The 142972-nt window shown below is 42.0% G+C and overlaps 7 protein-coding genes across 10 annotated transcripts; 5 read left to right on the forward strand and 2 right to left on the reverse strand.

Annotated features, from left to right (window-relative positions):
* Positions 1-284: 284 nt before the first annotated feature.
* Positions 285-51142, forward strand: fam20cb (FAM20C golgi associated secretory pathway kinase b). Its single transcript, XM_072372968.1, has 11 exons — positions 285-790; positions 1000-1175; positions 4319-4397; positions 41484-41576; positions 45870-45985; positions 46575-46755; positions 46944-47053; positions 47279-47360; positions 47957-48016; positions 48217-48367; positions 49366-51142. Exons 1-11 carry the CDS (start codon positions 285-287, stop codon positions 49480-49482), a joined length of 1671 nt encoding a protein of 556 aa, XP_072229069.1. The 3' UTR covers positions 49483-51142.
* An 8833-nt stretch (positions 51143-59975) lies between these two features.
* foxl3 (forkhead box L3) lies at positions 59976-62343 on the forward strand. Of its 2 annotated transcripts, none has more exons than XM_072373922.1 (3): positions 59976-60082; positions 60777-61011; positions 61260-62343. In XM_072373922.1, exons 1-3 carry the CDS (start codon positions 59976-59978, stop codon positions 61731-61733), a joined length of 816 nt encoding a protein of 271 aa, XP_072230023.1. In that variant the 3' UTR covers positions 61734-62343. The 2 variants fall into 2 exon arrangements, with proteins under 2 accessions (XP_072230023.1, XP_072230024.1); XM_072373923.1 differs by having other exon boundaries at positions 60843-61011; positions 61260-62341.
* Positions 62344-66569: 4226 nt separating this feature from the next.
* On the reverse strand, positions 66570-79135 carry tom1l2b (target of myb1 like 2 membrane trafficking protein b). Of its 2 annotated transcripts, XM_072373383.1 has the most exons (15): positions 78897-79135; positions 78394-78478; positions 77624-77702; positions 77209-77358; positions 76025-76159; positions 75761-75907; positions 74400-74516; positions 74159-74292; positions 73781-73832; positions 71808-71961; positions 71037-71163; positions 70799-70868; positions 69988-70032; positions 69208-69244; positions 66570-69097 (listed from the first exon to the last, which is right to left on the reverse strand). In XM_072373383.1, the coding sequence occupies exons 1-15, from the start codon at positions 78946-78948 to the stop codon at positions 68949-68951; spliced, it is 1533 nt and encodes a 510-aa protein (XP_072229484.1). In that variant the 5' UTR covers positions 78949-79135; the 3' UTR covers positions 66570-68948. The 2 variants fall into 2 exon arrangements, with proteins under 2 accessions (XP_072229484.1, XP_072229485.1); XM_072373384.1 differs by lacking the exon at positions 69988-70032.
* Positions 79136-79441: 306 nt separating this feature from the next.
* Positions 79442-84140, reverse strand: atpaf2 (ATP synthase mitochondrial F1 complex assembly factor 2). Of its 2 annotated transcripts, XM_072373388.1 has the most exons (9): positions 84053-84140; positions 83461-83517; positions 83325-83369; positions 83006-83154; positions 82502-82599; positions 80769-80849; positions 80530-80642; positions 80315-80430; positions 79442-80135 (listed from the first exon to the last, which is right to left on the reverse strand). In XM_072373388.1, coding segments are annotated over exons 1-9 (798 nt in total). In that variant the 5' UTR covers positions 84054-84140; the 3' UTR covers positions 79442-79997. The 2 variants fall into 2 exon arrangements, with proteins under 2 accessions (XP_072229489.1, XP_072229488.1); XM_072373387.1 differs by lacking the exon at positions 84053-84140 and having other exon boundaries at positions 83461-83918.
* Positions 84141-84220: 80 nt separating this feature from the next.
* LOC140278401 (glucose-induced degradation protein 4 homolog) lies at positions 84221-88941 on the forward strand. Its single transcript, XM_072373389.1, has 6 exons — positions 84221-84412; positions 84861-84920; positions 85747-85854; positions 85941-86042; positions 86151-86281; positions 87436-88941. The coding sequence occupies exons 1-6, from the start codon at positions 84221-84223 to the stop codon at positions 87497-87499; spliced, it is 657 nt and encodes a 218-aa protein (XP_072229490.1). The 3' UTR covers positions 87500-88941.
* An 8251-nt stretch (positions 88942-97192) lies between these two features.
* LOC140278398 (NADPH oxidase organizer 1-like) lies at positions 97193-99645 on the forward strand. The gene is made up of 8 exons (XM_072373386.1): positions 97193-97314; positions 97425-97505; positions 97637-97709; positions 97834-98017; positions 98103-98305; positions 98394-98498; positions 98730-98847; positions 98968-99645. The coding sequence occupies exons 1-8, from the start codon at positions 97240-97242 to the stop codon at positions 99596-99598; spliced, it is 1470 nt and encodes a 489-aa protein (XP_072229487.1). The 5' UTR covers positions 97193-97239; the 3' UTR covers positions 99599-99645.
* An 8757-nt stretch (positions 99646-108402) lies between these two features.
* LOC140278397 (NADPH oxidase organizer 1-like) lies at positions 108403-110930 on the forward strand. The gene is made up of 8 exons (XM_072373385.1): positions 108403-108547; positions 108658-108738; positions 108870-108942; positions 109076-109259; positions 109345-109547; positions 109636-109740; positions 109972-110089; positions 110210-110930. The coding sequence occupies exons 1-8, from the start codon at positions 108473-108475 to the stop codon at positions 110838-110840; spliced, it is 1470 nt and encodes a 489-aa protein (XP_072229486.1). The 5' UTR covers positions 108403-108472; the 3' UTR covers positions 110841-110930.
* The last annotated feature ends 32042 nt before the right edge of the window (positions 110931-142972 follow it).

The following is a 142972-nucleotide window of genomic DNA, read 5'->3' on the forward strand; positions in this document are numbered from 1 at the left end:
CGACTCGACCTGTTTTACCTGGACTCTTGCGGAAGACTTTGTGTCCCTGAAATCTCACATTAAAAACACTCGCGACTCGCGCAGGACTCTGATGTTGAAAACACTAAGGTTGAACGCTGAATCCTTTACTCAAGACGGCAAGTGAGGATGGCTCATACTTGTTTAATGTATATTTCATTAGATTGGCGTCCAGTTTAATAAACATAATCAGCGATGTAGTCAGCTTGTTCATCTGTGTGCTCATAATTTGCAGTAAATACTCACATCTGCTCAAAAGGGAGACCATGAAGATGATCCTCTTGCGCAAATTTCGGGTTCTGATCCTCATGGTGTTCCTCGTTGCATGCTCGATGCACATAATGATAGACTTGCTACCCAAGCTGGAGAGGCACGGCAACAGCGGCTGCTCCTGCTCCCACACGCCGAGCCAGGAGCCTCAGAGCTGGGGGAAGCAGGGCTGGCCTAACAAGCACACTTTGCGGATCCTCCAGGACTTCAGCAACGAGCCCAGCTCAAATGTGTCCTCCCACTCTCTGGAAAGGATCCCGGTTCCAGGCGACAAAACGCAGGTTCTCCGGAGGCTCGAGCATCAACGTGCCGACAGGAAGAGGCAGTTTATACAGGACGCCACGGTGGCTAAGAACATGCCGGTTAAGGGTTCAAGGCTGTCGGCTCTTTTTGACCACCCCTTATATAAAAGATCCCTGCCGCCTCTGACGGACGAGGACACCCTGTTCAACGTAAACACGGACATCAGATTTGACCCCAAAGCAGCTGAGGATCAGGCATGGTAAAGTGTTTTGCTCTAGTGAAAGCAAACCTGAGGCAAATGTCACAGTCAGCTTTAATGCATAAAGAGATTGCAGTTTCTCATGTACAATCATCTTAATGTCATCCTTCATCTGTTGCCCTGTCTTTGTTGCACAACACCTGTCAAACCCCAAAACCTGAAATTCCTTTCTCTCCCTCTACTTTCTCCCTTTTTATCCTCTCATCCAGGGCAGGGGAGGGCAACGTGGGCGAGTTCAGCCCGACAGGGATGCTGACTGCCGATTCCTACCCCAACTGGCTCCGCTTTCACATTGGGATTAATCGATACGAGCTGTACTCCAGACACAACCCGGTCATCGATGCTCTCCTGAAGGACCTGCTGACCCAGAGGATCACTAGCGTCGGTGAGTCATAAAAATCGACACAGCGGGATAACTTGATGGCGACCCAGTGTGAGGGCTTCAGCACACAGATGGAGAATCAGAAAATGCACTCTGCTCTGAGGACTGACACAAGGCTGACACAAGTCAACAAGACCTGCATTTACATGTAGAGTTGTTTTGATTTGTGACAGTGATCAAAATTCAGCACATATTATAAAAATGTAAATGTGATCAGAAAAGCCCCCAACACATTGTCAGAGTACTCTAGCAAACATAAGCTTTCATAAGGCTCCTATCACAGCATAACTAAATGAAAAATCAGCCTGTCTTTTTTCAACAGAAATGACTATGTTTTGAGTTTCTGCAGGTTGAGCCTTTGTACTGTACTGGTGAAAGGGCTGCTGGGCTCTATCGCAAATGTTTAATCAGTTGGACTAAGCACAATTCATCAAAAGCAGCCTAAATGTTCACAAGTAGCTCAATTTGGTAACACTGAGTGTCAGTGTGTAGTAAACCAAAGCTGAATGTTTTCCTCAACATTCTTTCACAGGATATGTTGGTTAAGAGTCAGAGGGGGGGGGGGGGGGGGGGGCTAACCAACTGACAAGTGTGCTGTGCGCTGACGCACCCTCATACACAAACACACAAGTATGTGTGAAGATTGAAGTAAGCTGCAGGCCATAATGCAACTCCATCTGATCAGCCTGCACACTCCTGCCTTTACAAGGCCGGCTGGATGATAAAACATCCCAATCCTCCCTCATGCATTTCCACAAAGCGTCACAGAGGGACACATCAAGCCCCAGAGAACACCTGGCCTCGATGCAAATCACATAGCTACATTGCAGTTTCATTCAAATCAAGTGCTGTGGCTTTTTAAGCACTATAAATATGGCAGAGAACCATAAAGACTTTTCTGAGAATGCAAGCAGATGCAGCGCTGAGGTGGTGACCCATGCTTGCTTGGGCTGTTAAACTGAATCAATTTCTGCTTTTTAAAAAAAAAAAAGAAAAGAAGGAGATTGTCTTCCCTTTTGGCTGTGTCAAGCTGACACATTCCAAAAGTGCTTGTCAACTCAAGGTGGCCCATATTGGGCTTGCTGTAGACAAAGATTCCAGATTTCAGGGTTATCTACCTGTGACAAAACCGCAGCTGGCCTATGGAAGAGAATAAATGCTTATCTAAGAGTAGGATTATCTGTTTAAAATTGAATATACCTGCTTGTTTACTAGTGGAAAAATATACTTTTTTGTCTTTCTAGTTAAGAAGTAGACTAATAATCTAAGATTTTCTCCCTCTTGCTTTCTGCCTGTCAGCCTGGGTGGATAGGGAAAGGAGCATCTCTTGCCAGCTAACTACATGGTGGCTCAGTAATTACAGAGTCTTAACACAGGCCTGGGGCAGAATACCAATAGAAGCCAGCAGCAGTTGTCTATTATCTAAACTTAAGGATAGGAATTCTTGGCTGTATTATAGATTAAAACCTCATCTGAGTGCCCTTCATGAGTGTAGACATGGTGTGCAAAAGCAGCAGATATGATAAATGTTGTTGTTGGTGACTGAACAATCTGTGACTTTGACAATCAGAGTGCACAACTCCAAGCAGAGCCTGAGGTAATAGCTTCTGCAACAACAAGTCACAACGAATATGGGTAGTTTACTGCATGTGGGCTAGAATAAAAAATTATCACCATGGCCCCTACATGCACAAGTTCCCAACAACTACAGTTGAAGTTGCCTTTATTTAAAAGGTCTAAAACCTCCACATGAACATGCAAATCTTTGCTCAGCAGCACGTGAGGCCAGACAGACATTGATCTGCACACGTCTCGTTTTTTTTTCAACCTGTACATAGTTTGCTTTTCTGTGTGGGTTCCCATATGTAAAAATAATTGAAAACATTGATTGAGAAGTCTGTTCCGTGCCGAAATGCCACCAAAACACGGCAACCAATCGATCAGCACAGAGGCAACGTGTACAGTGGCTGTTTTATTCTTTCTGCAAAATTCAGCGTCTTTCGCCCAGCACCGAGCCCAGTCCCAGGAGTGCCTTTAGACTGCATTATCATGTTGAAAAAGGGAGAAAACATCAAGGATAGAAGGATGAATAAAAAAACAAAGAGACAGACAGAGAGAAAAAGAGATAGGCCCTCCAGAGAAAACAGGGGGAGAGTAAACAGCAGAGGAACAGAGAGCGAGCACTGGCTGTCCTTCACCAAACCCTCACTATCATTTCTCATCAAACAAACACCGTGACATCAGATCTCAGTCTTTTCAGCGCTCAAGCACACACAGAGATACAATTGCACGCCACTGCACAAATGGAGGTTTGCATATACAACAGTGTATGTCACTAACATGAGAGTAAATTGTTGTTGGATATGCCATGAACTGTTTGTTGAATTGCACTCAAATCAGTGTTTGTGAGACGGTCACACAAACTGAAAATACTGTATGTTATGAAAAAAAAGAGTAGATTTCCTGTTTAACTTATGGAAAAAAATACCATGTGTGTTTGTGCTAGCATGTGTTGATTAATTAAACAATCAATTAAAGAATAACTGAATGCGGATAAGTCTAAGTCTGGATAAGCCTTATGATGCCTTTCAGGATAATGAGAAATGTTCTGTAACAGTCAGGAGTGTAGTTAACATGACATGCTATCTGTGTGTAATGCCTCATTTCATTGATCTGATGATAATTTGTGATGTTAACTTAAACTTTAGTTGCAACTTTCTTACCAACTTAAATCTATGAAAAATAAATTCTTTGTTCAGAGCCTCTTTGCTGTACATGTTTTTATAAACTGTATTACTGAATCATTGTATTTACTGGTCTGCCCGTAACATTGGTCAGACAATTGCAGCGGATTCAGAACACTGCTGCTTGAGCCCACACTAAGACCAGACAACTGAATCCCATCATACCAAGTTTGAGGTCAATAAACTGGCTTCATGTCTGTAAACAGTTGGAGGCCAAAATTCCCTTCAGATCTTCTGATATGTTATGAACCTTCCAGACATCTTAGGGCAAATGGAACAGGTTTGCTTTCTGTAATTAGAGTGGGGAAGCTTCTTTCAGATTGTATGCACTATATACTGTAATTATAACGTCTGTCAGCTTATGTAAAGTTCATTGTGGTGTTTTCTGTTTGATTCCAACAGCAATGAAGTCTGGAGGCACCCAGCTGAAGCTCATCATGACTTTTCAGAACTATGGCCAGGCACTGTTCAAACCCATGAAGTAAGTTGTTCTGCTTTTCAGCACAAATGCATTTTGTGCTGAAATACAGTTCTTTCTAACCCTACTTTTACTCCATTTAAAATACACATCTCTCCCTGCTCTACCATGCAGGAAGTTCAGTGTCAAGTCCATTCTCTTTAAGAAAAGCCATTCTTGAGGGCCATGTCAGCGTAAAACACCAACTATGCAGCTTTCTACCTTGACCGACTTCCTTTTTTGCATCCAACCACCTACTCATTCTCCTCACAACATCAATCTCATTTCCTCCTTCGCTTCTTTGGCAATATCAAATTGCTTTCATTTCAGCACAACCTTGATATTTGATTGAAGGCCGACATCATTCCGCTGTGTCATAGCCAAATGTTAAATAGGCATTTCACCTCATGGGGCTTTCAGGTGACACATCATATTCTTTTGTGGCTATGTTGGAGGTCCTTTGCCCTTTGGAATCACTGTTTTTGTCATTGTATCACTGATTTATCAAAGCAGTTTTGTTATTTGATAATGTCACACAATCTTGTCAGCTATGACATTTTTTTCTGATGCTGATATGTTTAGCGATTTTATTTAATGTTAGCTGCTTGTCTGTAACACATTCATTAACTTTAAGCTTGGCTTACAGCATAGCTCTAGGAATGGCAATGATGGCTGAATATCTCTTTTGGTGTAGGATTAGAGTTAGAGGATGTGGAGAATGAGCTGGAGGATGTTAAGGATACAGATATCTATGGGACCCAGAGGTTGAATACTAATGACATAAGTGATCCATGGACTTATCATACAGTGCCAACAGCATGTCAAAATGTTCATTTATTCATTGAAATATCTTAACACATTCTAAATGACTTAGAACATTCACAGTGCCCATAGGAGAAATCCCAATGATTTGGTTGATTAGATGACTTTCCCGCCAGTGGATATTAATAGTTAAATATTGGATTGATTGCAATGAATTTTCTTCAGATATTCATGTCCCTTTAAAGATGAATTTCCTTCACTTCAGTAATTTTAGTTCCTTTTTTAGATAGATCCCATTACGTTTGTATCAACATGTTGATGCTTAAATAACTGAACACGCAGATGATCAAAACTACTTTGTGTTATCAATTTAAGAACTGAGTTTCAAGTATTAATACAATTAATCTATTAATGTAATGTAAAAGCATCACACAATGGTTTGTGGACTGCCATCAAGCTGGGATTTTGGCCAATGCGATCGTGTTTTTTAGGACCAGGAAGTATTTACTTACTAATTAATGTGTTTGCCAGTAATTCTCAATTATTTATGTCAATTGGCAGGGCTCTCAAGCTTTGACTTCAACTTGGCACGAGAGTTAAGGCTTTTATACTGTACCTTCATGGCCATGTTTTCGATGCAGAAAGACAGATCTACGATCTTCCAAAAAGTTAACAATACAGTGTGCTTTGATCGATTGCTAATTGGTTGAAAATGAGCTCAAGCCAGCTAGACGCCGACAATTGATTTCATAACATACAGGAAATAGTGCAAAACATGATTAAAAGCAAAGAAGCTCAGGTTAAAAGTACATCTGACAATCTTTATTATCTTAACACTTAGTTTCACAACATCACAAAGTAGGTCTTTGTCCACTTTGACATCTGTCTTTTCCACAGCAGAGTAAATCTAAAGGACCAACAACAGCACTAACATAACTAATAGAAACCAAATCGAGAACAGAGTAGAGGCAGAGTGAGATGTTCCTTCAGAGGGTGACGACTAATACTTGTTAGGTAGTGGTTGGCTTATGTCCTAAAAGTGTTCAAATTTGTCACTAGCTTCTGTTTGCAAAAAAAGTTTCTGAAGGGCTCTGAAAAGTAGCTGAATCTAACATGGAAAAATGTGCATTTTCCAAATTGAATACAGTGTGAATCTCGTGGTCAGTACATGAGATTGGAGAGCACTTTTATCTGAGATAATTGTCCCCCTTCTCTGGTCGAAATGCAGAAAAACATGCACAACAAAGAATTTGCTAGAAATGCCTCAACCTTTGGGGTGTATCTCACGCAGTGTTGGTTATCATAAAAATGTTAATAAAGTGTATTCAATTTCTAACTCATTAGAAAAAAAAAGAAAAAAAACTTGCCCAGTGACTACAAACGCTGCTTGGCCAAAAAAAAATAAAGAAGTCACACACTGTAATATTTTGCTGAATCACCCTTAGCTTGTCACTTCTATCCAAAGTTTCATTAATTTGAATTGACGATGAGAGAGACTGACTTCTGGCTAAAGTCATCTCCGGCACATCCCAGAGATTTGCAGTGTGGGTAAGGTCTGGACTGTGGTGGCCAATCCATGTGTGAAAACTATGTCTCATATTCCCATAACGGTTCTTTTACAGTTTAAGCCCAATGAATCTGGGTAGAAATCAGGGTAGAAAAAAATAAACTATGATGGAGAAAGCTGGTCACTCAGGTAGACAGCTGGCCTCATGCCCCCATATTTTGGTCACATAATGTTGCTGAACCCTTAGAGCTTTTTACAGTAGGTCATACACATAATGGGTGTCGCACTTCATCTGCAAAGCCAGGTTGTTGCCAGCTGAAATATTTATTAGTGTATTATTTTTCCCATGGAAGGCTCTTACCTATTTGTCTGGTTAAATCCAGGTGGTGACTTTTCTTTTGACCAAGCCGTCTATTTGGTCATTATTTTTCCTTGGCTATCATCTACAGCAGTGGAAGAAATAATTCAGGGAGCTTTAGGATTCAACTCCAAAGCCCAAATTTCTTGCCTCATCTCCTCCTAATCCTGCTCCAGTTGAGAACCAGTGAATGACAGCACAACATATCATTAATGTCGCACACAAAAAAGAGGAGAACAGCGACAGTGACAGAACACCCTAGGATTACCTCCACACACCCTGTAATACACCTTGGCTTAAGGATATAAGTCTACCCGGTGGTAAAAGTGCCCCACCGCTGCATTCTGTGAACTACTTGATTAATTCACATTTCTTTTGTCTGTGCTGTCATATTTAGACAATAACGCAACCCAAGAGAAATGCTCTTTGCTCCTAATCCCACCTTGATTGGTGGATTTAAATGTCACCCGTACTTTGCTATGGTGATTGTAATTTAATTGTGGGTTAATGGTTCTTTACACAGGCTGTTTTCTATCCCCTGCAAGTCAGCATGTAGAGTGGGGTTAAGCCTGTGGATGATAGGTAGGAGGGAGGGCGGAGAAGCTGTTCAGAGACTTAGTAATTACCGTTTCAATCGTACCACACTAAGTCAGGCCAGACGCAACAAGCCTGAAATCATCCTGACAGGCCGGGAAGAGCTGAGATGAGAATGAGGTAAGAGGAGGGAAGGGGTGGGAGAGAGGAGAGGTAAGGGGGGAGGATTGGAAAGTCAGGGGGTAAGGAAGAGAGACAGACGAGGAGACGTGGGCAGATAGTGTTGTAAATGCACGCACATGTAAGAATCCAGATTATCACTGCCTCAGATGTTGAACCAAGGCCGAAATGTGAGATGACATTTTCCAAGAAAAGCACGGGGCTGTGGTTTCGTTTGACTGTTTTGGTTGTCAGAGCAGCCATGATGTTTGATAATCCTGACAAAAAATGGCAAGAGCTAGAATCCAATTGACTTAAAGAAGAAGGACAATCCTTGCTGACATATGTATGCGTGTTTTTATCTGTGTCTGTGAGCTAATTTTGACAGCAGCTAAGGTCTTGACAGATTTGCTCAGTCATTTTCAATACATTCATCTTTTTCCTTGCAAGACCCACACATACCAACATTCACTCAAATCCACATCCACTTAACACCCAACATGATCTCCTTGTTTCCAAATCTGCTGGTGTGTTTCCACATAGTGCATCAAAGAGACAGAGACTTTCAGATCAAAGACTTCTCTGCCTGTGCTCTTCTGTTCAGCTTCTCTCGAGTCTAATGCAAATGTGCGCCAGGCAATCAGGCTGCAAAGACGGGCAGGCATGCACGCAGTGTCTCTGTAACGATCAACCAACCATCCAACCATCCACAGCCATGGAAACCTGCGCTCACGCTGGCCCTCTCAGTTAGATTATCGGCTCCTCTGTCTTTTTCTCATTCTTGGTATTCTCCATCATTCCTTGTCTACAGACGTTCAGTATTGATCCTTTGATCATTCTTTTCTCTTTTTTTTCCCTAAGAGAGAAAGAAAATTATCAGATGCTATAGCCAGTACTTCTGTTTTGTGGTGGCAGAGTTGTTCTCTCTTTTGGGCAAGCAAAATGCACCTTGGTATGATTTCACTGCAAACGTGACAGAGTTTTTACTGAGACCACAAAATGGCCTACAGTGCCTGCCCACTGTGATGTAACAGAGATGAATCACATCAGTTTGGTCCATTATTCCAGACATGAAGTAAACCCAGTCTTAGACACTGAGGCAGTCTAACTTATTTAATCCTATCAGCCTGTTCTGAAGTATATGTAAAGACTGCGGACTTACCTTGTAGGATTTGAGAGGCTTTATGGGATGGAAATGAAAATCCCAGCTGATGCCCTGCCCGATGTTGCTTAAGTTCACAGATGAAAATATATTTTCACAACGGCTGCATTATGACCTGAATTGATGACTAAGCTCAGTTATTATTATCATCACCATCCTCTGCGCCCTGTTGTACATGTGGTCAGGAATGAAATAACCCTGAATTACAGCATTACCATAATGTCTGCCTTTCTCTCTAAGTGTAAACATTTTATGCCATGAATTTGGAGACTAAGCATGCACATCTTTGGGAAAGTATGTATTCTTACAAAATATGCATTTAGAATAAAAAGTGCAGAGACAGAGAACCTTAAATGCCAAAAGTGTAATGGTTTAGTACCATTAGAACTAAAGCTAAAAAGTCCCAGATATACAAATATTTCACATTGTGTTTCATTGACCTTGAACTGGAAATGCCATCAAAGCTGAAGTGACTGTGCAACACAACTTAAAATTAGTGTCTAGTGTATTCTAACCAGGCATGTCTACAACACCAGCTCATAAGGAACACGTGACTATGTTTTACTAACATAAATGACCACAACAATATGTTCACACATAGAAGTTGGATAGAGATTGTGCATGAAACTAATTCATGGACAAATAGACACGTGTACATACACTGTAAATCAATGTAGTCTTTGCCACTGTGCACAAGACAGTGACTAGTGACAGTGATTAGATACTGAGGTTGGAGTTATTGCGGTTCCTCCTATATTCCAAAGGGGTTATGTCCCCCAGGGTACATTCCATTTGAATTCCATTTGAATGGAACGCACCATTGCTTTGCTGGAGAGGCTATAATGCTGATGGCTGAAACAAATTTATACAGAAGGAATTATTCTATTTTTTGCTGTTTATCCCTCTAGTGTGAAATCATACCTTCATTTGCGGGTTCTTTAAACAAATAGGCAAACAAAAAGTACAGACCACGACTTCAAGAAGTTAGGAAGTTCAAATCTGATACAAGAAGAGACGTGGCCCTAATTTTATTGTTTACAACAAAAGTTACAGCAGAGAGCTGCCCATCAACACTAAATATGTTAAGGAACTTAATGCATTCTCTGTTTCTTTCCTTTTAAAATCAGAAGGAAGCGTAGCTCTTCTTTTCTTGGAGAAAAAAATTGCTATTCTTCTTCTGTGACAATGGTCATCTTTTTCCTTCAGTCCTTGTAAATATGTTTGACCAGTGTGGACATGATCCCCACCAGTCGCACGGTTGTCTATAAAATAAAGCTAACTTTACAGTCCCCTGTGGGATATTAGTCTAAGGCAGTGTATTGCAGTTCGTTGCTTAGTATAAAAACATACAAACACCATCATAAAAACACGAGGACCTATTAGATTATAAATAACAAAAAGACTTACATGAAAACCTAAAAGAAACATTAAAATTTGCAGAGACGCTAGACTACACATAAAAACATAAAAGAAGCCGCATAAAAGCATGGAGGGACTTGACTCAGGGAAACTAAGGATTACTTAAGTGCATGTATGTTTTACACATTACTGTATACTGCTTTAATCTTTAGTACTGGAGTTCAGCAGCTTAATGGAGACGGAAACAAACCATATATGTGGGAAATAGGTTGTTTTGCTCTTTGGCAGCCACATGTTCTTCCTGGTGGCAGCAGGTCATATTCAGACGTTAGCAGATGTTGTGTCCTCAACTGTTTTTGTTGCGTCTTTTACAACTTTCCACTAACAGCCTCCGTATGGGTCATACTAATTACCTACCTATGCTGTATTTCTACATGAAATGATACTTTTATGGTTACTCTCTGCAGAAAACCTCAGTCGTCTTAGAAAGTGAATGTCTCTGCTGCCAGTGTGTGTTATACAGTAATGGTTGTGGACTGCTAAGTAAGTACACGAGGACATCTGAGCCATCATCCGGTTTTTGATGACAGCTGGTTCATGGTCAATCTTTTGCAGAGGGTCAAAGACCATTTCCTGTGACATTTAGTATGAGATGGTTTCTGTCACACCACTTGATGAGGGTGTCTGTCAGTGTGGAACACAGACAGGTCTATTTCTGTGTGGAGAAGGCTCAGATTCACAGCATCAAGGGCCAACAATTACATTTGTACTAGTCAGAAACTGAAAATGACTACAGTTTGAAGCTGGACTGGTAGCCCTTGGCAGCGAAAACAAGAAAGAAACAAAAAAAACTCTTATAGGGAGGACCAGTCCATAACAAAACACTTAATGCTTTTTAAGTCTCTCCCTGTGCCTTCTAGTGCAATATAAATGTTTGCTGGATATACCATAAGGACCACAAGGGACTTTGTAGCAAGTACCTGTGTGTAATGTGTACAGAAATAAGCATGGGCTTTATGGTGTGTTTGGGTCCCAGCTGTAGGGTTGTACTTTATGGTGGCAGCATTTTGGAAGCAAACCTCTACTCTTTGTCTTTGTCTCCTCCTGTTTTTCATTCTTTGTGCTGGTTTGAACTGCAGACACATGATTGTAATATTTACAGAAGTATTAGTTTGAGAGCACACAAAAGCAATTAGATGATGAGCGCAAATGCTTGAAGAAGGGAGGCGTGGGAAGGACTGGTGATTGATATAATGATGGTCTTCCGCTGCTCCTTGCTTCAGCTTAATTGTATTGCTTGTCAGTCAGTCAGACCGTTTGCTCAGTGACACTCAGTGAAATCAATTTTTGCATTCCTAGAAGCGATATCTGCTTTTTCCGCTGCCCCTCCTCACTGCGGGATCTATATCTCTGCTGAGTCGGTCTGTGGGAAATTTTTGACTGAAGTGTTGGGCAGACAAGAGACGAGAGCCACAAAATGTCACCTTGTTTGTGTCAATGACTTATTGACAGTGGCACACACCACAGCCTGGGGGAAATGTCTGTGTTAAATGTGAAATATTAGTGGGAGATTGGCCGCATGTGAGAGCTGATGTAATATCATCCAGCTGCATCTATCGTGGGAGGTGACAAGAACAAGACTGAAGAGCTTTGCCTGAAGAAGGTGTGGACACCTCTGAAATAAAATCTCTTATTATTCTCAGCTGAAGGTGCCCAAATGTATCATCCAAAGAAGCAAAAGTCTGAATACTGAGAAAAAGAAGCAGGACAGTTTGTCATCTTGTATATCTGGATTATCAAACAAAAGTAACACCTCTGTGAAATAGGCTCAATTTTTCCACCCTTTTAAAAATGTATTTGGCTGTTTTTGCTTGTTTATGTGTAAACGTGTGCATTTGATCTCGTTGACTGCGCAACACTATATTCACAAGGTCTCCTGTGCCTCTGCTTTGACTTTGAGTGAGGAAATAAAGGGATGAACCGCCTCAGGACAAGTCATTCAGAGCACATAAGATGAGTGCGGCTCTGTTTGGAAATAAAGGAAATTCAGAGCAGCACAGTGGCAACACTAGAGCTGGGGATATAAAGCACCACATTAACCCCCAAGCTGCTGGCTCACTTATCTGGGAGTGGTGTAAAATAGACTTTGGTGCATGCAGTGAACCATGACATATAGCATTTAAACACTACCATAAGAATAATTGGACATATATCGTCCATAATTGAACCCAAATCTGGATATGTTTGCAGCATGCAGAAGGTAGCAAATCAATAAAAGCCACTATGAATGTATTTTCATGCTTTTGATTTAGGTAAAGGTTATTTCCTGTAAAAGCTTTGATTTTATGAGATTACAACTCTCCCTTAAGCCTCAAATGTACACTTATCTGAAGACAATGACAAATAATTGCCACACATTGAAGACGTTACCTTCCAAATCATTGCATTTCAGTGATTGTTGGAACAAAAACCAACCTTGCCTGTGAATGCTCATGACAAATAACAGGAAATCATGATAGCTTGTAAAAACATTGCTTGATGACACAAAATATCTGACTTCTATTGATTTATGTTGCACCTTCAGTTCTGTTTGATCACTGAATAATTCATCTAAAATTATAGCTGTGTCATTGTGTGATTTAGCAGCACATAAGGCTTTTAACTGCTCTTTGTCTTGTTTTTCTAATGTTGTCTTTGTTTGACCGCGTATTACTGTTCGCTCTGCAGCTTTGGCTGAAGAAGAAATTAAAGTGTGTGTGGAGGAACAGCAAATATGTGTACAAGTGCTCACTTTGGAGACCTACTCACAGCAGCAAATTAAGAACAACACAGAGACCCACCAGTTTGAATATGTGCTGAACATATTTCCCCGAGTGCAGTGAACTGATACATATGATCAAATGGAGCCTTCAGGCTAAGTAATCTGACCCCCTTACTGCCTTCCCCGCAGAGACGGTGACACACTGATGGCAATAGTTCTACCAGGTTCACGCAGAGCACAGCTTCAATGCATTTTTCTCTGTATGTGACAGCTTGTCTGTTATCACATGTGGAGAGATGGAGGAAATCAGAGCGAGCTAGAATGTTAAAATCCTCCGATGATAGCTGACACCGTGTACCCACTTTACTCACCTGTATTCATCCCTGATAAATTAATACATTTTTTCGGGTAACAGAAAATCATGCTGAAAATTGTTTTGAAAAAATAGACACACTCTCTGAGATAAGGTACACAAAGCTAACATTTTTCCAAGTTTGTGTATTTCAAAACACAATGTGAAATATTTAACCTGCTCTTTTGTTTTCTCTTGAATTTTTTTCTTGGTAGCGCTACAGGGCACTGATGCACACTGTGTTATACTTAGTTATTAAATAGTGTTTTGTTTCAGTTATTTCCTGAAATGCAAACAATACATTTCATCTTTTCAAGCGCATATCAGTAAAAACGTTGCTTTCTGAGAAGGTGGCTCACAAGGACTACAAAATGAACAAACATGTATTCGTTACAAGATTCCGATTTAAATGTCGTATTTTTCCATTTTAACGATACCTGTTGACTAAGCAGATGCAGCAGTTGAATACCCTGTAATTAAAATTGAAACCAGTCTGATATGCATCTCTTAAAACGAGGCAGATGTTGTGATAGGCGGTAATGTAATGGACAGTAAGCACTGCAGACTTATGGTTTGCTGCACAATAGAAAATCATGCCATGAGCATCCAGTAGCAGAAGCTTATGCAACTAATCTATGGTCTAGTGGGGATGGAGAAAGCTGCCCATATCCCACTGTAATAATCTGTTAATGTACTGCTGGCATTCTGCCATCTACAGTAATCAGCCGTCGTGATTTATGTAGTGCGTAGATATTAGTAAGCCAGAGATGTTTTCTTCTGTAATATATTCTAGCATGGTGTGCCACTTTTAATTAGTGTGGCTGATTAACATAATCGTTAAGTTTGACATGTCTGGTAGACGTCAGCATTCACTTTTTTTTTTCTCATTTCACGCACTTTCTTAAAGCTGAACGTCAGTATTCATTCTTCTTCGCAACTTCGTCACTCTTTCGCTGCAACTGAAATCACACCGTGTGTCTCTAAGTGTGTGTGCATGTGTGTGAGTGTCAAAACATTACCGCCACCTCTGATGACTTTGGACAAGCAGTGTCCTAGCTGTCACTGTAGTCATACTCTAGTTGCCCGGGAGATGAGGAGGAGGAGAGAGTGGTCATATTTCTTTGTGTTATTGTGTTGATGTGTGTGTGTTCTCAAATGGATGTCTGCACCTAACACGTGGGCATCACTCTGCAGTGATACAGTTGCGGCAAATTCCACACAGCTCTTGTTAATGCCTTGCAGGAGCAGCAATGTCTTGACGATAAGATCAGTCAACCGCCCCCTTCAGGTAAATGTTATCAGCTCTAATGTTTTGCCGAAGGAACGATAACGCAGAGTTGCAGCCAGCAGAAATGACAAGCAAGCATCCAATCTGCATATCAGAGCGTTGGCCAAATTCCTCTGCCATCTGTGTGCCCGCACATATGTGTGAGTATGTTCACACAAAAACATGTGCAATTTCATGTGTTGCCAACTCTCTGCCGTACCAGAGGCAAGTTGTTCATGGTCTGCCACTATCATAGCTCATCCTCGACAAACCCATTGTTTCTTAGAACTCATAAAGTGAAGCTTAATTGCCCACCCATAAACATTTCAGAAAACCCGATCCAGCTCTATGATTCGGCCTTTGATACCGTCTGTCATCTTGTCATTTTGCTTTGAAGGAGCTGTCACTCAAAGACAGGCTCTGCTCTGTGTCTGTCTGGACACACTACACCTCAACAGCTGATGTGACAAAAGCAGCAGACACTGATTCATCTGGCCTGAGCCCGGCCTGCAGTGGTATCCTCACTGTGGACGAGATGACAGAATCAGAGGTGCAGAGGGCGTTTCGTGACTGGAAATGAGCCTTTAATGTCTTCCCAGAGTCTCCAAACAAAGGGGGAGAGTGACAGTGTCATGTCCTTAGCATTCTGGACACCAGCACTTTTGCATACTCAGACTGCAAAGAGGCTAAAAGTGAAGCTTTAAAACAACTGTTTAAAGCTCGAAACACATCTTACTGTGGGAACACACAATAAACGTTTTAGGGCAAGCACATGCTAACTGTATTACCTTTTATAAGTGGTTCTTTCACTCTCACGATACCAGATATAATCCAGTAAACAACAACAACAATGTGCTTACTCACAGCACATTCGTTTACTGGACAGAGTTTTGGAAAACTGTCATCTTGTGAAGTTAATACATCTGGCTGCAGGATGAATCTGAATAAATCTAACTTCAATTCCTTTAACTTGAGCCAAGTATCATGTTCTCGTTTCTTTCTGTGCTGTATGTAACAGTTTAGGAGCATGTGAAGAAATCTGTGAGTCGAACCTTCAAAAACTTGCAATTTTGGGTTCATTTCAGCTGTTGGCCTTGATACCTTGATCCTAAGAAACAGCTCCACATTTCTCTATTCGTGAAGCATATTCGCCTGTCTCTGTGCTCTCGTTTGTGCCCAAACTGACCTGTTTATGTTACCGGAGATTGAAGTTATTGCGCCAAAAGTGTTAAGTGTGGTGATAATAAAGCACAAAGGTCAGCAACACTGTAAAAAAAATCACAGCAACAAATCCAAAAACACAACAGCACTTCAGACAACGCTACAAAAAATCATTTCAGAAAAAAAAAATTCACAAAACAACTGTAAAAGAAAATACACCGTCATTTTGTTTCTGTTGCATGTTGTATGTTTCTGTTTTGGTTTCTTGTGTTTTGTGAGGTGTCGTTGTGAGATAGTGAAATTATTTTTTTTCAAAGTTTCTTTCAAATCTGAATTTTTGTTTTTGGTTATCTTTTTGGTTATCTTGTTTATCTATCTTGTTTGGTAGACACATTTTGTCTAGTGCTGCTGTGTTTTGCATCTCAGAGCCACCATAGTTCAATGTAAAAGTGTCATTAGATGCATTAATAACAATTGGTGATGCACTTTAACGAAGGATCTAAACATGACATATTCTGAATGTCAAAGAATACTTACCATATCTGTTTTCTTGTCACAGTAATCAACATTTTACAGTGTTCTGGAGCCTCAGTCTGGCTTGTAGCTGAGCTTTAGGTTTCTCCTATGATCTCTCTTTTTTCTCTTTGATTTCTCCTTCACTAGCCATTAAAACTCCCTGTCTCTTCACATTGTCCTGGCGGCAGAAACTGATCTCTTTTATAAGCTGTAGTTAGTGTCAGGGAAAACACCTTGGGGGGATCATTAGAGTGTAATGAAGCAGGAGGTAAAATACCATGTTCACCCGTCACTCTCCAACATTCCTGACTGTCAGATATAATTATAGCACTGCATTTACTGCATTTATCTCATTTATGCAACTTACCCTCTGTTGCAGTAGACGTAAACTTGGGGATAAGGTGAGTCTTTGTCTCTCCACTTATGAAAAGTTAACCTCTGAGGAAAGAGTTCAGGAACATGGCATTAGGAGAAGATGCTGTCATACCTAATTAGCAAATGGCAGAGAGGTGACTAAGGTCAAACTGGGATAAAGGTAGTGTGAACCACATCTGTCAGCACCCAGCCTACACTACAGATGCAGATTAAACATCTGTTCCACACTGCTGCATGTACAGTATGAGCCTGATTAAAGCAGAAAGTTGCACTCCTACAAATCAGCCACCCCCCCACCCCCCCCCCCACCCCCCCCCCCAAAAAAAAAAAAAAAACACACGCACACATCAAGCCATACCACTGATGTCTTCTTTGAAGAAAAAGAAGGAGTCAAAACAAGTGAGGCAACCATCCTGTGATCGGAAGATTAACAAACCACACATCACACCCAGGTCTCAACATGAATTGCTCGCACATGAAATAGGATGAAAAAAAATGTGTCTGTTCGCTTAAGTAGCACTGCTTGCCTCAGAAACAAACAGAGTTTCAAAGTCATGTCAGCGTGTAATTTGTTTCACTTGGGATGTGCTGATGATGTGGCACAATAACATTCCCATATGGGTTCGCATTTTCTTTATTGCAACGTTATTTTTAACTTGACCAAACACTTCAGTTTCATTAGTCTATAGATCCTTTATTGCTACATTGGCACACCCTGTTGAAGCATGCAAGCGTTACATGTTATAGCAAAATTAAACAAAAATGAAAATAGAAAACCTAACATATAACATGGACTTTGCATACTCTTTGTTAAGAAAGCACTGTCTGCTTGTGGTTGTTAACGTGAGCGCTTGGGGCAACACACTGACAAATCTTCTTATAACTAACATGCAAGCAGAGAGTTAGCATAGCAGACATGGAGCGCTATTAGCTTTCAATTAGAGCAAAACATTTCTGGTCATGCATAGCCTTGATTTTTGACAAATTTACATTTGTGAATTAGTCTGGAACTGTCATACTTATTTTTCCACAAGGTGTTATTTTGAGATGCAGACTAAGTTGCCTGGACAAACAGTCATAGCAATTATACCTATCACTGAGCAGTATACTGTATTAAACAAGGCTCAAATTAGATTACCTCTTGTGTAAAGCCTAGCGTGAGTCAAACAAGAGCTCTCAGATCACCGCTTTTCTCAGGCAAGGCTACCCAATTAAAAGTCAGACATTCACTTTCAGTTTATCTCCTTTCTTGAAGGAAATTCGGCTCAGTCTCTCTAGAAAACATGTAATAGGTCAATTTGTCCATATCTCCTAAAGATACCACCTGTGTTTGTAAAATGTTGTTGTTTTCTGTCATTACAATGACAGGAACTGTGACCCATGCATTGTACAGCATGTAAGCCCTAACCACATACTTAGCTGCATCTTAATCTAACAATGTATACTTTCCTAAGGGTCTATTTATGCTTGCACAGAAACATCTGTCTTTATCAGCTGCCCCAGAGTGAGGGATTTTTGATGTTTTATCAATGCAGATAGACTTTTGAGTAGTCCTCCAAAAGCTAATAATGCCCCATTTGAAATTAAAGACAGCAAAAAGGCTATAAAAGCAAAGCAGCTGCACTAAACACTCTTAATGTTTAAGGACCAACAACAGCACTAAAACAACTAAGAACAGAGCTCCACTCAGATTGTTACACATATTTCTGAGATTGCCCTCAAGTGGCAGCAGAATTGCCATAACATGGAGACAAGTGTTTGCGAAGCCCCAACAAGGAGAGGTTGCAGAAATTTGTTCAAAGCATACCCCAAACATGTATTCTGTCACATTCTGTATTTCGTAAAACACAGCCACATGTCTTTATTCTAACACTAGTTGTATAGTTCTAGCACCTAAACCAAACTATTTTTAAGTAGACTACAGAAGTGAAAAATATTGTGCAAGGTGGGTCTTGAAGTCATAATCTGTTGCATGGAAAATCTCTATGTCCTTTGGCCCCTTTTATACATCATGGTAGGCATACAGTATATACTGTAGATGATGAAATTGATTTAGAAGACAGGAGCTTTGTCTCTGTGGGGAACTGAATAAGAAAAATGTCAATTTTCTATAATTCGTTGTGAAATTGCAATGTTTTTGCTGTGGACCATTGTAACTATCACATTCCTGTTGTGTGATGGGGCCGGCATTCATCTGTTTCTTTAGCTGCCAAATGCTAAACTATGTTCCGTTACTTGGATTGGATCAGAATGCGGATCAGTTTGTGCTACAGCTTTTCATTGAAAGCAACTGTTTGTATGTAGTACCTTATTCATTGGCAATGACATATCAGTTTTGGCTGGGATTTCTGCTTCACCAAAAGAGGGAAGAAAAAGGACAGTATGAATATTTGAATGTTGGGAATGTTTTTGGCCCACCATCTGCCCTGTCCTGCAGATTATTAATGTCAGTGGGTTGTGGATAAAGAAAGGATAAAGAAAAGACCATATGGTTGGGCTCACCAAAGGATTAGAATTTGTTGTTGTTTGCACAAAAATAAAAAGGCGAAAGGGAGGAAAAGTGAGTTCAATATTGTTGGGCCCTGCAAGTAGAAAGCAGCTTGGCAAAACAGCATGGATTAGTGTGCCGCGAGAGAGCTTCCCTACCAACTGTGATGCTGTGTGCTCGTTGGGAGGACGGGGGCATTCAGTGGAGGTGGGGGGGCATTTATCATGTTTGCGCAGCGCTTACTCAAATATGAGCTTTGGAGTCTCAGTTCTTGATGAAGTAGAGCTGACTTTGGAGGGGGGCGTGGCATACGCATCGCTCAGAGCAACGATCTGTTAAAATCATACCCTGGAGAGAAATGCAGGGTAGGGTTTTCACCTTTAATTCCACATGTTATCCCCCAATTTACTGTCCATGAACAGATCAAACCGCCAGTCTGCTTAAACATGCAGCACACTCAACCCAAAGCACTTTCTCTCCTAAATAGAAGAGTACAACTCATAATTTATTAGTCAAAATAAGAGGCTTTCAAGTCCTGTCAAAAGAAACATTAAAATCAGTTTGTTGGAGCTCTGAGCCAGTACTATCTGCTTTTTTTTTTTAGCAGTGCAGTAATGGAAAAGCTACTGTCAACTTTAACAGACTTTAAAAAAAAAGGCTTTCTATTAAATATGCAAATGTACACAGATCCTCTTTTATTCCTGTGCATTTTTTACCATGTGAATTAAATGTGCATGCTTCTTTCATGGTGTGCACATCATTAGTTACTGTTGCTATCTGCATTTCAAGCCAGTGACTTCTCTAGGCAGAAGAGAAATTTGGCATGTAACATGAAGATTTACTGCTTGGATTTCTTGTTGGAAAAAGCATGACAGCACAGATGGAACAAAGCGTCAGTTTATGTCTTTATATTGCCAGTTGGCCACCGCACTTTTCTGCCTCTTTGCTACTACAGTCTTCTCTAATGTAGGCACACAACTGATTGCATGCAAATAATATCTTATGTTCACGATGCTGACGAAACTGGTAAACATTTGTGCTCTGAAAAATATCTGTTTCCCCATTTTGTTTAAATGATAGGTTCACATTTTCTGAAGTCAGTTTCAGGTCCATGTGTATAATTTTTGGTCGCTGTAGTCATTCCTCCTGTCCATACTGGCCATGAGGCGATCCTTTACTAATAGGATTCCAGTGAAAGAGATGGAGGACAAAATGCACAGCCCTCCTTCTGTGCAAGATGCCTTCCAGGGTTCAGCCAGAGCTAGTATGAGACTTGAATTGGAGCCGTAACATTACAGCCTGGCAGCAATGCTTGTGGTTTTTCTGTGGGGATGGCATGGTCAGGCATTGCTGGAATCCCCTGGCACTACCTGTAGCACTGCTAGCATTCAGTTATCTCTTGAAGCTTCAGTATTTTTTGTGGTTTAGTTCATAGTCATTAGTTAGCAGAGTTATTTTATAGGCTACAGTACAGTACACATTATTGTTTTAAAACCCACACAATTCCATGGTTTAGCATATTTTGTGCCTGTGTTTATAATCTTACATATCTCAATGACACTGAAATCTAATCAATGCCTACACTCCTTTGCGTCTCATCTTCATTTTTCTACCATTGTTTTATCGTTTTGTTTCCTCGTTCACGTCTCTGCCTCTTTTGTAACGCTCCCAAGGCTATTTCCTGTTTTTCTCAGTCCCTTTTCTCTCCCCGTCACTTCTTTTAACCATCACTCTGTTTTCCTACAGCTCCACCCATCAATCTCTGGTCTTTGGAGAATTGAAATTGAGAGGGGAGCCTGTCTCGCCCCTCTTGCAACGACACCTTCGTCCTCTCATTTTTTCTTGATATAATGTGAGTAATTCAGCAAGGAGAAAGAGGCACACGTGAGCAGTATGCTTTGGTATTCCTCCTCTTGTAGCTCTCGCATCCCTCACAGCTCTGGAAAATCTGAATCGGTTGTTTATTGTTCCCCCTCTCGCAAAACTTGTTTTCCTTTGCTCATAAAGCCTCCAAGACACTCCTTATAAATGCTTAACAAGGTCAGTTTTGTATTGTTCTTTCCAGAAGCTTCCATCCGATTGGTTTCCTCTCGTATTTGTGAGGGTTATAATGTAAGAACAATAAAAAAAAAGAGGCTAGTTCTTCTGAGGATGAAGGCGTAAGATGCACCTTTTCCCTTTGTTTACTGCCCTTATGTAATAGAAAAACTGATTTGTGATGTTACAAAGATCCCAACATAGTTTTTTCTTGTAAATTCAAATGTTAAAGCGCCAGAAAATGTCCTTATCCCCTCTAATTTAAACTATGTAATATTTTTGCAATTCCTTTACCCTCACTGCACCACTGCCACCTAGACCCATGTCTCCAGGCTTTTCCTACGTGCACTTAATATGTATTTATAGGCACTGAGCTCTGTTTTTCTCTGCTTATCAACAACCACCATGTATCCACCCACCAATTTACCAGACACACAGCCCAGAGACTTCAGGACACCACAGGCCTTCTGTACAGTCTGTTAGACCTTGATCTCTGTCCTCCCTGTCTCTCATCCACTGCTTTTTTACAAAAGTGCTTCTAAATCCTAAACTTTTCTCTCTTTGACCATTCCTCCCAGCTAACCCACTTTTGTCTGTCGTTCTCTTTCCTTCTTCTGTTCTCTCAGACTCTTTATCCCTCACTGTTCTCCTTCTAAAAAACTCACTCAAATGCCTCTCTATTCCTCTCTTGTGTGTATTACTGTAGCTCTGATGTGTGTGTTGCCTTGTGCAGACATTTGTGTGCAATGAATGAGACATTTTAGACATTCATCTGCTGTGATGGCGTGCACATTTTTACACACTTTTTCTGATTTTGTAAAAAACATATCACTCGAATTTGAAGAAATACAGAAGCACACAAGTTGGGTCCTGTTAACTCTTAACCAGGCAGCAACCAGTGTAAGTAGACTAATTGTCTGAGCTATAAATTTCAATCCAGACATGAAAGAATTTGGAGAGGTTGCAATACTAATTACTCACACAGTTTGCAGCCCACGTTCAGAGCAGCAGGACTAAGACATACGTTTAACGTCGGGGAGTGGCACAGTGTTGGATGGTGGGTAATTTTAAGATAGAATTGATTAAAGAAACTCACAAGTTAAGGCACAGTTAAATTAAATTGCTCACAGCAGGCACAATATATAAAAAAAAGTCTCCTTAAATGTTTGTAGTGCACTGTCTGATTTAGAAATAGGAAGAGACAGATAGAGAGGGCGAGAGCTTGGGAGGCAGACTGGATGAATGGTTCTTTCTACGCATGTCGAATTTAAGTCCACATTGTTTTGCCTGTCAGTCATTTTTGAATGAGGCAAGACAGGGATTTTTGACAGGTGAGCAAGAGGGGGAAAAAAACCTCATCACACCCTAATGACATTTGTGTTAGATACAGTCACAGGCTAGTATTACATTCAAAGTTTTGGAATTTTTCACTAGAGAACACAGTGCGGCTGTATGGTAGAAGCAGTATTCTCCAACACAGTGGTGACATTTTTCAGTCCATAATCACACAACTGGTGTTACATCAAACATACAAAAAAATGTACACAGAATTGTGGAAAATATCGTTATTCTCTTACATAGAGTTACATAAGAAAATTTAAGCCGTTCTCAAGTGTGAATGCTAAACATGAGGCTAGATCTAGGGGGTGATTAGCATGACTCTGAGAATAAAAGGAGGAGGAATCCAAAACGTGATCTCAATAGATGGGGGTTTTACAGTCGGTCATGCAGTGTAGCTTCTACTGTATTTCCTCATTAAAACTGGTGGTCAGTTAAAAGCAGGATCTAGATAATTGTGCAAGATGTAGTTGACACAAGTGTAGTTTTAAAAGCTATGGCTGGTGCCTTTCATATAACGTCTATATCAATGTAATCCTCACAGATTCCAATAAATGCGCCTGGCAGATTTCACAGGGATGAAACTGGTACTGATGTTGGCATTCGATTAATTTATTACTGTCCAGCTTTTATACAATTAAAGCATTTCCATCCACTGAGTCAAAAGTAGGCTTATGATTTTAAACAGTTCAGCAGCAAATTAAACTTTAATTTGGGATCTCATTTACAATGGTGTAATGGTTGCTACCGCAGAAACTGACAATATTTTTTGACTTCCCGCGCAGTGCTTCCGAAAATTAGAAATACTGGAATTCTATTGTTTAATTTCAGATTGATTTGAAAAAGTAATTGAAAAAGAAATTGATTAATAAATCATCATCATACGATAGCCAGTTATTTCAAGTTTCCATTTCAGCCCCATTGACATCATTGAATAACAGGATATATTTTCAATATAAAGAGCATAAATACTACATCAAATCCAGCTGTATTTTCTTATTTTTGCCATGGATTTTTTTCATATAAACCTGTCGAGCGAACCTGAAACAGGCTTCCAGTATGAAAACCAGTCTGCTATCTCTTAATTTGCACTCTTAACAAATCACTACTCTTACCACCGCTACCATCTGAGATTTTTTTTTTCTTTCATGTCCAAAGCCACAGGAAATGAGGAAAATCCATTAGCTGGGTGGTTTCAGCCATTTCTTCCCCCCTCCTCTCCAGCCAAGTGGAAGCACAGTCTTGCCCTGTGGGGCTGCATGACAAGGGCAGAGGAAATGGCCAAGCATTAATGGCAGCTTTGATTACCCTCCTGTCACTAATGCAGCCAACATGAAAGACAAGGAGAGGAGACGGATGACTTCAGCCTCAATCAGAAGCAATACTACGGCATCTACATGTAGCTGAGCCATACTTGTGGTGCCATTTGGAGCACATGCATAGACTCTGAGGGGTAGATATACGGTTTTAGTTCACCACACATATCTGAGCACACCCCGACTGATGAGTATCTAAATAATGACTGAATAGGTTTGTGATTAGGAAGCTTTCACTCTTCATATCGCTACACTTTCAGCCTTTGATACTTAGACAGCTACTGTTGTATGCTGAAATGTTGCCGCTGATGGGACCACAGTGGTTGTTTGAGCTGCACGGACACGTGATGCAGTGCTGGAACACCAGGAGTGCCAGCAAGTCATACAACCTGATCTGAGACATGGTGGAATGTTGTGTTTAGTCTGCCAATAGAAAGAGGAAATAATGTTTGATTTTGTGTGTGTGTGTGTGTGTGTGTGTTCACTCTTGAACGAGTTTCTATGGTCCGTATGCATTACACAAAAACTGTATACTGAGAAAATAACCAAGGAAACTCATGACTTTTAATGTGAGGATTTGCCTTTATACAATACAAATTGTATCATTTTGGGCTTTAGATATCTACTGTTTTCTTTTGTTTCCTGATATTAAGAAAGAAGAAAAATTATCACTGCTTAAAATTTGTAATTTCTGCTTTTTTGACTTCTTGTCGCTGATGTCATTTATCAGCTTGACAAATGTAGCACTTTGATTCTGCCCTCTGGCCCTGAGCCAATGAAATTAGCTCTGCCTCTCTCAGTAGCTCTGGCTCCTTGAAATATTTAGATAACCAAATTTCCAATTTTCCATATGCATGTCCCCGAGGTGTGTCATAAAAAACCCGATCACGTGCACAAAGCGCAGACTTGTTGTTATCTGTCCTGTTCACAATTGCAGCAGGTGTTCTTAGAGCCATTTGAGTATCAGATACAATGATTTAAGAGCAGCGCAGTTACGCACAGGCACAGGGATGTATGGAGACTATACTGCAATGTTTATGCATTCAGTAGAAAAGGGAAATTCAAATAGTTTCACTCAGTTCATTTGGGAAAAACATCACACGAAAATCTACCCACAAATCACATCTGCAGTCAAGAAAAGCTTGTTGTCCCCTCTATGTGAGATGGGCCATTTTGCCATATTTGCTTAAATTATTGATGCTTGCAAAAAATCTTCTCAGCACACATGATGGATGAAAACTCAAGAATAAATCATAGAGATGACTTTAAAACAAAGCAAAGCAAAGATGTTTGAACATCTCCTGTGAAGAGAATTTTTATTCCTTTTTCAGTTTGAGTGTGTAAGTTTGCAAAAATATAAAATGTTAATTAAATGTTTTTGTTAAGCATCGAATGGCTCAAAACACACACATTAAGCACCATAAGTTCTGAAACTGTGTTTTAAATTACTTCATGCACTTTATTACAAAGTCAATAACATGAGACGGTCCCAAGTGCATTATGTGCAATTAAGCCACATTGTGTCACGCTGCTGATCTGATTTGCTTCAGTGTGAAGCTCTCTGCTGTGTTGTGGATGTTGATTTGCCATGTCCAGCTGTTTCCAGATCGTCACACTGCTCTGGCCTCAGAACTTCTCCGGTGGAAGCACACACTTTTCATTTGCATCACCGCACCTTTTTAACAGGACTAAGATGTTGGTGTGTGGGAGACAGCAGCTAGTGTACAACTTGAAAACTCAGCTTTTCCACCTGCTCACTCGGCATCAAACCTGACTGGAAATAGCATTGACTGCAGTCCTCTCCCTCTTTGTCTCCGTTGCCTGCTGTCCAATTAGAGATTGAATCCTCTGGGTGCTTTTACTCTGTGCCTGACAGTTCATTCGGTATCAGCCGTGGCCTTGTTGACTGGAGCCTGTACAATGACTACAACATATGTCCACGTATGTTGCCGCCTTTGGAAACGATTCTTCCCTCAACAGAAACATCTTCACCATTCTCCTTATCATTCATATCCTCCTCATAATTCTATTAATGAAATTCTACTAATCCCATTCACGAATGGCCCGATAAGCCCTCAATACAATGAATGGCGTGATGAAGAGGTTCTTTGGGGCTTTGGATGTCACCGGCTTGTGTGATGTTGCATAGAGCCGTGGCATTGTTCTGCATACTGCAGCCTCCAGCAGCAGCTACTACTGCTACTCTAAGCTCCAGTCTATCAGCTCTGAGAGGCGCTTGATGAGCTTACGAAAGGCCCATGTATTTGCCGGGGCTTTCATGCTCTATTTCTGATGCCACAAATGGCACAATTTATAATGTATTGTGCGCGTATGTGTCACTGAAATATGACTGCTTTCACATAAATGAACAAATCTAGAGACTTACAGTATATGCAAATGCGAAAACATGCACACTCTGTGACACACTTAATCACCCTGACTCGTCTCTGCTGCTGCAGGGAATATGTGCTTGCGCATGCTTTTACGTGTGTTTGTGTGACTGGGCTACTCTCTCGAAGGAAGATTAATATTGGCCGAGCCAGTCTGCAGTGTGTGTTTGCTCCATTAAGCTGTGTCAAACAAGAAAGCCATAATCTGGAATGAGCGGTCTCTGGTGTGAAGACATACTGACTAGGTCAACATTAATGCGTTTGGGTTTAGAAAGGTGACCTCACCGACATATGTATCATGGAGGCATGCGTATGCTTTTTTGTGTGCAGTCAATCACAGTCATTAGGAAGAGACAGAAACAGGGAGACTAGTGTATTGAGTATTTGATTGAGGAACAGAAAGTCAGAGGGAAAGAAAAGCCAGAACAGGCTCAGGTCAACGAGGAGAGCTGTGAGAACACAAGCTACTACTCCTGTTAGAGCTAAACAAAGCTTCAGTGACACCTTATAACAAAACTTCAACACAACTGTGTCTCTTGTTGACGGCAGAGATCATTAAAAAAAAAGCATCTTAAAGTACAAATTCTGCCTGGTTTCCTGTCCTCTAATGAGTGTTGCTTCTCTTTCCTCTGCATTGGATCCGTCAGGATATAAGCGTGATAACATCAAGCCATCCTGATAATTCCTTTTAAAAAAAGACATTGCACACTGCGAGAGCAAAAGTGCGGATGAGGGGATTCAGGGAGGAAGATGGGAAACTGAGTTCAGAAAGAGTGGTGGCATGAAAAATGAAAAGCACTGAAGCACACGCCGTCCCAGCAGGCACAGCGATACCCCTGTTTCCCTCTGTGCTGTTTTGGTTACAGGCTTGCACAGAGTGAGAGGAATGGCCTGAGAAGTGAACGGATGGATCTGTGCTACGTGCCTTGAGTGCTGAGGGCAGAAACAGAGGAGCGCAGAGGAGCTGATAATTAGCAGTAATTATTGTTGTTCAGGGAGGAAAAAAAGGTTTGGGTTTCTCCTATTCTCTGCTGCTTTTGTTGTGAGTAGTTTCATACAGTATTTCATATGATTCAAGCGTCACAAAGAAATTCAAGTTCTGATCAGAAGTACAGAATATGAATAATATAATATGAATATCTTGACAAACAAATCCAAACGGAACAATTTTGCAGAAGATTTTAAAATAATGTCAACATCAACAAGAAAGAAGCTCTCTGGACACACTTAATGGCAACCTTCACTACTATTTGATTGAATAATCTTTGGCAACACTAACATTCTCAAAATATATCTCCAATCTTCTTGCACCTGGCTGCTCTTGCATTGCTATGCATTACAAGCAATCCACTTAAAACAGCTGGTCTTTTCCTTTTCATTACTTCCTTTTTTTCTTGTTCTTTCTTTTTTTTTGTTATATTTGTGCTTCGGGTCGTTGTCATGCTAAAATACCGAGGACCTTTGCCTCAAATCCATTTTTTTCTGACAGGAAGTGACAGATTTCCCTTTTAAATGCATTGGTAATCTTTTGGGTTTTTTTTCATTCAGTCTGTACAGCACTATAAATAGCAAGACAGTCTGAATGAAAGAACCTCGTGTTTTATTGTGTTCTTTTTGTAATTAGTTTCAATTTGCCAGAGGAAAATCTCGGAAAATCTTCTGGACTAAGCCTAAGTCTATACTAAGTGTATAGATGCCAGTTTTTGACTGGTATTGTCTTAGGTATGCAACTGTCCCTTGTTTTTATAGTTAGTTAATCAGCCGGTTGTTCTCTTAACTGGCCAATCATAAAGATGAAATATCAAGAGGAGTTAAATGTCCTGGCATTCCCTAGAGCCCATGGCAAAAATATTTGAACAGCAAGGTGCACTTAGATTGTCTAATGTCAGAACCTGCTAACTTAACAAACTGCCTGCAATGAGCAGTTCACCAATAACTGTGGTCGAATAAAGATTTGTATTTGAATTTTCATTTTAATTTAAGGTTAGATTGACAGAACACATAGCACAGAAGGAAATAAAGCTACCAAAAGGAGGCACAGAGCTGTGGCTGTGACACATTTGCACTGTAAACACAGAGCTGTAAAAGCAGGCTTTCCCCGGCACACTTGACCAGCTTGGAAAGGGGTGAAATACAGGCATTAAACATGGTAGAAAGCGCAGGCACGACTGAGCTGTAAAGGAGCAGCTCTGTGTGTAGTTACATAGAAGTCAAGGCCCTGAGCGTTTGTTGCTGCACGCTGGAGATGAAGGCTCAGTGTACGTGAGGGAGCTTATAGACGATGGAGTGTTGAGCAGACGGGATCACTGACACAGAGTCCGAGCTGCTTGCAGAAACACTTGATACTTAAGAGAATGACTCCTCTTCTTTTGCAATTATACCCTCTTCAGGCCCTCCTCTGTTATTCATAACCCTTTTTGTCAGACGCAAGCAGCAGCTCTTGTCTTTATGAGTATTGTGATGTCCTCTGTAACTATCCTTTATCCCTAAGGCAACAACCTGCATCTCATTACAGCAGACAGCAGCAATGTTTTTTCTAGCCCTACCTACTGAGCTGCACAGTTACATGGATGAGCTGCTCAATTCCAATTACATAGCGTTGATTGCATCGCTGTCACAAAAGCCTACAAAGGCTGCTCAATGGCACACTCGCACCCGCTGGAGAGCAAAACTGGCTGGCTATTGTTGACGCAAGGAGAATTCAGAGAGGCTGCATCAATCTTGTCATCAAGAATCAACATGTTTGTTAGTCTGTGCCTGCGTGTTTATGTGTGTGTTTGGTTGTGCCGATGTGTATGTGTGTGGCTGTTGTTGTATTCACGAGTGTGTGATTCACCTTTTGGTCCGAGCGAGGTTTTACTGGATCGGGGGTCGATAGATCAATGCTGAGTGGAAGGCACACACTCAGCAGAGCCAGAATAGCTCTTGAAAGGCCACAGCAATCAGTCTCAGTCAAGTCATGTCCCCTAATCAACCAAAAGAGATTTTTATTGTGAATGGAGGGGACTTTTTTTTTTCTTCCAAACTGGCACTGAAATGAAATATGCAGATATGGATAATTGAAATTGATTCACAATCAGTTTTAAGCTGTTACCATGCATAGTGTTTGATAATTGCCTCTTCAAAAATTTAAAACGTGTTATTGTTATAGCAGCTGGTAATTCTTTAAGTTAATCCAACGATGCTCAGTGGTAGAGAGCAGCAGATGTAATTTCACTGCTTTAAAGTGTGCTACATGTGCTTCATCTCCTTCACTGAGGTTGGACTCAAATTGTTTCTACCTCTGAGAAAAGCTTGCTTTTAACCAAAGAGCTGCATAACAGAAATGTCTTTATGCACCCTCATTTTCATCTGCAGTAAAAGCAAGTTACCTGCAGTTGTTGTCACAGCAGCTGTGGCTCTTTATGTTTTCATTTAGGAGCAGTTAAGAGAAACTGGTTGTTGGTTACTGTTCATTAAGTCAATATTGGTTCACTTTGTTCAAATGTCTCATTCTGTAGCTCTTGTAGCTAAGCTTGCTGCATAACTGCATGCTAGTGTCACACTGTTTGATGTATGTGTTGGTCAGCTTGTCCACTACTTTGGTGGATTCTGTTATAAATAATTCTAGTTATTGATAATAGGGAAAATAAAATAAAATTGTCTGCATGAGGCTGATTAGCATAAACTTGCTGAACAGATTCTCAGTTAAATTTGACATTAAAAAAAGGCGTCACAATAATAATAATAATAAAAAGTAATAACTCAGAATCATTAGGTCTGTCAGTTCCCAAGTTGCTATGTTCCCATGGTCTTATGTTGTCTGGATCTTATGTTCCTTGGTTCCATACTCTGTCAACACTTTTTACGCCTCCTTTTGTGTTCAGGTTAAAACGAACCCTAACTCGAGTCATATTAAATCCTGGGAGAGGCCATACTGTATGTAGGGCTGAGGGGTCATGTTCCAAATGGCTAGATAAGTCAGTATATGTTGTTGAATGTAACGGTGGATGTGTGAGACCAAAACAGTGGAGGGACCCAATAGTTGCAGCATTGCTTTTTCTTGATTTTGCCATAGGAAATTAATCATGGGACAGTTGTTCTCGGTTTTTCTGCAGTTTGCAGATCTTTTGGAAATGCTTTTTTTTTGGCGGGGTCAACCAGTTAGCATTTCATCAAATCATTTTTTTAGGGTTTCTGAGAAGCACCTGTGGTAAGTCTATTCCCCGCCCCATTCAGAAAGCAGACTTGAAGGTCTCACAGGGGCTTTCCCTGCAGTCACAACACTTACAAATGTGCCAGCTCCAGCATTGGGGAGCAGCCTCTTATGTGCCATATAAATCTTGGAAACATCCCTGGGAACATTAGTTAAGCACCCTGTAGACTTGTTTCAATCTCCTTGAGATACACACAAGGAATAACAGCTCTTTTATTCAGTGACTCATTTATTAAAAGCCTTGACATGCTAAATCAAAGTGAAAATCCCAGATTTATTCAAACTGCAGAAACCAAAAGGTAAAGATATCCTTAAAACGTATACCCTTGCTGTATAACGTTACTTTTAAAGGTCACCAATTAACTGACTGTACATTTTGTGCGACTGGGCACCGTGATATGATTGTTTGATCAAAACCCTGCTGTGCATGCTGCTCATCCATGCAGCTCTCACTGAGCTGACTGATGGTGGCAGCGCTTCTGTGATGTTTGTCCATTTGACTGCTGAATGAATGGTGCAGATTAAGGATAATCTTTTATGTCGTTCGGGTAAATTCATCATCTCTCCTTCCCACTTTCAGAGACACACACGTTTGTATTCCAACACTGCCTTAGAAACAGAGATTAGAAAACGCTTTGGTTGTTCTCTTATGTGGCTTCTATGGAAATTCACCGGTGCATGTTTGTACCACTGTGAGGAGATTTAGTTTAGATCTTCTGCACAATGCCTTCTTGTTTTATTTCTTGGATCGGTGCATGAAGAGCAGAATTTCATCTATCTATCTCTCGGTCCAACTGTCCGTCTCTTTCACAAAGCCACTCCACGCTCAAGGTGGAGGGAATGGCATTACGCATTTTGCAATACATAATTGTATTTCTAAGCTCCACTTTTAATCATAGTCATTTTAATTAAACTTTGAGCCTTTCCTGATATCCTGTCGGCTTTGGTACACTTGAAACGAAATAAGAAGTGACTTTATGTTTCCCAGGAATACACCAGCGCTGCAGGGAAGACTATTGTTGTTTCTCCTGGTTTTCTCTCAAAAGCTTCAGGGCTCTGTGACCAGTCATAGCTCATACAGTACTTTTCAAAGACATACATCCAGTTGCTGACAAGTAGCAATAGAAATGTTGTTAGGCCCCTGTTTTGTTTTTTTTTCCCCAGCACAGACAGACTTACAGAGACAGGCAGAAGATAGAGGTGCCGAGATAAGAACAGGTGCTGTATTAGGATGTGTTCTGTTTGAAGGAGTCATCCTGCACAGATAAGGACGTGCAGTCTGCTGTCGGAAGCAGAAGTATATCTGTCTCAGACTGCGTTGAGATGACGGCTTCATCTTTATGGTTGGTTTATCTGTCCGGGATATTTACAGGATGACATGACAGCAGCTCAGGCAACAGGAGAGGAAGAGGAGGCATGGTTGGATATCTCTGTGTGCTCTGCCTTTGTGTGTCTACATGCTTGCAGGCATGCAGACCTTTCTGCAAAGGATTAATGCAAAGATAATAACAATTAAAATCCTTAAACTAATGATGCACACATTTTGCACTATGTCTGTTGCCACACTTTAAAAGGCCTCTCAACCTCTCTCCTCCTCCTCCCTCTCTCACAGCTAACACTCTCAACGGTGTCTTGCCACTCACTAAATCTCTAATAGCTGGGTTTTCCTCAGTGATTTTCATTTAGGACTATTCTTTTGCAAAAGCACAGACCTCTTTGAAGTGGCTCCAGGTTGGGGGAAAAAAGCAGTCAGTTGTGTTCTGAAGGAGTTGGTTATTTGTTCAGGATGGCTTTATTTACACGATGCTGCAGCCCTCAGGCCACACAAGCAAAACATAAAATAGGTTGCGGTTTCGTTTCAAATCATCTGTGTTGCATAATTCATGATGGTGACATTATCTTTATTCATACACATTGTGATGTATGCAAGTCACGGTAATGGCTTTGAATTGGTCTCAAAAGGAGGGATCATTTAATGTGAACTCATAGCTGTTTTCTATGGAGAGTACCTCCTTTATAAACAGGAGTAACAGGCTGTACCAGTGTTTTTTACATTTTTTGTATGTGTGTGTTAGTATGCTACCTCGACATGTTCAACTCTTGCCAATTTGTGTGTGATTGTGTTCCTTTTCCTGTTCTACCTACATCGGCCTTTCTTTGTCTGTCTCGATTGTTTTGCATGTCAATCTTAATGCGCCTCTCTCAAATGTGTGTGCACATCCTAAACTATGCGTATGTGTGCGTGTGTGTGTGTGTGTTAATGTGTCATAGAGAGAGAGAAGGAAGTAGTGTGAGCTTTGCTAGAAGGAAACAGCTGTCATTCTGCACGTCAGGCTCAGGATCTGATGGCATGATGCAGAGCCCTCAGAGCTATGACAGTCATCACGCAAACTGCAACACACGTAACCAAAGCCACACAAACACACACACACACCTGGGTCACGGTGTGAAGGTTATTTAGAGAGCCTTTGGGTGTTTGTGGTGTGCTAGTTAAAAAAACCTCGGGTGAAATTTTTACAACTTGACTCATTATGCCTGCCCACACTACGCTTTGAATCCATTGGGTATTGACGGCAGATGTTGATGTTTTCATGCTGAAATCAGTTTGTGAGTTCATATTTGAATGTTTTCAAGTTTTCCCTGAAAAAAGAGAACATTAAAAAAACAGGCATTTAACAGCACTTATCCAGCAAGCACATTAGCCAGTGGTTGTTTTAAGACTTAACTGACTAACACACAAAGCAACGTCCCTTAATGTTTGGGGAACTAAAAACTAAATTTTTTTTGCTTCATATAAAGCATTCCTAATTTGTTGATTTGTAGAGGTTGAAGGTTTAAATGTTGGACCAACACAATAACATTTAAAACAGTTTCATTGCAGAGGGAACACACATGTGACAGTACTTGGTGTAATGCCCACTTTTAGCTATTGAGTGGCAAAAAGACAGCTGGCTCAATGGTAGTGGACTATTTGACTGACAGGGAAAATGTTTAAAATAGTGAAGAGATGTTATATATCATCCAAATAGTGTAAATCGAGGGCGTAGCAAGGAAAAGCCTCAATCGAAATAATGATAAATAGCCTCATTAATCTGCTCACTCTGTAACATGGACCGCAGAGTGGATTCTATACTATAATTTCATTTGTGCTTACAGTTTTCGTTACAAAAGTTTGAATAAGATAAAATTTGTCAGCACAAACCTATATTAATGGCTATTGCTGTGGCACTGAAATCATAACACAATTTTATATCTATTAGCATTTGAATGTCAGTCGGTGAAATACCAGTATAGAGCTATATACAGGCCTTCTGTGTGCGCTTTGGAAACGTAGTGTCTGCTGCCGCATGCACACACACCCACATCCACATATACTTATATGAAATAATTCATTCATTCATTCACTTTGTAATCAAACAAACTATTTATTCCATCGCTAAAGTTGCCTGACCATTTATCAGTGCTGTAAAATCTGGTTGCTCAGACTGTGACGGCAACATATGAATACTTCACTTTTTAAAACTGTATCTGTATCGTCATCATAAGGTTTTCCAAAGGCGGTTTGCGGTGAAAAGTTGGGGAGCGTTAACACGACCAAACATGAACATTCTTAACAGGTTGCTCAAAGGATTCCACATTACAGATGTTAGGAGAACAGTCCGGGAACGTTAGGCGAGCTGCACGACAACCAAAGCAAACATTTGGGGAACGTTCTTGCAACCAAATAACATTGTAAACTCTCTGCTGCACTCTGGATTGTAGGAAAAATTATATTATGATATCAAATGTATAATTTGAGACAGAAACAGACGGAATGTATTAACATAGTGCAATCAATGTTGTCAGGGAGGAGCCTATATTCTTTTTTTCTGTCTTCCTTTGCTTCATTAGTTTGCTTTCATTCTTTCTTTCTATCTTTCTTTTTTCTTGTCTCCGCTTTCTCTCATCGCATACACAAATTGTTACTTCCATGTACCACCTACACGGTACTTACTCATCCAAAATAACCTGTCAGCCTCCCGTTTGGCCTCCAAATCCTCATAGCAGACATGAGATTACAGCGCAGGGTTATAGCAGCACAGGCCAGTTAACTGTGACACATATTACTCCATGCGAACAGGCAGGTACGCCTGTGTCATATGCTGATGAAAGGCTTTTTCCTCAATTTATCAAATGTCATTGCTTGAAAGGTCAGCTTTCGCACTTGTTGTGTTTGAGATAAAACTGCCCACCGCCTCCTCTCATCTTCATCTCCACGCTCCCTGTTATTGTGAGGTGTTTTTTTTATTGACCCATAAATGGGATTTGCTGTCTTACCCTCTCATGCATTCAAAACTTACCTGATGCCCTGAAGCTCAACATCTCTTTTTGAGCTTTTGAAACCCTCTTTTAAGCTCTTACCTCTTCCCTGTATGAATGTATGCATGCATTCGGTATGTTTCAGAGTGTGTAGATTTTGTGTGCGCACGACCACGCACTCACTTTGCTATGCCCGTGGGTTTGATGGATGATGTGTGACAAGTATGTGGAGTCAGCCCTTTGGTGGGAACCCACTGGGGCTGGAGGATGCCCTTGTCCTTTTAGATTTTATAGCATCTTTTTCTTCCTTTGCTCTGCAGATCTGCTGTGTTTGGGCCAACGATCATAGCTGAAGACTTATGGTGATCGACTGGCTGTTTGACTTTGAAACTACATAAAACATCCTCTCTGAGCTGTACCCAAATTTACCGTGACACTTGGATAAGATATTCCCTTTTATTGCGAAGTGAAATGAAACAACGTTTTATTGATGTTTTGTTTCCATAATTCAGCCAAGCTCCAGATGAAACGGAATTCTGGAACGTGAGCATGGGTTTGTTCAAAAGTGAGTGCTTGGACCACGTAAAAAAAAAGTGGAGCATGGATAATGAGTTGTGTGGATGGAATTCACTGTGAAAGGCTTTGTGCATAATTTTGACTGTCACAAGTTTTGAATACTCCTTCATAATGAAAGACTTATACTGTAGGGGTGTTATGCTGAAGTGGAAAATGCGGATTTGGACCGTGAGCACCCAGTTCATCTGAAAGAACATTTTCAGGGATGACACATTTTATATATTGTGTGAATTAACTTAAACATTTCCATGAAAAACTTTTAAAATGTGAAAGTGTAGGCATATCGGCAATTTTAGTAACTTACTTAGGCAGGGGCCTGTATGATGTTCTGATAGCATGATAACCAAAAACAGTTAAAGCTCTAAAATTAGGCATTTTTCCACTGAACACAAACTATTTTATTCTTGAACAACATACAGAATATTTTGAGAATTAGTAAGCATATATGTATCTAAATAAGGCTAAGGTTGGCGTACTGTCAGTTTTTGGCCCCCGTCATGATATAAAAACATGCACTCACTTGTAGTCTCTCATTGCACAACAATCAAACATTCAGCAAACACAGTAAACGTTCAGTAGGCATTTTTAAAGAATGTCTTCATTTTAATCAGATGTAGACAATGGTGGAAGATTTACACAAGTATAGTATAAAAGTATAGATGCATACTAGCTAAATTGGATTATATTAACAAAGTAAAGGTACTGATTTCAAAGAAAATGTGTGCTTCTCCACTCCGAAGTAAAGTTTGGAGGGTAGCTAGCAGATGTTAGCCAGTTAATTAGCCATATTGTCTGCCTCAGTAGCAAGACTTGCACACTATTTATTTCACCAACACTGGATGTGCTAATTCTCGTAGCTGGTTGCAAATGTTGCACTACAAGATGGCATCCTGAATTATCAAAGGATGATGGGGTGGTGTTCCCATAGGAGTTACTTGTGAAATCATATCCAAAGAATTGTGTCCTCTGGCATCCACTTTAAGCAAGCACATCTTCGTCAGCTTCCTCAGTCAAGTCATGGCTGTATGTTTTTTTTTTTTTTTGGTAGCAGTACTACCAAGAGGGGGAATATTAAACTTCACTGCAGACGACTTGATGGATTCCTGCACTTTCTCTCTTTGACAACTCATAAAAACAGCTCACACAGCAGGAGCGGTATGATGGAAACATTTAGTGGTTTTGAAACCATGGCTTTTTAAAACCAGGGTATATTTTGAAACCAGAAACCGTCCCATGCCCATTGTTAGTAGTGGAAGTATTTTGGCAAGCAGGCAGACGAAGGGGTCAACGACTCTCACATTGAATTCAGTTTACTTATTATGAGGAGCAGTACAGGAGTACTGAAGTGATATTAAAATAGTTAAATCCTCTCTGATGCTCTAAGCCTGTATTACAAACTGGGTCATAGAGTTTAAAAAGCTATGGGTGTTTACCAGGCAGAGGACATCAGCAAAAACAAGCAACTGGATTGTAGGATATGTAAGTTAAGATGTTTCCTGACCACTCAAACTCATCTTCTACAAGACAAGAAAGCTAATATTTGAATTTCTCTGTTGTCAGCTATTCCACCGTGCCTATTTGTGCTTTTTAGCATTAACGGATCACTGTAATCAGGTGATCAGTACAACAGCCAGATAGTACGTCTGATGTGTTTTTCTACTCTTGCACCTCTGACTTGATGCCAGTAACAGGAAAACAGGAAATGTCTTTCTCGGTTATGCTCTTCCATATTCCTGCAGGTTTTGTCGGGGTCAGCTGGCTACTGTTTGTACAGGTAGATTTTCCAGATGTAGCTCACCTCTATTTTTCCCCACTGCTGTGAGTTTGCTATAAACCTTTGCTGCCCTGGTGGCAGCCGGGGGCCCCTCAGAGTGGAGAGAGAAGCCAAGAAACTGTCTGGCCGCACAGTGTAAACTATGTGTTCACAGCAGGGCCAGGGTCACACTGGACATACTCAGCTCACCTGCTTTGATGATAAAGGAGGTGATGTCTGTGTAGACAGGCAGCCATAGAGGCCACTGTCAAATCCCAATCGTGCCTCTCTGAGGAGGAAGAGAAATGAAGACTTCTTCTTGCAGCTTTGTGCGAGATTTCTACCTCTCCTTCACCATATATTCGCTGTGGATTTGTAAATATTTTAAAGGATAAGCTCAACCTAGCAGTCCAAAGCAATAGGGTCGAGTAGCTCCCTGTGCCCTCCTTGGCTTCTCTTAGCTTAGTGCATACTGTGTATTCAAACATTTATAGACCTTATTATGCGGTCATGCATTTATGTATGTTTTTTATGCTCTCGTAACAGTGTGACCAAATGGTTGGCTTGATCAAAACATGCTCAGATTTGCCAGAACACAGGTGTTTCTGTTGGAGGATTGAAACATAATGTTACATAAAGCATTACAGCTGCATATTTGTTAGTTTGGAGAACACTGTGAGACGCATACCCTGTAGTCTGTCCTTTGCTCCGGCCCGGTTAAGCTGCTCATTTAACCTCACAGCCCTTTTTGTCAGTTTATTCAGTCTTCTTCCAACACTTCTTCCTCTCTCCACTCTTTTTTTTGTCCTCTTCCAGTTAGTGGGGGCATAATGCCATGCTCTAAACAAGTTTATTGACATTTGAATTGGCTGAGGATGGTGGTAATTATTCAGTCTTCCTGCTTCCTGGCTGGTACTCACTAAGAGGAGAGCAACGGTGCAGGCGCATGTCGAGCTGGTCCACAGGTGGAGGAATTAGTTCAGAATGTAAAATCATGCTTGCATGCTCAGGACATCTTCTCATATTATCATTCACATTCTCTTAGAAAAGCAGTGTGTACTTTGCACATATCAGTGACATGGTTTGTGGCACATGAAACAGCTCGCAGTGGTATATCCCCCCTATACGCAGAGAGCAATGTAGCAGGCATATGTGAAGTATTCTTGTGGACTTCTTTAGGGCTGAGTGACCATGAATCATAGCACTCGAATGTTTGTTCACTCTTATCCTGCAAGAAAATCTCCATGACTACACTTAAGGTCAAGAAATACTGACAAGAACTTATCAAACGCTATCAGACATCTTGTGAATGAAACTGTATTTTTGCTCCCATTAACACAAATTATTCTTATTTTACTGCATGAGGTCATAGAAAACTGTGCTGCATATCATCTACATAATTTCACAATGGACATTTTATCTGATGTCACGTCATATGACTGTTATGCTGTGCAAAATTGTGCAACAGCTCAACATGTTAAAAGCAAATATCACTTTAAGTTGCATTTTGGTCTGAAAAAATTGGTCCCTTAGATACTGAGGCCACTTTCAACATTATTTACACAAATTTGGGATTTAAGAGCAGAAGACACTGCTGCAACACTAAAGTTACCCAGAAATTAACTTGCTTGATAGATACGATTGGTATGGAGACTATGGGTCTGTACTACAAAGCAGGTTCAATATCTGATGTAGCTAACACTAACAACTGAGACTGCACGAAGTGGTATCAAAACACTGGTTACCAATTGGTAAGTCAACCCGGGTTTTCCAAATCTGAGCTGCAAAACAGAAAACACAAGAGCAAAATTTCAGATGACACAATATTTCAACACATTTGAAAAAAAAAAAAAAACTCAGCTCTGATCCATTCAGCTCTTTGATGTGTGGAAGCTCTTTGACATTCTGCAATAGCTCTGCTGAAATTCAAAATTAATCAAAAGTTTAATTGGATGCAAAAGTACCTGCCTCATGGTGCAGGATGAATCATCAACATTTTTAATAGGTTTTTGCAGGAAACCACAAACTGTAGAATAGCATGAAAAATTGCTCTTTTTCTTTCTTTTTGGCATTTGTTAGTGTCGATGCTGCTCATACATTGATGTACGGCGCGGGACTCCTGAATATTGAATTTGATTTCACGGGGACTTTAAACAAGAACTTTACATATTGCACCTTTACACAGGAAGCGCAGCCAGCTGTGGGTTAGCTTTAAGGAGGTCCTGGTTTATCATTGAAAAAATGACTGCTCTAGTAAATCTGCTGTCTACTTGTGTGAGGTCAGTTTTTAATATGATATATCATCATATCATATCAAAAAAATGTTTATAGGACTTAAATAATTTGTAGACGACTTGAACAACCCATTTTGTTGTTTGACTTTCATCTGCATCCTGATCTCTTGGTGTGGATGGTGGAAGTGAAATCAATGTGTTCTTCTACAGTAACTGACAGTGTTTTGAGCAAATTCATAAAAGCTTTCTGGGGGATTTTCTGAGCAAATGTAATGCTTATTAGAGTGCTTTAACATTGTTGGTAGGTAAGTGTGTCACCTTTTGACACAGCAGAGCTTCTTGGTTCTCCTTTTCCTTTTTATTATCTATTGATTTTGTTTAGCTCTACTCCTTTGATCTCTTATTCACTGTCATTACCTCCAAATGTTTATTCTTTACTTCATACATTAGTCTTCTGTGATTTATTCACCCACTGATAGAGTAGCTGCTGAGCTTGACGTGTTAGTATAAATGATATTATCCTGTTTCTGGGCTTTGCAGCATTGGTGTAAATAGACACTGTTCTCTGCTTTCAAAGTCAGTAACATCTCTCCTCTATGGCAGAACGAGAGCTATGTCCCTGAAGCAAAGCTATCCAGAGGAAGAGAGTGATACAATCAACAGTCAGCTCTAGGCCTTTAATGGCTGAGCCTCAGTAAAAAAAACTGAGAGTGAGGAAAGGAAAGAGAAAGAATGTTACCGTGCCATACTTTTGTTCAATTTTGAAGTTCCTCATACAAGTCAACACCAAAAAAAAAAAACAGGGCTAAAGAAAAACTATGCTCCAAGCTATTTAAATCCCAAATTTATCATCAAACTTTTCTGCTTACTTTGCCCAAACTTGGCCACCCATCTGCTTCAGGATGTCTGTCAAATGTTTGCTGAGAGACTGAGGATGCTGAAAGATTAGGAAAAAAACAGAGGAAGAATGATAAGAAAAAAAGAGGAAATTGAGGAGTTTTAGTGGATGAGTGCGTTTCTGGGCTGCATGTTGGCTTAGTTAATGACTGGTGCATATGTCAGAGACGCAGCTGTGGAGTTACAATCAGCCAGCCAGCTGAGTAAAAGGAGTGACGGATGGAACAGAGAGAGAGAGAAAAAAGGGAGATGAGGAGAGATATGAAGTATTAAGCCCTGGATGCACACACAAAAAATATAAAGAATAAAATAAAAAAAATGTGGGATACAGTTCTTTGTGAGAGAGAGCAGTGAAGCAGAGTAGGTGAGAAAGAGGATTTGGAGTGAAATAAACAGAGAGCAGCACCCAGAAGGAATTGAAAGAGAAAGAGACTTTGCCAAGATAGTTTCCATTCTTCTCATCCTCCCTCAGTTAGCTGAAGTAGAAATGGCGGAGGCTGCAGTCCAAATCATTACACTCAGCTGCCTTCCTGGAAAGTATTTACTGTTGTCAGTAAAAGCTAGAGAGAAAGCAGTGGGTTAAAAAAAGGGAAAAAAGCTGATATATGTAACTCCTCTGTAAGAGGAAGTTGATGATGGACATTATACTGTATATTTTCTTTACCCTTTATAGGTCTATTCACCTCCACTTACTTTGACTTTGCCTTTTTAACCTGTCCATCCTGCCCAGCCCTGGCCTGTGTTCCATCAGCTCAGGGGCTTTAAGCCTTTAAGAACCTCTTTTCCCTCCAATAAGAGCTTTAAGGAAGAATGTGTGGAAAGCAGTTTTTTGGGAAAGGATCAGTACTGCACAGAAATAGGTTCAGAGTAAGAAGGAGTAATAAGTCTTGTCCACCTCTTTTTAGTGCCCATCAAAACAACTAGAGGAACTCTTATGAGGGTATTTCTGTGAGGCAAGGGCACCAGTTTATTGTGTCTCTGCTATTGCTCACAAATGCTATTCACAGTATTAGGCACACAGGTGTAAAGTTAGAGTGTTTAACCACTGACTTGGCATCTTTGGAGTGAGACATGGGTTGATTTGTGCATCCTAAAGTTATGTTGACCATTCATTTTGCACACCTGCTCTGTGATTTGCCAATTCCACCATCAGATATATGAATCATTCTTGTGAAATTTGATCACATCTTAAGCTTAATGTTAAATACTCTGCCCACCGCTAAGTGTCAAACTCTTCCAGGTTGCTCAGGGACTCTCTATGAATGTCATACTTCACCTCTTGGATAACCGAACACCTTCTCTGTCCCCCTGCAGGCAGACTCGGGAGCAAGAAACCCCACCAGACTTCTTCTATTTCTCTGACTTTGAAAGACACAACGCTGAGATTGCAGCCTTTCATCTGGACAAGTAGGTGAAAACCACTCTGGTACAACTTTCAGAGGCTTTCGTGTGTGTGTGTTTGGAATATAGCATTCTTACATTGTCCTCTTTGCCCCCCCCCCCCCCCCCCCCCCCCCATACACGAGGAGTTTCATTGTTGTCAACCCCAGATCTATTTGTCTTTTGATGTCTAGTTTAAAGTTGAAAGTAAAAGCCCTAAAGGTGTTCAAACATCTTTTTAACTACAACAAAGACCATTATATTGTCATAGGGTTTGAATGGTAGAAGGGCAGATTTGATCTCTGTTACTCTGTGAGAAACATCACCCAGGCCTCAAAGACTTAGATAGAGAAATGACCATTAAAATGTGAACAAATGTTAATGTTAAAAGTCCAGAGCCAAAAAACAGTGAAACGACAATCAGAAACGTTCTTACTGTTTGCGCTTTAAAGACATGACAAGTGTGTAATTCTTGCATCCCACCTCTTCTTTCTATTATTACATACTGCAGTGAAGTGGACTAGTAGAGTGCTTTCACTTTTCTGTCAATCCGAAGATTCAGATTCCGAAGATTCTGAGACAATTCAATTTTATTGTTATTGTTACGGGAGGTTGCACAATACAAGTGGTGAGACAGTTAAGTCGTTTGGCATATAACTATAAATGCAAGAAAAATAAGAACATTTTAAACTACTGTGTATGTTTAAAGAAAAAGAAAGAATGATGAAAAAAATCCAATTAAATGCTAAGAAAAAAACAAAACGCAACCATTTTGCAATCTGCACTACCTTGTCTGTATCATGGTGAAAGTACCAATTTGATGTTTATTTAAAGGTTGTTAAAACAACACAATACTATTCTCATACAGCATATTGCGACAGCCTCTGTCTGAAATGCTCCATTTCATCTCTGTAAGGCCCCACTCCCAGCAGCCCCAAATCTTTGCTTTCATTGGTCAGCTGATTGGTTGAAAATGGGGGATTTTGAAGCAGCTGCTCGTTGTTTGTTTGAGTCAAGCCAAACTAGCAACTCAATAGTTTTAATGCAACTTTGTTTCATGGTGATGTAGCTAGGTAACAGAAGAAAAGGCAGCAAACTGCCTGCTACCGTATTAGGCAGTTCAGGAGCAGTTTCCTCTGCAGGAGAGCACAACTCCCTTTGATATGGACTCCATTAAGTAACTTTGCATTTAACACAGTAAAGAAAAGGGGAAAACTAAAAATCTTTCAAAGCAGGAGGAGACGCCAAAGACAGTTTAATTTATTTAGAATAACATTAACTATGGAAAGAACTCTCCTCTCAGAGGCGACATGGCCGCTTGGCCTTGAGCAGTAAATTATCCAGATTCAGCCCTGTTTCTGCAAACTATTTTAACTCAAAAAGCTAAAAAAGTGGTGTTCTTGACACTGCCCTAATGATTCAAACTTTTTTTTTTCACCCGTGAGGGCCAGCGTCCTGCAGGCTTTTGTTCCAATGTGATTGCTAATTTGCTTGTCCCTGTGTCGGCTCATTAACCACCTGGAAGGAGCACAGATTGTAAAGTGAACTTCAAAGCGGGTTACTACTGTCTTGCAAGGATTTTTAAAGATGTGTTGTTATTGATGTTGTCCATATCTTATGTGAAGTGTTGCTGGTTTATGCATGAATACTCTTCGATAATTGCCCATGTAGAATTTCAGAGGATGAAAAGATGTATAGGCTGTCGTTTACCAGTTTTTAAAAGTTAGAATGCAAAACAAAATGTCATAGTTTGGCGTCACACGGTGGCATTTGGATTAGTTACTGCGCCCGCAATTACAGCAATTGTGAATGAGTGTCTGCAGCCATACCTATTTCCAACTACGCATGAACATCATACATGTACTTATTTCTGCATTTGCATCTCCCTTTCACCAATTTCCGTCCACAAAAGTTTATCTTTTTTTCAGCGAGTGGTGTTTTTGCAGCCTATGTAGTAAAGGCTGTGAGCTTCATGTGGCCATGAGTCACAGAGAATGAATGCCGCCCTCCCGCAGATAGCATCTGACTGAGCAATGAATGCAGCCCTGCTTAGCTAACCACCACGCTCTCTGACTTTGCTGCCTTTACAAGGCTAACACTTTATGGCCCGCCTGCCTGCCTGCTGGAGAGACTTTAATGAAAAGAGAAATCCTCACGAGGCTCTCTGAGCGACGAGAGCGGGCAGTGGGTTTGGAGTCAGTGTTACTATTATTGTCAGGCTTATGTCACTGTGGCCGTGTGTTATTATGAGCAGAAGGGTTGTGTTGTGGATGCGGGTGTTTCTCTGTCCTGACACGAGATGATACGGGAGGTCACTCACTCTCTCACACACACGCATAGACACAATAGAGGGTAGTGATGATGCTGAATCTGCTTTCCCTTCAGGCACAATGACACAGTTCATCTGTAGTTGCCTTTGCAGTGGCGTTCTTCACCAGTCTGTTACACATCTGGTCTTTCTCTCTGCACACACACACGCACACATACTTCAGCGTGTGTGTGGGTTAAGAGGAAGAGAAGGAAACCAAAGGCATGAAAGGCCCTGTGCCTATACTAAATATAAGCTAGGCAGGGTTTGCCAAAAGCAGCGCTTTATTTTTTTTCCTTATTTTGTCTGTTCTAAATTAGAGCCTGTCCAGAGAGCCGCTGCTGCTGGTGCAAAAGCTTGAGGCTGCACTGCCTCCCAGGGGGCCCGCAGACACACAGAGGCTCTTTTAAAGCAGCCGTGTGCACGGACGCCCCCTTTCCCCCTATGTAGGCTACACTTTTTTAAGTATCATTAATTATGTGATTGGATTTAACTGGGCGGAGCTCTTGGTACCGCTGCATTAGACAGTCAGAAGATATGAAGACACACAAGGCCTGATATCACCTCTGAATGTTAAACAATTTATCTCATGATTCATGGGAACCACTAGTGTTTTGTACATTTTTCAGATGGGAATATGTGAAAAGCCCGCTGTTGGTCAATGCACAACTGTCAGCATTCATTTTAATCCCATATAACAGTTTAAGTTTAAGCAGCCACTGTTGGAATGAGGTTTATCAAAGGGGCAAAAAGTGAAGAAGAAGCAAGATCTGTCTGGCAGTGAACTTACCTGGCTCACTACTCCTGTCAACAAAATCACAGTCTGTCTTTCTGCATCTCCCTGCCTCAGCCATTAGGTGTTGTCAGGGTTATCAATTTTTAAAGAGCCCGTGCTGGTGTTGAAGTTGGGTAGTATTAAGGGCAGAGGCTGCGCATGAATAAAACAGGCAAGGCACCACCCTATCTCTCACAGAGAGACAGTTATATTTAATCTTTCCCTACGCCTTTCATGCATACATATCACAGCTGGTGCTAGTTTTCACTCAAATGATGCAGAGACACAAAATCACAGTGGCCTCACAAAATTGAATCTGTGAGATATACATTTCTGCAATGCACGGGAAACCTTTATCTCAGAATATAAAGTAGAAGCAGAAAGCAGCGCAGAAGTTTAAAAAAATGTGTTTGATGTAGAATCACAGCCACATCAAAACCACAGGGAGGTTAACCACCATGTGGTTAGACTTTCAGGTCCTTACCGATGCCACAGTGCCCCCTTCTGGCTGTGACTCTAACTTACACATGGCCTTACCATGACAGTGAAGTTGTCTGATTCGGGGTTGAAGGTTTTCCCAACCATCCATTTTCTATACCCGCTTAATCCGTTGGTCGGGTCGCGGGGGGGCTGTAGCCTATCCCAGCGATCATCGGGCGAGAGGCGGGTACACCCTGGATCAGTCGCAAGTCCATTACAGGGCCACGAAGAGACAAACGAGACACACAGCCATGCATGCTCACACTCACTCCTAGGGACAATTTAGAGACATAGAGTCACCAATCAACTTGACATGGATGTTTTTGGATGGTGGGAGGAAGCCGGAGTACCTGAAGAGAACCCACACAGAACCACACCACTGTGCAGCCACTACTCAGCTGAAATAGTGGATTTTTAGAGTACATCTATTCTTAAGTGGTTTTGTAAAAAAAAAATGGTTGAATCGCAAAGTCCACTGCATAAATTCACTGCATCGTAGGAATACACATATCTGGTCTGTGTGGTCAGATTAATACCTGATGAAGGTCAGTGAAAGCCGTGTTGTTGAAACAAATTGCAGGAAGTGGAATCTTTAATGGCCTCCATGAGCTGTTAGTTGTAGCAATGACTGACCTCCCATTGCTCTTCAAACACATGCAGATGAAACAGTGTGAAGGGGTGTGCCTCAGAATTTAAACACCTAATCTATACCCAGAATACCAAACCTGACCCCTCAGTATTTGTCTTCGTCCAACAGGATACTGGACTTTCGTCGTGTTCCTCCTGTTGCTGGCAGGCTGGTCAACATGACAAAGGAGATCCGAGATGTCACCCGAGACAAAAAACTCTGGAGGACCTTCTTTATTTCTCCAGGTACACCGTGAAATCAGACAGAGTCCCTGAAAAACACGGATAAGATTAGTCTCATTCTGCTGCAGTTGGAGAAGCGATAAGCTGCAAAAATAGGTCTCAGTTCTACTCTTTATTTTTTGGTATTTCTTGTCAAAAAGCACAATCACAGCATTGGATTTTTGTGCCGATCTCAGAGAGAAAACTCAGCCCAGTCCTCAAATGTGAAACCCGATGAACAGTTTGCTTTTTTAAAATGTGGAGCAAAGCTTGTTGTCTGAGGTACTTGGATACTCATTTGCATGAGATTACTACTATCAGGGGACTTTACCTTAACATTTAATTAGCAATGCAACGTCACCTTATATATCAGACACGTAGAGAATTCTCCCATGATTAAAATTACTGGCATCTCAGCAATTATTACAGGTCAGTGAATGTCCCCAGGTAATTTTAATAGTGCGCAACGTGGGCTTTGAATTTATGTGGAGTGGATGACAAGGGTAAAATAAATGCAACTGCAAGGTGGCATTATAACTAAAGGAACTTATTTTTTGTCCTTAACGAATGTGTAACAAAGCTTCAACGACATTTGCCTTTTTCTGACTTTTAGCCAACAACGTGTGTTTCTATGGCGAGTGTTCGTACTACTGTTCCACTGAGCATGCTCTGTGTGGGAAACCAGACCAGATTGAAGGATCCCTAGCTGCCTTCCTCCCAGACCTGGCTCTCGCCAAACGCAAGACCTGGAGGAACCCATGGAGACGCTCCTACCACAAACGCAAGAAGGCAGAGTAAGAGATCGATCCTGCTCTAACACAGTGCTGCATTCACTGATGTAGGCCCCCGCTATCACACTCACTGTGAGCTGGCAGTGGCTGGAATTCATGAGCGCTCAAGAAGAAAGAATTACATTGTAGGAGATTCTGCATGACATAAGAGTAGATGCATATATTCTAATTAAAAGTGTGAAACTATTCAGATGGGAGGTGGATCCCGACTACTGTGAAGAGGTGAAGCAGACGCCGCCATACGACAGTGGCACACGACTGCTGGACATCATGGACATGACCATTTTTGACTTCCTCATGGGTGAGTTCAGCATGTCTGACATGTTTTCTTCCGCCACTGAATAAGTAGACTGTTGTGTTGCTACAATTGCTCGTTCCAACAAGAGTTGTCATCCGAGATTTCTCTTACATTGGTGTCATTAACACACACTGAACAGTAGTAAATACACACTATGTGATATAATATCTTTTTTTCTTTTACCTCTGTTTCTCCCCTTGCTGAACTGTTGGCCGCACTCCCTTACAGGGAACATGGATCGGCACCATTATGAGACTTTTGAAAAGTTTGGAAATGAGACCTTCATCATCCATCTGGACAATGGCAGAGGGTAAGCAGCGAGATCGGCACATTAATTGTCAAGTTCAAACACAAAATGGGGCATTACAAAGAATAAACAACATACAACATAAATCAGCCTCTCACATTTTTTTTTAAAGAGTCTGAGCAGCACTGACTCCTGCAGCCACAGACATTTAACTTGCACTGTTCCATCTCATTCTGTTCAGTAGTATTGTAATTATATATATTGTCATTATGGCACCTTCACGTGTCTGTTGGCAGGCTTTCGACCACAAGAGCGCAATATGCAAAACTGGGTGTAAAACATGCCGTAAACAAAGAAATCTTCAATCCAACTATACACGCACAAACTTCTGTATAAGGAGATGTTTGCTTGTGTATTGATCAGTGTAGCTTTGACTTTAAAATCTGTGCTGTTGTCCATCTGATATGTGAAACCTTAGAACTCAAAAAGACCGTGCTTAATTTTCCAGACTGTATATTTGATATCATATTCTTCTCCACACACAGACCCTACAAATTACAGCAAATAGCTCCACAAATGAAAATTTAATGTGTAGATATAATGAGCATAATGTGCAAAAAATATCAGCACCATCATGCCTCTGTTTTTTTTTACCCTAGCTTTGGAAAGCACTCCCATGATGAGCTGTCCATTTTGGTGCCACTGAGTCAGTGCTGCAGGTAAAGCCTTCCTTCCGGTGTCATTGTGTTGGCTGTTAGGAGAGGAGTGATAGCTAGATTAATTGTTAAGGAGATAGTTTATGATAATGTAAAAAAAAATGTCTCAGAAAGGTTGGCCTTGTCAAACAGATTCACAGATACAACGTACCACGTGAGGCCAAACTGACTTCCCTTTTTCCTTGACCGCTCTGTTATTGCAGGGTAAGGAAATCAACCCACTTGCGTCTGCAGCTGCTGGCAAAGGAGGAATACAAATTATCCACGCTGATGGCAGAATCCCTGGTGAGGGATCGGCTCGCTCCCATCCTCATCCAGCCTCACCTAGACGCCATGGACCGACGACTGCGCCAGGTCTGTGCTTTATACTGAGTGCTTGTCTTGTCTCATGGTGTTTTTTTTTTTTTACTCATTTTATTTGAGTGGATGAGTTGAAACCTAGAAAGGGCAAAAAAGAAAAGAAAAACAGCAGAACTTAAAGACAACCCTTCTCCTACTACTTCTCCGTTCTGCTTAAGCTCCTCCCACCAGACAAGTATGCACTATTGGCATGGTTTTATATGAGTTATTATACTAATTTAGTTTATTGGACGACCTAGCACTGCAGCCCTTTTAGTTTTCTTTAACAAAGTTTACTTTGGTTAGGCCTTCCTTTCACCATGAATCGTGACATTAATATCTTTAAATACTAACTATTAGTTTGGTAAAGCAAGTCCTTGTGAAACATGAACTTTGGTAAAAGGAAACTCTGACATGTTTTCTCGTTTTGATTTTAGAATGACTGATTAATCTGGAAAATATCTGCATGTTTATTGATAATGAAAACTAAAGCAGCATCCAAGAACGCTACCTTCAGCCAAGTATAGCTCCCCTTTCTCATAATCTCAAGGAACTTGATGAAGATCCAGGTTTTTCTCCTTCACCCACGCTCCACCTTTCCATACAGTTTCATGAATTTCTGCTGGTAGTTTTTGGATAAACTTGCCAACAAACATACAGTCAAACGATCCACCACTGTGGCTCTCATCTTCGTGGAGTGTGGATAGTGGAGTAATTCAACATTTTTGCTTCGACATCAATACTACTTTTGAGCCAGCTGGTGTGCGATCCAAGACTGGATTCTGGACTTCATCCACTACATTGCTCTCTGTTTCTAGATCAAGCGAAGCTGTCTGCTGGCTTCAGAGTTACAGCTGAGACATGACATCCTCATTCTCATTTAAAGAGAATTCAACCAATTAAAGGGAGAAATAAAAGAAAAAACTGCCATCCAGTATGACTTTTGAAATAGTTCCTTTGACGTCTAACTCAACAATGACGCTTTTTTTTGTTTTTTCTTGCTCTCTCTCTAGGTGCTAAAAGTCATGTCTGAATGCATTGAAAAGGAGGGTTACAGCTATGTGGTGGAAGATGACCTCCAGGGAGACAAAGGAATGGACCACGTCCACATTGGCCCAAGACAGAGGTAGCTGTCTGTGGGTGCTGCTGGCTGGAGTGGACTGCCTCCCAGGAAATAAGACACTGGACTGAGCTGATGCAGTCTTTTTCTTAAACTGAACTAGCATCCGGTAATGCAGATGAGCTCAGTCTGTGCTGAATTCCTCTGAATGTCCAGGGAAGCCCTCCTGCCTGGGGTGATGTAAGCTGTGCAGAGGTGGAAGGCCTGCTGGATAGGACTGGACTTTGATGAACCTTGCAAGGACTTTTGCTTTGCTGATGCTTCAGCCACAGGTGGATGACTGGATGGATCTGAAGCTGGACGTAGCTGAACCACCACATATCACCTAGACTCCTTAAAATGTACAACCATGACTGTAGTGTAGGATAGTATCACCACAGGGGACCCAAACATCTGTTGACCCACCGCAGCAACCAAACTGTTCAAGACTTGCAAGAGACGGCGTCTCTGTCTGCTCAAGGACCCTTTTTTGAATTCAGTGAATTCTGAGGGCCTTATAAAGAGTTGCTCCATGCTTCCCCAGCTTAATTATCTGAATCTACGTATCGTTAGCAATGCAAGTGTTTTGGGTGAACATTCACAGCAGAATCATTGGAGAAGCTGGTGTTGGATTATTATGATATTTTATTGATTTCCTGCAAAACTTTCTGTTGCATTTTAGTGTCTTTTTTAACTTTTTTTCTTTTTTTGCTGAGCTGTTTCAGCACCTTGTCATTGGTATTCAAAATGGAGACACTTGATTGGAGTGCAGGTTTACTCCTGGATAATTATTCCCAAATGTTAAGTGTTCTCGAGAGAGTATTTATTAAAATACATATTTATTGTTTGAAATGAGTGCTGATAAGTAACACAACTTCAGTCTACGGTAAGAGCAAGCAAATCAGTTTACATCACAATGGTGTACTTCCTTGTTTGTCCACAAGATGGCAAACTGAGCATGTGCAAAAGTGTCAGTCCATTACAACAAATACAACCTGGTAGAGAATGGTTTATATCCATCATAAATCTTTGCCTGTGTTTACAACTTGTAATCAGTTCCCAGCTGCTGTTTTTATTTCCTTCGGTACAGCAGATATGAGGTCAGATTTATGCTACCAAAAGCCAAATGTGACATTCATACTTTTCTATTATTGTTCCTTTGTAATGTATGTGATGTCCAGATGTTGCTGTTGTGGAGAGATTATTTTTCAGGATGTATATTTCATTCATCACCAACAGCTGATCGCTTATACTGTTGGTGTCAATGACTCAGTCACTGGCTGAAAGTTAATATATACAGTAGGAAAATCTAGTGCCTGTGCAATGATAGAAATACTTGAATGTCTGGTTTCATTAGCGGGAAAGGTACGAGCTATAGATAAGATGCTGAGGTCTTCATATGTGTACGTGCTTACTCCATCTGTTTCATAATGGTTTTATCATCAGTTTCGAGTTTCCATAGTCCTGTCAGTGTCAGGGCGTTACAGTGTGTGTGGATGTATGGGTGGATCCATGGAGAACCATAGATGGTGTTCCTGAAGTGAAAATACTTCTTTTTTTTAACTTCAACTCATTTTTTCTGTGGATTCCTTTTTTTTTTCTTTGCATCATGGTAAAAGTGCAATAAAACAAAATAAGCATAATAAAAAGGTGTGCCTGAGTTCTTTATTAAAACAGATAAGCTACTGTAGGTGTGGAGGCAAGATCTTCAGCTGGGTATTAATGTGGGTATAAGCCACTCTGATATATACCCAGTAGAAAATGGAATTCCACAGGGGAGTGTGTGCAGGTCAGTGAAATCTTGACATAATGGTTAATGACGTCTTTGAAAAAGGCTGGAATTAGCAAACAATAAGAAAGTTGCTTTATGCTGATGGTGGGTCTGTCTGGATGCAGATTCAAAATAAAAAAAGTATGTTCCTAGATATAAACTTTCTGTTATAAGGTCTGAGGTGATATGCTCCTGGAGGTTTCATAAACCAGTATCCCTGAATTTATATGCACATATGCTCAGGCAGGTCATATAGGAGAGATTTCACATTTTAGCAAAATTCTACCTTGAAACAGCAATCCTGGGCTTTGGTTGTATATCAAAGACAAAAAAAAAAAAAAAAACCCAAACCCTTGAAACCTGTAGGGGAAATTTCAAAACAGTGACAATTAGACAAGGAATCAGTGGAGTCAAATGATGGCATGTTGGGTTCATTATGGGGACACAGTGGATCACATCTCACAGTCATTATCCTGCAATGAGGGCTGGGAACATGATAAATCAAATTATTCTCAATACACATCTTCAAGGTATCTCTGACCTAAAACGTGGTGTCAGTCCTAATATCAGTTATACCTCTGGAAAGATATCATGCCAAAAAAGGATAGCTGCTCTCTACCTGTTGCATCAAGTGTTGCATTTCCATTTCGTTCTTTTGTCCAGGTGATTACCCAGATATCTGTAGTCCTCCACCAACTCCACCTCTTCTCCAAGGATGGAAATATTGTTTGACTTCTTCTCCTAGAAACCAAAATCATATCTACTGTCAGGATGTGGCAGTTCTTCCTATACCATAGCACAAAGCAGTTCTCTGTACTCAGCCTCTTGTCCATCACTGATGACTGCAGATCTGAGTATTTCTGGACATGACAGGACTCTAGAGTTGCGCTTAAAGTTTGAGGTGTACAGAGTGAGAAAAAACAGAGGGAATCCAGTCCACTGTGGTGCTGCTGTGTTGTTGGAATTGAAAGTCATTTTTGTTAGTTCAACTGATAAATAGTTGCAGTTCATTTATTCATTTAACTGTACTGTTCGATGAGTACCTTTGCGTCCCATTTCACGATCTTTGAACAGTTTATCAATACAAATATAGCTTCTCCATAAGTTTTTGATGACTATAATTGTGCACATTTGTTTTTGTTTTGGCTTAACTTTTAATTGTCATGAGGAAGCTTAGGTCCTTTAGTGTCTGTAGGTGGAGAGAATTGTCTTTGCAGCCATCTGTTGGGGTAGCAGTATCAGAGGCAGTGACTCAAAAAAATGAACAAACTGATAAGGCTGGCTCTGGAGCTGAAAATGGAGCATCTTTAGTGTCCTCTCTGCTGCAATAAAGGCTGGTGTAGAAAGTCCTTTCTGCCCACTCCAAAAACATTGAACTTTTTCTTTGGGTACATACCGTAATATACTGCTACAATTTAATTTCCCTTTGGAGCACTTTCAAATTAATTTCAGTTAGCACTAGAGTGGGTGGAGGATAACAACCACAATGCATTCAGTGCTATCTTTCATTCAGCACTTTAAAGTATTGAATTTGCAAAGTCGTGCGAACAGGATATGTGCCGTGAAAGCATTCCATTTTCTACACCAATTGCAAAATACACATTTTCCCTGGATTCCATGTAGGTGCTGTAGGCTGAAAAGATGAAAAATAAGCAGAGCAACCTCTAAAATCCTTTGCAAGACAGAAATGAATACACAATTGTACTGTGTTGTTTAAAAAAAATGTATAAACTCAGCCAAAAAGTGTCAAAGACGGTAGTTGTTGTTTTATCTTTTCATTTACTATCCCAAACTCCACCCACACAGGTGGTGATAATTCCTCTGGTTGCTAACCACCAAAAAAACAAATAAATAAATTAAAAAAGAAGAAGAAAATGGCAACCTGGTAACTTTTTCAACAAACTAGTTAAATGTGTAAAGATATACACTGTTTGCAATGTTAATCAGGTGTAGTTTCATTAAAATGTGCCAATCAAAGCAATTATTCATATAAATCATTCCAGGAAGGAACAAACTTACTTGTATGAAGTAAAATTACTGGTGTGCTTCTTTAATGTGCCTATTTGACCTCAAACGGCAGCTGGAAGCACTGCAAAGGCTTTCTGCCTCACTCTTCAGGCAAAGAATGACGTATTCTTTTACAGTGTGGTCCACAATATCCCATCCATACGTAGTCACGTCCAGAAATTGATCAACATTAACATAGTGGTCGAACTCGAATCTATAAACTGCTGTGACAAGACAAATAGGATCACCCCATCTGTTTTACCTTCAAAGAGTTCAGATTTGCAAACAGTGTGCCAAGCACAGCTCAAAACAGCGTGGCTCCATCTAGAGTTCAGAAACATACCAGCAGATACTTCGGAACGACATCTAACTGCATGTCAGATTTATGACAGTATTGTGTCAGTATTCTCAGAAAGTATTTCCCAAAAAATCAACTCAAAAGTGATGAGGGATTAAAAAAAAAAAAAAGTAAGCCTGAGTGTGGACTGCTGTTCAGAAAGTTCTGATCCAAATTCTTTGCATAACCTCAAAGGATGGACAGGTTTTTCAGCAGACCATAGTTCTGTAGTTGTTCTTTATCCTTTGATAATCAAAGCTTATTTTTGTACTCATGACACTTTTGTGTCATTTTTTGTGTTTGTAATAAATCAACTCAGAATTAATACCCAATGTGTTTTAGCTCCAAAGCGGAGCCCAAAAGCAGAACCTAGTGTCAGCTTATGGGCTGAGTACTCATGGAAACACGGGCGTCTTCTGGACGTCTTATCTTTAGAACTATGCATAACCCGGTGCAATTTGACAGTGTATAGTGGCAGCAAGGATGGCTGCACAGTACAGTGCAAAGGAAAATGGCCCTCAGCCCCAGATCTGTACATAAGCATGTTTACCATTCTCAATGCTTTGCTGTGTTTTGATAACCTTTCCTCACAGAACAGCCCCCGGAAAAGCTCCTCGGCTGGTTTACATAAATGCATGCACACACACACACACACACACATGCTTCGAGTGGCAGACAGAGCAATGGATGGAGGAAGTGGTGTCTGAGACAACCATCTGAGGGACAGAGAGTGACCAGAGGAGAACTAAAGGCTGTAATCGTTTCGGCCAGCCGCAGACGGGACTCCAGAGGAAGCCTTGTCATGGGAGCGAGCCTCGAGGGGCTTATCAGATCTCAGTTCATACCAACCTGATACCATGAAAAAAGGAAAAGCATCCACTTGGTTAATGCAGTAAGTTAATTTTTCAGAAACAAAATGTGGAATCACAGTAATCTTGTAAAGGCATGTAATGATTTGATGTCCCTCTCAAGCTGCTTTCACTGTAAGTGTACGTTTCCACAAAAACAGTTAAGTCAGTTAAGCAAACCCATGGTTTCCTTATAAAACTTATAAAAAATTTGTTTGTTTATTCAGTCACACAGTAAACAACAAATGTGTTCAGTTCAGTACAATCAAAGCCTTCTAAAGTGACTGAAAAGGCACAGGCCTTTGCTTATATTTAAGCCTGTCCTCTTGAAAAAAAAATAAAAAATCAAGCTACCCATCAATATGTTTTTTACAAGTACAAGAAAAATAGATAAATAATAATAGTGAATGAAAAAAAACAGAGTTGCATCCAATAAAGTGAGAGTCAAAATAGAAGAATAGTTCAGTGAAATCATGAATAAACACTAAATCCTTCACAAATTATGAAAACTTATAGCCTTCAAAAATTGCTTTAGAAGCCATCCTTTTGAAAACCAAAAATGTACAACAATTTCTTAAATTCATACTAGCATCATTCCATAATGAAACCCCAACAACAGATATGCATCTCCTTTTAATTTCTTTTTTGGCCTTGGGTACAGTAAATTTGTCTTAGTTTATATTTTGTTTCTTGAGATGAGAAAAACATTTGTATGTTAACTAGGAGTAACTTTGATATAGCTTTATACATTATTTGCATTATTTTGTAATATACCAGATCATCGAACTTCATAATATGCGATTTCATAAACAGTGGGAGAGTATGTGCAACCTTATTAATAATCCGTATGGCTCGTTTTTGTAGGAGAACTATTGCGTTAACAGTTGTTTTATATGTCGAGCCCCAGACTTCCACACAATATGATGTGTAAGGAAGTATAAGTGAGCAGTAAATAATATGTAAGGCCTTATAATTTAATATATTTCTTGATTTGTACAGAATTGCTATTAACATCAAACCAGGTTTTAAGGATTCCTCTTTCTCTCTTTCAATGGAAGACAAAGGTTCCTCTAAATTATTGCCGGAACCATACATGTTTGTATCATCTGCAAAAATAATTAAATTAAACAGATCTGTAACATTACAAGTATCATTAATATAAAACAAAAAAAGTTTCGGACCAATCACAGATCCCTGGGGTACGCCACAGGGAATTGTGAAATTCCATTGTGAAATAAATTGTGAAACAGTGTTATTAATTTCTACACATTGCTCTCTATTTTCCAAATAACTCTTCAGCCAAGAATAAGATACACCTCTTAATCCATACTCGATGGTATCGAAGGCCTTCTGCAAAACAATATAAATTCCAACAGAATACTCATCATTTTCCCCTAAACCCATGCTGGTGCTCACTGAGCAGTTCATATTTGTCAATAAAAAGATCCAATTGTTTAGCAAATAATTTCTCTAGTATTTTTGAGAATTGAGGAAGAAGAGACACTGGTCTATAGTTTTCAATGCAATGTTTATCTCCATTTTTGAATATTGGTATTATCTTTGATGTTTTCTTATTATTTGGAAAAATACCTTTCTGAAAGGACAGATTGCAAATATAGGTAAAAGGTTTTACAATAAAATCTATGACTTCCTTGATTATAACCATATCAATGGAATTTATATCAGTTGATCTTTTGTTTTTGAGTTTTCTAACAATTTCATTTACATCACTTTCATCGATCCTATCCTTCATAGTCCTTTTAAAAACAGATAAACAATACAGTCTAAACTAAACTAGAACCAACCTATAAAGCTTACAAACCTACAGAAAAAAAGGGAGATGGAGCACCAACTCATAAGAAGCCATTTCCCTGTTACCTGGTACCTTACACGGTCACCGTCAAGCCTCACCATCAGACATCAGTTTGCATATTGTACAAGCATAGATTTACAGCAGGTCCTATAGGTGACTCCGGCACCAGCCGGGCCACACACAGAGGACCCGGCAGACCTCAGGCTGTTTTCCCGGCCTCTGCGGCCCCACGGGAGACTTCCAATTGCCCCGTTAAGAGCCCTTGAAAATACACATCCCCCTATTTTATAGACACGGAAACAATTAGTGGCCATTATAGAGCATTATAGATAGCATCTACAAAACTTCCCGTTGTTGACTAAACGTTCGCCAGAGTGGACACACACACACACACACACACCCCAAAGAGTTAAGGGAGAGAAAAAGAAAACAAAGATGCAAAGGATTTTGTTTGTTGATTCAGAGTTAGCTGTTTCAAGTACAGTTAGGCGAGATTAGGCTATAAAAAGAAACAAAATAAAACATGAAGGCAGCCTATGAGCCCATTGGACCACCCAGAATCCTGCTGGATGGAGGTGGGGCGGGGAAGCTTTCTGTCCAGGACACTTGATGTGGGCAGAGATGACCAACCTACCACAGTGAGACAGCTTAACAGATCAGGCTTCATTGGTACAGCACGTTTATTTACCAGTCACAGTGTTGCTGTGCTTTTTAATGTCCTCTCTAGAAGAAGATTTGTCAAGTCTGAGACAGTTGAGATAAGTAGTAACAGAGACACAATAAAGAAGCCATTTCTTCAGTTTTTTCCCCATCGGTGTGTTCAAAGTTTTTTTTTTACCTGATCAGCATAAATCAGGTCACCTTTTTGGCCTTTTGTTCCTGTGCTTTTCTTCATCATCATGAAACACATTTGCACAATGTGGCGAATGTGTTTTGGGTAAAGTTTTGGTAGTGGGTCCACTCTTTATTCCTTCGCGGGCACACCAGGAGGGAGTGGTACATTGCTTAAATGGAGGACAATAAGGTTGCCAGTATCCTTGTAAAACAACCATGATGTGTCAGAGCAATCAAGGTTTATTGTGTCATTAATAGTTTACTCAATGAATGTGCCACAGAGAATAAAAAAGAGCCGCAATCATTATACAGCCTGGAATGAAAGCGTACTTAGAGTCAATGACTTTATTCATCCATTTGATAACCACTTGTTGTTTTGGATCCGAATAACTGCTGGGTTTGTATCACCTATATGATCGAGGCGGGTGTGTCCGCCCCTTGTGCTGCTGGATCTGTACAGGGAATCTGGCATGTGTGCCAGCATGTTAATGGTGTGGAACCACTCCTTCAGAGTACCTCAACAGAGAAGGAGCAGCCCCCTTGCGTTCCATTGTTCTCAGTTCAGCGGCCTTAAAACGCAAACTCGGCATATCTATGTTTTTAGGGTATTTGAAAAATTCCTGTTAAGTGGCTGGCATTTATGCTGAAGTGTCAGCGGTAAGGAAAGCTTGGCAACATTACTCAAAATGTACTCCAAAATACACTACATCAGAGAGGTAGAGGAAAGTAAGAGTGGAACAAAGTCCATGGTGACTGTGAGGGTAGTGAAGAGCTCCGCCTTCTCTCATCAGCTGTTCGAGGTAGGGCAGTGTAACAACCATAGACTGTTCATAAATGAATGAAATAGCCCTTTGTGATGTCACCAAGCGGTTTGTGATGTGCTGTTTTGAACCCTAACGAAGCTTCTGTCACGTTGGCCTTTCTGGAGCCAGAAGAGACCATATTTGGATAAGAAGATGGAGCTGGAGAGTGATCCTTGAAAGCTGATTGGAGAAAACTGCATTTCTTTGAAGACTCAGAGGAAGCAAATCTAGCTTGAAGTTTATTTGTTTCATATGGCTGTATATCAAACAAAAGCTGCTTTGCACTGGCTGCTGCTTCAGTGTCAAATTCCACAGCTTCATTTATCGCTTAAGCAGTTTATTGTCAAAGAGACTGACACAAGGTGCAGTCTCTTTGACATTTTTGGGCTGGTAAACACAAATGCCCACGAGACCAAATCAGTAACTGCTGGCCAACAAAAGTTGAAACCTTATCATCATTCAACATCATTAACGCAGGATGTTTTGCACACGTAATGTAATGGTGGCCTCCTTAGAGCGAAATATGTAAATGTTCTAAAATCCTAGAGAGAGTTATCAGAACATATTAAGGCTGATAAATCTTACTCAAGGCTCCTTTTAAAGAGACAAGATGGAAATTAAAACTAAGAGTTTCAGATAAAGACTGGAAGATGCTCCACATCAATGTATAGTATACCAAAAAAAATAAATATTTATATTTCTACATTAAATCATATAAACTTATTCAAGCACACTCCAAAACAGAGTTATAAAATTATAAAAGAGCATCATAGGACCTTTTCAACTTAACTTTGTAAGTCATAGTATCTGGTAGATGAGTGTTTTCATGCAGTATTATCTCTCAGAGTAAGATGAAGTCCTGAAAACCACCAAAGCAAATGTATACTTTTTCTCTCTTCTCATTCAATATTAAATGACTTCCATGGATTTTTAGTTTGCAAAATAGGTGGAAAAAGTTCTTTGTATTTTTTTTTTATTATTTACTTTGGGCAAAAATGAATAGAGGAAGAGAAAAAATGGCTGAAATATCACTTCATAGTGAAAGTTTCTAATATTTAAAAAAAATAATGGCATAACACATTCGTACTGTTTGCATTACATATCTTAACAGAGCGGTAGAGATGGCTCAGGGAAGCTTACTTCCAAAGATCTTTCACGAGAAACTGTGATGCCACGGAAAGATTTGCTCTGCCAAGCGGTAATTTAGAAAATTAAAGGGTTAAACGACTAGGGCTCCACATAAAGAGTTGTCTTGGGCTGGGTAACAGAACTCTGGTGGGGAGTTTGTAAGGTATATTTGTTTGTTTGTCAGGAAAATATGATCTAATAAAATAAGTTATCAAAACACATTCTAAAAAACGACATAGAATTGGGTATTTTTGGTAATCCACCCACTATAAGTGGTTTTAAGTCTGGTTGTCTCAGCTACATCTGACAGGATCATTGAAAATTTACAAAATGTGGCTGTTAAAAAGAGGTGAGAACTGTTAAAAAAAAATACATTTTAAGGCTTTGTATTAATACAATCATTAAAAAGATACCTTACAAAAAAAAAAATCAGCTCTGGGTGGCTGTGTGCAGCTGTGCCTAAAACAGCTTTCAGGTGGTGTAGACAGACGCAGGACTGGAACTTGACAGAGAGATGTTTCTTGGTGTAAGTTTGAGTTTCCATCAAGTGTAACTGGGTAGCTTCCCCACCACTTGAATTAGATGTAATAATGGGCTCTTTACCGTGATGACATTTTTCCATTCAAAACAGGTCCCGACCGACAAACAAAAAATAATCCAGCTGGAAAAACACATCTAGATTCAAGACAAATGATTTAAACTGGGTGGATAAACAGTAACGACGTGGGAAGAGTTCAAAGACCTCAGAGAAGAGTCTTGACGCCTGCATCTGTTCGTCGAAAGCAGCTGGGACGAGGAGGGGAGAGGGGGGCGCTGGAGGCAGCCGTTATCACAGAAAGCTTGGAGTGAGTGTCAGCTGGCTGAGCAGAGCATGGTGGCAGAGCAGAGCAGAAGGACGGGGTGTTGCTGCTGGGCTTTGGTCGGGACACTCAGAGGAGCCAAACAGTTTGGACTGCACATCTCTGACTCCTCAAAGTGTAGAAATGTTCGATAACTCTCACTACCCTTTCAACTGTTTCAACTACGACGGGGACGGATATCCTTCTTCAAGCACTGATGAAGAGAAAAAGATTTGCAGACCCGCTTACAGGTATGTTTGATTGGATCCTAATTATTCATTCCTGTTTGGGTTTTTTTTCTTTCACATAAGTTTTAAATGATTTTTATTTGCTGGTCATTGTAGTCAAGAACAAAAAAACAAACACATAAATCTTAACCGAGTTAAATTGGACACTTTTCTCTCTCATGTGTAGACTTTTGTATGAAAAAAGCTCAGAAAAGACAGTAACAATCACAAAATGTTGTGCTTTAGAAATACTATCATTCTTAGAGGGTTTTTTTTCTAAATTTCAAGGGTTTAAAACAACGAAAAGAAAATGTGAATCTTACACAGAACCTTATTGAATTTGTTCTGTTTGGAAAGTTTTTTTATTATTAAGTTTTTTTGTATGAAACCTATATGCTATAATCTTCAGAAGTTTTAAAACTCAATTGTAAAGAAATAATTTCATCCAGGAAACCTGAATGGATGCTAATACGTACAAATAGTGGTTACAGTGTCTTTTAAAGCAGTGCAACCATACCAAAACCAATATCTGCCGCTGGAATGTTATAACAAAGGTTTAACAGGGAGTTATAGACCTTTGAATAACCCCTAATATTTGTACTTATTTGATATCTGGAGATGTTGTGAAATCAAAACTATAAAAAAAAAAAGACCTGTATGAATCCTATAAAACAATTACAGAAACAAGAGTGATATCACAAAATGTTTTTTTATCCAGAAACTCTTTTTTTCAACTAGTCCCAGTTTGTCACCTGATCAAAGTCTGTGTGTCTTTGCATGTCAGCTACATAGCTCTGATAGCCATGGCCATCCAGCAGAGTCCCGAGCAGCGGGTCACTTTGTCAGGCATCTATGAGTTCATCATGAAGAGGTTCCCTTATTACCGGTCCAATCAGAGAGCCTGGCAGAACTCTATCAGACACAACCTGTCTCTCAACAGCTGCTTCATTAAGGTAAATACAGGACTCAGAATATGCAAATGTAATGTAATGGTTACATTGTTTGTGCCTTTTTTCAAAATGAATTAAGCTATTTTTTTGTTTCGATTATAAATATATTTTGTTATAGTTATTGTCTCTATTTTCTAAGGACAAGATAAACAGAAGCATTAGTAGAAATTGCTTGATTTTTCCATAGTTCTCTTAATTCTGGTAGTTTTATCATCAAGAACATAAGCATATGTTTTTCTCACTTCAAACAGGTTCCCCGAACAGAGGGCAATGAGAAGGGAAAGGGAAACTACTGGACTTTTGCCACTGGTTGTGAATCCATGCTCGATCTATTTGAAAATGGCAACTTTCGGCGTCGGAGACGCCGGAGGAACATGAAAATTGGCCTGCGTGATTCAAGAGAGACCTCTCTCCATCGCATGGAGAGCCACAGCAATCGCCATGGACCCTCCGTTCGGCGCCCTGAACTCGACTCCACCCTCTGCCCTTTGAACCCCGAGAGGGTGAGACATGGTCCCCAGCAAAATCACCTCATTCCTAACCCTGCCCAGCAGGGGAAACCGGAGTCGGAGATCAAGTTTAGCATTGACTACATCCTTTCCACTCCGGATCCACCCCTGCCTGGTTCCAGGTCCTCTCAGGGCCCTGTACATATAGTGCCAACAGGACCACCTGTTCATGTTCTGGAGCACCAACACCTGAACCTGCACTTCTGGACTCTTTGAGAAGACAGAGAAGCATAGAAGGAACTTATTCCTTCACAATGGTCTGAGTCCAAAACTGGGAACTACGTGGACGTCCAAAGACAAGAATTCCACCGGAGTAATATTACTTAACTTGAAAATGTAGATGAGGAAACAAAGAGGTAGAGTATGGTGTGTTGGATTTGAGATGAAAAAAGCAACTTAAAGTAAGCATCTGTAAATTCATCTGAAACATAAACTGTGACCAAAACACAAAAACTCAGTAAAGAATCCATATGGTGTTATACTGTTTGTCCAGTGTCTAGTGCTGACATAGACTAGATTTAAAGTACCTCTGTATGTATTTACACAGAAACTGTGAGCACAGCTGTGATATTCAGTTCAATTCAATTTGTGATGTTTAAATAGATTGAATAATTAGTCAAAACAAAGCAAATGTTGGTGAGAATTACTAAAAATTCTTTATGTTGGAGTCATTTCCTCGTAAAGTATAAAATGATTCAGAATTCTATGCCTTCCCTTTGATTTTTTCATAATTCTTTTACACCCCAAAAATTTACGGTTTTATGTGATATAGTTGACAATGACACAGTCAGTCCAACCTCAAATAAAAATCCCAATTATGCGAGCAGAAAAATTAAATATGATAAAGATGTTCTTGTTTCTTGACACAACATCATAATTCTTTTATAAATCTTCATACATCTTTTTTTAACTTCCCCATTTTAAAGGTGTGTCAAAGGTGTATTTTCTGATCATGCTTTTTGCCGTCCTCACTTGGCAAGGACAAGGGAAACATTAGCATGTTAGCATGTTAGCTGGAGCAGAACCACTAAGCCCCACTGATTTTGAGAACCGATTTCACTTAGTCAGTGGTCACTTTTTAAATTCAGTAGCACTAACAATATTAGCGACATCTGTGCTTTCCCCATGTGATAAAAGATTGCTGTGAACCGGGCCTCTTCGGTCCAGAATCAGTTGTTTTCAATCCAATTTCTGTCTGCCTTTTGCTCATTTTTATTCAGTGACCTTTTGAAATCCTGATTGACTGACACTTAAATTCTAATCCAGTCACTCCTTATTACAGCAGATTATATTCATTCACTTAAAAGAGAACCAACAAAACAGAGGTCTGGCTAACATTTTTTTTCCTGTACAAGGGATATCAATCATATCGTGTTCCCGTTGAAGGGACATTTTTCAATTTAACCTTTATATTACATCTTGACTATATCAGAGGAGTCTCAACACACTTAACATGAGTGGCATTTAATATAGCATAACACTTGCAAGGTGAGGCCTGGAAGTGACCCTATTTAAATACCGAGGCCCCTTTCTCAAGCTTAAACTGCGACACCTCCCCCAGCAGCACGCGCACACCCACAAACCCCTGACGCAGTTATAATTAAACACACCTTATGCTTCCTTTGCAAATGCCCCTCATCGATCTGCAGGTTTGTAACATTCACATGTGAGCTGCCCCCCAGCAAACGTCTGCGGTGGCACAAACGTTCATGGATCAGCAAGTTTCCATTAACAAAGTTGTTGATGTTGACGAGCGAAGGCTGATGCTGCCATGATGCCGTGGATATATTTGGGTAAATTAACTTAGCATAAAGTGCTGCAAGGCTACAGGAGTGTTTGGAGGCAGCTAAAGAGAAAGCAGGGCACCATTCAGGCCCGAAAAGTCAATGCACATATTACCTTGCCAGTGAATATATAAAAGTGTAGCTACTGGCAGTGTGTCCTAATGAATGGCCTCTATTAAATAACTTTTCGAAATTCACCCCTTTTCTGTCATTCCTACTTGATTCTTGAACATTTTTAGCCGGTTGTTTATAATTATTTCCATAGATTTTCTCATCTAAAAATATATGAACAATTTTTTTGTTTGAGAGCTCATTATGTGCACGCTGCCAGCTAAAATTAGCAGCTGAGGGCAAGAAACTTAGGAATCACAGGTACAGGAAATTGGGAAACTACTGATGTGCAACATTAATAACAAGTACATCATAAACACAAATACTGTAGGTCATTTAATCTTGAGTGTTTGTTTTCCAGTTCGATTTATCTGCAGCCGTGGTGAGGAACACAGACGCATATAAATATTAGCATTCCGTTTTGTTCTAATGAGAACGTATCTGTTTAATGTTTAGTGTTTTCTTGAGCTTGGGTTGAGGAAAGTGTAGAAAAATGTGACTACACTGTGGCTACACTGGAAAGATTGGCTACCAGCTAATGAAGATCTGGAAATAGCCTGAAGTCATACACACATCTCTGAACCTTTGCCATTTCATGGCATGTGCATGGCTGCTGGAGGTACAGCCGGTGCTGTAGTTTAAGGCTGGAATATGCTATTATTTTTAAATGGCTTCAAGTGAGTGTGTGTCCATGATGAGAAAACCCCAAAAGCTTGTCAGTCAGTGGCTGTTGAAAGACGTGTTTACATTTCAACTGTTAAGAAGGACGTCCCTGCTAGGAATACTGCAAAGGCAGTTGACCAGAGGTCACCAAAAGGATTTTTTATTGTGTAAAGGAAATTGATAAAGAAAAGGGCTTGACATTCAAATGAAATTGTAACTCAGACATCTGGCAGAAATCTGTTGAAATTTTTCAGTTCTCGTGTTGTAAACATGCCAACTTTAGGGAAGTTTCTTGACAGGTGTTAAAGGTTTAGTTGGAAGCACGAATAGGCAATAACACAAACAGATTATGTATAGCACGGCGGTATGAACATGTCTGGTTACATTTCAGTTTCAGTGAATAGATGAACCAATCTTCCAAAGGTAGAAAGTATAAATCTTCTTTTGATCATTTTAAGCAAGAGTTTAATTTTATTTTTTCTTTGCACAATTTTGCAGCAGAAAAGAAAACTAGGTAAATGATCTCAAAAAATGTTAAGCTCTGAGATTATAGCTTCTTAAAATATCCCAAGTCTTCTAACCTTGTCCTGGCAATCAGCAGGCTCCTCTAAAAAGCTGCAAAGTACTTGGTACGATGCTACAGGAAGATAGCAAATACTTTTCTCTTGCACTGTAACTAACTGCTGTAGATTTACAGTAGTTTGGCCTCCTATACTGTTTTTCAAAATAAATCCAAGCTACAATTCATTCACATTCACACTCACAAATTTACAGTTAATATTTTACAAAGAAAAATATAAAATACAATAATGTACTCTAAAAATGAAATAAACAAAACAAGATTCTTCCCTGTCTGATATAGTTAAAGGGATATATTCTTTTATGTTTGTGAGTACTCAGACGGAGCATGCTGAGCTGTGGAGAAACGGATGGTGTCCTGAGGTGTGAGCAAAGTATAGCATTTGCTCTGGATTTGTGTTGTTTTAGGTGGCAAAAAAATCATTGATACTCATCAAAAGGGATATTATTTGATACTGACCATGCAGGGTGCCTAAACCTTTGCTCTAGAGCATTAAAATATTCATGACATCTTTTCCTCTTTTCCATCTTTTCGTTATTGATATGGCAGTGCAAGGTGTTCCATGCATCTATAGATTCATTCCAAAATAAATAAAAACATTGAGCAGGGTGTAAGTGGATTTATAGCCATCTGTTATCTAAAAGAAATTTGAAAATGCAAGTTTCTGCATTCTCTTGTATTAATCACGCAGCTGTCCACCACAAGCCACAACTTTCATCCCAGTGCTGGTGAGCTGAATATATGACTCATGTAAAATGCTTGTTCAACAAGTATTCATGCTTTCTTCTTTAGTCGTCTTTAGACCAAGTTCTGTGCTGCAGAGCAGATCCATTGCACTGTCGGCATAACATACAATGCAACTACAATGCACTACAGCTCTGGTCTCAAATACTTGATACACTTGGCAGGCGACGAAACCAGGGAGGTTGTGTCCATGCAGGTGTATGGCAGATACATCTGTCTGTTTCTGTCTCAGTCTTACTGATGCATTGATGTTTCTTTTTCACCCGACTTGACCTCTGACATGTGTGCCATCAGGCTCCACAGCGCAGCCACCAGGGTGTGCTAAGTGCATTCGAAGAGGGGGGACTTGAAACGCTATAAGTTTTGGCAAATGAGTCCAAGGAAATGTGGACGCTACATTCTTGCTCCTTCATGAGCGATCCACCAGTTTCCACCGTTAGGCATCTGTAAAATGTTAAAACAGCAAAGTGAACTGCATGACTAATGTGCAATCGGTTTCTGAAGGAGACATTATTCTTAGCTTTAGTATACTGTAACGCAAACAGTGGCATCATTCTGTAAGCAGCACATGGCGGTTTTGCACCATGGTGTTGTAAAAACCTATTGATTTGCATTTACAATTAACAGTTTTTCTCCTGCTAAATGATATACATTCTATTACAAAGAATTAATTTCTGCATAATCATGGTATTTCATTCAAAATCTTCTGTGATCTAACGGAAAATACAGAAGCGTCCGTTTACCGTTTTCAGAGATAAATCCAGCGGAAGCTCTCTTATATGAGAGTATAGGCAACAAAACAAGAAAGTCAGCATCTAGAAATGCCACACCGACTCACAGGGCTTCTGTGTATTCCAACGTACCGTCTGACAGACACGCCCCTCTTTCTTGACTGGGAAAACGAGTCTAGTCACTAAAGCAGAATACAAGGGGGCCATGTTGTGGGATGAGGTGATTCCTGACGACCAATGGGGGAAGCCCCTGTTGTGGGGCCCACAGAGCCTCCAGGGAAAAGTGGGGGTGAGGCAAATGAAAAGGGTTTACTACAGGTCAACTCTAACCGTTACCACGAGAGGAGCGAGGCCAAGTTGGATCGCCAAGGAGAGAACATGAGTGGTGGCAGCATGCTGCCGAGCTGCGAGATGATAAAATAAAGACAAAAGTCGTGGATGCGGATCACACACTGCTAATTTTTATTGAGAGATCATGCATAAGTCCAACAACACAAAGAGAAATGAGAGATGAGGCAACTCAGGAATCAGCAGTCATACAGCACAGCCTCCCTTTACAGCATCTTTTTTTGTTCCAATCCACAGACGTACAAAGATTTGTCCTGCAAAACAAGTCCGACATGACTCTGCAAAGTTATCTGTACCAAACAGGGTATCAATGAGCAATCTGTGGAAACCCATTTGGAGGCTTCTTTACCACTCCACCCAGACAAGACATTTCTGCATTACAGAACAACCACACATTTACCAGCAAAACAAGAAGACCGAAGGAGAAACGGCATTTCCCTTTCAAATGTGCAACGATGATTCTCTGTCAAAAGTGCCCCCTGAGTAAGTTACATACGTCGGGGCATGTTAACAACTGGTCAACAAAAAAGTTCCATTAAAATGTGAATCCTTCATGAGATCAATGAGAACACTAGTGTCAGTCTTTTACAGCGAGAGATGGACTTCCTTTAGAAACCGTGTTACTGTTTGCACACTTTCAACCAACAGGCATCCACAAAACCAACAAACATAAGCATAACAACTAAGATGCATTACCAGCAGCGATGTGTAAAAAAAGGAAAGTCTGAACCATCATCAACAAAAGCCAAAAATACTAAAACACACACACATACAAACACACGTTATGACGATTTCTCATTTTGTTCATAAACAGTTCATTTTCCCCATTTTTGTCTTGCGAAGTAAAGCAGTTTAAAATACTGATAAAAAAAAATAGTGCTGAATAAATTACCTCTACCCCTCCGCTTAAGCGCTTCAACTCATTAATTACAGCTGGTTAAGTGTTAGCGGACTTGAAAGCTACAGCAGCCGTCAAAGTGCACGCTTGTTTCGAGCTTGTTGAATTTACTGTTGTCAAGAGCGATATGTCTCATTTGTAGCACTATGTCTGCGGCGAGCTCATTTCCAAAAACAAATGTCACGCCGAAAGGTCGGGCCTTTAAGATGTCAGGCGGGGGAGAAGAAAAAAAGAAAAGAAAACTAATGCACAAAATAATGTGAAAACGGCTCCTGTAGTGTGAGGCTGAATTGTTATGACATATCCAGAGAATAGAGCTGGGAATTTTCTAATCAAAGACACGTGTCAACAAACAAATTATGCAAAATTGCCCTTTCATATCCAGAAATAAAACACATTTGGTCCTCTAAGCTCAATTTTAGAACAAAACATACAGCGCCATCTACTCAGAGAGATTAAAACCCTTCAGTCACCGAGTTAAGACTCACAAATAACAGCATGTGTCTCTTCAGCTACTAAAATCGCCCCCGACAGTGATTCTGAACTCCCTACGAGCTCGACTCGTGTATTAGAAAAATCAGCTTAAACACAATTACATAAATGAGAATAACTACGCAGCATTGCTCAGATGATAGAATCCAGCTATAGCAGCTTCTGGGTGATAAATCTCTGCAAAATAATCTCAATTAATCTTTCGTGAGCAGCAAACCATCAAACACTGCACTTGGTTTGTCAAAGATTCTTCGACGAGGCAGATCAAGCTGATGGCAAAAATACCAGAGTCGGTACAAGAGTGTTTGATGACAATCACAAAAGCTAAATTCCCTTTTTTTTGTTTGTTTTTTTCCCTTTAAACATGATAGTGACGTACATCCCTACTGTCAAAGCAAGTGGAACATAAACTCTCTCCAAAAATCTGCATTAAATTACCGTCTCTCTCATATATGCAGCTTAAATATACACACAACTAATAAACTTGACATTTGCCATTTACAGATTTACAAATCAACTCAAGACAAGGTTTGCAAAAGAGACTCAAACAGCAAAACAAGACCCCTGCAGGTATGATCAGTGCCTCTGCTGATCATTCTGAAAGAAAAAAAGAATTCCATAGGGTTTTATTTAATAATAAAAACTAAAATGACAATAATAATATTAAACCTTTGTTAATTTGAGAAGTTCTTGATCTTTTCTTTCTTTTTCAAATAAAACTACTTGCTCTGATCAGAATTAGCTGCAACATGAAGCTCTGCAGTCCACAACGGGTCGAATGGGATTCTTTACCCACAAACAAGCAAGCAGGCTGCCTCGCTGTAGAAGGCGAGAGCCGTCATCTGCCAGCATAATTAAATAAGCCATCTGGTTGGTTTTCCCTTTCTAGTAAGACGTTAATCATTCTCTTTTTTTTTTTTTGTCGAATAAGGAGCGCATGTACAAAACTCTGTAATGTAGTGTTGCAGTGAGTTAGAGTGCAGGTGGATGTATATCTGAGTCCAGTCAGTCTGTCCTCGGATGGTGCTGCTCAGCTGGTCAGGTCTAAGGCTGGGGATCAAGAGGTCAAAGGTGACAGGTCTACATGGCAAACAAAGTGTCCTCCGGTCTCTCTGGTTTCTTCTTGCTGGGGGTTGCCTGCGTCGTGCCCGGGTTGCCACTCGGGGGCGACGGCAGGCCGGGGACCATCTCGGCAGCTTTGGCTCTCTCCTCGAGGAATTTGTCGAACTCTGGATGAATTCGGGAGAAGGCAAAAAAAAAAAAAGTGAGATAAAAATATCAAGATGTGGCTGGAGACAGCAGGGCAAATTGGAGCAACAGCAGATTTCTCTGATCTGACCTTCACTGGTGACTCCTTCCTCGCCTTCATCTCCTTTCTATTGAAGAAAAAAGAAAAATAAGTTACATGTATGATCTGATTACCTGATACCCACTGCAAACCACCAGAAACCAAATTTTGATCCATTGTATTTGCCCAAAACCAGCAATTTAAACAAGGGTTTCGTATTCTTTTCCACAAACATGCACCAGTTGAACAAATATCACACATTAAGAAGCCACTAACCTGTCATGATGAGTCACTTAAAGTAGGAACTGTAAATTTGGAAGCAGTTTCCCAACCAGTACAGTAAATATCACTCCTCACTGATGCAAAATTTGCATAAAATGAGCATGAAGTCTTCGGATATTTTACAACTCATTCTAAGCCACACGTGTATGCACCTTTTTCTCTTCAGTTACATTATAAACTCAGCTGTGGGATACCTCAGGCAAGCCAAATGTTTCGGTTTAGTCCAAAAAAAAAAAAAAAAAAACCTGATGCACAAATGGACATACAACAAATGATCAAGAATGTCCACTCTATCAGTGTTAGCATCAGGTCTATTATTGAAGACTTCATACTCATTCGGAACAGCCATGTCCCCAACAAAAGTGTTAGTAGATTTGGATTGAGCCAGGGTAGAAATGTGCGATTCATTACAGAGTGAGGAAATGTGACACATGATGTTATTCTCAAGCTTCAAGATTCAGTAAAAGAGATGAGGGGGATATAAGGGGGTGATAAAGGAAAGAAGCGCAAGCAGAGATAAAAAAAAAAAAAAAATCATGATGGGCTCACCACATCAGTACATAGCCACTCCTCTATGTCATCCATGACAGAGGGCTGACGTCCGGCACCATTAGGGGCAGCGTCAAGAGCACCACAGGTGGCCACAAAACGAAACAAAGCCAAACCCGCCCCAAACACAACAGAAAAAATGACTTCAACGAACTTCAGGGTTAACTCGAATGCAACTCAAAGAATGTATTAAGTAAACCAAACAGATATTAAAAATGAAACAACAGGAAACAATTGTTGTCGATGACGTGGCACACCACACACACACACACACACACACACCTATGGCTGACTTCTGAGCAGGCTGCAAGCGTTCTAAGTCACCTAAAAACAAATTCCACACACCGGCAAACATGCAGATGGTGCTGAGGATGCGGTGTGACGCTGGAGAAGATGGGTGCAAGAGAAATCATATCTGACACCACAGAGGCAAACCAACAGCTTCACCCACTGACCCCAGGCAGTTAACCCACAGAAATTAATACGCCACGCCGACCATTAGAGCAGGCAATGTTTGTCATTCAGCACGGGGACTAGTTCATTCCAAAATCACTACATGACGAGTCTTGTTAGTCTCGCAGTAAGCTGGATATTCAAACTATTCTCATAGAACTGCAGAGCCTTAAATAAAGACGAGACAGATTTATTTCTAAATTTGTTAGATTAGTGGCATCCAGCAGGACAAGCGCACACGTGTCAAGATTTATTTTTATTTTTTTTAAATGGCTTGCCACACAGCACCCACACATAAAGTAAAGTAAAGCGCTTATGACTGTTAGAAATCATAGCTCGACTTTCCAAAGAGACTCACCCCTCCTGCAGCTGGCTGCACGACATCCAGAGTGGGAGGAGGGCCACTGGTGGTGTCTTCTGCTGCAGTGCTGAGACAAGACACAGACAGTTTGGAGCATTGTTTCTCTTGCTCTCCTTGTTTGTTCAGTCAAAAAAAAAAACGACAAAAAAGGTTAAAAGCCGAGACAAATCTCCCCGTTCTTTTTTCGAGAGGAGCCCGGATAGAAATCAAAAACAGGTCTCCGGCGCATTCTTACGTTTTTTGTGGTTCCGACATGGCTCCGGTCCTGGTTTGAGCGAACACATCAAAGTCGTCCTGGGCAGGTGGAGGCTTACAGGTGGAGAGAGAGCTCAGGGTACTGCTCACACTGTCTGCACCCATGTCTGTAGGGGAGAAACACACGGTGTTTTCACACTGAATTAAGAGTGTGGTTTAGATTCAAACGCCGGTCAGATTTAGGATGGACATCTACATCCATCAGGCGCAGAAAGCCGTTCAATTTTATATCAAAGGGAGAAATTTGCAATCAATTTGGGTTAAAAATCAGCAGTCTGGGCCATTTTGTTACATCTATGAGCTCCCCTCGCGCCAGCAAAAAAAAAAAAGAGCTCTGGAAGAATTGAACATCTCTGAGGATGTTTTACTGGGTTAAAATGTAACACAGTGAGCTGCTGTCTATCTTTTGTGGTGGATGGGAATCAGGATAGGATGACAGCAGCTCAGAAACACCAGAATCAGCAGGTGGAGACAAAAAAAAACAACTTTCTACTTTACCACTGTCACACAAAGCTCTGCCGTGTGAATTTTTTTGGCGAAACAATTTTATCACAACTCCAACTACTAACTTCTTAGCCTCAAATTAAGTCTCTAGCTTGAAATTAGGTTCAACTACGGTTTTGTGAACCAGCAGAACAAGCACATCTGAGAATATTATTGTGTTGTTTTTTTTTTAATTGAGGTTGCTGATATTGAACATAAGTTGCATGGAGAGAGAAATTTGTATTTTTATAATATCAAGGTTGCATACCTAGAACAGCCAGGCGGGAGGCCAAAGTGGCTGGGGAGGAGGGCCCCCCTGCGGGGGGTAAGGTGGTGGGAGCTGCGTTTGGCATGTTACTGACCACCGCTGGGGAGCCTGGGCCGAGGTCTATGAGGTTGTCCTCTGTGGCTTCGCTGAGGACCTGATGAGTGAGAAATGATGACACAATACTGCTCTTATATCTTGTAGGAGCAAAGAGAAGGATTCAGGGTTTCTGCTAAACAAATCCTTATGTGGGAGGCTAAGGGAAAGGCAGGGTAACACAGTATTCAAATCCTTGAATATGTTTAAAAGAACATGAAAGGGAAAAAAATTTATATTTATTTATGCGGTACAAAAAAAAAAAAAAAAAAAAACATACATGGAGGGGAGGGAAGGTGTGGTGTGTCACAAGCAAATGCACGCTGTTGACAAACTTGGTTAGCTTCAGGAGAGCATGGCGATGTCTGTGACTGAGGATTGCAGGACATCAACTCCCTTTCTGTAACGGTGTTTCTTAAGGGGGTCCAAGAGGACTGTTTCATTACAGAGACGTATTTACTGAAGGTTTCAAAAGGACTTGCTCACAGGAAACGGACAAACTGACAACAAATTCTCGATGTGTTGTGAGTAATGGGAGATATTCCCTTAGCGTTGGTTCTCCATAAACATAAAGCAATCCCCTTAAGAAGGCAGAAACTGCAGGAGGAGGAGGAGGGGAGATCGAATCTTTGGGATAATGCAGAAGCAACGTGACAGTGACTCAGGGCACATGTTCCCTTTAGAGCCATCTTAAGCATCTGTCACTGACGTCTCCTTCGAGTTCTTCATATCAGTGACTATCGGGGGCTGCAGAGTCAAAACATGCCATATAGGGTGATAATATCTGTGGGAGAATGAGCCCATATCACTTAGCCATGTTTCAACAATCGCTATGGGGTGACGCTGCTCATTTAGGGAGGCTGACAATATTTCCATACTTGCCTGTCTCAGCTAGCCACAGCAACAGAAGAACAGAAAAGAACAGAAAAGAGGAGACAGTGAATACCATCAACATGCCAGTGCAGAGACACAGTGAAATGGCATGATAACTATGGATGATATACCATGCCTAAAAAAGCTGGAAACCCAATGAGGAAGTGGGGATGCTCCAACTTATCACAGGTTTTTAAATCTGTAATAAGGTGGAAGCAACAGAAAACTGACAAAAACATGAAGCAAGAAAGAGCGTTACGGTCCGCAGCTGCAGCACAATCAACTGTTAAAGCAGCGGCAACAAACACATCGGTGGCAGCTTTTATTCAGCTCTTAGAAAGCACATCAAATAGAAGCTGTTTAAAAAAAAATAATAATAATTTAGATGATATGTATCCCAAGAAACCGATTCCCTGCCGTTATGCAATTCAACCAATAATTACTACAACATCCTTTTTGAGCAAACATGACAAGCTCCTAAACTCACAGTGGGCTGCGAATGTCTTCGAGTATGGAATGGATCACACAAGTACATGAGCCCCCCGAAATAAAGAGAGTGGACTTTATAACCGCAATCAATGTTACCCTGAACTGGACGAAACAGATCTCCTTCACTGAATAGCAAAAAAATATATATAAATTCCCATCACAATGCAACCGAAGGAGGTGAAAACAAATGTCACATTCGCTGATGAAAGTAAACGCATGTCTTGGTTGGGTTTCCATTTAATTAGGCCTGTATATCTGGCAAACAGCCGACAGTCAATGAACATACAGCAGAAAGACGCTGTAATGACCAGCAGCGTAACGTGCGAGTCAACACAACAGACGATGGCAGGTGCAGAGACCAGAGGATACGAGAACATAGGCAGAAAAAAAACAAACAAAAAACACAAGGACACGCAGGATTACAGCTGAGAAGATTCCGAGAGATAATCAAGGATTTTTTTTTAGCAGGATGCAAGAAATGGATATTTCACCACTCAAAGTATCAAACGTTGACTCACCCCATTATTGACAGTCTGAGCTGAGGACCTCCCAGACCTAAACCGCTCATACCTGGAGCAACAAAGGCATGACATGAAAGAAGCACACACAAAACTCCTTCATCTTTGCAAACACGCGCCGCCGTCATTGTCAAGATGCGTGTGCTGCTGCCCACCAAAAATAAGCGAGGGTGCAAGCGTTGCATTTATATCAAAAGTGTATTTGGATACGTCTGCAATACTGAGGAAGAGTGGAGGCTACATAAATATATGTAAAAAAAAAAGTGTGAAGAAACAACTGTCATCAACTAGTAGACTGTAGATTCTGTGGATAATTTAAATGCTTGCACTTATTAGGACACCATTCACATTTATTGTTGAGAAAATGTATTTTCTGACCTGTCGTAACGGAGGAAAATGTTGTTGAGGTCGTCGTTGACATGCAGCAACTCCTCAGTCACTGCCTCACTGGAAACACAGGAGATGAGCTCCATTATCCTCTGCTGCATGGCTCTGCAGGTCCTGTTCAGCTCCTAAGCAACACAAATGGCCACATTACATACGGATTTACTGGATGCTTTAAAAAGGAAAAACACCAGTCGTTAGTTTTGTTTTACAGATCGGGGCGGGGGTTTCTTGCCTGTAGCAACTCGTAGTCTGAAGCGTCCTCCTGACCTGGCACCATCTCAGTCAGCATCTCTGACATCACCTTAGTGTTCCCACGAACAATGTCCAACTCACTGCGTAGCCGGATGATCTGGAGGACATAAAACTAAATTAATCTTTAATGCATTTCACTGATTGGATAGGAAAATGGAATCAAACTTTTATCTTAGCAGTATTGGACTGGACGGTCACGGCCAAGCAGTGGTGCGAGAAAAGTATAAACAAAAATAACTGAACAATCATTTTTTTTAGCCCTTTAAATAATTGCCAACTGCTTTCTGCTGTAGTTGTTTTGTTTTCTTTTTTTAATGGCAAATAAAAGTGCAGTTAATTTAGACGTGTACAGAACAGACGCTATAAACTGATAGCATGTCACACACGAGTTAACACTTATCTCACAAATTCCTATAACAATAAAGACCTCTTAGATTACTGCGCACATAAAAGCTAAGTACAATGAACTGTGGTATATACATCACTTAAGCCTGAAAAGTAGCTTAGGCTGGGTCTGCTCCATTCTGGCTTTGAGTTCTGCTGCTGCTGCGTTCCATAGGAATTCTGCAGGAATCAGACTTCTCCAACACCAACTTGTTAATTAGCAGCTCTTGCGCAGGTTATTAGATTAGGTCATGAGAGCAGGGGTGGTGCATTCGAGGCAGTAACTCAGCCCAGTGTGTCCAGTTTATCTTGCTTAGTTTGCCCAAATACTATTCCTTTTCAATTACTCCCAGTCAGGCTGCTCTTCTTTCTTTCTCTCTCTCTCTCTCTCCATCATTTCCCTTTTCTGTAAGATTTGAGAGTTTTAAATCATTCTTAGCCAAACTTAACAAAATGTCACCAAGTGACCACAGAGGCAGGCAAAGATCGCAAAGGGCGTGCTTCACGAGGCAGAACTCCCATCCCAAAATGACCACCCTTCCAGTCTCTCATGGAAAAACATTTTTAAGCACATTCTTCAGTTCAGCTTTTAATATCAATTCACAATTGAAGAGAGAAAGCCTCTTGCAAGTGAGCTCAAAGTCTTATAGATCAGTAGTCCAGTGGGAACATTCCACATGCAGCATGTGTTAACCCCAATTCAAAATCTCGTCCTGTCAAGGATATGTCTATCATCACTGGCAGAGCACATCATCCAACCAAACAAGGTTGTTCTTAAGACATAACAGAGCCAAAAAAGCTTTTACATCTTCACAGCCTTGGCTGAAGGAGACAATGCACCACTACTTTCTGCCACATGCCCTGTGTGACACCTCTGGAACCAAAGAGAACATAATACCTTAAGAGTTAGTATGGGACTAAATAACTAAACCACGTGTTGTGTTTGTATCATTGTACCTGCTCAGGTGTAGGATTGATGGATCCTGAGGCATGAATGTTAGGGACCTGAGTGGCGGTGTAGGCTGGTGGAACGGGTTGTGGCTTGGGTTGAGTGGTGCTGCTGTACTTATGCAGGGTGGAGTCGCCCTCTGGAGCAAATGTCGCCTAAAAGCAACACACAAGGATGGGATAAATCTTATGTGCCAAATTACTGAGGAGAATGATCATATTCTGCTTGGTTCTTTACACAGAAACTTTAGCGTCGAGCATGATGCCTCCTACCTGCTGAGGTGTGTGTATAGGTGAGAGGGTCTCCAACTCTGACATGGGGAACTCGATGCCTTTTCTCTTTAGCTCTTCATAGATTTGAACCACACCCGTGAGGTCAGGACTGCTCCTGAATGCATCAGCCCATGCCTGAAGAATGCAGAGTAAGTAATTGGTTAAAAGAACAACAGGGATGAAAATGAAGAGAGTAAAGAAAAAAAGAAAATGGGTAAAAGGGAGCGCCGCCGCAGCAAACAAAGAAAGTGATTTGAGAGTATTGAAAAGAGCCTGTTCCCTGAGCATTTCTGTTTGTCTACCGTGAATACAATCAGTCAGACAACCGCACGCCATTTCAAGTGTTCGAGCACACAATAAAATGGCAGATCAAACACAACTTGATGAGCCTTTTGAAGGAGGCGTAATAATACTTTTTTTTCCCCCTCAGTTCACACCGGTTAACTTTCTCTGGTTGTATTATGGCTAATAGCAACACATAGCCTACGCCAGCCCTACACTCAGAAACTGGTGGAAAATATCCTACATGTAAGTGTTCTGAGGGCTTTGTGGGTAACCTCAATACACGTGAACATCTAAGAGATAAGACAGGTGGAAAAAGAGTTGCTTAATCCAGCCCATTCGTTTCCTTACTGGGTTTTCTGCATTGAACTACACACATTAAAAACACTCCAGCTCCGTGATAGGGAAGGGTTTGCAACATCACAAATATTCTCACAACGTTTTCCCAGCTGATACTCCTGTTACAAACCTGTTTGTCAAATGACTAGATAAATTAAAAACAATTAGACTCTCTCTGTGTCCCTCACAGCTAAAACACACCCCTCCTGACAGCATGCTGTGTGCTGGCCTCACACCGTGTCTCTGGTAGAAACAAGAGCAGCCCGTGTGAATGTTGCAGAGTAACCTGAGCTGGGAACAGGTAACTCGAGTTGCTGCTGCCTGAAGCCTTGGAGACACTGTGGTTTACCTGAGGTTCAGCCTGGGAAAGATGGGCCAATTCCTGAACTGCTACACCACCACACTGATAAACACTGATGCCACCCAGACTGACTCAGTTAGAAATGTCTGTGCTCTTACATCATTAAAAGAGAAAACACATAAATCCATGGCAGGGCTCCATCAAGCTTCGTGATAAGCTATGATATGATAAGACATATCATTCAGTTGTATTGTTACCTTACCTGAATCAGGGCGAGTACTTTATCTTGAACGATGGTTGGCGGGTTGTTTTTAGGGGAGATAATCTTAACGAGTACGCCATCTACGAAGTCCCTGCTAGTCACTAAAGCATGAAAACGATGGCCGCAGTTCTTCACACATGTCTCAAGAACCTGAAAGATGCAGAGATGAAATGGCTTACAGAACATACCAATCCCCAGAAAACCGTGAAACAAATTCCCTTACAGACATGGTAACAGTTTGGTGCTGAAAAATGTGAATACAAATTGCGTAAAGACCATTGAGCGTCCCTGAGTTATCTGCCCTTGATACTACAATATCATGAGTGAAACACCAGAAAAAATATACTTTATTTCACGTTTGATTTCTAGAACTATAACATGAATAGCTGCACTCCTGCATCCCATTTTAACTCACCGTTAAAGTCAGCATCACTTCCCTGTAGTTCCTATTGCCATTTAATCTCTTCTTGACTGCTCTAATGGCATCTTTGGGCCTACACACGAGTACAGACACATCAAACACACAAAGATAGAAAACTGCAGTATTATTATGTTTTTTTTCTTTTTTTTTTTAAAAGCAGTTATGGGACAACTAATAGAAACATAATTATCAAGGAGATAACAGCTGAAGGCTTTAAGTAGCGTTCTCAGAGATATCGACAATCCATCAGACACAACAGCTCAAATTTGTAAGCTTAATACAAAAGCCATATGTTAATAATTCTTTGACTTTTCACAATCTTGTCATCAGTGTGGTGATTGTTTTTCCAAACGATAGAAATAATTAACTCTGACAACTTTTAACAGATTCCATCTGAAACAGTGGGTGTGTGGCACCCCTCGCATTCTCCACGGACAAGACTGCTGATTTAAAGTACAACATGCTGGACAGGCCCCGCCTAAGCCAGTTTACAACCTACTAATCAAACAAGACTTGGACTTCACACACCAGCTTTAGCCATACACCACAAGACTATTGGAGCAATGAGATAAGCAGTGGGGCCTTGTCTGTAACAACCTCAAACAGCATTAGGTCTTTTACTAGGGCACTGATCAGAAACTATGGGAAAGAAATGACTATTTCAATATCTTCTTGCAGGAATTGATAATGTAAACACAACATTAATGGCTGAATTACACCACTACACATACAGGATATGGATACTGTCTGATTTGGGTACTCACCCATCCTCTGTTTCATTGATGATGTCACATATTTCCATGTTGAGGGTCCAGTCTTCGCTTTGCAGGGAGCCATCAGTGGCTCTCTCTGAAACACGCGCAGTAGTTATTCAATTAAAATTACGACATCTTGCAGCTTAAAACCAACTGTCTGACGATAACTGGTGGCTAACTAAGTGTTAGCTAACAAAGCTATTAAGTCTGCCCTAAAGATAGAAGTAGTTTTGTTCGTTAATGTTTTTAACACGAACCTAGGGCCGGAGTGACAAAAAGTACACATTTTATTTTTTTAACGCCATTGCTAGCGCAGTGACAGAAGATATCAACGTAACAGCTAGTTAGCTAGGCGGCTAACGGCAACTCTCCAGCTGTAGAGAACTCATTCAGGGACGTTAGCATGCTAAAGTAGCAAATCCGTACAGGACTGTCACACAAAATGGACACGATTCCAAGACATGTATGCCGAAACATCCATGTTGCGGTTCACAAAATATTTAGTTGCTCACCAATGCAATGCCCCACTGGGGTAGTGAAAGGATTCCCCAAAAGGAACTCCATCTTGCCCGACAACAAACAAGTCAGTCCATGGGATGATGATACTGATAACGATACAAGAGGAAACGTCCATTAAGTCCCGCCCCCACTGAAACAAGATTGGCGAAGAAATCCTGACCTTTGGTGCGATTGGACGACTTTAACATCGCTCATAAGAGGTGATCCATTGTAAATAGAGGGAAGCAAAGGTTGTACCAATAAAACTGGTGCATAAATGTGGCACTCATCTCAGTATTAGATTATGTAGTCGTAAAAGATTATATAAAACGATAGCTTGCGTTTTATTTTAAAATAAACTGCTGACATACAGAAGTGTCAGGGTATTGGTAAACAGAGGCAGGTAAATACATTCTTACTAAGAAACAAATAGCATAAAAACCCTAGGGTTTATGTGTGTTAATAAATACTGGATGAAGATGCAGCCTGGAGCCTGTGCTGTGCAGATAATAATGTGGATGAACAGCCTTCAATTTCAAATAAAAAAATTAAATATTGATACATACAACATGGATGTTTAATTTCAGAAAAGTACCCTGACAGCAAGAATGTTTTTCATTTGATGAATATTTCTCACACAGTGTGCCTTTACCAAACACAGCACATCTAGAATCGGATCGTGTGCGGTCCTAACAGCACACACACTCTGCAAAATCCAAATGTTTCCAACAGAAAAAGCAGGCATGGGAATAACATTCCACCACCAAACGGACATCATTCACTCTCTTGAGGCCCTGTGCCAGTGTCCAGAATGTCACAGGTGGTTGAGAACTGACTGGAAACTGTGTGGAGAGTCACACTTGGCAGCTGCCACATATAAACACCGAAAAAAAGAGAGCCACTGTGATTTACTGGAGTGAGATGACTGTAACAGCTCTCCAACAAAACAGATGTTACTGCTAAACAGAGCGATGCGGACATGTGGTGTTGTATATGGCTGGGTACAGAAACAATGATAAAAATCAGATGGTTGGTATGTTGCAGGGTACATTTGCTGTATGATTTTCTAAGATTGAGGTGTTGACTTATGAGCTAACTGGTGATCCCAGCCCTTCTCAGTCCTGCATAAGTTTGCGTTTGACAGTTGAAGTCTCTGATGAGAGATGAACAAAAAGAGCCCCCGCAGCAGTCCGTGCCCTCAACTCATACATATCGTAGTCGTGAGCCCATTCCACGTTTCCCCAGCGTTCAATCTGTGGAGGAGTAGCAGCAGCATGTTAGCGGAATAAATAAAGAAAAGCTCTATACTTCCTTCAGTAAAACCAAAACAAGCAATGGAGAAGCAAGGAGTCACCGTGCAGAGCGAAGCATTAAGAAATGACAAACTAAAAAAAGTTGCTAGGAAATTTGGGTATTCTCTGGTACTTCATACCTGGTACTCCTCCTCCAATCTGGAGAGCAGCACAGCCTTCTCCACACTCAGATATCTGTCAATCATCCCCAGCGAGAGCACAACAGACTTCAGCTGGCTGATCACAAACTCAAGCCCTGCAAGGGAGCAACCACGCTTACAATATGTGAAACTCTGCGTAATACTACTATAGTCTGGAACGATACTGACTTCTGTTAAAGTTAGGGATGTTTTACCTGTCAGGGACCAGAGGTTGTATGAAGTGAGGTGTTGCCTGAATGTGTCTTTGGTTTCCTCTGGAATATCAGGACCCAAAATACTAGAGGAGGATCCAATGGTGACATCATATCTGCGATTCAGATGTGTGAGATAAACATAGGGAGAATCATTCGATACGGTATCTTCGGTGACACTGTTTGGTCTCTAATAACAGCCGTTGTGCTTTGACTACAACAAAAGCTAATGCAGTTATTACCTATTTTCAATCCAGTGCAATACAAGGTCCCATTCATTCTTCTGCAGCTCAACCAAACCTGGGGGGTCCTCCACTCTGTAACTGTGGAAAGCAAAAACACTGCAATATTAAAACACAACTCTGCCAGCAGCCGTTCACATTAGTATTTTACCAACATAAGAAAAGAAAAATGTCTTCTAATAACCAGAAAAATATTTTTTAAAAGTTGATCAGTGGATTATCAAGAGGCTGTATAACTCAGTGATACAAGCCTGTACTTTATTTATTGTTATCAATTGTACTCGTCACCTGCTCAGGCAAAAGAATCTTAATTTCCAACAGTGAGGCATGTGCATCCACATATACTCAGCCCCTGTGTGCACGGCAAAGTTGGGTAGAAAACTGCTGACGACCCGCAGAAGAGGGTCAGTCAGCATTTCAGGCGTTTGCAGTTTCAGTGTGTTTGTGTGTCTCAGAGGTGCGCTGATGAGCTCTGCAACATAAACTTGTTTTTTTCGTGCTCCTTTACTTCTCAAATTACTCACAAACAATTGTTAATTGTCGTTAATTCCACAATAAATGCGACTCTGGCAAATCTGAGACATGTTCGTGTCTGAATGATGATGTTCAGTTACTGAATCTATGAGATTCTGCAGAAACGTCGGTGGACCTGCTGATGTCGCATTTGTCCTGTGTCCAGCTTTGAGTGTGTGATGTAGGCCATGTGTTTATTCATATACAGAACAGGGAAAGCTGAGATCATCAGATGAAAGGTTTGCACGTGCAACAAGTTAATTAATCACAACTGCCTACTACTATCGCCATGCATAAAACCCACCTGTAGCTCCCAGCGCAGGATGCTAATTGGTCTGAACATTTGTGTTGCGGCCCCATATCGATAAGTTGGAGCCCAGCAAAATGGCCTCTTGCATGATCGTGATCTCATTAGAAAAGAGCTGCCTCAAAAGATAAAAGAATGTTGCACTCTCCACACTAAAGAGGGGAGGGACCCCCCAGTTTCTTATGAGCATACAGAAAAAAAATGCATCTCTGACAGTATGGTGGGGCATCAGTGCACACAGCATATGTCACTTGTAGATCTGTGAAAACGCCATCAATATTGAAAGACATATACAGGTTTTGGAAACACATTCGCTGCCTTCCAGGTGACGTCTTTTTGAGGTAATTTCTTAATTACTTCCGCAAGATAACGTCAAACCATCTTTCTGCGTGTATTGCAAAAGTCCAGATGCAAAACTGTCCTGCTTGCATTCGGACCCATCATCTACTGAACAGATCCGGTGCAATATGAAAGTAAAAACCCTGAACTTTAAACCCCCGGAAGTCCAACATCAAGCAAGGAGAGAATGGTCATTTTCAAAAATGCTGTAACTGGTTCCCAAACACCATATCAAAAAAAAAGAAGAAAAGAAAAAGAAGGTTTCAGTCTCAATATTAGAAATCCCGTCTTTGTTGTTGAAGCAGAACTGTAAAGATCATTTGCCGTCATCATTGAAATAAGGGCTTTGACAGATTTTAACTAAAAGGGTCTCGCTACAGTGACATTTAAAATGCATGCTGTCAAATGCCTGGGATTTCTCTGTTACAGCTGTTAAATGCACTGATCAAAATGGCCATTCATCTCAGCTGAAACAGTTGATAGAAATGAACTTAGGTAATTTAACAATAGAGGCAACAGGGTTTCATTTATAACCGTTAAATTAATAGGAAGCCAATCGAAGTGAGAGGAATACCAGATGGTGTCAGTCTCCAGAAACTTCAGAGCAGCACTGATCATTTGGTCCTTGTTGCGCTCAGTGGGATTGTCCAGAGCCGTGTTGCACAAAGTGGTCTGCAGTAAGAGTTAAACAACATCATCAGTTCTCTCAGCTCAGTTATTAGTTCAGCTTCTTTACCTTCACCTAAAACAACTACAAACATGACTACAGTATATCCCACAGAGGGATCTGGAGTAAATTTATTTTTAGAAAAACAGATTTGTTTTCTGGTCATATTTCTTATGTCGGGCAACATATGGGATGCCTCTGCTCCTAGTGATAGGATATTTTAGATGTTTCCCTGCTTCAACACACCTAATTCAGATCAATGCATCATTAGCAGGCTTGTGCAGAACTTAACAATATTTTGAAGAGATCCATTTCATCTGAATCAGGTGTGTTGAAGCAGGGAAACATCTAAAACCTGTAGGACAGCGGCCCTCGAGGACCAGATGTGAACATCCCTGTGTTAAGCCATACCAGGTGCATGGTGTAGAACTTGAGTGTGTCTCTTTGAGCATCCCACTCGGTTGCCACGGCGATGGCCAGGGCTTCATTTGGCACTGTGAACAGCTTCCCTCCTGGAGTCTTCAGTTTCCGTCGGTCGAGGTTTATCTCGTACAAACCACCTACATCAAAAAAACATTTTTTGAAAATAAGGACAGTGATCAAGCAGAAGAACGGCACGAGTATGGGAAAATGAAAAGAAAGCAAATGCCTTTGTAGTAATATCAGAAAAAAAGGAAAAAGCATCTGATAGTTTCTACTCTACACTCGTTACATTGTATTTCACGCTTACCTTCGCCTTGAGATATGCTGACATCTTGATAGAATTTCTTCCTCTCTGGTTAACAGCAACAAATCAGATCAGTGGCCAGTCGACAACGGGTTTCAGAGACTCAGGTTTGTTATTGCAGTGACATGATTTTTCTTACCTGCTGAAGCAGTGGAGTATTTCAGCGTACACCTGACGTGCTGAAGTCTTGGGCACACTTTACAATGAGAAAAGACATTTCCAAACTGACTCTGGAGTCTAACGATACTTCTAAACATAGCGCAAACTGGGTGATGATGTGATGTTTGTAGGCTACTGTAAAGCTACTGTAGCGGAAAATAGAAACGCCAGCGAGACTACCCTTTTCAGACAATTGCTCACCGAACAAGGTGTAACATAGTACAAGTGGATGTTGTTTTGACTAAACTGTCTAAATCTATGAAGTCGCTACGTCTCTGTTTGATGCTTTCATTAGCTTTTCATCTATTGCACAGAAGCTCCTGAGTTCAAAACCATGCGTGTGACCTTCGATACTATACGACATAGTAATCGCTTTTAGATTTGGGAAATGTAGTTTTCTAATTGTGTCTACACACCCTTACACAACTGTGAAAAAACTACATACAAATGTTCAAATAAAATCTTCCGCATATTGAGCCAGTAAGGTTTTAGAATGTTTGTAACGTCACCTCATTTGACCAATGAGAAAGGCGGATGCTGCTTGTCACAGCGTAGCGTCGAAGTCCACTTACTTCTCTGGGAGCCTGGTGCTTGGTAAACTGAACTGTAGCGGAATTAAGTGGAATTTGGGTGTTGGTGAACCTCTTCTGTACTTCTTAAGCGGTTCCTAGAAGCCAACAGAGTCCCTTGCCTGCACGGCCATTGACCGCGGTTGGTGCCTAGCCAGCGAAGCGGGAGCCATGCCTGTCCCCGCTGGATACCTCAGCGACTCCCCCGCCGCGGCCTTTGCATCCTCGGCCTCACTTATCCCGCCACCACCGATAAATACTCATCAACCCGGTGTTGTCACCTCCCTCTTGTATAGTGGCTCCAAGTTCAGGGGCCATCAGAAAAGCAAAGGGAACTCCTACGATGTGGAAGTTGTATTGCAGGTGGGGCTTTGAAGCGGATATTTCATTATTCAGTCAAGGTGTCAGGGGTTTTTGGTGATGTGTCAAACTGGCGGTGCGATGACTGACAGCTGAAAAATCTGTCCTGGCCTGTCCAGGAGTGACTAGCTTTAAGTGTAGCAGTGCGACTGTACATAGACTACGCCCACTAACTATGAGAAGACTATGCTGTTTAAGTTTTAAATGGTATTCATCTAATGTAGTGTCAATAAATGCTGCTTTGAATGTTGAATTATTCGTAGCTTAAGCACTTGTGTGACGACGAACACAAACGAGCACGTTTAACATTATGTTTGCAGGTTTCACAGATATGTAACCTTAGCTTTATGAACCATATCGCATGATCCGCCCTGGTTGTCATTTCAGTGTATAAGGAAACGCTTAGTATAGATTTGAAGTGGTTGACAAAATTCTCTTTTCTTGCTGAAAGCATGTCACAATGGAGGATTCCTACTTGTGTGGCTACCTGAAGATCAAAGGACTAACAGAGGTGAGTTATAATTCCCTTTATCAAACCATGTAGTTCTCTTGCTGAATATTTAACCTCACTCGTTGGACAGGCTAAAATATTTACACGTGCTGCCTGTTTTAACCCTCAGCTGACACATATTTGCTCTTAAAGTGGATCTGTCAACTAATCAAAAGCCGCCACTCAAACACACACTTGTCAGACCTGGACTTTGACTCAGCCGTTCCCCTCTAATGCTTCTTGGAGTTGTCCTTTAGTTCATTTTGTTGTCATAATCTTGCTAAAAAGTGCTTTTCTAGTCCAGCTTGTCTTCAAGCGGACAGTTGAGAATGCATAGATGAATCAATGACTGCAAGCTGTTCAGTAATTAAGGCAACACATCAACACCGGACCATTACATTTCCACTACCGTGCTTAACAGTTCATATGAAGTTCTCATGAAACGTTATTTTTCTCTGCCAAACTTGTCTGCCGTAACTGTAGACAGATGTCTTCTATTTCTATTTCTATGTCTTTGCTCAAACATTCTGTTAAAATATTGTCTTATTGACATGTTCAAATATGGCATAATAAGGAATGTGCTGGGCTTGTACTCTTGCTGTTCAAAGCCATGTTAGCATGTTTTTACAGTATAGATAGTGGTGGAGAAGATGCTAAATCTTACTGCGCAGATCACACACGCAAAGTGTTCTAGAATGACAACGTTACCTTTTATAATGAGCGAACATTGACCTGAGAGACCCATGAACACTGGCTTCACAAAGTACAGAAAAAATCTGCAAGAAAAGCCAAACGACGTGGCTTTGGTTGGCAGACGTCATGAAACACTGCTTGCTGTTTCTTCTAGGAATATCCAACGCTGACCACGTTCTTCGCCGGAGAAATCATCAGCAGGAAGCGGCCATTTCTCACTCGGAAGTGGGATGCAGATGAGGACGTAGATCGCAAGCACTGGGTAAGATGAAACCTTTTTCGCAATATGCAAAAGTCCTTTAATAGAGACCGGCTTAGTCACATTATCTCTTTACTCGTTACATCAAGGGCAAGTTCAACGCCTTCTACCAGTACGCAAAGACATTCAACTCTGACGAGTTTGACTATGAGGATCTGAAGAACTCTGACTATATTTTCATGCGGTGGAAGGTAAGACGCTACCCGACTTTCGCTGGGCACAACAGGTTTAATAAGCTTAGTATGTTTACCTTTAACCTGCTGCTTCTGTTCTTTCTCCCGCCTCTCGCCCCTCTTCAGGAGCAGTTTTTGGTCCCCGACCACACGATCAAAGACATCAGCGGCGCTTCCTTTGCTGGCTTCTACTACATCTGCTTCCAAAAATCCACAGCAACAATTGAAGGCTACTACTACCACAGGAGCTCTGAATGGTAACGCAGCACAAGTGAAATTACTCGTATGTGTCGCTAAGCATTTTGGGGATTATTAACAAGCAGGCTCACCGCTAACAGGTTTCTGGATCTAAACCCAGAGGGGCTGAAGAATCTGGATGGGTAAAGTCATTAAAGGACACAAGCTCCAGCTTCCATGCAATTCCACCAATTAATTGCTGAGTGGACTTTTAAAAAGGCTTCAGCTGGACGTGAATAAAGCAGAAAGCTCCTGAACACGCAGTTTGTTGCGTTTGGTTTAGATTGTCTTGCTGCGAGGTTAAAGGAAAACGAGGCTTGCTCATACTCCCATCTTTAGTGTTTTCATTTATATTTGACATTCTTTGGCATTCATGTCGGCTCTCTCTGACATAAGCTGTTGTTTTTGCAGTTTGCTATTTCCTCCTCTTACCAAAGACTTGGAAGCCGTTTCTGCTGCTTTCTCCAACCACCGAATGCCTTTTGCACGATGCCATTTTTTTTGCTCAATTTGGACAGTGATAGCCAGCAGGTTTGTCATATTATGACATTTGCATTTCCAACCACAACCAAAACCGTTGTGATTGGAAACCTTACCCTCGTCTGCGTTTACCATTCTTGAAGCAGATCGGCGCAGCAGTTAAAGCGCTCGCACAAAAAGCTACTGTGTCACTGAAATGGATGAACAATTAAAAGCCTTGTGATTTTCAAACCAGATGCATGTTCACGGAGCTGAAAATAGAGATTGTTTTTCACATCCTAAGAAAATCTGGTGTTTTGGAGAGCTTGTCTCAGTGTTTGAGGCAAACATTCCAACACATCACGTGCACACAGTTTCGTCTCTCCTCAGCTAATGTTGCTGTGAGTGTTTCCACTCAGGGGGAGACTACCTGCTCAGCCCTTTGCTTTGGTTTAAATCGGCGGGAAAAACAGCTCTGATACCACCTGAAGTCAAATCTACACAAGCACAACAATGTGAAAACGAGCTGATTTCTCTGTCATTTTCAGCATAGTTGAGGTGCTGAGGAAAGGCAGTGTGACAGCAAATGTTTTGCTGTGGTCAGCCCTGCTGCTTTAAACGCCTGTCATTTGTTTGTGGGCTGCAGTGGAAAAGCCCGTCCTGTCACCCTCCTTCTTTAACTGACTCTAATGTGTATTCTGTTGTCGCACTTCAGGTACCAGTCTTTAAACCTCACCCACGTCCCCGAGCACAGTGCGGCCATCTACGAGTTCCGGTGACCCCGGCCAGCATCGCGGCTTCGTTCTTTTCTTGGACAATGACTTGAGGCAAAGCAGAGGCGTGCAAATGCTACTGAGAAGGAGAATGACACCAACTTGGAATGAGAATTGGAACAAACTCTTTTAACATTCTCTCTAAAAACGTGGACGGACAGCTGAAGAAGAGCACACAGGATGTCGGACAAATGAATGTATGTATGGATGAGGCGAAAGCCGAAAGGAGGAAAGAGCAGTCGTGCTCCCTGGATGGCGTTTCTCGAGTTTGAACAGGCAGCAGAGACTGGGTGTGGTTCTTATAGAGTTCCCCTTTCTTCGTTTGGTTAAACGTCTGGTTTTAAAAACGCTTGGCACAGTATATCAGGTCACTTTATGAGCCTTTTTGTGAATTCCCTTTTTTTTTTTGGTTTGCAAATAGGAAAGTGTCAGGCTTTTATCCAATCAGTACAAAATTAGCAGCATGAACACATTGAGCTGCTGTTGGACAAGGATTCCTCTGAGGAGTCTGCTTTTATAAACACACCTCTGAGGGAGTAAATCACCGAGTGTGTTAGGAGGAAAGAAGCAAGAGGGAAGTTCATTTTAGAGCCCTTCGGGTTCGAAGAGGGGAGCTGTAATGAGCCCAAGAGCTAGAAAGACAGTATTTTTAAGCTTAGATGATTCCTTGTTTGCCTGTTGAGAGTATATTTTCTTATTTTACTCTTAAAAGATGGACGGTGAGCGGCACTTTTTAAAAGTTGCAGTCTGCGATACACGTGAAACAAGCCCCCCCACCCCATGTTCATAAAACTGCTTTGAAGATTACTTTCACATAGGATTGCTGTGGATTTTCCTCTGTTGCGTTACATTTGCACAAAGACAGACTATGTTATTAAAATGCTTGCAGAAAGGATCTTACACGCATCACAATACATAAGCTTCAAGGTGGCAGATCAAGCAGTTTTGAGTAGTTTTATTGTTTGGAGCATTTACAGCCAAACAATCCCATGAAAGTATTAAACAGAGTATCTTCTACCCCTCAATCTGCATTAAAAGAAGCTTTTTCTTTTTCTTTCTTTTTTTACTTCCTATGTGTCATGTGTTTTCAGTTGAGATTCCCTCCAACCTACGTTTACGTCACCTCGACTATGCAACACTTTAGAGATAGCACTCTCCAAACATATGATCCTGAGTTTTCAGGCGCAGAATTTTATTCTATCCTCATTATATATATATATATATATATATATATACACATATATATATAAATAAAAAAGATCTATCTTCATGACAGAAAATATTTTTGTTGAATTGTCTATAATAACACTCTCCTCCCCGATCATGTTTCTCTTCCATGTGATTGTGCCATCTTTTTAAAGCTTGCCAGAGTTGTACAATAACAGATCTGAAGTGTGTTTGTGAATAAGCCTGGAATTGATCAATGGTGTGACTGTAAAGAGTGGATTGTGGATTTAAAAAAAAGAAAAAAAAAGCCAAAACATTGTTCGCTGTGTCTCACTTCCTACTCACCGGTCACTTTACGAAGTTATGCACCTGTGAAAACGTGTCGAGACGGACTGTTTCCTGCAACGATTGCTGAGGTATTTGCATGTTTGCAACAAGAAGACTACGAGAGTCGCTCCCCGAATGAGCTGTTTGACAAAACCTCGACGGAGAGTTGTCCTGCACTGCCATCTGGTGGCTGTTTTATTCACTGCACTGAACATGCGGTGACGGTTTAAAGGTTAACAAGACGTGACGTTCAAATTTAACACACGTAGATGGATGGGGTGCCAAAGCTGCAAAGTCACAGGACCATCGGTAAGGGTGTAATCTCAGATTACTAAGTATATCTGCACTAAATGTCATTTTGATTTTAGTGTCGGCTGAGTTTGTGGCTGACAGATCAAAATCCTCATCAGAGTGACTTGGAAGGAAATTAAAGTGAATGAAACTTGTTTAATGGGGACGATCCATTCAGGTGAAATATTTCATAGTTTTTATTTCCCTAAAAGTAAGAGCAAGAATAGAATTAGACAAAAAAAAAAAAAAAAAAAACGAGTAGTTTGATTAAACTATATATAGTGAAATTTGCACCGTGTCACTTTTGCATCAGACTGTTGTTTCCCTTGTCACTACTTTCTCTGCCAGGAAATGATCATGTGCATGCATGCATACCACCACTTATCAGCTTTGGCTCAAATCTGTTGGTCTGATTCCAAACCGCCAACTCAGAGACAGTGAAAGTGACTGAAGCGTGTTGAACAGCACAAACGCCATCTTTTAAATCTGTGTAAACCATCCACCAAGTCTGACACAACTGACAAATTTAGTTCATCTGTGACCCCGATCTGTTTGGCCAAGGTCCCCTGTCAGAGATTTCCTGTCATTCCCCAAACTGAGAGCACAGCTGGTTGCTGCAGGTACCCCTTTAAAAACTAAAGGGATTAAAAAAGAAAAAAAATGTTCATGGAAAAAACACTCCTTCCGTTATACATGTGCTATGCTGGCATTTGTATTCAATGTATTAGAAATATTTTCTAGCACTATTATCTAGGCCGGTATGCGGTTATATAACACACTGGTACCAAAGAGTTTCCCCGAAAGGAAACCATCCTGAAGATAAAGAAGACGTCAGGTTGGGTTGGAACTTGGGAAACTGGTTTGCTATTTTCAGATCCTTGTCAAGCGCGCTAAAGTTCCACCTGGCTCAATGATTAGATTAGCAGAAATTGCGAATTCTCAAAAGATTTGCAGATGACATTTCAAACTAAATCTAACAAACAGGCTCGTGTCTCCCTTTTAGGATGGCTCGGGCTTCGGTGAGGAGCAGGTGCATGCGGGAGCATGGCAGACATAAACTGTTACAACTGAGTGAGTGCTGTTGGCTGCCAGTCCAGGATTAAAGATGAATGAGTGGATTGACTAGATATGTGGCACAATTCCATCATGTCAAGGGACACACCATTTCTATCAATCTTGTCACAGTTGACTCAGAGATTTCTGCTTCCTTGTCAGAGGTGTCACTAACAATAGACAAAGACGCAGAGAAAGACAATGAGCTTGTTGTCAAAGGAATTTATCTGGAATGCTACAGAGTTTGGAAAATGATGATGAATGAGTCCACACTGTCAGTTAGATATCAGTATCTACACATGGAAAGAATACTGTTTTCTGACCCACCCAATACTGGAAAACATCTCGGGTTTTTTTAAGTTGTGGCTCATCTGGTACTTTGGGCTACCTTTTGGTTTATAGCATAAAGGGGTTTGTTGGAGTCAGTTACTGACATTTAATCTGGTTTGGCTGGTCGCGTTAGCTTTCACGTGAGAGAGATTCTCATATTCTGTGTCACCGAGCTCCTACGAAAGACACCTATTGTATTTCAAATGGGTCACGTCTGTTCAAGCAATTACCCCACTCTGACTAAGCCGGGTCACAGTTATATAAGAAGTATCAGGCTGAATTGACGTCATACAATTTCAAAGGTTATTGAGTTGGAGAAAATAAAAGCCTTTATCAGTGAAATAAAACTCAAGATGTACTCGAATCACAATTTTTGGCAACAGTGACAGGCTTGTGTTTTCTGCAGCCATCTCCATGCCTTTCTGGAGGCAGGTTCTGACACTGCCCCAATGCTCTGTTTAAGCTTTTTAAAGGTTGCAGGCGTCCTTTTTGCCAAGTCAGACTTCAGCTCTCACCAAAGGGTTTCAGTGGAATTCAGATAAGGAGTGATAGCTGGATGTGTGCCTTGAGTCATTCTACCCTAAACCTTGTTTTCTGACACCGGGGCGCCCAGCAGCAAAGCAGCCCCACAGCATGATAGAACCTCCACCGTGTTTTAATGTAGGTGGGGTGTTCTTTTCCTTATGGGCCTCATTTCATCAGCTACAGACAAAGTAATGCACTGACTTCCCAAAGAACTCTACTTTAATTTCCTCTGTTTTCTCTGTCAAAGAACTAATGCGACTGAAGGGCTTTTAAATGTCAGTCTTGCTTTTTGTAGCTTTTTTCAAAAGTAGTGTGCTGCGTGGACTTTTGTGATGCTACTTGTTTTAAAGAATAGTAAATGCCGCTTTAGGGGCTGAAATCACCACTCAGACCCCTCTGGGTTGGTCAGAAGAACTGTTACAACTGACTTCGTTGCAGTCAGGCAATACAAAATAAGACTTTTCTTATGAGTGACTGCCATGAGTTGCCAATCCACGGTTAAAGCTGAATGAGTGGATTAACTAGATATATGTCACAGTTCCATAATTTCTATCAATCTCGGAACAGTTGCCACAGAGATTTCTGCTTCCTTGTCGGGAGGATAACTAACATTAGACAGGCAATACAGGCAAAAACTGTTACATATCACACCTAATCTACTTACTTATTCTTTAGCACAGCTTGTTAATGAAATTAGGGTTGCGGAGGGGCTGGAGCCTATCTCATCTGTCATTGTTGCCAGTCCATCACAGAATATGGCATCAAGTATTATAAAGACAGTTAAACTTTACCTTGTGTGTTGTGTATGTGTGTGTATTATCTGATTTCCTGGTTTTATTTATTACTTGGGAGCTTCCTTCTACTTGGGAAACATTTCTGTGGAAGCTGTTTACCACTGACTCCTCGTTGTGTATCAACAACCTCTGGACAATCCCACATGTTTTTCTGGGATGTGTTTGCTGAACAATTTCCTGCAAATGCCATAAGTTAGCAATTTTCCCATTATTTAGTTTGGTGTGAAACTCTCATCGCCAACTTCCTTGTACAGTGTTTCATAACGGCAGAAATCCCAGCTGTGGGTTGAACACATTTCTGACTTAAATAATATTTGAAATGACCCAACACACTGATTCTATTTAGAGAACCGACTTGTCTGCATGAAGGTTTATTTCGATTCAGACCAAATTATACGTTTTTATTTGATTTAGGTTTTACAAAAATCAAAACGGGGCATATGGAAGCCCACAACATGACATCATTTGTCATATTTTACCTTTTATCTGAAGTTGAATTCATATTCTCACGCTTTTTCATGCAGTATCTTTACACACCGAACAAATGTTTAATCATGGATCTACTACCAGTCATAACCTGTGCCACAGGACACGTTCTCACATGTGCATATTCCTGTAAGACACATCCTTATTTTTCCTAATCTAGAAATAGTAAATGCTGTCATAAAAAACTATCAGTAAAAAGATTAAACAAACAACAAATGGTTTTATTCCTCATTACTACAGCTGTAGCAGAGAAGACATTTGGCTTCCTTCTCTTTTTAAAAGGTTTTCAAAGAACCCTCTTGCTTGCAATTCAAAGAGACCAATTTAAAAGAATCCCTAACCTGCAGTATCTGACTGTGAGGTGAGGGAATCTGTCAAATGTAAAGATTTATTTTCGGCTAACAACCTTCACAGGAATAGATTTATTCCTGTAAGTGTGAAGGAAAATGAAAGCCAACACCCATGCACCTGGGTGGCTTATCTGTCATTTCCAGTGTTAGTTTTGTGAATACTCAAACAAAGAGGTGATTGTGAGGCCCATCCAAAACAGTTGAAACGAGGCTGTGTGGTGTAATGTGGAAAGCTCTGGTGAGGTGGTGCAGACAGCTATAAAGTGATGATGGAATGCTGATATTAGCAGCAAATTCTGATTCTCATGAAATTCAATAAATGTGATTATCATAAATCCTCTATGGTCAGGTCCTGAAGTTTATTTCAGAGGTCGGAAGACTTCGGAACGAAGTAACAAGTCCTCCAACCCATACAGCCTTATAGGATGTATGGTTATTCTGTTGAATATGGCCTGTAGGAATACCCTCTAAACAAGCACTAAACAGGCAGTAGGAGATGTTATCCCACAGATCTAAACAACCAACTAGAAATATGACTCATAAAGTCCTTTTGGATAAAACGTGATAGCGGGGGCTACATGTATGTACATGGATGGATATCCATCTGAGTTCTAGCTAAAAAGAGCAAGCATGAGCGATTCCAAATGAAAGGAAAGTCGTTGCAAAATGTTATCTGTACCAAGGAACAAAGTCCTCGTTATGATGGTGGAAGGGGACCAGATGGTGACAGACTCTCTCGTCACAAAGTTTAATTTGCTGGTTATACAACACAATTATATGGTTAACGTTAGGTGACACAATTTCCAGTTTAGGCAGTAGAACAAGAGTTAGAAAACAAAACACCTAACAAGTTATGAAAAGACCATTGTTTGTGCTAAAATACATTCTTTCACAACTCTATTGTTACGTTACAGGACATTATTTTGGTGATGGCCAACAGGAGGTTTCACAATATTGTTGCACAACTCTGAAAGGTCATAATTTTCAGAAGGTATAGCTATAGGTTTTAGTTCCTGCTTTAACAAACTACCCATGGTGTTGTTATGGTTGGTGGACAGTCATGAACAAAGGTTACCTGGGGCTTTCAAAATGACTCATGTGTCTCAAAGCACCAAGTACAAACTAAACTGGAGATATGAACCAATCTGAATTGACAAAACATCATTAATTTAAGTATCATGACACATGCTACATGTTAAATCTGTACTCATTGCACCACAATAGGACATCTTAGGGGAATAGTTCAGCTTCTTTTCTTTTCTTACCAAGAGTGTGTCAAGTAAACTTAGAAGCCTCTCGGATATGTGTGGTATGAACCATAGCTGCCACCCTCTTGGCTTAAAGGCTTGAAATAGCCAACCTGGCTTTGAACAAAAGGCAATGAAATCCACCTGTTAACGCCCAAGTACCTCAGTGATTAATATGTCAAGTCTTGTTTTCTTAAGTTATCATTTGATTAAACTTTTAGCAAGAGAGCAAATGATACATTCTCAGTTTGGCCTCCCTGCTCAAATTCTATTGAATTCAAGGCACTGTGAGGCAATTCTTCCGCAAGACTTTGTGTAGATGTGTCTTATGTTCCTTTCTGGAACACATACAGACACCAGTCAAAGACCTCAGCAAAATCCATAAACAGCACAATTTTGCAACCAAACTGCATTACTATCATCCATTCCAGTACAAGCTCGTGTGCTGTGAAGTTGAAGCAAAGACAATGGCTGTGTTGCAATTGTTTGTTTTTTTCTTATTGTACACTGTGTAGTCGGTCAGCCATTTTTTTGTCTTTTCATGCTTTGTATAGTGCACAACAAAGTCGTGATGAGGTAGACTGACAATTGGTGTAAAGATGCTGCAAATTTCCTAGGTCAATATGGACCATCTTGCACCGCAGACTTAAGCCATATTGAGGATTGTTAAATAGAATACAGCCGCATAAACTGCTGGTCTAGATGGACACGGTACAATCTTAAGAAATGTTGTTGCACACCAATCTTTAACAGAAAGTTTTATGCCAGTCTTTTGGAGAGAGAAGTAAATTACAACAGGTTTTCCACCAAAAACAGCTAACTTGTGCTGTCCATCACTATGTACCTATCCTGCTGCTGGCATTTGTTTGTTAATCTGTATTTATGAAAATAATGCATATTATCATGAAGCACTGACATATACAAGAATCATCTGCAGTGCAACAGCAGTTGTCTGTCCTGAACGCCTCATGATTCCAGTGTCATATTTTGGTCATTTGAAGGAACATTGTGACAAAATCGGTGTGTCGCTTTTGTTTTGTTCAATTTTAGAGTATAAATGTTTCGATGATGAAAAAGGGTCTGGCAATCATTTGAGTAATTGATGCCTTCAAAACAGATATAGAAGACGATAGGAAAGTGTTTTTCAAGTACGTGTTTCCTCAGTTTGTCGTGTAATTGAGAAATTGTCGTGTACACAAAAGGAGAAAACTCTCAAAAGGCCCAAAAGACCTCTAGGAAGAGAAAAAGAAAACTTCTGTTTCCCTGCAAAAGGAGGCGAAGGAGGAGAATATTAACTACTTAGAAATGTTATGGGAAGAAAACCTGTTCCTTATTCTTGGCTCCGAATTCACCATCAGAAGTTTAGAAAGAAACATCTACAGAAGCCCGATGCATCTTGGAAACAAATCCAGAGGACCTCCTGTGCACTGGAAATGGAAGTGCAGAATTTCATGGAACAAACGCCTCTTCGCCTGTTAAGCACAGGGGTGGCTCAATCATGCTTTGAGCTTGTGTCACGGCCAGAGTCTCGTGGATCATTTATTGATTATCAAATTCTGGAAACAAACATCAAACCATCTGTAAAATAGCTGCAAATAAGGATATAAGGATGGGCCTCATAGAACACATCTGAAATCATTAACTACATGCCTTCCGGAAATCAGATAGTCTTGTTTCAATGTAACTTTTTACAGAACCACCCAAACTTTTGCACGTCACTGTATACAGTGTCAACACACGTTAATATATTGCACGTGATCAGGTCATGGATTTGCATTTGGTATTCATTTCCTTTGTATCGTTTGCAGCCTACAGAGCACTCAGCTGATAAAGCTGTTCATATTGTTGCTCATTTTTGCTTTGTATGTGCTGTATTTACACACGTTTTTCCACATACTTAATATCCAATACATCAGCCTTATTTGGTCTGCTTTATATTCTTTGCTCTTAGCCTGTCACGTCTATTCCTGTGTAAATACTTTAGAATGTGTACACAAACTTAACTAAAGAGCGATTTCTTGCCAGCTTATGGCTTGGTGTGTGTGTGTGTGTGTTTCTGTGGAAACATACAGTACAGTTGATGTTTTCACCATGCACAGAAGTCTGAAAAGTCAGAGCCACAGTACACGTGACTGCTCACTGTTGGAATTCTCTGATGCTTTACACTCAGGTGTTGACATCTCGGGTCACACAGAATGCTGGACAGTCCTGACATTTTGCATCGTAGCACGTGCCTTGTGTATTGTGTGTGTGCCTATTGTATGTCTGAGCCAGTGTGCTTGATAAAATACTGGCATTACTTCATACGGGCACTCAACAGTATTTTCTGATAAGCAGTTGGGATAACCCCTCAGACTCTGGCCCTTTCACTTTGAAGAAACACCTGTTCCCCCCTCGACACACACACACACACACAAACACACACTCTAAACTGTTTGGTCAGTCTCAACACACGAATATAGAGACAGATCTCTCTCTGCTACTCTTCCTGATAAGTGCATATTACGATCAGATGACAAGCATGTAGTGACTCACGTGCAGATATTTTTCAATTAGCGCAGTTGAGGATGCAGGAAATGCTGGGAAGACATATGGCAGAAAGGAGTGGAGTAGATGATAGGATAATAAAACTCCGTAATAAAGTCTTGCCTCAGGGATCATTACAGGAAAGCAAGTAAAGCAAATTCCGAGAGTTTATAACTGAGAATTAAGCAGATTATTTTACACTTGTAGCAGTTAATGGCTATGTTTACGAATTGTGCTCTGCAAATAAACTTGCCCTGCCTCGCCTACGTAGCGAAATTAAGGATTTTACAGCAGATCATAGTCATAGAATTGTCAAATAAATAAAAGTATCGCATTCAATAACGCGGGGGTTTCATTTGTCTTTTGTTCAGGGGAAAAAAAATCTATCGTTTCCAAAAAAGGTGTTACTTTAAAGGTCTGCGGCATTCTTTCCCATCATTCCTGTCACGTTCACGGATTGATAGCGCTGATGCTCCCCGCGCCTTTGGCTGTGGTCATCCCCTTCCCTCTGTACTCAGGTGTGTCAGACTCCGCCCTCTTTTGTGTATAAATGCTCCTTAGCTCTTGAGTTGGCAGAGCAGTGAGAGAAGCAGAGCAGAGTTAGAGAACCAGCCACTCATCCAGCGATCTGAGTCCCAAATCAGAGCATCATGACCGCCGATCAGCGCTTCTTGATCAGTGCCCGCATTGTCGGTGGCGTCCGCAGGGACAAGCCAAAACTCAAAGTAAGTTTACACCTCAAGCAAGATTTTATTCTTCTTCATATCACATTACGGTGTTTTAGATTATAGAGCCGTCAGAACTGTATTTGACTAAGTTTTTCTTACCCCGACAGATGTTCATGGTATCTGTGTTATGGTCTGATGAGTCTGAACTGATCATCTACAGGTCCTTCCAGGATTTCAAGCAATTTCATGTAGGTTCAAATGCATTAATATATATCAATAGGTCTTTTTGTAAAAAGTCATGGGGTGGATCATTGTCTTTGTATCATTGTATCTTTGTAAATCCTAATCTTTAGTCTGTCTTGTTTAATCTTTCCAACAGAGGCAGCTAAAAAAGAAGTTCCCTAATTTGAGTCCTTTGAAGAAAAGCGACAGAGTGATCCCTAAATTTAGTGGTAAGATTATTTGAACTGTTTGTGACTTGTGTGTATGTGTGACAGTAATTTATTCTTATCTTTTTAATCATACCATAATTGTCTGTTAAAATGTAAAAAGGCTCTAAAAAGAAAATCTCTCCAGGGATGGCCAGGAGTAGCAGCATTAAGCAGAAAGGATCCAAGAAGCTTGTCAGGCAGATGAAGTTCCTGGAGAGCTACTGTGACAAACTGCTCAAGTGCAACCAAACTGTGACTCAGAGCACAGATATTTTGCGGTTCTTCGCCCCTAAAGACCACGACCTGCAACCAGACTTCACCAGAAACACGTAGGTTCTCAATTCAGCAGAAAGTCATGAGAAGCCGCTCAGACTTTCTGGCTGTTAGGTAATCTAATTTGTCTCTCACACACAGCGTCATGATTCTGATGTCTGATGATCTGCCGGAGGCTGGGGGAGTGGAGGGTTCTGCCCGCCAGCATGCAGGCATTGTCACCCACCCATTTGTCACCCAGACTTACCGCTGCGTGGAAGCTTATGAAACAAAGGACACCAAGAACCGCCCGTTCAAGGTCACTGTGGACGAGAAGCTGGATGTCCTGATCAAAGACCCTGCAGGTCAGAGCCTGAGCTTTCATGCATCTTGTTTCTTCCTCTCAATAATTTTCAGCCACCTTCATGCTAATTCCTCTTCTTTCCTCGGCAGGCTGGTGGCTGGTGGAGAATGAGGCGAAGCGCCTGGCTTGGTTTCCTGCTCCCTACCTGGTGTTGTTGGATGGAGAAGATGATGAAGAAGCTGGATTGCTGGAAGGTATGAAATCTACTTATGGTCACAGTAAAATTCAACTTTATAACATGCAAATGTAGTTATTCAATATGAGCATGAACCAGACATTGGAGTTAGATTTTACTGTAAAGTCTAGTTGTAACAAACAGCCAACAACAGGGAGGTGTTTTTGTCCAGTTCATAGGTTTCTATTTCCATCTACCAAAACTGTAGAAGTGCTTGCACTGCATTTAAAGCATCTTGTCTTGCATGCAGGCGCTCTCTACTGTGCTGTGAGGAATTACTCATCCAAGAAGGATGATGAGGTGTCTGTGCCCCTTGGCTCTGTGGTAGAGGTGCTCAGGAAGTCTGACGATGGCTGGTGGTTCATCAGGTATTTTAAGATTTCTCTGCACATTGACATAGAGGTTGATAAACCCAAAAGTTATTTACTTTGTATACACTTTGTTAACTTTTAACTGTTTTAAACAACCTCCCTTCTTCTTCTCTTCAGATTCAATGGCAGGGCTGGTTACATCCCCTCTATGTACCTGCAGCCATACAATAACCCACGGACGGGCCTTTATGGCCTGCACAGAAAGATGCATAGCTCCTCACTGAACCTGGCAACCAACAGGAACTCTCAGGCTTCTTATACACCCAGAATCAATGAAGAAAACAGACATGGCCGTCTTCACAAGGCCCGGTCCCTGGATGTTCTCTCTGAGCCCTGGGTGCAGACGCAGACGGGGACAGATGCCTCAACCTCAGACCACACGCGCGTCATGAGCCGTACCAGCACAGAGTCAGTCTTCTCCGACCTCTCCTCCAGCAGTGACTCTTCCTCAGGCTTGAGAGAGGAGGCACAGAGCAACACAGGCTACCCTGTCGCTCCCTATCTGCCCGACAGTTCCGACAGCAGCCTTGATCGGAGCCTCTCTGATCGCCGCAGCTCTAACACCAGCTCTGAGATCTCTGGATCCAACAGATCCAACAGCAGCGAGACGGCTTCAGTCACTCCCAGGGTACCTCCCAGACCCAAGACTGAGGAGATCCTGACTCGCTGCACCACCATGACACGCAAGGCGGCCCTGGCCACCAAGACCCGGCTTCACATTCAACCAGAGTCCATTCACGGCCGCTAGGGAAAATAATGCTTTACAGCATGACACCCGAACTGAGTTCAATTCTTACTTACCGTACTTACTTACTTACTCTCTCACATGTATGTGCAACAGAAAATGTGTCACGTATTTGAAATGGGGATTGTGCAGCATTGTTTATTGATTTACTTTAAAGTTAGATCAGATAAGCAACCTGGGCAGGACAGATTTATGCAGATCACCCTAAAGTGATGTCTAGAAATGTGTTGTTTTTTTAACAGAGAAAGACATCTTAAGTTTGACAGCTGACAATGTAGCTTCAGTGAAGCATGAGCAGGAGCAAAGAAATGCAAGTGACATATAGTCACACCTTAGCAAAAGGAAATACATTTTTTAGCTTTGAAGTTGTTTAATGGGAAATTGAAGTAGATTCTTAGACTTGAAGATGGGAATGTAAACCAGTTATATCTTTTCATTTTTTAATTTCCATGTTTTTATTGTGGTGGCAGGTTCTGAAATGTATCCTGAAAGATAGTAACTATATCTTTAGATCATGTACATTATCTCTGCTTTGTCATTTACAGGAGAATTTATGATATAAAGTGTATGTTGTGTTTAAACAGAATTCCATGAAACATAAACATGGATTATGCATGGACACCAGCAGGTCAGAATGCTGTAAAGCTGCAGCAGCTGCAAACAGAAAGAACATTAAAAGAAAAGCAAGGATTGACACATCAGTGAGCTGATTTGGTGCCAAGTTGAGACACTGATATCTGATAAATGTCATAAACAAGTTTCCAGCAGACAGATGACTCACAGGCATCCCTCTGGAACACATTCCTATTTCATTCTGTTTCTTTCCTTCCTGAATGTATTCATGTATGTTTGTATATGTGTTGTATCCTTTTTTATTGTTTCTTGCATTGCATCCTGGAATATTTCACAGTCTGGTTTCATGAGATGTAAAACAGATGAATAAAGTCTTATTTTTGCCAAAGTGTTCAATGAGTGGCATTATATTTGGTTGCACATCACATCTCAGGTACTTGAGTCAGTTTACGGATTTGTGTTAACAATGCCACGCATCCATTTTCTCGCGTTGTAAAAACTGATGACACTGCAGCGCAAAAAGAGGGAACAGCACGTGTACAGGAAGGACAAAGCAGCACTGTGCAGCAGAAACAAGGTTTTCAGAACAATCAGGACTAAAGTGAGAAAAATCAACTTAAAGCAAGTGATGGATTATTCTTAAACCATCTTTTCTTTTGCCTGCATTCTCTGCCTGTGTGCCTTTCCTAGGTAAAGCTACTTGTGTCTTCCCACACTTCCCAAATTTTCTCAGATTTTCCATTTCATTGATATCAATGAAAGGTATTTCCTTGTATTTTGTAGACAAGTGACAAGAGCCATCCTTAGGTGTAATGCTGTTTAAGCTGGTTTAACTAACCAAATTATAATGTGCTGTACTATAAGGTATCATTGGGATTAAGCGTTCAGGGCTACATACCCGCAAGTTTTCTGAAAAAAAAAAAAAAACAGGATCTCAAGACTGAAGAAATACTGAAAGCAAATCTATTGCAGTCATGTATCAAACTCCAGAAATAATAATATGACTTGTTTACTTCAAAAAGTAGGTCATTGTTTTATTTGCTTTGCAAAAAATAAGAATTACTAAGCTAAACATCATTTAAGGCTATGAATTGTTTTCATAGAGCTTGCCAGCAGTTATATCTTCAAGTGGGAGAAGTAAGTGCGCATTACACTTGCCACACTGGTCATTGCACAAATTTATCGTGATCTCAACACGACGCCACATGCACAACATTCTCGTTGCTTGACTGAACTCCCTCAAACAGTCTAGATGTCAAGCCATTCGATTATCAGTGCTGATTGGTGACCATATTTTCTGCATGTATCATTCTGCATTACTGTCAAAGGCATCCTTGTAGGTCTTGAGCAGCATTTCCTTGTCACAGATGTCAAAGTAAGATCAAAATCTTTTTCTCAGCCACTGATGCAGAACGTGAAACTGAATAAACCCAAGAAGATTATACAGTGGATTTGGATAGTTTGGCTGTGGAGAAAGAAAATAAAGGTTGTGTTTTATGAATGACGGTGTTTCCATTTGAGGTTTATGTGAGTTTCTAAGCAAAGTTAAACGAATGGCTGTGGGGAAAGGGCGGACTTAAGTCCTTCAACATCTACTGGTGTTTGAGGTGTTCAGAGACTGCAGGCTTTGGTGATCTCAGACTTTTCATCTAGCACCAAAAACAGGGCGTAATTTTCAATTATCAAGAGAAACGTCTTGACATAAGCACACAGCTTTTCCACAACATCTGATACTGACATTCCTGGTTTCCAGGGGATATATATAGCACTGTCAACCTGCAGATTGCTGGGCTTCCACCCTTAGATAAATGACACACAAACCTATGAACATAGTAATCAACAACTTCACGAAATACGTGGGTAATGATGATGTCACAACAGCGGTTTCAAAACCTGATTTGAAATACGTCAATATCTCCTTTAATCATTTTTCTAATTTGTGTAACAAGGCTATGATATTTGCACAGTTGCTTAATAACGCTTGATATCAGGTTAATGATCAAACAACCAATAAAAAGCCCTTCCACCACAGCATTAAAGTAATTAAAGACAAAATATTTCAATGCGTGACTGATGTTCAGGCCTGACACAATGTTCTGGGCTTTTCGTGCTTCCATCTGTGATTAGCGGCTATGAAGCAAATGCACTCTTCTCCAAAGCCAAAGACTTTTTTCATGCTTATCGTATACAGGTATTAACACCCTCATGAAAGTGGTAAACCCCCTTTTACTCCTGAATATAACACATTAACTATCTTAAAACAGAAGCAGCAGATTATTTCAGTTTTTACAAGCAGTAATAAACGTTGATTGTCTGTCTGCATGCTTAACAAACATGATACTCCGTTTGCTTTCTAAAATGTGTACGAACGAACACACAACCCTTAAGTGGTCTTTGATATGCTTCTTTTCATCTGCTGCATGTAGAAGGAAGTAGGCAAAAGGCTAATTGGCTTGACCAAGAATCGGATGACTCCTCTGTTTACTTTAGCTCAGTTATCGTCAAAGGGCTTCCCACATTTACCGAAAAAGATGAGGAAACCTGAGGTGAATGATTAGTCAGGAGTGTGTTGTCGATGGGAAGATATGTCCTGCTGAAACATTTTATTTAAGATCAGATCAGTTTTTGAATAATCCTGTACATTACCTTCACTGTTACATGTAGTTATAACCCAGTGAAAAACTTTCATAATTCATATTTGGTGCACAGATGAGATTGGTCTGGTCAATAAATGACTAATACAGAAAAACTGCATCTAAATGGGTGTTCATTTGCATAAAAAAGGAAAGTACGTTGGATTATACAAGAGAAGCCACTTTCTTGTTGTGTGTAGAATGGGTATCAAAAAGTTAAGAACCTGTAAAAGTATTTATAATCTCATAAAGAGTTTACTTCCTTGAACTTTGTTATACACACTTCCTTGAAGGAAGTGTAGCAACAAGCTCAGGTTGGTGAGGAGGAGGGATCATATTCCAGCTAGTCTCACTGTATGGTTCTGAGAAATTTCTGTAACAAAGCAGAGACTTTTTTTTTCTCACAAAGGAAATTGGCTGTGTTGGACTGGCAACCTGCTTAGGGTATAGTCAATACATAGATGGATGGAGGAAGTTACACATTCATCATTCATTTCATGGCATTATGACTTGTCAGTCCTGGAGATGCACATATTCTGTCCTATTTGTTGATGTTTAGAGCTAATATCTTTCAAACACTTTCATGAAATGGTGCAAGGGAAAAAAATGCTTCTATTCACGGGCCAGTTGCATTTAAATCTGGTTAAATTCTCAAGCAGTTCATGGAACTGAGACAACATTTTGCTTAATTTCAATACGTTTTTTCTGTGTTCAGCCCAATATCTTCATGAAAGTTCTTGAGCTTTTTTTAAGTGGAATAACAGGATCCGGAAAAGGAAATGTTTTCACTGCCAAAACTGACAGACTCACAAATTCCCCGAAGCTGTTCTTTCTATTTCCTCTCATGAATCTTTCAAGATGATGTCACTTCGCATCACCTCTACCTGAAACCAAGATTATGTAGAAGTTCATAGTCCTTATTTAGGGTTGCCCATTAAAGTCTAGATCAATTGAATTAGATTAGATCTCATGAACTGAATGTGCATCTTTTCATTAATTATACACATTTATTCTTTCAAAATGTGGTTGGATTCAAGCTCGTCCAAATGCCATACTCTGATTTGCTTGTATGCACCTACATCGACATGCATTCTATACATACAATACAGCTGTTGATTTAAGGATGAGATCCACTTTTTTTAAACAATTCTGACATTATGCAACACAAATGCCCAAGAACTGTGGCTGTGTAAAATGTGTAAAATGTGAATGAAAACAAAATGCAACCAGTTGCAGATCTCATAAACCAGTATTTATGTCACCACAGAAGAATAAAAATAAATCAGGTGCGAAACTACTACTATTTCATTAAGAATATTAGCTCAACTTGAATTTGATGGCAGCAACACATCTCAAAACAGTTGGTAAACAGGCAACAAAAGGCTGGAAAAATAAGTGGTGCTATAAAGAAAAAAACATGTTGCAACTAATTATGTTTACTGGCAACAAGTCGGCAACATGATTAGATGTCAAAAATAAAAAAAATTAGCAGTCTGAGAGAAAGAGTCTCCAGGAAATAACCCTGTAAATGTGTTGGCCAGGAAAGTCTTGCAAGAAATTTTCATTATTTATTTTTTTCTCAATTAGACTTCCTGGTCAAATAAGAATTATAACAAGTAAAGAGAAAAAGCAGTTCAATAATCTTTGAAAATTTTGCACAAGAGTACCTTATAGACACACAGTTACAACAACTAGTGATGATTTTAAACCATAGACACGTTAAAGTGTATTGGCTTGTGAGTGCTATGACACTATATAATATATACTATATATCATAGTATATACACTTTCCAGAGTTTACACACAGATTCACTGTAAAAACCCTGACGGATATCTTTGATCTTCTGACGCTGTCAGGTGGTCAGAAATGTTTTTGCAGATTATCAGTCACACTGAACCTGACCTTGTAAGTCCAGTCACATCATTATAGAGTCAAGTGAATCTTTGTGCCGTATATGAAAAAAAATCCCTCAAGGTGTTTCTGACATATCACATTTACAAGAATGGGACATATAAACCAAAATCTAATGCCTGCTGCCGAAGTTGATTTTTTCTAGGCTCTCATGAGAGTCTTCAAAGAACAACAGACGCTTTGAGGGTGCTCAGGCAGCTGGGACAGTGTTTTGATCTTTAAACTCGGCAAGAGTTTCACGGTTTCAATAATGCCTAGATTTCCCTTGATTCAGATCAAACTCATCAATCTAAACTCCCTTTTTAATGGATGTGGCTCTGATGTTAAATCTTATCTGACCAGTGAGTAGTTCTAAAGATAAATAGATGGTAAACAAACTTAAGCTGGTGTCAGGTGTCTCGTGTTCTGCAGTGCTTCCTGCTAAATAATGAACAAGTGCTGCCCTCTAGTGTCTGTTTCCTCTTCATGAGCCATGATGGAGTACAGTTTCACGTCTTGTACTTGCACCCACTGATCAGTTCACGGCAAAACACTGCTTAAATCTGACCTACATTTATTACGTTCTGCACTCTTAACTAACTGTTGTTATCCATGTTAGAGAAGATTATATCGGACGCAGACCCAAATGCAGACAGACCAGAGGAAAATTGATGGTGCATCAAAGAAGTCTTTATAAAGTCAAACAAAGGGTACTGCAAATCAGATATTCCAAAATCAAAAACTCTATTATTATTTTTGCACTAGAAGCGGAAGGCGTTGGTGATTTCTTTGACGAGGTGCCTAAACCGGCTGATCGGTTGAATGTCAAGTTCGGTCTCAATCTGGATGCGCTCCTCTCCTTTGTCCTTCGTTGAAGCAGACAGGGGTTGGCATGGCGCACGGAACTCCGGTGGAGTGCTCCATGGCGCTGCAGTTAGCCCGTGTGGAGGCAGCTGACTGACTCCAGCTCTCTCCACTTTGTTGGGCCCCGGTTCGTTGAGCACATCCGTGTGGGAGCTCCAAGGCAGGCGGGAAACAAAGAAGGGATGCTGCAGAACCTCTTGGGGTTTGACGCCTGCTTTGCGTCCAGGTCCAGCATCCCTTTGAGTCACTGTCCAAATAACACATAAGAACACATAACCAAACATGCACTAAAAATGTTAGAGGCCGTGGCTTCCTAATGGCTGCCCTGTTCTGTTAGATTATGTTGGGATAACGGGTCAGATCCGGTGCTCTGCTGTAATAACTTTAGTAACAGGTCATCTCCTCACTCATGTTTTGCTGCTACATGTGTTTGCATATTGGTTTGCACCTCTGTGGTTAACCTCTGGCCGTGAGGTAGCAGTAATTTTTGGCTTAAAGCAGCCCATATCCAACTCAGTTCATTCATAAAGTAAGACAACTGTTGAAAATATTAAAGAGTACATTTTAAAATGTAGTATATTGATAGCTAACCTTTTTATGACTTAGTGGCTTATTGTGCTAAGCAAAAGCTACTCAAAAGGCCATTTTTTAGTGCTTTGGCTTGTGCGCATACGTTTGTGCTTTTGTCTGTGGTTGGATTTTCTCAATACACTGGCATGCAAGGTAGATACTGTTTCTGTGGTCAAATTTTACAATTACACTGAAAATGAATGAGTGACAATGGAATAAAATGGGAATCCTTTACTCAGTATACATGGGTTTGATTTATTCAAAACTTTTTATCACTAATATTATGTGACTGGGTTTTGAATGATGCAAATGCTAGCACACAAACAATGTCTGTCCACAAACCAAGAGATCTGCCAAAGTGCTTTAAATATTCGTGGTAGTTCCTGTTACACTTTGTGTGACAATGACCACATTTAGTCATAAAGACAAAGTGAAAACAGTGCCAGGTTTGCTGTTGTTCAAGCTAATTATTTTAGCAAAGGAGAATATTCAAAACAATTAATGTCACGTATCTTGGGGTCAGTTGCCTCACCACTGTTTTTGCTCAGGTTTATCCGCGGAATTTCACAAATTTTAAAAGCATACATGTAATCTTTTTTTTTTTTTTCTAGCAAGGCTAATGAAAACCGACTGTCTTTACACTCAGTGGTGATGAATTAACCATATCACCAGGACTGCTATGACATAACCTGACTCTGTGTTTCCCCAACTCCCCATTTGATTGTGACTCGCTGGCCAGATGAATGCAGATGGGATACTTTGGGTTCTACACCCTCTTCCGAGCCAACAAAGATGGCAGCAGGAATAGCTTAATGTGTCAAAGCAAAAAAAAAAAGAAGAAGAAAAAATAAGCTGTCAAATGGACAATGCTTTTACTTTTTACTTACTGCTTTGCTCTTTGAAAGCTGAAGGCAGCGTGACTTGATAAAGGTGGCCTCGTAGATTCTCTCGTCATATTGCGAACGTTATTGTGTGGGTAATCCAGATGGACACAGGAGCATCTATAGCAGGATGAGTATCATAGAACACGTCTGAAATCATTCATCATTCTATATGCCTTCCGGAAATCAGATAATCTCGTTTTAACTTTTGACAGAACCACCCAAACTTTTGCACGCCACTGTATACAGTGTCAACACACGTTAATATATTGCACGTGATCAGGTCATGGATTTTCATTTGGTATTCATTTCCTTTGTATCGTTTCCAGCCTACAGACCACTCAGCTGATAAAGCTGTTCATATTGTTGATAATTTTTGCTTTGTATGTGCTGTATTTACACACGTTTTTCCACATACTTAATACCCAATATGACCTTCAGCTTTATTTGGTCTGCTTTATATTCTTTGCTCTTAGCCTGTCACGTCTATTCCTGTGTAAATACTTTAGAATGTGTACACAAACTTAACTAAAGAGCGATTTCTTGCCAGCTTATGGATTGGTGTGTGTGTGTGTGTGTGTTTCTGTGGAAACATACAGTACAGTTGATGTTTTCACCATGCACAGAAGTCTGAAAAGTCAGAGCCACAGTACACGTGACTGCTCACTGTTGGAATTCTCTGATGCTTTACACTCAGGTGTTGACATCTCGGGTCACACAGAATGCTGGACAGTCCTGACATTTTGCATCGTAGCACGTGCCTTGTGTATTGTGTGTGTGCCTATTGTATGTCTGAGCCAGTGTGCTTGATAAAATACTGGCATTACCTCATACGGGCACTCAACAGTATTTTCTGATAAGCAGTTGGGATAACCCCTCAGACTCTGGCCCTTTCATGCAGTCTTCTCTTTGAAACACCTGTTCCACACACACACAAACAGAGACAGATCTCTCTCTTCTACTCTTCCTGATAAGTGAATATTACGATCAGATGACAAGCATGGAGTGACTCACGTGCAGATATTTTTCAATTAGCGCAGTTGAGGATGCAGGAAATGCTGGGAAGACATATGGCAGAAAGGAGTGGAGTAGATGATAGGATAATAAAACTCCGTAATAAAGTCTTGCCTCAGGGATCATTACAGGAAAGCAAGGAAAGCAAATTCCGAGATTTTCTAACTGAGAATCAAGCAGATTATCTTACACTTCCGGCAGTTAATGGCTATGTTTATGATCTGTGCTCTGCAAATAAACTTGCCCTGCCTCGCCTATGTAGCGAAATTACGGATTTTCCAGCAGATCACTGTCATAGATTTGTCACATAAATAAAAGTCAGACTCAGACTCCGCCCCCTTTTGTGTATAAATGCTCCTTAGCTCTTGAGTTGGCAGAGCAGTGAGAGGAGCAGAGCAGAGTTAGAGAACCAGCCACTCATCCAGCGATCTGAGTCCCAAATCAGAGCATCATGACCGCCGATCAGCGCTTCTTGATCAGTGCCCGCATTGTCGGTGGCGTCCGCAGGGACAAGCCAAAACTCAAAGTAAGTTTACACCTCAAGCAAGATTTTATTCTTCTTCATATCACATTACGGTGTTTTAGATTATAGAGCCGTTAGAACTGTATTTGACTAAGTTTTTCTTACCCCGACAGATGTTCATGGTATCTGTGTTATGGTCTGATGAGTCTGAACTGATCATCTACAGGTCCTTCCAGGATTTCAAGCAATTTCATGTAGGTTCAAATGCATTAATATCTATCAATAGGTCTTTTTGTAAAAAGTCATGGGGTAGATCACTATCTTTGTATCATTGTATCTTTGTAAGTCCTAATCTTTAGTCTGTCTTGTTTAATCTTTCCAACAGAGGCAGCTGAAAAATAAGTTCCCTAATTTGAATCCTTCGAAGAAAAGCGACAGAGTGATCCCTAAATTTAGTGGTAAGATTATTTGAACTGTTTGTGACTTGTGTGTATGTGTGACAGGTGTTTATTCTTCTATATGATTATTCTATAATCATACCATAATTGTCTGTTAAAATGTAAAAAGGCTCTAAAAAGAAAATCTCTCCAGGGATGGCCAGGAGTAGCAGCATTAAGCAGAAAGGATCCAAGAAGCTTGTCAGGCAGATGAAGTTCCTGGAGAGCTACTGTGACAAACTGCTCAAGTGCAACCAAACTGTGACCCAGAGCACAGATATTTTGCGGTTCTTCGCCCCTAAAGACCACGACCTGCAACCAGACTTCACCAGAAACACGTAGGTTCTCAATTCAGCAGAGAGTCATGAGAAGCCGCTCAGACTTTCTGGCTGTTAGGTAATCTAATTTGTCTCTCGCACACAGCGTCATGATTCTGATGTCTGATGATCTGCCGGAGGCTGGGGGAGTGGAGGGTTCTGCCCGCCAGCATGCAGGCATTGTCACCCACCCATTTGTCACCCAGACTTACCGCTGCGTGGAAGCTTATGAAACAAAGGACACCAAGAACCGCCCGTTCAAGGTCACTGTGGACGAGAAGCTGGATGTCCTGATCAAAGACCCTGCAGGTCAGAGCCTGAGCTTTCATGCATCTTGTTTCTTCCTCTCAATAATTTTCAGCCACCTTCATGCTAATTCCTCTTCTTTCCTCGGCAGGCTGGTGGCTGGTGGAGAATGAGGCGAAGCGCCTGGCTTGGTTTCCTGCTCCCTACCTGGAGTTGTTGGATGGAGAAGATGATGAAGAAGCTGGATTGCTGGAAGGTATGAAATCTACTTATGGTCACAGTAAAATTCAACTTTATAACATGCAAATGTAGTTATTCAATATGAGCATGAACCAGACATTGGAGTTAGATTTTACTGTAAAGTCTAGTTGTAACAAACAGCCAACAACCGGGAGGTGTTTTTGTCCAGTTCATAGGTTTCTATTTCCATCTACCAAAACTGTAGAAGTGCTTGCACTGCATTTAAAGCATCTTGTCTTGCATGCAGGCGCTCTCTACTGTGCTGTGAGGAATTACTCATCCAAGAAGGATGATGAGGTGTCTGTGCCCCTTGGCTCTGTGGTAGAGGTGCTCAGGAAGTCTGACGATGGCTGGTGGTTCATCAGGTATTTTAAGATTTCTCTGCACATTGACATAGAGGTTGATAAACCCAAAAGTTATTTACTTTGTATACACTTTGTTAACTTTTAACTGTTTTAAACAACCTCCCTTCTTCTTCTCTTCAGATTCAATGGCAGGGCTGGTTACATCCCCTCTATGTACCTGCAGCCATACAATAACCCACGGACGGGCCTTTATGGCCTGCACAGAAAGATGCATAGCTCCTCACTGAACCTGGCAACCAACAGGAACTCTCAGGCTTCTTATACACCCAGAATCAATGAAGAAAACAGACATGGCCGTCTTCACAAGGCCCGGTCCCTGGATGTTCTCTCTGAGCCCTGGGTGCAGACGCAGACGGGGACAGATGCCTCAACCTCAGACCACACGCGCGTCATGAGCCGTACCAGCACAGAGTCAGTCTTCTCCGACCTCTCCTCCAGCAGTGACTCTTCCTCAGGCTTGAGAGAGGAGGCACAGAGCAACACAGGCTACCCTGTCGCTCCCTATCTGCCCGACGGTTCCGACAGCAGCCTTGATTGGAGCCTCTCCGATCGCCGCAGCTCTAACACCAGCTCTGAGATCTCTGGATCCAACAGATCCAACAGCAGCGAGACGGCTTCAGTCACTCCCAGGGTACCTCCCAGACCCAAGACCGAGGAGATCCTGACTCGCTGCACCACCATGACACGCAAGGCGGCCCTGGCCACCAAGACCCGGCTTCACATTCAACCAGAGTCCATTCACGGCCGCTAGGGAAAATAATGCTTTACAGCATGACACCCGAACTGAGTTCAATTCTTACTTACCGTACTTACTTACTTACTCTCACACATGTATGTGCAACAGAAAATGTGTCACGTATTTGAAATGGGGATTGTGCAGCATTGTTTATTGATTTACTTTAAAGTTAGATCAGATAAGCAACCTGGGCAGGACAGATTTATGCAGATCACCCTAAAGTGATGTCTAGAAATGTGTTGTTTTTTTAACAGAGAAAGACATCTTAAGTTTGACAGCTGACAATGTAGCTTCAGTGAAGCATGAGCAGGAGCAAAGAAATGCAAGTGACATATAGTCACACCTTAGCAAAAGGAAATACATTTTTTAGCTTTGAGTTGTTTAATGGGAAATTGAAGTAGATTCTTAGACTTGAAGATGGGAATGTAAACCAGTTATATATTTTCTTTTTTTAATTTCCATATTTTTATTGTGGTGGCAGGTTCTGAAGTTTAACCTGAAAGAAAATAACTATATCTTTAGATCATGTACATTATCTCTGCTTTGTCATTTACAGGAGAATTTATGATATAAAGTGTATGTTGTGTTTAAACAGAATTCCATGAAACATAAACATGGATTATGCATGGACACCAGCAGGTCAGAATGCTGTAAAGCTGCAGCAGCTGCAAACAGAAAGAACATTAAAAGAAAAGCAAGGATTGACACATCAGTGAGCTGATTTGGTGCCAAGTTGAGACACTGATATCTGATAAATGTCATAAACAAGTTTCCAGCAGACAGATGACTCACAGGCATCCCTCTGGAACACATTCCTATTTCATTCTGTTTCTTTCCTTCCTGAATGTATTCATGTATGTTTGTATATGTGTTGTATCCTTTTTTATTGTTTCTTGCATTGCATCCTGGAATATTTCACAGTCTGGTTTCATGAGATGTAAAACAGATGAATAAAGTCTTATTTTTGCCAAAGTGTTTGATGAGTGGGATTATATTTGGTTGCACATCACATCTCAGGTACATCAAAGGCCAAAGAGAGAGAGAGGCAGTTTTTTAAATGGCTGCGATGTATATTTTTTTATTTGGGCGTCAACATGACAACGCTTCAAAGAATATATGAGCACTGGTTTAAAAAAAAGCCTAGAAATTGTTTACAATGTCCAGATATCTGCATGTGGCTGTCCTTGTATTTTTTAGACAAGTGACAAGAGCCATCCTTAGGTGTAATGCTGTTTAAGCTCCTATGTTTTCTGAAAAAAAAAATAGGATCTCAAGACGAAAGAAATACTGAAAGCAAATCTGTTGCAATCATGTATCAAACTCCAGAAATAATAATATGACTTGTTTACTTCAAAAAGTTGGTCATTGTGTAACGAGTGTGATCCACTGCTTGTTATATTTTGGTTCTGTTATGCGTTGTGTATTTGGTTTAAGTTGCATGTTTATTTATATTTTGTGTTTTTGATACAATTGTGTTTACTATGATTTGAGTTTTTGCATGTATTGTTTTTTTCCTATGTTAACAAGTAAGTGGATCCACCTGATTGGCTGGCGCCGCAGTCATGAGAAGGATACATGAGAAGGAGCGTGAAGCGGGAAGCGGGAGGCGGCAGCAGAGGCAGCAGGAGGGACTCGTGGGCTGGCCAGAGACGCCACAAGAGCGAGTGAATCAGCTGAGCTGAATAGCCAGGAGAAGGGATTGGCTGGCGTGGTGGAGGAGTGGCAAGGACAATGGTTGTAGTGCACGGACTGCAATTTTAGTAAATTTTTAATTGTGTTTTCATTTTAACAGAGGGATCCCAGCTCTTTTTAAGGACGTTGTTTTTTTGTTTTTTTTTTATAATGTTGTTTTTAATTGTGCATCTAAACTGTGGCTCATCAGTACCGCTCACCAACGTAGCTATAAGGAAGGAGCTGCAATCGGTGGAGAGGGGTGGTTTGCGAGCCGTCGGTGGATTATGGCGGGAGAACGACCACCGACGACCACCCCCAATGGCACTGTCAACCTGCAGATTGCTGGGCTTCCACCCTTAGATAAATTACACACAAACCTACCATAGTAATCAACAACTTCACGAAATACGTGGGTAATGATGATGTCACAACAGAGGTTTCAAAACCTGATTTGAAATACGTCAATATCTCCTTTAATCATTTTTCTAATTTGTGTAACAAGGCTATGATATTTGCGCAGTTGCTTAATAACGCTTGATATCAGGTTAATGATCAAACAACCAATAAAAAGCCCTTCCACCACAGCATTAAAGGAATTAAAGACAAAATATTTCAATGCGTGACTGATGTTCAGGCCTGACACAATGTTCTGGGCTTTTCGTGCTTCCATCTGTGATTAGCGGCTATGAAGCAAATGCACTCTTCTCCAAAGCCAAAGACTTTTTTCATGCTTATCGTATACAGGTATTAACACCCTCATGAAAGTGGTAAACCCCCTTTTATTCCTGAATATAACACATTAACTATCTTAAAACAGAAGCAGCAGATTATTTCAGTTTTTACAAGCAGTAATAAACGTTGATTGTCTGTCTGCATGCTTAACAAACATGATACTCCGTTTGCTTTCTAAAATGTGTACGAACGAACACACAACCCTTAAGTGGTCTTTGATATGCTTCTTTTCATCTGCTGCACGTAGAAGGAAGTAGGCAAAAGGCTAATTGGCTTGACCAAGAATCGGATGACTCCTCTGTTTACTTTAGCTCAGTTATCGTCAAAGGGCTTCCCACATTTACCGAAAAAGATGAGGAAACCTGAGTTGAATGATTAGCCAGGAGTGTATTGTCGATGGGAAGATATGTCCTGCTGAAACATTTTTTTCTAGATGAGATCATTTTTTTAATAATCCTGTTACATGTAGTTATAACCCAGTGAAAAACTTTCATAATTCATATTTGGTGCACAGGTGAGATTGGTCTGGTCTATAAATGACTAATACAGAAAAACTGCATCTAAATGGGTGTTCATTTGCATAAAAGGGAAAGTACGTTGGATTATACAAGAGAAGCCACTTTCTTGTTGTGTGTAGAATGGGTATCAAAAAGTTGGGTGGCAACACCCATTCCGAAATCCCGCCATTCCGACGTCCCACCATTCCGACAAGGCTTTCCGTACAAGGAAATGTGAGTTACTCAACAGGTGAGTCACTTCTTTCTGTTCATGCAATTTAAATGTTTAACACATGTGTACAGATAAGCGTTATTAAAAACACAAAGTCTTGGCAACTGGAGGAGGAGAAGCAGACAGTGGTGGTTTTTAATCACACACTCCAATGCCACTTGTTTCAACTTCCGAAAATTTAAACCAGGAAAAAAAGGCTTACAAATATGGACCGAAACGGCTCCATAATACGCATAAGAATCCAAAATAAACTAAAGTTAACTAAAAGAAAGCAAATAAACATCATGAAGTGGTCAAAATCGGTTTTACGCATGCCTATGTGCGTCTGGCACATGCGTCTTCGGGCTCTCCCACGTTGGTTTGTGGATGAAAGCTATATGTTCAGCTGTAATGTCATGTAAAAACAATCTCTACATGACATTTACTCACAGGTGTGACCTGTTAAGTCCTTAAGATATCAACAGGCTGTATAAAGCCTTGCGCAACGGCTGTGTGGAGCGAGAATATGGAGCGAGTACTCATAAATCACGTGAATAACATGAATAAACGTTTTTACTGCATTTTGTTGTGTTTTATACATTCTATGCAGTCATTTCTCTCCTCTCCTATTGGCAAGGCAGAGTGCTCGCAACTGTGTCCTGTGCAGTAGCCGTGATATCTGTAATTGCAATTATTACTTTTGCATATGATGACAGCGGGCAAAAGACGCATGGGCTCTGTGGAGAGCTCCGCTCCAGCTGGCTGCTGAGACAGGTCACTGACACTGTATTTCTGCTTAATCAGTTTCAGTCTCACCAGGGTTACATTAATATCTGTATTTTTATATTTTAAATTTCAGGGGATTTTGATAATAGATTATTAAAGTTTGTTTGCGAGGCTGTGGCCTCTGTATGTGCAGAGTTTGTGCGCCAAACCTTAGGGCGTATTTGCGCCGGCATATCATTAGTGCAAAATGTTTTGGGTAAAACATAGGCTATTAAAAGGAACTGTCGGAATGGCAGTATGTTTAAAAAAAAAAAAAAACATACCGCCATTCCGACCATAGAAGGAAAAAAGTGTCGGAATGACGGGACGTTTGATAAAAAAATAAGTGTGTCGGAATGGCAGCATATAACCCAAAAAGTTAAGAACCTGTAAAAGTATTTAGAATCTCATAAAGAGTTTACTTCCTTGAACTTTGTTATACACACTTCCTTGAAGGAACTGTAGCAACAAGCTCAGGTTGGTGAGGATCATATTCCAGCTAGTCTCACTGTGTGGTTCTGAGAAATTTTTGTAACAAAGCAGACTTTTTTTTCTCATAAAGGAAATTGGCTGTGTTGGACTGGCAACCTGCCATGGTTAAATTCTCAAGCATTTTGCTAAATTTCAATAAGTTTTTTCTGTGTTCAGCCCAATGTCTTCATGAAAGTTCTTGAGCTTTTTTTAAGGGGAATAAAAGGATCCGGAAAAGGAAATGTTTTCACTGCCAAAACTGACAGAAGATGATGTCACTTCGCATCACCTCTACCTGAAACCAAGATTATGTAGAAGCTCATAGTACTTATTTAAGGTTGCCCATTAAAGTCTAGATCAATTGAATTAGATTAGATCTCATGAACTGAATGTGCATCTTTTCATTAATTATACACATTTATTCTTTCAAAATGTGGTTGGATTCAAGCTCGTCCAAATGCCATACTCTGACTTGCTTGTATGCACCTACATCGACATGCATTCTGTACATACAATACAGGTGTTGATTTAAGGATGAGATCCACTTTTTTAAACAATTCTGACATTATGCAACACAAATGCCCAAGAACTGTGGCTGTGTAAACTGTGTAAAATGTGAATGAAAACAGAATGCAACCAGTTGCAGATCTCATAAACCAGTATTCAGTTCACCACAGAAGAATAAAAATAAATCAGGTGCGAAACTACTACTATTTCATTAAGAATATTAGCTCAGCTTGAATTTGATGGCAGCAACACATCTCAAAACAGTTGGTAAACAGGCAACACAAGGCTGGAAAAATAAGTGGTGCTATAAAGAAAAAAACGTGTTGCAACTAATTATGTTTACTGGCAACAAGTCGGCAACATGATTAGATGTCAAAAATAAAAAAAATTAGCAGTCTGAGAGAAAGAGTCTCCAGGAAATAACCCTGTAAATGTGTTGGCCAGGACAGTCTTGCAAGAATTTTATTTCTTTTAATCTCAATTAGACTTCCTGGTCAAATAAGAATTATAATAAGTAAAGAGAAAGGACCGATTCAATAATCTGCGAAAATTTTGTCTACAAATTATGTAGCAATGTCATAATAATGTTTCTCAACATAGGATTTTGCTTTAAATATTCCATTACCTACCTACCTTGATAATGTCAATAAAAGTATAGAGAATCTTCAGACTTCTCCAAGTGCAAGGGAAATGGCCGAAAACTAGTACTGGTAATCATCGGGCCCACAGGCAGCACTGCGTTAAAAACAGTTGAAATTTTGTCATGGAAATCACTGCATAGCCTCAGGAACACTTCCAGAGATCATTGTCTGTTGACACGGTTCACCTTGCGATCCACAAATGCAGGTTAAACCTGTATCAAGCAGAAAAGAAGTCATTTGTGAACATAATTCACAAAAGCTCCTCAGCTTCCTTGGCTGGACAAATTAGCTTCATGCTTGTAAAGTCACATATTAATCACATTCCTTCTTTTTGCCTTTGCTTTTCGAGAGAAGTTTGCACAAGAGTATGATATAGACACACAGTTACAACAACCAGTGATGCTTTTAGATTATAGGCATGTTAAAGTGCTGTATTGGCTTGTGAGTGCTATGACACTATATACTATATACATTTTCCAAACAATCAGAGTTTACAAACAGATTCACTTTAAAAACCCTGACGGATATCTTTGATCTTCTGACGCTGTCAGGTGGTCAGAAATGTTTTTGCAGATCATCAGTCACACTGAACCTGACCTTTTAATTCTAAGCACATCATTATAGAGTCAAGTGAGTCTTTGTGCCGTATATGAAGAAATTACCTCAAGATGTTTCTGACATATCACATTTATATGAAATGGGACAGGTAGAGGGAAGGACATATAAACCAAAATATAATGCCTACTGCCGAAACTGCAGCCGGAGTGGAAGCAGAAAACTAACAGATTTTTTTCTAGGCTCTCATGAGAGTCTTCAAAGAACAACAGATGCTTTGAGGGTGCTCAGGCAGCTGGGACAGTGTTTTGATCTTTAAACTCTACAAGAGTTTCACGGTTTCAATAATGCCTAGATTTCCCTTGATTCAGATCAAACTCATCAATCTAAACTCCCTTTTTAATGGATGTGGCTCTGATGTTAAATCTTATCTGACCAGTGAGTAGTTCTAAAGATAAATAGATGGTAAACTAACTTAAGCTGTTGTCAGGTGTCTCGTGTTCTGCAGTGCTTCCTGCTAAATAATGAACAAGTGCTGCCCTCTAGTGTCTGTTTCCTCTTCATGAGCCATGATGGAGTACAGTTTCACGTCTTGTACTTGCACCCACTGATCAGTTCACGGCAAAACACAGCTAGTGTGCTTAAATCTGATCTGCGTTTATTACGTTCTGCACTCTTAACTAAGTGTTGTTATCCATGTTAGAGAAGATTATATCGGACGCAGACCCAAATGCAGACAGACCAGATGGTGAATCAAAGAAGTCTTTATAAAGTCAAACCAAGGGTACTGCAAATTAGAAATTCCAAAAACAAAAACTCTAAAAGAACAAAAAGCAAAGCACAAAGAAAACACAGAGCAGGAAACCCATGGGGTGAGAAAAACAACAAAACAGTCTAACACTGACATAACTGGAGAGCTATATATACAAGGAGAGTTGATGTGTAGAGTGACTAATGTGAGTGATTAATGGGAAACAGATGACAGACCTAAAGACAAGACCTACACAACTGAGGACATCTAGATACATGACAAGGAAAAAGGCTGAACCGGAGACTGAAAACAACTAGAACATTTTAAAAAAGAACAAACTCAAGTGTTATGAATGTGAAAATAAATAAAAACAGAAATTAACACGACGACACTGAACTACGGAGTGTGAAACAAAAGCTAGAAACTAAACAGTACACAAAGAATAAAGCTCTTACAAAATACTAGAATGGGAACTGAACCAAATCACAGAACCAAGACAAAACAAATACACGAGACATAACTAAACCAGAGTATAAAACAAATAAAACTTTCACACTGTCGTCAACATTTGGAATACCTTTTGCTAACACTACATTAAGAATTGTCATGCAGCTGTCACAGTCTGCACATTAGGCATATTTTAGATATAAATGTGCAGGTCCAACACTTGATCCATTTCACCTCTATGTCCATCCATCCATTTTCTATACCCACTTAATCCAACAGTCATCCAGAGAGGTCACCAGTCCATCACAGGGCCAAACTGAGACAAACAACCAGACACACTCACTTCTAAGTGACAATTTTAGGGTCAACAATGAACCTACCATGCGTGTTTTTGGAAAGTGGGAGGAATCCAGAGTACCTGGAGAGAACCCATGCATACTCAGGGAGAACATGCAAACTCCACACAGAAAGGACCCAGCCAGGAGTTGAACCTGGAACCCTCTTGCTGTGCAGCAATGGTGCTAACCACCACACCACCGTGCAGTCCCTCCTTGCTTTGTATTTTCCCAAAATAAAATACAGTGTAATCAATTATGAGTGCCATGTAAAGAGTGCACTGCATCTCTAAGAGAAAGTTAGAGTTTTTGTATACCTGTATAACAGTGTGCAAAGTCTAAGGATTTGTGGTTCTTGTCAGTTTAGCCTCAGAGGCCCCAGGATAATGTTAATAAAATGTTCTATGCTTGCTGGGTTGGATGTTGCATAATATTTAAAGATATGGGGCAATTCATTAAATGTATAACGTATGTATAATGTCTTGCTAGCGATGTTCTGAATCTGCTGTATGCTCATGCTCATAGTTATTCATCATTATTACAAATGACTTACCATTGTAGATAATTTCGACTGTGAAAAAGATTACATTCACTGGAGCAAATAATATCATCTAGAACAGTTTTGAAAGAGGCAAAGAATAATTCAACTGTGTACGACATGAACACATTTACAGACTCTTGGCACACATATTCTTTCACACTTTATGATACGAACTCTCCCTGTAATTTAGTTGTATGATTCAAGCTTGGCCACCGATTTTATGTACAATGTCCTCTTATCATTTTATATCTCTTTTTGTAAACTTTTTTTTTGGACTGCGACCTGGTGTAAGATCGGCCTGACCTCTCTGACTGGAAGAGCGACAAAGCACCTGTCCTTCATGTAGTGGTAGAGGCTTTGGTCGAGGGGTTCAAAGCTCAAACAGACATGCTCATTGTGGAGGAAATAGCCATTCCATCTCACAATGTTGGAGGTGTCTGGATCCAGTCGTCGCAGCTTCTTCAGGATAACGATCTCTTGTTTGGCCTGTTGCTTAGTCTGCAGGTGGCTCTTGTTAACGTCTCCTCTCGGCTTCTTGTAAGGTGTATGACGGAAGCAGTTTCAAATAGTCTCGTAGAGCCAGTGATCGAGGATGTGAGAGACTGTAGGCCTTCCATGTTGTGAGATTGTGGTCTTGGAGCAGGACACATAAATTATTCCAAGGTTTTGCGAGAGAGTGAGGTGGCTTTGTGAAATTTGCCAAGACAAGGCTTCGAATCCGTGAGCTTGTGCTTATCAGATGGGTGCTTAAATGAGTGAACTGCACACGCAGCAGTAAAATGAAGAAGACTTTGAACTATCTATGGAAGAGGTAGGAGTGGCTTCCACGTGTGCCTTGGAGGATACTTGTGTTCAGTTTCCACTTGTTTACACATATGATGCTTGTGAAGACGTCATACGCTTTCTTTTGTATTATTATTTATTTTATATCTATTCAACTTTATTTGCAATGAAGTTGAATAACTCACCACCACAACCATCTGGCTGAATCTCAACTTAAGGCAAAAGTGTGCAGTCACAACAGAGCCATTCGATTCAAAGAATGCATTTACTGGCAAAGAAAATTACCACAACACGATACATTGACATAGTAGTTGAACAAAAAGAAAAGAAAAGAAAAGCTCAAAAATTAACTTGCAGGACTAGCAATGTAAGAATTTCATAGTGTGGTATGACCATCTGTTTTTTACTTTACACGTGACAGTGAAGATAGATGAGTTTTGATTTATCAACATAAGGAATGGTGTTGTTCTGAAAAGGGTTTTTTTTCATTGAGGAAAATTATTTCATACACCAATTTGTGTGTCCCAAAAGTTCAAAGCGCACGCCTCTGTGAGACATATACACATGGGAGAATACAGGGCAGCATTGTTGCATAAAAAGCTATCTTAGCAGAGGAGCATTCCTGCTGAGCGTGCACATGTGGAAAGTAAAATGGAAAGTCTGTCCGAGCTGCACAGCCACTAGAAGCGGAAGGCGTCGGTGATTTCTCTGACGAGACGCCTAAACCGGCCGATCGGTTGAATGTCAAGTTCGGTCTCAATCTGGATGCGCTCCTCTCCTTTGTCCTTCGGTGAAGCAGACAGGGGTTGGCATGGCGCTCGGAACTTCGGTGGAATTTTCCGTGGCGGTGCAGTCAGCCCGTGTGGAGGCAGCTGACTGGCTCCAGCTTTCTCCGCTTCGTCGGACCCCGGTTCATTGAGCACATCCGCGTGGGAGCTCCAAGGCAGGTGGGAAACAAAGAAGGGATGCTGCAGAACCTCTTGGGGTTTGATCCGCTGCTCTGCGTCCAGGTCCAGCATCCCTTTGATTAAGTTCAGCAAGAGATGCTGATCAGAGTTGCTAGGTCCTGTACTCGTCCACATATGGCTCACAAGATCCTGGAGAGACCCGAGCTTCAGGTGTCTCGTTTCTTGGGGCGCGAGCCTTGTCTCATGCTGGAACTCCTCCAGGGACTTCAATCTCCAGCGCTGCTTACTGTGCTCTTCATACCAGAAATAGTGCCTTGTCTTAAGCCCGCGTTCCAGGACGTAGTCAGCTGGCTGGCCCTGAGTTTCAACAATGAACCTGAGGACATCATAGTTCGTGCTCCCAGGGTAGAGTGGGTGCCCTGTAGCCAACTCTACAGCTGTGAGGCCTAGAGACCACATATCAATGGCCTCGTTAAAGGGCATGTGCAGCATCACCTCTGGCGCCCTGTACCACCTGGTCTGCACGGGGAGGCCAGGGACAGCTGCCCCCACAGGGAGAGCCAAGCCAAAGTCAATTATTTTTACTCTGAATGGCCGCTGACATCGGTTTGCAACCATCACATTTCCCGGTTTGAGGTCCGCGTGCACTATTCCCAAGGACCCCAGCTGGAGCAAGGCTGAGGCGAGCTGGTGTAAGATCGGCCTGACCTCTCTGACTGGAAGAGCGGCAAAGCACCTGTCCTTCATGTAGTGGTAGAGGCTTTGGTCGAGGGGTTCAAAGCTCAAACAGACATGCTCATTGTGGAGGAAATAGCCATTCCATCTCACAATGTTGGAGGTGTCTGGATCCAGTCGTCGCAGCTTCTTCAGGATAACGATCTCTTGTTTGGCCTGTTGCTTAGTCTGCGGGTGGCTCTTGTTAACCTTGATGGCCTCCGTCCTGTCGGTAATCACATGACGGCACAGGTAAACGAGTCCAAAGCCACCCTTTCCGAGGAAATCCTCCACTTTGCGGCAGCAGCCCAGTGTGCTCCCGTGAGAGATCCCAAGATCCACGTGGTCGGTCTGGATTATCATTGTGACGGGTGTTTTTCAAGGAATGTTTGAAGGTGTATGACGGCCCCGTGCAGTGAAGCAGGCAGTTTCAAATAGTCTGGCAGAGTCAGTGGCGGAGGATGTGAGAGATTGTAGACCTTGCATATTGTTAGATCGGTGGACATGGTTAATACTTTAAATTTGCGGCTTTGGAGCAGGACGTGTAAATTGTTCCGCGGCTTCGCAAGAGAGTGAGGTGGCCTTGTGAAATTTGCCAAGAAACAGATTCGAATTCGGGAGTGTGTACATATGAGCTATGTGCTTAAATGGGTGAGCTACACACAGGAGTGAAAACAGGAAGACTTTGGACTATTTAAGGAGTATTTATGGAAGAGGTAGGGGTGGCTCCCACGTGTGTCTTAGAGGCTACTTGTGTTCAGTTTCCACTTGTTTAAAAGTATGACGCTTGTGAAAGCGGAATATAACTTTTTGGAACTTTACATCAGTGTACAGTTTTGTTCCTTTACAGTCCTCATTCCTGTTAAGAGGTTTTGAATAGTATGGGTGCTTTTTTTTTATGTGTTTTTTTTTAGATTTTATGTGCAATATTATTCTTTTTGCACCCCCCTCACCACCACTGCCACCGCAACCATCTGGCTGAATCTCAACTTCATCAAGGTAAAAGTTTGCAGTCACAACAGAGCCATTCAGATCAAAGAATGCATTTATTGGCAAAGAAAATTACCACAACACGATACATTGACATAGTAGCCTGCCACAGTAGTCAAACAAAAAGAAAAGAAAAGAAGAGAAAAGGCAAAAAACCGGATTTGCAGGACTAGCAATGTAAGAATTTCATCGCGTGGTATGACCATCTGTTTTTTACTTTACACGTGACAGTGAAGATAGATGAGTTTTGATTCATCAACATAAGGAATGGTGTTGTTCTGAAAAGGGTTTTTTTTCATTGAGGAAAATTATTTCATACACCAATTTGTGTGTCCCAAAAGTTCAAAGCGCACGCCTCTGTGAGACATATACACATGGGAGAATACAGGGCAGCATTGTTGCATAAAAAGCTATCTTAGCAGAGGAGCATTCCTGCTGAGCGTGCACGTGTGGAAAGTAAAATAGAAAGTCTGTCCGAGCTGCACAGCCACTAGAAGCGGAAGGCGTCGGTGATTTCTCTGACGAGACGCCTAAACCGGCTGATCGGTTGAATGTCAAGTTCGGTCTCAATCTGGATGCGCTCCTCTCCTTTGTCCTTCGGTGAAGCAGACAGGGGTTGGCATGGCGCTCGGAACTTCGGTGGAATGTTCCATGGCGCTGCAGTCAGCCCGTGTGGAGGCAGCTGACTGGCTCCAGCTTTCTCCGCTTCGTCGGACCCCGGTTCATTGAGCACATCCGCCTGGGAGCTCCAAGGCAGGCGGGAAACAAAGAAGGGATGCTGCAGAACCTCTTGGGGTTTGATCCGCTGCTCTGCATCCAGGTCCAGCATCCCTTTGATTAAGTTCAGCAAGAGATGCTGATCAGAGTTGCCAGGTCCTGTATTCGTCCACATATGGCTCACAAGATCCTGGAGAGACCCGAGCTTCAGGTGTCTCGTTTCTTGGGGCGCGAGCCTTGTCTCATGCTGGAACTCCTCCAGGGACTTCAATCTCCAGCGCTGCTTACTGTGCTCTTCATACCAGAAATAGTGCCTTGTCTTAAGCCCGCGTTCCAGGACGTAGTCAGCTGGCTGGCCCTGAGTTTCAACAATGAACCTGAGGACATCATAGTTCGTGCTCCCAGGGTAGAGTGGGTGCCCTGTAGCCAACTCTACAGCTGTGAGGCCTAGAGACCACATATCAATGGCCTCGTTAAAGGGCATGTGCAGCATCACCTCTGGCGCCCTGTACCACCTGGTCTGCACGGGGAGGCCAGGGACAGCTGCCCCCACGGGGAGAGCCAAGCCAAAGTCAATTATTTTTACTCTGAATGGCCGCTGACATCGGTTTGCAACCATCACATTTCCCGGTTTGAGGTCCGCGTGCACTATTCCCAAGGACCCCAGCTGGAGCAAGGCTGAGGCGAGCTGGTGTAAGATCGGCCTGACCTCTCTGACTGGAAGAGCGGCAAAGCACCTGTCCTTCATGTAGTGGTAGAGGCTTTGGTCGAGGGGTTCAAAGCTCAAACAGACATGCTCATTGTGGAGGAAATAGCCATTCCATCTCACAATGTTGGAGGTGTCTGGATCCAGTCGTCGCAGCTTCTTCAGGATAACGATCTCTTGTTTGGCCTGTTGCTTAGTCTGCGGGTGGCTCTTGTTAACCTTGATGGCCTCCGTCCTGTCGGTAATCACATGACGGCACAGGTAAACGAGTCCAAAGCCGCCCTTTCCGAGGAAATCCTCCACTTTGCGGCAGCAGCCCAGTGTGCTCCCGTGAGAGATCCCAAGATCCACGTGGTCGGTCTGGATTATCATTGTGACGGGTGTTTTTCAAGGAATGTTTGAAGGTGTATGACGGCCCCGTGCAGTGAAGCAGGCAGTTTCAAATAGTCTGGCAGAGTCAGTGGCGGAGGATGTGAGAGATTGTAGACCTTGCATATTGTTAGATCGGTGGACATGGTTAATACTTTAAATTTGCGGCTTTGGAGCAGGACGCGTAAATTGTTCCGCGGCTTCGCAAGAGAGTGAGGTGGCCTTGTGAAATTTGCCAAGAAACAGATTCGAACTCGGGAGTGTGTACATATGAGCTGTGTGCTTAAATGGGTGAGCTACACACAGGAGTGAAAACAGGAAGACTTTGGACTATTTAAGGAGTATTTATGGAAGAGGTAGGGGTGGCTCCCACGTGTGTCTTAGAGGCTACTTGTGTTCAGTTTCCACTTGTTTAAAAGTATGACGCTTGTGAAAGCGGAATATAACTTTTTGGAACTTTACATCAGTGTACAGTTTTGTTCCTTTACAGTCCTCATTCCTGTTAAGAGGTTTTGAATAGTATGGGTGCTTTTTTTTTATGTGTTTTTTTTTAGATTTTATGTGCAATATTATTCTTTTTGCACCCCCCTCACCACCACTGCCACCGCAACCATCTGGCTGAATCTCAACTTCATCAAGGTAAAAGTTTGCAGTCACAACAGAGCCATTCAGATCAAAGAATGCATTTATTGGCAAAGAAAATGACCACAACACGATACATTGACATAGTAGCCTGCCACAGTAGTCAAACAAAAAGAAAAGAAAAGAAGAGAAAAGGCAAAAAACCGGATTTGCAGGACTAGCAATGTAAGAATTTCATCGCGTGGTATGACCATCTGTTTTTTACTTTACACGTGACAGTGAAGATAGATGAGTTTTGATTCATCAACATAAGGAATGGTGTTGTTCTGAAAAGGGTTTTTTTTCATTGAGGAAAATTATTTCATACACCAATTTGTGTGTCCCAAAAGTTCAAAGCGCACGCCTCTGTGAGACATATACACATGGGAGAATACAGGGCAGCATTGTTGCATAAAAAGCTATCTTAGCAGAGGAGCATTCCTACTGAGCGTGCACGTGTGGAAAGTAAAATAGAAAGTCTGTCCGAGCTGCACAGCCACTAGAAGCGGAAGGCGTCGGTGATTTCTCTGACGAGACGCCTAAACCGGCTGATCGGTTGAATGTCAAGTTCGGTCTCAATCTGGATGCGCTCCTCTCCTTTGTCCTTCGGTGAAGCAGACAGGGGTTGGCATGGCGCTCGGAACTTCGGTGGAATTTTCCGTGGCGGTGCAGTCAGCCCGTGTGGAGGCAGCTGACTGGCTCCAGCTTTCTCCGCTTCGTCGGACCCCGGTTCATTGAGCACATCCGCGTGGGAGCTCCAAGGCAGGTGGGAAACAAAGAAGGGATGCTGCAGAACCTCTTGGGGTTTGATCCGCTGCTCTGCGTCCAGGTCCAGCATCCCTTTGATTAAGTTCAGCAAGAGATGCTGATCAGAGTTGCTAGGTCCTGTACTCGTCCACATATGGCTCACAAGATCCTGGAGAGACCCGAGCTTCAGGTGTCTCGTTTCTTGGGGCGCGAGCCTTGTCTCATGCTGGAACTCCTCCAGGGACTTCAATCTCCAGCGCTGCTTACTGTGCTCTTCATACCAGAAATAGTGCCTTGTCTTAAGCCCGCGTTCCAGGACGTAGTCAGCTGGCTGGCCCTGAGTTTCAACAATGAACCTGAGGACATCATAGTTCGTGCTCCCAGGGTAGAGTGGGTGCCCTGTAGCCAACTCTACAGCTGTGAGGCCTAGAGACCACATATCAATGGCCTCGTTAAAGGGCATGTGCAGCATCACCTCTGGCGCCCTGTACCACCTGGTCTGCACGGGGAGGCCAGGGACAGCTGCCCCCACAGGGAGAGCCAAGCCAAAGTCAATTATTTTTACTCTGAATGGCCGCTGACATCGGTTTGCAACCATCACATTTCCCGGTTTGAGGTCCGCGTGCACTATTCCCAAGGACCCCAGCTGGAGCAAGGCTGAGGCGAGCTGGTGTAAGATCGGCCTGACCTCTCTGACTGGAAGAGCGGCAAAGCACCTGTCCTTCATGTAGTGGTAGAGGCTTTGGTCGAGGGGTTCAAAGCTCAAACAGACATGCTCATTGTGGAGGAAATAGCCATTCCATCTCACAATGTTGGAGGTGTCTGGATCCAGTCGTCGCAGCTTCTTCAGGATAACGATCTCTTGTTTGGCCTGTTGCTTAGTCTGCGGGTGGCTCTTGTTAACCTTGATGGCCTCCGTCCTGTCGGTAATCACATGACGGCACAGGTAAACGAGTCCAAAGCCACCCTTTCCGAGGAAATCCTCCACTTTGCGGCAGCAGCCCAGTGTGCTCCCGTGAGAGATCCCAAGATCCACGTGGTCGGTCTGGATTATCATTGTGACGGGTGTTTTTCAAGGAATGTTTGAAGGTGTATGACGGCCCCGTGCAGTGAAGCAGGCAGTTTCAAATAGTCTGGCAGAGTCAGTGGCGGAGGATGTGAGAGATTGTAGACCTTGCATATTGTTAGATCGGTGGACATGGTTAATACTTTAAATTTGCGGCTTTGGAGCAGGACGTGTAAATTGTTCCGCGGCTTCGCAAGAGAGTGAGGTGGCCTTGTGAAATTTGCCAAGAAACAGATTCGAATTCGGGAGTGTGTACATATGAGCTATGTGCTTAAATGGGTGAGCTACACACAGGAGTGAAAACAGGAAGACTTTGGACTATTTAAGGAGTATTTATGGAAGAGGTAGGGGTGGCTCCCACGTGTGTCTTAGAGGCTACTTGTGTTCAGTTTCCACTTGTTTAAAAGTATGACGCTTGTGAAAGCGGAATATAACTTTTTGGAACTTTACATCAGTGTACAGTTTTGTTCCTTTACAGTCCTCATTCCTGTTAAGAGGTTTTGAATAGTATGGGTGCTTTTTTTTTATGTGTTTTTTTTTAGATTTTATGTGCAATATTATTCTTTTTGCACCCCCCTCACCACCACTGCCACCGCAACCATCTGGCTGAATCTCAACTTCATCAAGGTAAAAGTTTGCAGTCACAACAGAGCCATTCAGATCAAAGAATGCATTTATTGGCAAAGAAAATTACCACAACACGATACATTGACATAGTAGCCTGCCACAGTAGTCAAACAAAAAGAAAAGAAAAGAAGAGAAAAGGCAAAAAACCGGATTTGCAGGACTAGCAATGTAAGAATTTCATCGCGTGGTATGACCATCTGTTTTTTACTTTACACGTGACAGTGAAGATAGATGAGTTTTGATTCATCAACATAAGGAATGGTGTTGTTCTGAAAAGGGTTTTTTTTCATTGAGGAAAATTATTTCATACACCAATTTGTGTGTCCCAAAAGTTCAAAGCGCACGCCTCTGTGAGACATATACACATGGGAGAATACAGGGCAGCATTGTTGCATAAAAAGCTATCTTAGCAGAGGAGCATTCCTGCTGAGCGTGCACGTGTGGAAAGTAAAATAGAAAGTCTGTCCGAGCTGCACAGCCACTAGAAGCGGAAGGCGTCGGTGATTTCTCTGACGAGACGCCTAAACCGGCTGATCGGTTGAATGTCAAGTTCGGTCTCAATCTGGATGCGCTCCTCTCCTTTGTCCTTCGGTGAAGCAGACAGGGGTTGGCATGGCGCTCGGAACTTCGGTGGAATGTTCCATGGCGCTGCAGTCAGCCCGTGTGGAGGCAGCTGACTGGCTCCAGCTTTCTCCGCTTCGTCGGACCCCGGTTCATTGAGCACATCCGCCTGGGAGCTCCAAGGCAGGCGGGAAACAAAGAAGGGATGCTGCAGAACCTCTTGGGGTTTGATCCGCTGCTCTGCATCCAGGTCCAGCATCCCTTTGATTAAGTTCAGCAAGAGATGCTGATCAGAGTTGCCAGGTCCTGTATTCGTCCACATATGGCTCACAAGATCCTGGAGAGACCCGAGCTTCAGGTGTCTCGTTTCTTGGGGCGCGAGCCTTGTCTCATGCTGGAACTCCTCCAGGGACTTCAATCTCCAGCGCTGCTTACTGTGCTCTTCATACCAGAAATAGTGCCTTGTCTTAAGCCCGCGTTCCAGGACGTAGTCAGCTGGCTGGCCCTGAGTTTCAACAATGAACCTGAGGACATCATAGTTCGTGCTCCCAGGGTAGAGTGGGTGCCCTGTAGCCAACTCTACAGCTGTGAGGCCTAGAGACCACATATCAATGGCCTCGTTAAAGGGCATGTGCAGCATCACCTCTGGCGCCCTGTACCACCTGGTCTGCACGGGGAGGCCAGGGACAGCTGCCCCCACGGGGAGAGCCAAGCCAAAGTCAATTATTTTTACTCTGAATGGCCGCTGACATCGGTTTGCAACCATCACATTTCCCGGTTTGAGGTCCGCGTGCACTATTCCCAAGGACCCCAGCTGGAGCAAGGCTGAGGCGAGCTGGTGTAAGATCGGCCTGACCTCTCTGACTGGAAGAGCGGCAAAGCACCTGTCCTTCATGTAGTGGTAGAGGCTTTGGTCGAGGGGTTCAAAGCTCAAACAGACATGCTCATTGTGGAGGAAATAGCCATTCCATCTCACAATGTTGGAGGTGTCTGGATCCAGTCGTCGCAGCTTCTTCAGGATAACGATCTCTTGTTTGGCCTGTTGCTTAGTCTGCGGGTGGCTCTTGTTAACCTTGATGGCCTCCGTCCTGTCGGTAATCACATGACGGCACAGGTAAACGAGTCCAAAGCCGCCCTTTCCGAGGAAATCCTCCACTTTGCGGCAGCAGCCCAGTGTGCTCCCGTGAGAGATCCCAAGATCCACGTGGTCGGTCTGGATTATCATTGTGACGGGTGTTTTTCAAGGAATGTTTGAAGGTGTATGACGGCCCCGTGCAGTGAAGCAGGCAGTTTCAAATAGTCTGGCAGAGTCAGTGGCGGAGGATGTGAGAGATTGTAGACCTTGCATATTGTTAGATCGGTGGACATGGTTAATACTTTAAATTTGCGGCTTTGGAGCAGGACGCGTAAATTGTTCCGCGGCTTCGCAAGAGAGTGAGGTGGCCTTGTGAAATTTGCCAAGAAACAGATTCGAACTCGGGAGTGTGTACATATGAGCTGTGTGCTTAAATGGGTGAGCTACACACAGGAGTGAAAACAGGAAGACTTTGGACTATTTAAGGAGTATTTATGGAAGAGGTAGGGGTGGCTCCCACGTGTGTCTTAGAGGCTACTTGTGTTCAGTTTCCACTTGTTTAAAAGTATGACGCTTGTGAAAGCGGAATATAACTTTTTGGAACTTTACATCAGTGTACAGTTTTGTTCCTTTACAGTCCTCATTCCTGTTAAGAGGTTTTGAATAGTATGGGTGCTTTTTTTTTATGTGTTTTTTTTTAGATTTTATGTGCAATATTATTCTTTTTGCACCCCCCTCACCACCACTGCCACCGCAACCATCTGGCTGAATCTCAACTTCATCAAGGTAAAAGTTTGCAGTCACAACAGAGCCATTCAGATCAAAGAATGCATTTATTGGCAAAGAAAATGACCACAACACGATACATTGACATAGTAGCCTGCCACAGTAGTCAAACAAAAAGAAAAGAAAAGAAGAGAAAAGGCAAAAAACCGGATTTGCAGGACTAGCAATGTAAGAATTTCATCGCGTGGTATGACCATCTGTTTTTTACTTTACACGTGACAGTGAAGATAGATGAGTTTTGATTCATCAACATAAGGAATGGTGTTGTTCTGAAAAGGGTTTTTTTTCATTGAGGAAAATTATTTCATACACCAATTTGTGTGTCCCAAAAGTTCAAAGCGCACGCCTCTGTGAGACATATACACATGGGAGAATACAGGGCAGCATTGTTGCATAAAAAGCTATCTTAGCAGAGGAGCATTCCTACTGAGCGTGCACGTGTGGAAAGTAAAATAGAAAGTCTGTCCGAGCTGCACAGCCACTAGAAGCGGAAGGCGTCGGTGATTTCTCTGACGAGACGCCTAAACCGGCTGATCGGTTGAATGTCAAGTTCGGTCTCAATCTGGATGCGCTCCTCTCCTTTGTCCTTCGGTGAAGCAGACAGGGGTTGGCATGGCGCTCGGAACTTCGGTGGAATGTTCCATGGCGCTGCAGTCAGCCCGTGTGGAGGCAGCTGACTGGCTCCAGCTTTCTCCGCTTCGTCGGACCCCGGTTCATTGAGCACATCCGCCTGGGAGCTCCAAGGCAGGCGGGAAACAAAGAAGGGATGCTGCAGAACCTCTTGGGGTTTGATCCGCTGCTCTGCGTCCAGGTCCAGCATCCCTTTGATTAAGTTCAGCAAGAGATGCTGATCAGAGTTGCCAGGTCCTGTACTCGTCCACATATGGCTCACAAGATCCTGGAGAGACCCGAGCTTCAGGTGTCTCGTTTCTTGGGGCGCGAGCCTTGTCTCATGCTGGAACTCCTCCAGGGACTTCAATCTCCAGCGCTGCTTACTGTGCTCTTCATACCAGAAATAGTGCCTTGTCTTAAGCCCGCGTTCCAGGACGTAGTCAGCTGGCTGGCCCTGAGTTTCAACAATGAACCTGAGGACATCATAGTTCGTGCTCCCAGGGTAGAGTGGGTGCCCTGTAGCCAACTCTACAGCTGTGAGGCCTAGAGACCACATATCAATGGCCTCGTTAAAGGGCATGTGCAGCATCACCTCTGGCGCCCTGTACCACCTGGTCTGCACGGGGAGGCCAGGGACAGCTGCCCCCACGGGGAGAGCCAAGCCAAAGTCAATTATTTTTACTCTGAATGGCCGCTGACATCGGTTTGCAACCATCACATTTCCCGGTTTGAGGTCCGCGTGCACTATTCCCAAGGACCCCAGCTGGAGCAAGGCTGAGGCGAGCTGGTGTAAGATCGGCCTGACCTCTCTGACTGGAAGAGCGGCAAAGCACCTGTCCTTCATGTAGTGGTAGAGGCTTTGGTCGAGGGGTTCAAAGCTCAAACAGACATGCTCATTGTGGAGGAAATAGCCATTCCATCTCACAATGTTGGAGGTGTCTGGATCCAGTCGTCGCAGCTTCTTCAGGATAACGATCTCTTGTTTGGCCTGTTGCTTAGTCTGCGGGTGGCTCTTGTTAACCTTGATGGCCTCCGTCCTGTCGGTAATCACATGACGGCACAGGTAAACGAGTCCAAAGCCGCCCTTTCCGAGGAAATCCTCCACTTTGCGGCAGCAGCCCAGTGTGCTCCCGTGAGAGATCCCAAGATCCACGTGGTCGGTCTGGATTATCATTGTGACGGGTGTTTTTCAAGGAATGTTTGAAGGTGTATGACGGCCCCGTGCAGTGAAGCAGGCAGTTTCAAATAGTCTGGCAGAGTCAGTGGCGGAGGATGTGAGAGATTGTAGACCTTGCATATTGTTAGATCGGTGGACATGGTTAATACTTTAAATTTGCGGCTTTGGAGCAGGACGCGTAAATTGTTCCGCGGCTTCGCAAGAGAGTGAGGTGGCCTTGTGAAATTTGCCAAGAAACAGATTCGAACTCGGGAGTGTGTACATATGAGCTGTGTGCTTAAATGGGTGAGCTACACACAGGAGTGAAAGCAGGAAGACTTTGGACTATTTAAGGAGTATTTATGGAAGAGGTAGGGGTGGCTCCCACGTGTGTCTTAGAGGCTACTTGTGTTCAGTTTCCACTTGTTTAAAAGTATGACGCTTGTGAAAGCGGAATATAACTTTTTGGAACTTTACATCAGTGTACAGTTTTGTTCCTTTACAGTCCTCATTCCTGTTAAGAGGTTTTGAATAGTATGGGTGCTTTTTTTTTATGTGTTTTTTTTTAGATTTTATGTGCAATATTATTCTTTTTGCACCCCCCTCACCACCACTGCCACCGCAACCATCTGGCTGAATCTCAACTTCATCAAGGTAAAAGTTTGCAGTCACAACAGAGCCATTCAGATCAAAGAATGCATTTATTGGCAAAGAAAATGACCACAACACGATACATTGACATAGTAGCCTGCCACAGTAGTCAAACAAAAAGAAAAGAAAAGAAGAGAAAAGGCAAAAAACCGGATTTGCAGGACTAGCAATGTAAGAATTTCATCGCGTGGTATGACCATCTGTTTTTTACTTTACACGTGACAGTGAAGATAGATGAGTTTTGATTCATCAACATAAGGAATGGTGTTGTTCTGAAAAGGGTTTTTTTTCATTGAGGAAAATTATTTCATACACCAATTTGTGTGTCCCAAAAGTTCAAAGCGCACGCCTCTGTGAGACATATACACATGGGAGAATACAGGGCAGCATTGTTGCATAAAAAGCTATCTTAGCAGAGGAGCATTCCTACTGAGCGTGCACGTGTGGAAAGTAAAATAGAAAGTCTGTCCGAGCTGCACAGCCACTAGAAGCGGAAGGCGTCGGTGATTTCTCTGACGAGACGCCTAAACCGGCTGATCGGTTGAATGTCAAGTTCGGTCTCAATCTGGATGCGCTCCTCTCCTTTGTCCTTCGGTGAAGCAGACAGGGGTTGGCATGGCGCTCGGAACTTCGGTGGAATGTTCCATGGCGCTGCAGTCAGCCCGTGTGGAGGCAGCTGACTGGCTCCAGCTTTCTCCGCTTCGTCGGACCCCGGTTCATTGAGCACATCCGCCTGGGAGCTCCAAGGCAGGCGGGAAACAAAGAAGGGATGCTGCAGAACCTCTTGGGGTTTGATCCGCTGCTCTGCGTCCAGGTCCAGCATCCCTTTGATTAAGTTCAGCAAGAGATGCTGATCAGAGTTGCCAGGTCCTGTACTCGTCCACATATGGCTCACAAGATCCTGGAGAGACCCGAGCTTCAGGTGTCTCGTTTCTTGGGGCGCGAGCCTTGTCTCATGCTGGAACTCCTCCAGGGACTTCAATCTCCAGCGCTGCTTACTGTGCTCTTCATACCAGAAATAGTGCCTTGTCTTAAGCCCGCGTTCCAGGACGTAGTCAGCTGGCTGGCCCTGAGTTTCAACAATGAACCTGAGGACATCATAGTTCGTGCTCCCAGGGTAGAGTGGGTGCCCTGTAGCCAACTCTACAGCTGTGAGGCCTAGAGACCACATATCAATGGCCTCGTTAAAGGGCATGTGCAGCATCACCTCTGGCGCCCTGTACCACCTGGTCTGCACGGGGAGGCCAGGGACAGCTGCCCCCACGGGGAGAGCCAAGCCAAAGTCAATTATTTTTACTCTGAATGGCCGCTGACATCGGTTTGCAACCATCACATTTCCCGGTTTGAGGTCCGCGTGCACTATTCCCAAGGACCCCAGCTGGAGCAAGGCTGAGGCGAGCTGGTGTAAGATCGGCCTGACCTCTCTGACTGGAAGAGCGGCAAAGCACCTGTCCTTCATGTAGTGGTAGAGGCTTTGGTCGAGGGGTTCAAAGCTCAAACAGACATGCTCATTGTGGAGGAAATAGCCATTCCATCTCACAATGTTGGAGGTGTCTGGATCCAGTCGTCGCAGCTTCTTCAGGATAACGATCTCTTGTTTGGCCTGTTGCTTAGTCTGCGGGTGGCTCTTGTTAACCTTGATGGCCTCCGTCCTGTCGGTAATCACATGACGGCACAGGTAAACGAGTCCAAAGCCGCCCTTTCCGAGGAAATCCTCCACTTTGCGGCAGCAGCCCAGTGTGCTCCCGTGAGAGATCCCAAGATCCACGTGGTCGGTCTGGATTATCATTGTGACGGGTGTTTTTCAAGGAATGTTTGAAGGTGTATGACGGCCCCGTGCAGTGAAGCAGGCAGTTTCAAATAGTCTGGCAGAGTCAGTGGCGGAGGATGTGAGAGATTGTAGACCTTGCATATTGTTAGATCGGTGGACATGGTTAATACTTTAAATTTGCGGCTTTGGAGCAGGACGCGTAAATTGTTCCGCGGCTTCGCAAGAGAGTGAGGTGGCCTTGTGAAATTTGCCAAGAAACAGATTCGAACTCGGGAGTGTGTACATATGAGCTGTGTGCTTAAATGGGTGAGCTACACACAGGAGTGAAAGCAGGAAGACTTTGGACTATTTAAGGAGTATTTATGGAAGAGGTAGGGGTGGCTCCCACGTGTGTCTTAGAGGCTACTTGTGTTCAGTTTCCACTTGTTTAAAAGTATGACGCTTGTGAAAGCGGAATATAACTTTTTGGAACTTTACATCAGTGTACAGTTTTGTTCCTTTACAGTCCTCATTCCTGTTAAGAGGTTTTGAATAGTATGGGTGCTTTTTTTTTATGTGTTTTTTTTTAGATTTTATGTGCAATATTATTCTTTTTGCACCCCCCTCACCACCACTGCCACCGCAACCATCTGGCTGAATCTCAACTTCATCAAGGTAAAAGTTTGCAGTCACAACAGAGCCATTCAGATCAAAGAATGCATTTATTGGCAAAGAAAATGACCACAACACGATACATTGACATAGTAGCCTGCCACAGTAGTCAAACAAAAAGAAAAGAAAAGAAGAGAAAAGGCAAAAAACCGGATTTGCAGGACTAGCAATGTAAGAATTTCATCGCGTGGTATGACCATCTGTTTTTTACTTTACACGTGACAGTGAAGATAGATGAGTTTTGATTCATCAACATAAGGAATGGTGTTGTTCTGAAAAGGGTTTTTTTTCATTGAGGAAAATTATTTCATACACCAATTTGTGTGTCCCAAAAGTTCAAAGCGCACGCCTCTGTGAGACATATACACATGGGAGAATACAGGGCAGCATTGTTGCATAAAAAGCTATCTTAGCAGAGGAGCATTCCTACTGAGCGTGCACGTGTGGAAAGTAAAATAGAAAGTCTGTCCGAGCTGCACAGCCACTAGAAGCGGAAGGCGTCGGTGATTTCTCTGACGAGACGCCTAAACCGGCTGATCGGTTGAATGTCAAGTTCGGTCTCAATCTGGATGCGCTCCTCTCCTTTGTCCTTCGGTGAAGCAGACAGGGGTTGGCATGGCGCTCGGAACTTCGGTGGAATGTTCCATGGCGCTGCAGTCAGCCCGTGTGGAGGCAGCTGACTGGCTCCAGCTTTCTCCGCTTCGTCGGACCCCGGTTCATTGAGCACATCCGCCTGGGAGCTCCAAGGCAGGCGGGAAACAAAGAAGGGATGCTGCAGAACCTCTTGGGGTTTGATCCGCTGCTCTGCGTCCAGGTCCAGCATCCCTTTGATTAAGTTCAGCAAGAGATGCTGATCAGAGTTGCCAGGTCCTGTACTCGTCCACATATGGCTCACAAGATCCTGGAGAGACCCGAGCTTCAGGTGTCTCGTTTCTTGGGGCGCGAGCCTTGTCTCATGCTGGAACTCCTCCAGGGACTTCAATCTCCAGCGCTGCTTACTGTGCTCTTCATACCAGAAATAGTGCCTTGTCTTAAGCCCGCGTTCCAGGACGTAGTCAGCTGGCTGGCCCTGAGTTTCAACAATGAACCTGAGGACATCATAGTTCGTGCTCCCAGGGTAGAGTGGGTGCCCTGTAGCCAACTCTACAGCTGTGAGGCCTAGAGACCACATATCAATGGCCTCGTTAAAGGGCATGTGCAGCATCACCTCTGGCGCCCTGTACCACCTGGTCTGCACGGGGAGGCCAGGGACAGCTGCCCCCACGGGGAGAGCCAAGCCAAAGTCAATTATTTTTACTCTGAATGGCCGCTGACATCGGTTTGCAACCATCACATTTCCCAGTTTGAGGTCCGCGTGCACAATTCCCAAGGACCCCAGCTGGAGCAAGGCTGAGGCGAGCTGGTGTAAGATCGGCCTGACCTCTCTGACTGGAAGAGCGGCAAAGCACCTGTCCTTCATGTAGTGGTAGAGGCTTTGGTCGAGGGGTTCAAAGCTCAAACAGACATGCTCATTGTGGAGGAAATAGCCATTCCATCTCACAATGTTGGAGGTGTCTGGATCCAGTCGTCGCAGCTTCTTCAGGATAACGATCTCTTGTTTGGCCTGTTGCTTAGTCTGCGGGTGGCTCTTGTTAACCTTGATGGCCTCCGTCCTGTCGGTAATCACATGACGGCACAGGTAAACGAGTCCAAAGCCGCCCTTTCCGAGGAAATCCTCCACTTTGCGGCAGCAGCCCAGTGTGCTCCCGTGAGAGATCCCAAGATCCACGTGGTCGGTCTGGATTATCATTGTGACGGGTGTTTTTCAAGGAATGTTTGAAGGTGTATGACGGCCCCGTGCAGTGAAGCAGGCAGTTTCAAATAGTCTGGCAGAGTCAGTGGCGGAGGATGTGAGAGATTGTAGACCTTGCATATTGTTAGATCGGTGGACATGGTTAATACTTTAAATTTGCGGCTTTGGAGCAGGACGCGTAAATTGTTCCGCGGCTTCGCAAGAGAGTGAGGTGGCCTTGTGAAATTTGCCAAGAAACAGATTCGAACTCGGGAGTGTGTACATATGAGCTGTGTGCTTAAATGGGTGAGCTACACACAGGAGTGAAAGCAGGAAGACTTTGGACTATTTAAGGAGTATTTATGGAAGAGGTAGGGGTGGCTCCCACGTGTGTCTTAGAGGCTACTTGTGTTCAGTTTCCACTTGTTTAAAAGTATGACGCTTGTGAAAGCGGAATATAACTTTTTGGAACTTTACATCAGTGTACAGTTTTGTTCCTTTACAGTCCTCATTCCTGTTAAGAGGTTTTGAATAGTATGGGTGCTTTTTTTTATGTGTTTTTTTTTAGATTTTATGTGCAATATTATTCTTTTTGCACCCCCCTCACCACCACTGCCACCGCAACCATCTGGCTGAATCTCAACTTCATCAAGGTAAAAGTTTGCAGTCACAACAGAGCCATTCAGATCAAAGAATGCATTTATTGGCAAAGAAAATGACCACAACACGATACATTGACATAGTAGCCTGCCACAGTAGTCAAACAAAAAGAAAAGAAAAGAAGAGAAAAGGCAAAAAACCGGATTTGCAGGACTAGCAATGTAAGAATTTCATCGCGTGGTATGACCATCTGTTTTTTACTTTACACGTGACAGTGAAGATAGATGAGTTTTGATTCATCAACATAAGGAATGGTGTTGTTCTGAAAAGGGTTTTTTTTCATTGAGGAAAATTATTTCATACACCAATTTGTGTGTCCCAAAAGTTCAAAGCGCACGCCTCTGTGAGACATATACACATGGGAGAATACAGGGCAGCATTGTTGCATAAAAAGCTATCTTAGCAGAGGAGCATTCCTGCTGAGCGTGCACGTGTGGAAAGTAAAATAGAAAGTCCGTCCGAGCTGCACAGCCACTAGAAGCGGAAGGCGTCGGTGATTTCTCTGACGAGACGCCTAAACCGGCCGATCGGTTGAATGTCAAGTTCGGTCTCAATCTGGATGCGCTCCTCTCCTTTGTCCTTCGGTGAAGCAGACAGGGGTTGGCATGGCGCTCGGAACTTCGGTGGAATGTTCCATGGCGCTGCAGTCAGCCCGTGTGGAGGCAGCTGACTGGCTCCAGCTTTCTCCGCTTCGTCGGACCCCGGTTCATTGAGCACATCCGCCTGGGAGCTCCAAGGCAGGCGGGAAACAAAGAAGGGATGCTGCAGAACCTCTTGGGGTTTGATCCGCTGCTCTGCGTCCAGGTCCAGCATCCCTTTGATTAAGTTCAGCAAGAGATGCTGATCAGAGTTGCCAGGTCCTGTACTCGTCCACATATGGCTCACAAGATCCTGGAGAGACCCGAGCTTCAGGTGTCTCGTTTCTTGGGGCGCGAGCCTTGTCTCATGCTGGAACTCCTCCAGGGACTTCAATCTCCAGCGCTGCTTACTGTGCTCTTCATACCAGAAATAGTGCCTTGTCTTAAGCCCGCGTTCCAGGACGTAGTCAGCTGGCTGGCCCTGAGTTTCAACAATGAACCTGAGGACATCATAGTTCGTGCTCCCAGGGTAGAGTGGGTGCCCTGTAGCCAACTCTACAGCTGTGAGGCCTAGAGACCACATATCAATGGCCTCGTTAAAGGGCATGTGCAGCATCACCTCTGGCGCCCTGTACCACCTGGTCTGCACGGGGAGGCCAGGGACAGCTGCCCCCACGGGGAGAGCCAAGCCAAAGTCAATTATTTTTACTCTGAATGGCCGCTGACATCGGTTTGCAACCATCACATTTCCCTGTTTGAGGTCCGCGTGCACAATTCCCAAGGACCCCAGCTGGAGCAAGGCTGAGGCGAGCTGGTGTAAGATCGGCCTGACCTCTCTGACTGGAAGAGCGGCAAAGCACCTGTCCTTCATGTAGTGGTAGAGGCTTTGGTCGAGGGGTTCAAAGCTCAAACAGACATGCTCATTGTGGAGGAAATAGCCATTCCATCTCACAATGTTGGAGGTGTCTGGATCCAGTCGTCGCAGCTTCTTCAGGATAACGATCTCTTGTTTGGCCTGTTGCTTAGTCTGCGGGTGGCTCTTGTTAACCTTGATGGCCTCCGTCCTGTCGGTAATCACATGACGGCACAGGTAAACGAGTCCAAAGCCGCCCTTTCCGAGGAAATCCTCCACTTTGCGGCAGCAGCCCAGTGTGCTCCCGTGAGAGATCCCAAGATCCACGTGGTCGGTCTGGATTATCATTGTGACGGGTGTTTTTCAAGGAATGTTTGAAGGTGTATGACGGCCCCGTGCAGTGAAGCAGGCAGTTTCAAATAGTCTGGCAGAGTCAGTGGCGGAGGATGTGAGAGATTGTAGACCTTGCATATTGTTAGATCGGTGGACATGGTTAATACTTTAAATTTGCGGCTTTGGAGCAGGACGCGTAAATTGTTCCGCGGCTTCGCAAGAGAGTGAGGTGGCCTTGTGAAATTTGCCAAGAAACAGATTCGAACTCGGGAGTGTGTACATATGAGCTGTGTGCTTAAATGGGTGAGCTACACACAGGAGTGAAAACAGGAAGACTTTGGACTATTTAAGGAGTATTTATGGAAGAGGTAGGGGTGGCTCCCACGTGTGTCTTAGAGGCTACTTGTGTTCAGTTTCCACTTGTTTAAAAGTATGACGCTTGTGAAAGCGGAATATAACTTTTTGGAACTTTACATCAGTGTACAGTTTTGTTCCTTTACAGTCCTCATTCCTGTTAAGAGGTTTTGAATAGTATGGGTGCTTTTTTTTTATGTGTTTTTTTTTAGATTTTATGTGCAATATTATTCTTTTTGCACCCCCCTCACCACCACTGCCACCGCAACCATCTGGCTGAATCTCAACTTCATCAAGGTAAAAGTTTGCAGTCACAACAGAGCCATTCAGATCAAAGAATGCATTTATTGGCAAAGAAAATGACCACAACACGATACATTGACATAGTAGCCTGCCACAGTAGTCAAACAAAAAGAAAAGAAAAGAAGAGAAAAGGCAAAAAACCGGATTTGCAGGACTAGCAATGTAAGAATTTCATCGCGTGGTATGACCATCTGTTTTTTACTTTACACGTGACAGTGAAGATAGATGAGTTTTGATTCATCAACATAAGGAATGGTGTTGTTCTGAAAAGGGTTTTTTTTCATTGAGGAAAATTATTTCATACACCAATTTGTGTGTCCCAAAAGTTCAAAGCGCACGCCTCTGTGAGACATATACACATGGGAGAATACAGGGCAGCATTGTTGCATAAAAAGCTATCTTAGCAGAGGAGCATTCCTACTGAGCGTGCACGTGTGGAAAGTAAAATAGAAAGTCTGTCCGAGCTGCACAGCCACTAGAAGCGGAAGGCGTCGGTGATTTCTCTGACGAGACGCCTAAACCGGCTGATCGGTTGAATGTCAAGTTCGGTCTCAATCTGGATGCGCTCCTCTCCTTTGTCCTTCGGTGAAGCAGACAGGGGTTGGCATGGCGCTCGGAACTTCGGTGGAATGTTCCATGGCGCTGCAGTCAGCCCGTGTGGAGGCAGCTGACTGGCTCCAGCTTTCTCCGCTTCGTCGGACCCCGGTTCATTGAGCACATCCGCCTGGGAGCTCCAAGGCAGGCGGGAAACAAAGAAGGGATGCTGCAGAACCTCTTGGGGTTTGATCCGCTGCTCTGCGTCCAGGTCCAGCATCCCTTTGATTAAGTTCAGCAAGAGATGCTGATCAGAGTTGCCAGGTCCTGTACTCGTCCACATATGGCTCACAAGATCCTGGAGAGACCCGAGCTTCAGGTGTCTCGTTTCTTGGGGCGCGAGCCTTGTCTCATGCTGGAACTCCTCCAGGGACTTCAATCTCCAGCGCTGCTTACTGTGCTCTTCATACCAGAAATAGTGCCTTGTCTTAAGCCCGCGTTCCAGGACGTAGTCAGCTGGCTGGCCCTGAGTTTCAACAATGAACCTGAGGACATCATAGTTCGTGCTCCCAGGGTAGAGTGGGTGCCCTGTAGCCAACTCTACAGCTGTGAGGCCTAGAGACCACATATCAATGGCCTCGTTAAAGGGCATGTGCAGCATCACCTCTGGCGCCCTGTACCACCTGGTCTGCACGGGGAGGCCAGGGACAGCTGCCCCCACGGGGAGAGCCAAGCCAAAGTCAATTATTTTTACTCTGAATGGCCGCTGACATCGGTTTGCAACCATCACATTTCCCGGTTTGAGGTCCGCGTGCACTATTCCCAAGGACCCCAGCTGGAGCAAGGCTGAGGCGAGCTGGTGTAAGATCGGCCTGACCTCTCTGACTGGAAGAGCGGCAAAGCACCTGTCCTTCATGTAGTGGTAGAGGCTTTGGTCGAGGGGTTCAAAGCTCAAACAGACATGCTCATTGTGGAGGAAATAGCCATTCCATCTCACAATGTTGGAGGTGTCTGGATCCAGTCGTCGCAGCTTCTTCAGGATAACGATCTCTTGTTTGGCCTGTTGCTTAGTCTGCGGGTGGCTCTTGTTAACCTTGATGGCCTCCGTCCTGTCGGTAATCACATGACGGCACAGGTAAACGAGTCCAAAGCCGCCCTTTCCGAGGAAATCCTCCACTTTGCGGCAGCAGCCCAGTGTGCTCCCGTGAGAGATCCCAAGATCCACGTGGTCGGTCTGGATTATCATTGTGACGGGTGTTTTTCAAGGAATGTTTGAAGGTGTATGACGGCCCCGTGCAGTGAAGCAGGCAGTTTCAAATAGTCTGGCAGAGTCAGTGGCGGAGGATGTGAGAGATTGTAGACCTTGCATATTGTTAGATCGGTGGACATGGTTAATACTTTAAATTTGCGGCTTTGGAGCAGGACGCGTAAATTGTTCCGCGGCTTCGCAAGAGAGTGAGGTGGCCTTGTGAAATTTGCCAAGAAACAGATTCGAACTCGGGAGTGTGTACATATGAGCTGTGTGCTTAAATGGGTGAGCTACACACAGGAGTGAAAGCAGGAAGACTTTGGACTATTTAAGGAGTATTTATGGAAGAGGTAGGGGTGGCTCCCACGTGTGTCTTAGAGGCTACTTGTGTTCAGTTTCCACTTGTTTAAAAGTATGACGCTTGTGAAAGCGGAATATAACTTTTTGGAACTTTACATCAGTGTACAGTTTTGTTCCTTTACAGTCCTCATTCCTGTTAAGAGGTTTTGAATAGTATGGGTGCTTTTTTTTATGTGTTTTTTTTTAGATTTTATGTGCAATATTATTCTTTTTGCACCCCCCTCACCACCACTGCCACCGCAACCATCTGGCTGAATCTCAACTTCATCAAGGTAAAAGTTTGCAGTCACAACAGAGCCATTCAGATCAAAGAATGCATTTATTGGCAAAGAAAATGACCACAACACGATACATTGACATAGTAGCCTGCCACAGTAGTCAAACAAAAAGAAAAGAAAAGAAGAGAAAAGGCAAAAAACCGGATTTGCAGGACTAGCAATGTAAGAATTTCATCGCGTGGTATGACCATCTGTTTTTTACTTTACACGTGACAGTGAAGATAGATGAGTTTTGATTCATCAACATAAGGAATGGTGTTGTTCTGAAAAGGGTTTTTTTTCATTGAGGAAAATTATTTCATACACCAATTTGTGTGTCCCAAAAGTTCAAAGCGCACGCCTCTGTGAGACATATACACATGGGAGAATACAGGGCAGCATTGTTGCATAAAAAGCTATCTTAGCAGAGGAGCATTCCTACTGAGCGTGCACGTGTGGAAAGTAAAATAGAAAGTCTGTCCGAGCTGCACAGCCACTAGAAGCGGAAGGCGTCGGTGATTTCTCTGACGAGACGCCTAAACCGGCTGATCGGTTGAATGTCAAGTTCGGTCTCAATCTGGATGCGCTCCTCTCCTTTGTCCTTCGGTGAAGCAGACAGGGGTTGGCATGGCGCTCGGAACTTCGGTGGAATGTTCCATGGCGCTGCAGTCAGCCCGTGTGGAGGCAGCTGACTGGCTCCAGCTTTCTCCGCTTCGTCGGACCCCGGTTCATTGAGCACATCCGCCTGGGAGCTCCAAGGCAGGCGGGAAACAAAGAAGGGATGCTGCAGAACCTCTTGGGGTTTGATCCGCTGCTCTGCGTCCAGGTCCAGCATCCCTTTGATTAAGTTCAGCAAGAGATGCTGATCAGAGTTGCCAGGTCCTGTACTCGTCCACATATGGCTCACAAGATCCTGGAGAGACCCGAGCTTCAGGTGTCTCGTTTCTTGGGGCGCGAGCCTTGTCTCATGCTGGAACTCCTCCAGGGACTTCAATCTCCAGCGCTGCTTACTGTGCTCTTCATACCAGAAATAGTGCCTTGTCTTAAGCCCGCGTTCCAGGACGTAGTCAGCTGGCTGGCCCTGAGTTTCAACAATGAACCTGAGGACATCATAGTTCGTGCTCCCAGGGTAGAGTGGGTGCCCTGTAGCCAACTCTACAGCTGTGAGGCCTAGAGACCACATATCAATGGCCTCGTTAAAGGGCATGTGCAGCATCACCTCTGGCGCCCTGTACCACCTGGTCTGCACGGGGAGGC

This window comes from Leuresthes tenuis, unplaced genomic scaffold (assembly GCF_036924035.1).
Source record: "Leuresthes tenuis unplaced genomic scaffold, fLeuTen1.0.hap1 SCAF_20, whole genome shotgun sequence".
Taxonomy (NCBI): domain Eukaryota; kingdom Metazoa; phylum Chordata; class Actinopteri; order Atheriniformes; family Atherinopsidae; genus Leuresthes; species Leuresthes tenuis.

Excerpts from the sequence above, each read along its gene's own strand:
- LOC140278401 (XM_072373389.1), top strand. The coding sequence starts at position 84,221 with ATGCCTGTCCCCGCTGGATACCTCAGCGACTCCCCCGCCGCGGCCTTT. Across the intron at positions 85,855-85,940 it reads ACGTAGATCGCAAGCACTGG|GGCAAGTTCAACGCCTTCTA; the intron begins GTAAGATGAAAC and ends CGTTACATCAAG. Across the intron at positions 86,282-87,435 it reads TACCACAGGAGCTCTGAATG|GTACCAGTCTTTAAACCTCA; the intron begins GTAACGCAGCAC and ends GTCGCACTTCAG.
- tom1l2b (XM_072373383.1), bottom strand. The coding sequence starts at position 78,948 with ATGGAGTTCCTTTTGGGGAATCCTTTCACTACCCCAGTGGGGCATTGC. Across the intron at positions 75,908-76,024 it reads CTATACACACACCTCAGCAG|GCGACATTTGCTCCAGAGGG; the intron begins GTAGGAGGCATC and ends TGTTGCTTTTAG. Across the intron at positions 71,164-71,807 it reads CTCCCGCCTGGCTGTTCTAG|ACATGGGTGCAGACAGTGTG; the intron begins GTATGCAACCTT and ends TCTCCCCTACAG.
- fam20cb (XM_072372968.1), top strand. The coding sequence starts at position 285 with ATGAAGATGATCCTCTTGCGCAAATTTCGGGTTCTGATCCTCATGGTG. Across the intron at positions 1,176-4,318 it reads CCAGAGGATCACTAGCGTCG|CAATGAAGTCTGGAGGCACC; the intron begins GTGAGTCATAAA and ends TGATTCCAACAG. Across the intron at positions 48,017-48,216 it reads CCACTGAGTCAGTGCTGCAG|GGTAAGGAAATCAACCCACT; the intron begins GTAAAGCCTTCC and ends CTGTTATTGCAG.
- LOC140278398 (XM_072373386.1), top strand. The coding sequence starts at position 97,240 with ATGACCGCCGATCAGCGCTTCTTGATCAGTGCCCGCATTGTCGGTGGC. Across the intron at positions 98,018-98,102 it reads CCAGACTTCACCAGAAACAC|CGTCATGATTCTGATGTCTG; the intron begins GTAGGTTCTCAA and ends TCTCACACACAG. Across the intron at positions 98,499-98,729 it reads AGAAGCTGGATTGCTGGAAG|GCGCTCTCTACTGTGCTGTG; the intron begins GTATGAAATCTA and ends TCTTGCATGCAG.
- LOC140278397 (XM_072373385.1), top strand. The coding sequence starts at position 108,473 with ATGACCGCCGATCAGCGCTTCTTGATCAGTGCCCGCATTGTCGGTGGC. Across the intron at positions 109,741-109,971 it reads AGAAGCTGGATTGCTGGAAG|GCGCTCTCTACTGTGCTGTG; the intron begins GTATGAAATCTA and ends TCTTGCATGCAG. Across the intron at positions 110,090-110,209 it reads GATGGCTGGTGGTTCATCAG|ATTCAATGGCAGGGCTGGTT; the intron begins GTATTTTAAGAT and ends TCTTCTCTTCAG.
- atpaf2 (XM_072373387.1), bottom strand. The coding sequence starts at position 83,578 with ATGTTTAGAAGTATCGTTAGACTCCAGAGTCAGTTTGGAAATGTCTTT. Across the intron at positions 83,370-83,460 it reads ATACTCCACTGCTTCAGCAG|AGAGGAAGAAATTCTATCAA; the intron begins GTAAGAAAAATC and ends GCTGTTAACCAG. Across the intron at positions 82,600-83,005 it reads AGTTCTACACCATGCACCTG|ACCACTTTGTGCAACACGGC; the intron begins GTATGGCTTAAC and ends CTCTTACTGCAG.
- foxl3 (XM_072373922.1), top strand. The coding sequence starts at position 59,976 with ATGTTCGATAACTCTCACTACCCTTTCAACTGTTTCAACTACGACGGG. Across the intron at positions 60,083-60,776 it reads ATTTGCAGACCCGCTTACAG|AAACTCTTTTTTTCAACTAG; the intron begins GTATGTTTGATT and ends TTTTTTATCCAG. Across the intron at positions 61,012-61,259 it reads TCAACAGCTGCTTCATTAAG|GTTCCCCGAACAGAGGGCAA; the intron begins GTAAATACAGGA and ends CACTTCAAACAG.